The sequence below is a fragment of the Bubalus kerabau genome, chromosome 17, assembly GCF_029407905.1.
Source record: "Bubalus kerabau isolate K-KA32 ecotype Philippines breed swamp buffalo chromosome 17, PCC_UOA_SB_1v2, whole genome shotgun sequence".
NCBI lineage: Eukaryota > Metazoa > Chordata > Mammalia > Artiodactyla > Bovidae > Bubalus > Bubalus kerabau.
Window position 1 is genome coordinate 4481874 of NC_073640.1, and position 121896 is coordinate 4603769.

General features: G+C 46.9%; 3 protein-coding genes, 1 long non-coding RNA gene and 1 other non-coding gene across 21 annotated transcripts; 3 read left to right on the forward strand and 2 right to left on the reverse strand.

The window, feature by feature from the left end:
- The first annotated feature begins 7134 nt into the window (after window positions 1-7134).
- VSTM2B (V-set and transmembrane domain containing 2B) lies at window positions 7135-35737 on the forward strand. Its single transcript, XM_055554293.1, has 5 exons — window positions 7135-7216; window positions 7755-7939; window positions 8891-8920; window positions 9823-10264; window positions 35037-35737. The coding sequence occupies exons 1-5, from the start codon at window positions 7135-7137 to the stop codon at window positions 35123-35125; spliced, it is 828 nt and encodes a 275-aa protein (XP_055410268.1). The 3' UTR covers window positions 35126-35737.
- Window positions 25823-120192, reverse strand: LOC129632547 (uncharacterized). Of its 17 annotated transcripts, none has more exons than XM_055554275.1 (9): window positions 119728-120192; window positions 104130-104200; window positions 102205-102623; window positions 93630-93852; window positions 92637-92743; window positions 90406-90549; window positions 34589-34741; window positions 27872-28162; window positions 25823-26986 (listed from the first exon to the last, which is right to left on the reverse strand). In XM_055554275.1, exons 4-9 carry the CDS (start codon window positions 93658-93660, stop codon window positions 26930-26932), a joined length of 783 nt encoding a protein of 260 aa, XP_055410250.1. In that variant the 5' UTR covers window positions 93661-93852; window positions 102205-102623; window positions 104130-104200; window positions 119728-120192; the 3' UTR covers window positions 25823-26929. The 17 variants fall into 17 exon arrangements, 16 of the variants coding, with proteins under 16 accessions (XP_055410250.1, XP_055410258.1, XP_055410251.1 ...); XM_055554283.1 differs by lacking the exon at window positions 119728-120192 and adding an exon at window positions 119506-119718 and having other exon boundaries at window positions 102205-102486; XM_055554276.1 differs by lacking the exon at window positions 119728-120192 and adding an exon at window positions 119506-119718.
- Window positions 66576-66682, reverse strand: LOC129632641 (U6 spliceosomal RNA). Its single transcript, XR_008704629.1, has one exon. It is a non-coding gene; the product is annotated as a U6 spliceosomal RNA (small nuclear RNA).
- On the forward strand, window positions 98782-99517 carry LOC129632549 (protein N-lysine methyltransferase METTL21D-like). Its single transcript, XM_055554294.1, has one exon. It carries the CDS (start codon window positions 99069-99071, stop codon window positions 99420-99422), a length of 354 nt encoding a protein of 117 aa, XP_055410269.1. The 5' UTR covers window positions 98782-99068; the 3' UTR covers window positions 99423-99517.
- On the forward strand, window positions 119780-121535 carry LOC129632550 (uncharacterized). The gene is made up of 2 exons (XR_008704583.1): window positions 119780-119912; window positions 121071-121535. It is a non-coding gene; the product is annotated as an uncharacterized LOC129632550 (long non-coding RNA).
- Window positions 121536-121896: the final 361 nt, after the last annotated feature.

A 121896-nucleotide genomic window follows, 5' to 3' on the forward strand; every position in this document is an offset into this window, starting at 1 on the left:
GTATACAGTCTGTCCTCTACTAAATTAAACTAATAAGATCCAGTGGGAAATAAAACCCCAAGTGTATTGAGAATATTAAAAAACACACAACTCTCCGTGGATCTATAAGATTTACTCTGGCAAATAATTGTCAACATAACACACACAGAGACTATAATGAAATCATTAGGGAACATAACACCACTTATCACTTCCCCCTGATAACACCATGCTTCCCGAGTGCCCAGGCTCAAGGAGAGCCAGTCCACACCCTGAGAGTTCCCATCCCACATTGGCACGTTACCAAAGTCAGCTAGGCACGCACTTTAAAATATGAACTGCTGCTGTTACTGCTACGCCCAGGTGCTGAGTGATCTGCTGTAAACACTTCGTCTTAGAATCAATCCTCCCATTCACCCTTTGCAGTCAGCAAAGCTAGTATACCCTTTTTACAGATGGGAAAGCTGAGTTCCAAGAGGTCAAGGCAAGACCAGGACCTGAACCAAAGCGCTCCTGACTCCATAGCCCTGGATGCCACCTGGCTCTGCTTTGCTTAGTTTTGCATTTGACTTGCTTTCCCATCGAGCAAAGGGTAGCCCAGGCCACTGGGCAGGATCTTGCTCTCATCTGCTCATCAGAGATGGTGTCGAGAGGCCCCCTCACCTGCCCACCAACTCTGGCCCAGGACCATATGCACCGATCTCAGTGGAAGGTGGAACAGAGATAGCAGAGAGGGCCGGAATGAGAACCCACATTGCAGCTGGGGAACTTGAGGCTCACGGTCCCTCCCAACCAAGCCCAGAGGTCCAGGGGTCCCAGCAGGTCAAGGACCCAGGAAGACAGGATGAGGCCCTTAGCTGGGGACTCAGGCGCCACGAGGTTCATCTGAAACCCGCACACTTTTGGGCCAGACGTGGTGCTGTTTGTCAGAGCCAGCCACCAAGTGCAGAGGGACAGGAGAGGCCAGGGACAGGCGAGCTCTCATCAAAAAGCCTCTCCTTGGAGCCGCATCCAAACAAGGAGCCACCGGCGGCCTTGCACTTGCTCCCAGGCTCCAGACCCGTCTCTGAGAACTCGCTTCCCTGCCCCACCCCATCCCGTGCTGCCTTCAGGTTCGGGCCTCCTCCGTGTCCCCTCAAGCCCGGATCCTTAGCCCGTTCTCCCCTCACCTCTCCCTGCTGACTCTGTCACTCTGGACTCCCCTCTGTCCCCGGATGCAGGCCTCCCGCACCGCAAGCGTTTCTTCGCGGGGCTGGGCCCCCAGAACCTGGCCCCGCCCCTGTCAAATTCCCACTCCGCGCTCAGCTGCCTTCAGGAACCTTTCGAGGTGGGGTCCACCTCTCTGCCGGGGCTGGGCTCACTCTGGTCTGGATCTGCACCCCATGGGCTCTGAGCCCCACTCTTCTGGGCATGGAAACCCTTACTGTGGCTCCAAGGCCCCCTTGTGCCCCCGCCTGCCGCCCCCCAGGCCACTTGAGCCCCTCACTCGCAACCCCTGCCCTCTACTCTCCAGACCCCTGACCTTGACCTTGGCCTTGGCCCAGGCTGTGCCTTTGGCCCCCAGCACCCTTCCCCTCCAGACCTCTGCCTGGCTGATGCTTCATGTCTTCCCCACCACAAGGACCACCACGATGTGTGTCTGTGTGTGTGGGGTGGGGGAGGTGCATGGTACACATCGCTGACTGAGCTGATCAGGCTTAGCTTGTGTTTCCTCTTTGCGGGTGCGTCTCTGCTCCCTTCTGGGCTGAACTGCAGCTTCTCTGTAGGCAGGTGCTGTGAGCACCCCAGCGTGGTGCCCCCAGATATGCGCCGGTGAGATGCATGATGAGGTCCTCAAGACATGCTGGCTGAATGAATGTTTGAGGTGACACAGGCTCTGTCTGGAGTCTCTCTCCTTAGTCCATCTCTCCAAGCAGTCCCCAGCCTCAGGAGTCCCGTCTCTGACGAGCAGACTACTGGCCCCACGCTCCAGGGACCCAGCATGGGGACACTGATCCAACACGGATAGACCAGACCCACGGGCCTCACAGCTCGGGGTCTCCTACTGCTGCGGGCCCAGTGCAGGTGGGCTGCAAGCCAGGCCCACTCTGCGGCGTGCACACGAGCAAGGGCCGGCTTAGCTCCCCAGGAGGCCTGTGATAGCAGAGGGCCTTCCCTTGCATCTGTGCCATTCAGGGGCTGAAGCCCCAGGGTCTTCCTCCCGGGATGCAATGCAGAGGAGGGCAACAGGAGCCGCCACCCCCATATCTCAGGCACTTGATTCCCCCATCACCCGGGACAGAGACCCCTGGGTGCAGGGAGGGCCCACCTCTGCTGCCCACACTGCCCTCCATCCGACGCAGCTGGCCGGAGCTGTGCCCTCAGGGGACATCCCCTGGGGCTGGACTTCTGGGTTATCCCCGGACACTAGTGGCAAGTCAATGACTAAACCAGCCAAAAATGAAAGTCCCCATAAATCTGATCTTTTCCTTTAAGCTGTTGGGTACACAGAGTGTGGCCAGGATTATTGATAGAAAAGTTTATGGATGGGCTGCATCTTAAAATGAAAACACATTACCCAAAATCAATGTTGCTGGATGTGGTTGGGGGAGGACAGGAAAGGTCAGTGGAGACAAGAATACCGAAACCAAAACTCCAAGAGGACATGAACATTAAAGCAAATTTTGAAAGTGAGTTCCAGGAAAAACATTTACGTAGGGCTATAATTTAAGGGTGCTTTCATGAGAGGCTGGCAGTCTTTCTAAATAGCACTTTTGAAGCATCTTTGAGAGTCCGGTGAGTTCATCCACAAAATGGTATTGACAAGTGCTGCATACCCCAACTTGCAGCCCAATCAAAACAGCACGTGCTGGCAGTGGGCATGAGTTAGAGATCTGCCGATGGGCACAAGCAGGCCCCCAGGCAGAGCCGAACCAGCGGGTCAGGCGGGTTGAGCGCCTATTGGTCACATTACAGGAACGCTCATCTCCAGATCCCTGTACACAGTGATCCTACAGGCATTTCAGAGCCTGTGGACACAGAGAGGAGGGAAGAAACCTGGAAGCCAAAAGGGCGGCTGTCACTGCCTACTGATGAGCACTAGGGACCAGCCATGCAATAGTCCTGAAACGCTCCGACAGGTCCATCTGTGGGAAAGCAGTTTCATCTCACGTGGCCAACGCTGTCCCTAAACAGGGCATCTTTGTGGAAGCCCAGGGAACACCGGCAGCTGGCAGGGCTGAGGAGCTCTGGTCCCCAGAGAGCAGTTTTCCTTTGGGGAAGCAACATACATGCTTTGTCACAGATGCCTTCTTTAGAGCTTCCAACAGAGACCGTGGCCCACCACGACTCAGTGAGAAGGGACTGGCTTCCCTGCAGGGGGCGGCCCGGCCAGGCTTCGGCCAGGACGGTGGGGGCTGCTGCCTGGCAAAGGCTAGATAGAAGAGACTGAAGGCCACAACCTGCCCACCAGGGAAGCCCCAGGAACGGAGCAACTGCGCCCTCTGGGACACTCCTGACAGGGCTCCTGGTTCCTACAGCCACAGAGCCCTAGGCATGGGTCAAACCCAGCCTGGAGGTAAAGACACAGAGAAGAAAGATGCAGCTGCGGCCTCAGTCTAGGAGACAGGAGGGAAGAGCAGACCCACTCAGCACAGAGCTGCAAAGCAGCCTCGTCAGGCGCCACCAGTCAAGGGCGGAAGAGCCTTGCTGTCTACACCAATTCCAGGTAGGGGACCACAGTCTCATCTGGGGTGGGGCTGTTTGAGCTAAAATTAGGACCTCAGAGGAAGACAGACCTGGTTTAAGCCTTACTTGCCTGTGTGACTGTGGGCTAGTTCCTCAAACTCTCTGAGCTCCAGTACCACACTTCTAAGATGGGTAAAATCAGTCTACCACACAGGAGTAGGTACCCACCATTATAGGGGTTAAATGAGCCCTTCATTCACTCCACAAATATTTATTGAGCACCAACTATATGTCGGACCCTGTTCTAGGTGCTGGAGATACATCAATGAGTGTAGACTCTACAGATCTCTGTGCCATTATAAATAAGGATATTGGATCATGTGTTGGAAGGAAGTTGGCGCTAAAGAAAGGAGAAAAAGAAGCGCAAAGTCAGGGACTGGGAGTGCTGGAGGTAGGGATGGAGGAGTGCAGATTGCATATTAGAACTGTGACCCTAGTGGGCTTCACTGAGATGTGACTGCTTAACAAAAATCAGAAGAACCAGGTAACCGAGGAGGGAGTATTCCAGCCAGACAAAACACACGGGGCAAAGGCCCTGGGTTGGGGGCACACCCTGTGGGTGGGGGCACACCCTGGGGTGGCATTGTAGGAAGGAGGCCAGTGTGGCCAGAGGATTCTGACCAAGAAAAAGACAGGAAGCAGGAGATGAGGACCAGGGAGGTGGAGGTGGGAGGCAGATGGTTTGACCCTGCCAGTCATTGCAAGGTCACTGATGTTTGTCCTGAATGAAAAGGGAGCCGTTGCAGGGCTTTGAGCAGAGGAAGAGTAATCTGATTTCTGTTTGAGAAGGACTGCTCGGTTGTCATGTTGACAACTAATGCATGAAGAGTGCCTGGTACATGAAGAGTATGTAAAAATGTATAGCTATTATTATTAATAGTAACACTAATTTATGCTGTGGGAAAGAAATACCTTACCCCCACAAGGTGGTACAGGTAAGATTCACCAACCTTAAAGGTAAGCGAGGCATAACTTCCTCTAGCTGCAGGAATCCTCCCCGTGTGCATCCCTGATCACTGGCCCTCCGCCTTGATATGGTATCAGGACAGGAGACTGCTGCACCTCCGGGCAGGCCACTGCACAGTAGGCTAGCTCCTGCCATCATCACCCCGCTTGGAATCAGCCCCCAAATGAATTTGGTTTCCTAGAATCCCACCAGCGTCCTGAGCCTGTGCAATATAGTGCAAGTCTGCCCCCTCCCTTCAGAAGCTGAGGACAGCAATGGGCCTGGTAGGGTTTTATATTCAGTGATCCAAGGGTGGTTTCCAAAGGAAGGTGGAATTTTTAAGGGAAAGCTCCCAGGGAGTGGGGGCTTGAAAGGACAGAAAGCAGCTGACAGATGCCTCTCTGGGTCCCCTGGAGAGAAACTGTAGGAAGAAGAGGAAGGCCTTGAGACATCCCTCCCTTCCTGGCCAGAGACCTTGGCCAACAAGGGCCCAACAGATGAGCAACAGTGTCCTAGGACACAGGAATAACTCCTGGGCCACAGATGAGATGCTGAAACTCAGGCCTAGGAGGGGGTAGATGGACCTGCCCAGGGTCCCCAGCTGGCAAAGACCTAGCTTAGAAAGGGCTTGCAGCTTCCTGGACCAAAGTCGGCTGCTGGGAAGTCAGTTTGCCCAGTGGTATTCCGTCTCCTTGGTTCTTGGGGAACCCTCTGGTGGAGACTCCAGAGAGGCTGGGGAATAGGGACAGCAGTCACGTGAATCCACAGGGCTCCTCTCATCTCGACCTCAGGTCAAAGCTAAGAGGTTAGGGATCGGGGGTGGAGACAGAGACGCTGAAGTCCGCTGCCTGGTTTCCCTTGGTGAAGGCAAGAGACGCCGAGCGCAGGCGTGGGACTCGCCCCTACAACTGTGTCCCTCCCAACCAAAAGCGCGCCCCACGTTTCCCCTCGGGGGCCAGACTGCTCTCCCGCAGAGGGCTGAGGACGGAGGAGGCTCTGGGCGAAAGCTTTGAGAGGTCCAGGGTTTCGGGGGATGCGAAGCCAGGGATGGGCTCCGAAACCGCTCTTTGCCTCCTTCCTCTTGGGGATCCCCCCGGGCACCGGGTAAAGCGAGGGCTGCGACCCATGAAGAACAAGGGGGGACGCAAGGGCCACGATCGAGGCGCAGAAACCCCACCCGGCTCTGAGCCCTCCTGGGCCTGGAGTCGTGCCGGGCGCTCCGCAGCCACCCCGCCCCACCCCGCCTCCGCCGTCACTCACTGCCGCCGCTCCGGCTTGCTCTCGCGCTCTCGGCGCCTCGGGCACCTGCTCGCCCCGCGCCGAGCGCTCACTTCTCACTCGCACGCTGCAGACTCCGGCGTGGCCGCCCGCACCGGCCCCGGCCCCGGCCCCGCGCGGCGCTCCACCCTGCTCCCGGGCCCGCGGCGCCCACCCTCCAGCGCTCCAGCCCGCCATAGCCTGGGCCGGGGACAAAGAGCGGGGCAGCTTTTTGTCCAAACCGGGGTAAGAAGTTGAGGGCGGGGGTCTACGGAGAGGGCCTCGGACCCCGCGGGGCACAGGGATGCTAAGCGGCCGTCTCGGGCGACGGAGATGGAAAAGAGACAAGGGAGAGAGAGTTGGGGTGGGAAGACCCCCAGCCCAAGCAGGGGCGGGGCGGGGCTGCGCTCCAGCCAGAGACTGGCGGTCCCTCCAGGCGACCGGGCGGGGCGGGGGGAGCGCTCCGGAGCGGGGGAGGCGCCGGCTGTGGCAGAGAAAAGAAGGGGAGAGAAGAAGGGAGGGAGGGGGCGGGAGGGCGCGGGTGATGCGGCGCTGGAGGCGGCCCGGTGCCCAGCCGCTGACCGCCCCCTCCCCTTCCCTTCCCCCTCCTCTCCCGCCCCTCCGGCTCCGGGGCCGCCACGCCGGACCCGCTCTCCCGGCGCTGCGCTGGGTCGGACGCCAGGTCTGCGCGCCGCGGCTGAGCGCCCACTCGCCCTGCGGAAAGAGCCGAGCAGGGACCGGCGGAGGCGGCAGCGGGAGAGCGGAGCGGCCGCCAGAGGAGGCGGCGGTCTGGAGCCGCAGCAGCAGGAGACCGGCAGGCAGAAGCTCGGGGCTCCGAGGCGCGCGCTCTCCTGGCCAGGGATGGGTCCCGGCGCGGCCCGGCCCCCGACCGGCCCGCCGGGCAGAGACTGAATTGCGGGTCCCCAGAGTCCGGCGGACGACCGGACAAAAGGAAGCACGGACTGACTGACTGCCAGGAGCCTCCCGGCGGGACCTCGCGTTCCGCGCACCCGGAGCAGCGCCCCCCGCCGGAGCCGCGCCTGGCGAGCCGGCTAGGGAGCTGGACTGATTGGCGGCCGCCGGCGGCCGGGGGAGGGGGCGCCGCGCGGGGCCATGGCAGGCTCGAAGGCGTCCTAGCCCGAGTCCGACCGGATCCGAGCCCGCGCCGCCGCCACAGTCGCCTCTCCGAGCCCGGGTCCCCGTCGCCGCCGCGCCCCCTGCGGGAGATGGAACAGAGGAACCGGCTCGGCGCTCCCGGATACCTGCCGCCGCTGGTGCTGCGCGCCCTGCTGCTCTTCGTGGCCGAGGGTGAGAGCGGGAACTTTGCTGCCGCTGGGGTCTCAGGGGTCCTCGCCGGGGCCGCCAAAGCCAGCCTGTCCCGGCCGCCGCGGAGAAAGAGGCGGAAGAAGCGAAGGGGAAGGCTTCACGGTCTCCAGCGATCCTGATGTGCAGCCACTGCCCGGTGCGGTCGGGAGTGGAGAGCGGCGAAGGGTCGCGGCATCAGTGGCGCCCGCGCCCAGGTCCTTGGGAGCTGGACCCGGGCTCCAGCTGCGGCCAGGCGGCTCGTGGGGCGCCGGGAGTTGGCGCGCCCCAGCCTGGCGCTGGCAGCGAGGCCGGGCGCGGGGAAGAAGCGTGAGCCGCTCCCCGCCGCTCCGCCCGGACTGGAGGGAAGCGGCCTGCAACGGCAGCCGGTCTCTGCAGCGGCCCGGCAGCTGCTCGACCGGACTTGGCCAGTGCCTGGGCCGCGCGAGCAGCTGGGGGGTGGGAAGCGCACGGCCCAGCGAGCCGGGGTGGCCCCGGGCCTCCGCCCCACAGCTGGTCACGCCTCTCTCTCCCCCGCCCCCAGCGACATTCACCGAAGTCCCCAAAGATGTGACCGTACGTGAGGGAGACGACATCGAAATGCCCTGCGCCTTCCGGGCCAGTGGAGCCACCTCGTACTCGCTGGAGATTCAGTGGTGGTACCTCAAGGAGCCTCCCCGAGAGCTGCTGCACGAGCTGGCGCTCAGCGTGCCCGGCGCCCGGAGCAAGGTAACTGGCCGCCCGCGGGGCGCCTGGGGTGACCGGGGTGAGGCAGGCAGGGCGCCACCCCATGGTGCAACCCATCTCCTCCCGTCCCCGTCCTCACAGCACCTTCAACAACAGCAGTTGTTACCCCCTAGGCGTTCGCATTGCCTTCACGGAAACCTCCCCTGAACTCCACGCCTAGCCCTAGGAAGCTACCCCTCATCCAGTTTGCCCGCTCTTGCCAGCTGCGGGTCCAGAGGGTAATAGGTGCCGGGTGTTGAAAGAAGACCGCTTGCTGGGGCCGGGCTTTCCCTGTCCTCTGCCATTCTGAGGTCCCCAGGGCACACGGCCAAGCAGCTAAGCTCCTCCGGGCTGGGTTCCAGAGGCTGGCGGAGCACGCTGTACAGGTTACCTCCAGCCGCTGCAGGGTCAGAGGGACTTCCCCCTCTGCCCATCTGCCTCTTAAACAGTCTCTAGCTCTGTCTCTCTCTCTTTCACGCACACACACACACCCACCTCCCCTCGCGCCGCGCGCGCACACACACACCGCACACCCACACCGCCTACCTTCGCTCTACCCAGAGTCCCACCCTTTGCTCACATCTCCCATCGGGTCCTGTCCATGCAGCTTTCCAAGGGGTTTAGGGAAACACCATAGGGAATGGGGATGCTCCTCCGGAGGGAAATAGGTCTTCCTTCCCACCCGGGAGGCGATCCAGCCTCCCTTCCTTGGCTGGCAGGGGTGCTCCGGCAGCCCCTCCTTGGCCCGGCGCCATACTAGCTCCAAGCCCTGCTTCCTTCCGGATAAAACTCCTGAAAATCTAGATGTTCTTCCTGCCCTCCGCCGTGGCTACATCCCGAGCGGTTTCCAGTCTCAGTCTGCCTGCGGAGGATCCTCTTGCGGGAGGTGCGTCTGAGTTCCCTCAGCCTGAAGGCCAACAGCCTAATGTCTCTCTCTCCCTCTTTGCATTTTAGGTAACAAATAAGGATGCGACTAAAATCAGCGTAAGTGTGGAGCCCAGCGCGGGCCGCGGGAGACCCCTTCCGGCCGCTTTGCGCCCCGCAGCCTCCTCCCTCTTAGAAAGGCTCCTTGGCGGTGCGGTATAGGGCCCAGCTCACAGCCTGGCATTGTCGGCTGCTTGGCCTGTCCGTGCGCCATCTGTCGCCAGTCGTGGATCAGGTTCTCTTTTGCCTAAACCAAGGGTCCCAGGCCTGAATCTCCTTCCTCCTCTGTACGCTTGCCTGTAAAGCTCTCCTGCAGGCTCCTTGCCCTAGCTCCTTGCAAGCTCAGGGCTGTGGGCCCCACTCCCACCCCGCACGCAGCCCACGCCCTGGCGGCGCCCTCTGAGGCAGCCCTCCGCTCCGCCTGGGTTGCGGGTCCCGGTGCCAGGCGCTGTGGGCTGGCTTGGAGTTGCGGTGGAGGGGAGGAGTCTTGCCAGGGTTGGGGAGGACATGCGCCAAGCCTTCCCTGCTGGAGATGGAGGGATCACGGCCTGGGGATGACCAGGGCCTCCTGTGCTTGGTTCGGAGGTGAGGGTTCCCTGGGAGCTTGGTGAGGGCCACAAACCGGTTGCTCCCCGGCGTCTCCAGCAGCTCGCAGGGAGCTGAGCTTTGTCCGCCGCTCCATGCTGCCGCCGAGAGGCAAGTTCCTAGGTAGCAGGGACCCAGTGGGTGTGGCAGCAGCCTCTGGTTCCTCTGCCTCCCAGCGAGGGCAGAACGCTCGCTGAGAAGGGCTGGAGCTGGGAGCAGGTATCTGTGCACTATGAGGGCAGAGCGACTCTCCCTCGGACACCACCTCGGCCCTCCAGACTGTGGAATGAAGGAGCATTAGTGGGAGCGGATGTGAAGGCCCCGAGGGCGAGGCGCCGGCCTGCCCGCGCCCTGACCGAAGCCCCACTCTCTTGCAGACCGTGCGCGTGCAGGGCAACGACATCTCGCACCGGCTGCGGCTGTCGGCTGTGCGGCGGCAGGACGAGGGCGTGTACGAGTGCCGCGTGTCGGACTACAGCGACGACGACACGCAGGAGCACACGGCCCAGGCGCTGCTGCGCGTGCTCGCGCGCTTCGCCCCGCCCGACGTGCAGGCCGCGGAGGCCGTGTCCCACATTCAGAGCGGCGGCCCGCGCCGCCACGGCCCCGCCAGCGCCGCCCGGGCCGACGGCGCCCAGGAGCCCGGCCGCAGCGACAAGAGCCCGCCTCCCGCGGGCCCTCCCGCCGCCCCCGCCCCAGGCGTCCCCGAGGCCGCCGCCGCCTCCGCGGCGCACAGAGCCGCGACCACCGTGGCAGCCGCCGCCTCGTCCGCGCCGCCGCCGCCTCGCGAGGCGGCCCTTCTGCGCCAGAGGCACTCAGGTAAGGGCCCCGCGGGAGGCTGTCGCCGGACGGGCCGCCCCCGCTGCGGTTGGTCGCGGGTGCCTTAGGTGGGTCATCTGGCGGGAGCGTTCCCGAAACCCCGCCTCTGCTCTCTTCCCGCCGCTTTCCCGTCCTTACTGTTGGCTGCTGGGGGTGTTCACCACCCACCTTTATGACGGTGGGCGCCGCCCAGGGTACGCGAGGCTGGAGGCGGGGAGCTCGCTCTGGAGTTTGGGGAACCGGACCTCGGGGGCTGCACCCCAACAGCGTCGGGCCTGCTTGTCTCCTGAACACCCAGGGTGGGCAGTAGCACCCAGTCTAGAGTGAGAGAAGGCAGTTACAGTTCGGGTCTTGTAAGTCTGGGTGCCACCTTGACTGGACTGAACAGACACACTTTGTTGGAGCCCTCGTGGGTGGGCCTGGCTGCATGCGCTCTGCCCTCCTTGGCAAGCTCCAGGCGGTCCTAGACACCAGTTCGGCTATAATCGCCACTCCAGGCTCCTTTAGGCCCTCATGGGGGACCGGGTGAGGATGGAGCCCTGCCATTATTAGGAGGGCACCCGGAGGTTCAGGGGTGCTCTCCCAGGGAGCTGAGAGGATCAGGGGAGGGGGAAGGGGCAAGGAGAGAAGGGGAGAAGGGAGTCAGAGAGCAGAGGGCTAGGATGAGGGACTGACTGCAGGCTGGGAGCAGGAGGGCCAGCTTAGCAGTGGTGGGCTTTTACCCAGGGCAGGAGGGCCTACTGCACAGGGTGTCCCTCCTCCAAGGCACCCCTCACTCCCAGCACCTGCCTAAAGGTGGGACCTCAGAGATAGCTCAGCTCCAGGGCTCACTCCCTGTGGCTGCCTTTAAGCTTGTCACTCCCTCTCAGTCTTGTGGAGGCACAGACTCATAGAGAGCATCTCGATCAGCCTTGCAGCACTGAGAGTGCTGGGCTCCAGGACAGTCATATAAACCACCATAGGGTGGGGGAGCTGAAGCACACCGCCCTACTCTCATGGTTCTTTTTTTTTTGTTTTGAAAGCCCCGTCCCACTCTTTGCGACCCCATGGACTATACAGTCCATGGAATTCTCAGGCCAGAATACTGGAGTGGGTCGCCTTTCCCTTCTCCAGGGGATCTTCCCAACCCAGGGATCGAACCCAGGTCTCCCGCCTTGCAGGCAAGTTCTTTACCAGCTGAGCCACCAGGGAAGCCCTCTCAAGGTTCTTAAAGTGCAGACGCCCCGCCACCAGCATCCGCACTTTGTAAGGATGCAGACTCCTGGGCTCCCCGCTGAATCCAAGGACACCAGCATCCTAGCCTCCCTCCCTGGCCAACCGTCTTAAGCCTTCAAACAGTTCAGACCCTGCCAGTTTGCCTTCCACATTAGTTCAGTTGTTTCTCACTAAGTCACTCTCCCTGTGGAAGCTTCTCCATGGGACTCAGGCTCTTGGCTACATCTGGAGGCTTCATCCCTCTCAGGTCCCACACAGGTACCCACAAGACCTTCCCCCAGGCTAGGAGGGAAGGCGAGTCAGTTGGGAATTTGTGAAAGTCCTCTCCCCAAACTTGACCACCTGTCTTGGAGCTTACCCCATTTCGGTTTAAGATAACATGAGTTGCTGTGCAGAACTCCAAAATGCCAGAGGCTTAACACAATTCGAATGTACCATTTCTGGTTTCCATCGCTGGGAGGAGGGGCTGAGGAGGAATCGCTCTGTTCCGTGCAGTCATTCAGAGATTCAGGCTGACAGAAACTCGACCATCTTTAAGAGGTGGCTTCCACGCTCACTCGTCAACATACAGCCCGCAAACAAGGGAAGAGAGAATGGAAGCAGCCTTTCTCAACCCAGTTCCCTGAGCACACCAAGCCCCGGGGCTCTAAGGCTCACAAAGCATGTGATGAATCTTTCGTATGCATTTAGAATGGGTCTTGATATCTGTCATTTTTGGAAGACTGAGAAGATAGCCACTCAGGTAATTTTGGTAGAGTTCAGTTCTCTCAGAGAAAAGCTGATGTGGAGAATGGCAATGGAAGTTTGTAAAGGCCATGCCTAGAAGTGGTCAATATTACTACCACCCTCATCCATCAGCCAGAACTCAGTCTGATTGTTCAACAGATGCAAGCAGGGTAGAAAATGTAGTCCTTGGCTTGACAGCTGTTCTCCAGTCTCATCTCTTCAGGGTGGAAGAGGAGCTTAAATCATGGGGACAAAGCCATCTCTGCCTAGCACGCTGGAAAAGGGTTACTAGGGATACTGGAAAAGGGTTACCGGCCTAGATACTGCTGCTTGGTGAAGAAAACACCCTCTGCCCCATCCTTTGGGCTCTAGCAAGTAAACATGTGTCTTGGGCTGGAACATTCCTCTGGGATGTCCCATAGACTATAAGCAGAGCAGAGGATGTGGCATGCCAGGAGCCCAGATATGAGTTGTGTTTCCTTCTTTTACTGGCTGTGTGATTTTAGGCATGTGACTTACCCTCTCTGAAAGTATTTCTTTTAGAAATACTTCAGTAATCCCTGACCTCAGAGGGAACTCAGCATGGAAACTGCTCTATAAAGTTCACTATTATCACCAAGGCCATTATATTCTCTGAGCGAAGAGGAGAGGATGAGGGAGATGAAGCGAGTGGCTGGTGGTTGGGGGCCAGGCTGAGGAAGGTCTTGAATGCTGAGTGGAGCAACAGGAGCTATTAAAGTTTTCGGTAAAGGAAGCCCTGTGTGATGAAAGGTCATTCCTGCTGGATCTCCCTCCCCCCTGGGCAGAGCTTGACCCCTCGAGCCTCATCACGACTGACCTGACTCTGCCTGGTACAGCTGTCAGAGCTCCAGTCTCTGGGCCTGACCGCAGGGAAGCTCCAGATGACACATCGCTCCAGCAGGGACCCAGCCACGGAAGTTGGCATGGACAGTGCCTTCTTTCTGGAAGTCCTTAGGTCAGCCCCGTTCTGATGGCACTTGCCAGCCCAGGCGGGGGCTCCTCTGCCCTCCCTGGGGTGAGAAGCAGTACTCCTTTCCCCCAGAAAGCAGGGCCAGCAGGGCTCACGGGGCGGCACGACCGGGATGGCGTGTGCTGGCCCTAGGGCCTCTGTCGCCCCAGAGCCACTGCTGGCCCCTGCACAGGTCAGCAACCGCGCAGACACACCGCAGAAAGAGCCCCGGGTTCCTCTCCAGCTGTGTGCAAGCCCGGGAAGCTGGGCCCTCAGCTGGAGGGCCAAAGGCTTGTGTCCTCCGTTCTCTAGACGAAGCTCCAGGGAGAATCACTGTGCTGCGGGCCCCTCTGTGGCCCACTCTTAGTGTAAAGAAGTGGATCAGAGGACTTCTAATCCACACACGTACCCGACAGCTTGATGCCAAGGGGGCACGCATACTGTCTTCAGTGTCCCAGCCTGCCTCACCTGCTGCGCCTGGGGGCTGTGGGCGGGATGAAGGCTGCAGCTGGGTTCTGAGTCACGGGCACTACTAGCCTTTCTGCAGGGCTGTGTTGTCGAGCAGCTCTCGGTTCTGCCGAGCCTCTCTGGGATGCAGCAGGCAGCCGATCACTCAGAGCCAGCGGCAGTGTGAGTCAGAGAGGGAGCTCACGGTGATGATCGCGGACTTGCTCCCCGCCCCCACCACGCTCCTCACCCAACTCTCGGTTCTTGGCAGCTTAGAGGGGGAAGGACGAGAAAGGATTGTGGCCACTTGGTTACCAGGCAGGCGTGTCTGCAGAGCGTAACAGAGAGGGTGCTGGTGGAGCAGATGGCACATTCAAGCAGATTCTTGGAGGAGAGGCAATGAGAGTATTTTTTAAAGGTGTGAACAAGGTTAGGACAGCCAAGGATGAGAACTGGCCCCCGGCTCATAGCAGTGGGAATCATTAGCACCTTTGGCCTGGAAGGGCAAAGGGAGGGGGCAACTAGCAGAATCCAGAGAGGTCAGGTGGACAGACAGACCGGAAGAGCTGAGGCCTTGGGAGAGGGACATGCTAACCCCCAGTGGCCTGGCAAGACCCCCCTCTCCTGCTGACCTCTAGTCCCCTGTCAGGGTCTCCCAGTGACCAAACTCTCCTGGGAGCTGAGAACAAGGGCACCCAGGCTTACAGGCCAGCTTCTCGGGGCTCAGAGCAGAGTGGGGAAAGGTGAAGGGTGGATCTGGAGTGACAGAGGCAACAAGCTGGCTCTCAAGGGAAGAAGATGCATTCTGCCCCAGCCCAACACCAGGACAAACCCAGAGCTGAGTTCCTAATTAAAGAGGTCCTCTAATCTCTGAGCTGAATGGATACACTGGCTATTTCAGATTGGCAACCTCAGAGATGGTCCCAGCCCAGCTCCCCAGTCACCTAAGCAGTTGCTCCTGGGAGAAAATCAGAAGCCCAGACAACACTGTGTCACTGTTTTTAAAGCAAGCCTCTTTGCTAACGCCAGGAAAGGGGTGAGGGGACTTACTCAAAGCTTTGTTTTCAGCTTTCTCACAGCCAGGCCAGAAAAGCCTTCCTGTGCCCTATACATGCCCAACATAGCCAAATACATATTTGGCACTAAAAGTTTATGTTCAAAAACTCATTCATTTCACGTCTCATTTGTCAGGAGACATTTTGATATTTGTGCCTAAAAATAACATGGGCTGGATTAGCACAACAGAGCCAGCATAGGAGATTGGGGTGCTTCATAGCCTTGTTCATAAATCTGACTCCTAATTAATTTGAAAACTGACCTATTTTTCATGGACACTTTGCTGCTGGTTGCCATTTCTAGAAGAAAAAAAGAGAGAAAACAAAACAGTATCTTCCAGACAAATCCTTCAACTGGAAGGTTGCCACAGTGAAGCCAAGTGTGGCCTCAACAGAATACAGTTTGCAACTGACTGGCTTGTATATTGGCAAGAGGTTCCCCTTTGCAGGGACCTGGGGATCAGCTCTGTGGTGTGTGAACCTCTAATTAGCCTCCAGGCTCCAGTTCAGAGAAGAGCCACCCTGGCCCCTACAGAGAGCCAGCTGGATGTGGGAAATTGATGCCTGGTACCCACCCAGAGAACTGAGTCTCAATATTTCAATTAATAATGAGAGAAAGACACAAGCAAGGTCATAGGTGTGATGGCTTTAGAGAGATTGTTACTGCTGGGAGCCATCCAGGGGAGCATCCTTGGCAGTCACCATGGCAACTGTAAACCATTACAGAAGAGGGCTGTGGACAAGGTGAAGGGAGCTCCTCTCAGCCTGGGCCCCTGGTGGACAACAAAGCCAGCAGAAATGCCAGTGTGACCAGAGAGAATCTCCGTGCAGTAGGGGGGTTGGCCGGCAAAGGCAGGCAGCAGTCACCCGGTCTCCCCTTCTCCCCAGACCCACAAGGACCTGACAACCATCACCTTAACTAAAGAGCCCGCTCTTCCCTCAAGCTCTGATGTGACACAAGGGTCGTAACTGAAGAGAAAGTAAATCTGGCAGAGGTTTTCCCAGAGAGAAGGTGAAACTCTGAGCATCCTGAAAGAGAACATGAAGGGACTTCACAAAGTAAATGGCTGAGCCTCACCGCTGGCAGGAGGCAGCCGCATCCTGCAAACGCATGTGGGTGTCCACATCACGGCCTCCCGTCCCTCACTGGCCAGTCCCATGGTTGCCTCGAGCAGGAACCAGCGAGGACAGCCAGACTTGGCTCAGGGCACCAAGGGCACCCCCCGGACTCCGGGACAAAGCTGTCTGCATCAGCGGGAGTCCCGGGGAGCACAGCCCCGGCCCAGACGAGGCTGACAGAGGCCTGCTCTAGGCAGTGCGAGACCTCAGGCTGGAAGGAGGCGCCTGGGCTTCATCCCCCTCTTAGATCAGTCCTGGGGAAGTTCCTGGGGGGCCTCTCTTTCCCTCCCAACTCCGTGACCCATGGATTGAGAAAGTCACACCAGGTGGAAGGGCCTTTTTTATCTATCATCCAGCCATGAGTCAGCTCACAACACAACCATTCTCTCAGCACCTGGGAGACCCCAAACTAAGGAGGAAAAACCATACTGCAGATCGTCATAATGATAAAGAATACTTGCCTTTCACTGAGTACTAGTTGTGTGTCACGCTAGCATCTCACCGGTGTCCCCCGTTTCTACATGACCCCTTCTGCCCCACTCCATCAAACAGCCCCTGCCCCACAGCCCAGATTCCTTCCTTCCCTAGCCAGGGTGGCAGCCCCACGGGAAGAGTGGAAAGCCAGGCTTTCTAAATGTCACCGGGAGCCAAACCCACCAAGGAGCTTCTCATTAAATACGCCAGGCGCACACTTTAAAAGCTCTGAATATTAAGGATTCCCCAAGCATCCATGGGAATAAATGAGGTCAAGTGCTTTTGTAATACGATATTGATTACTGCTGCCCCATGTGGACAGAGGCAAGGGCTTGGCTGTGGTCTAAACCTCTAAGCTTTACGGGTGCTGACTTGGTTTTAAGATACCTTTGCAGCACAGGAGAAAAAAAGAAAGTATCATCTTTTCTATTCCCCCATGCTTTGCAGGCATCTCTTAGAAACTCCAAAGCAGTGAGAAGCTTCCCTTTGTCTTACATAAGGGCTTCAGGAAAGTTTAAGATTACAAGCAAACAGGCCCAGCATTTGCAACTGCCGATCCCCACCTTTTTCTTATGAAGGATGACAAACCTCCTTCCCTGGGATGAGGCTTCTAGGGGAAACAGTCCGCTTGTTGGTGGCTTTGGTGTTCTCAGGAAAGTGAAGTGAAGTCGCTCAGTTGGGTCCAACTCTGCAACCCCATGGGCTGTAGCCTCCTGGGCTTCTCCATCCAAGGGATTTTCCAGGCAAGAGTACCAGAGTGGGCTGCCATTTCCTTCTCCAGGGTTCTCAGGGAAAATGCTCTAAGTGCAGGATGGATTACCTAGTCCAGTCTTCTCTGGGCTAAGGCTTAGCTGCTGGTGAGCAGAGAGCCGTGGAAGGGGCTGCCGGGTGCCCAGCAGCAGCGGGCCCTCGCTCAGGTCTTCTCGAGCCACACGTCCACCAGCAGGCCCTCGAGAGGCAGGCCTTTTGAGTCTCGTCCCTGCGTCAGCATCCTGGGTGAGGCCATTTCTGGAAAGTACCGGTGGTCCCATTCCGTCATTACCTCTCCCCGGGCTGAAATGTCAGCACCACATTGGGCTGGCTTCTGGTCTTTGTGGTTCAAGGAGAGTGTTTTGGGGGCCCCACCATTCACTGGCTCACCCACGCCCATGCGTTCTGCTCCCTCCAGCTCAGAAGTGACCACCCCACCAGAGGGCTCCTCAGGCGTGAAGGCCAGCTGTGCACAGGGCACCTCTGGAGTGTGCCCAGCTGGACACCCAGTGCTGATAAGGGAGGAGGCAATGGTCAGCCAGGCTTCCCCGCGGCTCAGCTGGTAAAGAATCCACCTGCAGTGCAGATCCCGGTTCGATCCCTGCATCAGGAAGATCCCCTGAAGAAGGGATAGGCTACCCTTCCAGTATTCTTGGGCCTCCCTGGTGGCTCAGCTGGTAAAGAATCTGCCCACAGTGCAGGAGACCAGGGTTCGATCCCTGGGTTGGGAAGATCCCCTGGAGGAGAGCATGGCAACCCACTCCAGTTTCCTTGCCTGGAGAATCCCAGGGACAGAGGAGCCTGGCGGGCTGCAGTTCATGGTGTCGCAAAGAGTTGGACACGACTGAGTGACTAAGCATGCACACACGCTTGGTCAGTCAGGGCCTAGGCAAGCTCTCTTAAAGGAGCTGCCCACTATGGTGGAAAAGACAAAACAAACCTGAGAAAGGCTGACAACAGCTCAGGAGAACGTGTTACCACTTTTCCAACTACTTAATTCTTCCTCTGACATTTCAAACATTCCTTATTATCGGCTAAGCTGGTTCATGGGCAAGCCAGTGTTTGAATGCCAACCAGTCTTCCTATTTCTGGGCCTCACAGAGCTCCAGCCACCCAGAAGTCACAATCCATGCCTCATTCTCTCGCCCTTCATAAGGACTATGCTTCTCATTTTCCACGAGTCCAAGTGCTTGGATTCCAATCCTGACCCATCACTTCCCACCCCCCACAGGCAAGTTCTCATATCTGTTATCATCTGGGTGACACCAGGGCCCACGCAGGACCAGAGGAGATAATCCTCAGAAAGAGTGGAGCTTCGCACAGGCCGGGCACCTAGAAAACACCCATTGATGTTGGCTCTATCAGCATTGTTCATGGGAATGGCATTGACTGTCCCGGGTCATTTCTTGAACGTTTCTGGGGGCTGGACAGGGCACTCCGATCTGAGACTTTGCTCTGAGACATGTTTCCCTCTGTGCAGTGAGTGCATCATGGGGCTAAAGGTGAGGAGACAGCTGATGGCACTTCAAACAGAAAATGCCCTCAGACTGCAAATGGCTCAGCGAGGTACTATTTTCGTCCTTTCTCCTTGCCATTTGGAGGGGGAGGAAAGGAAGTAGGGATAATGCCATGTCCTCATTCTTTCCTGGCTGCAGCTATTTTGCATGAGTCAGGAGCAAGGTGAACAAGGACAGGTTCAGTATGGTTCCTCGCATCCCACCTGCTCACATCTGGGGACCTGGCCCCGAGTGATGGTCAGGCAGCTGAACAGTCTCCAGGGCCGACCTGGACTGGAGAGGGGGTGCCAGTGCCCTCCTCACTGAGACTCTCACCACACGAGATAGAGCCGCCTGTGCAGGGATGGGCGTGTCGGGTGATGGGTCAGGCCTCTGCTGCAGGTTTGGGCCTACACTGTCTCCCATGCACTCTGGCACTCTGGCTTTTGTGTTGGTACCTGCTTGGATGCATTCTCTGATGACTGCTTTACCCAGGGACCCATGGGGAGAGGGGCTATATGCAGAACCAGGAGGCCAGGACCCCTTCAGGCCCACATGAGCCTCCCTCCCACCAAGCACTACAGGCTTTCCCTGAAGGAGGTCTGCCCACCTTTACCGGATGAATACAGACAAAGATCCAGAGCCCCACCCTCTCTGCCCCCTGGCCCCTGCCCATCGGCTCTCCTTGAAGAAATCTTGGTTTTCTCTAAGCCAGGAAAGCCCAGCTGCAATGTCAGATCCTTACAGCAACTCATTACAGTTGATTCTCACACGAATGCCGCTTAGCGCAAAGGAAGGATCTTTAATAAACCCCCAGGGAGACGGAGCTGACATGGTTCCATGGCTTATTCTGAGCTGGAACTGTGGTGGGGGCTCCTAGCTAACCGTATCTGGTCTGATTGAGGGTGGCCACTGCCCCGGGCATCTGGTAGACCCAGCCCCTGCTTTAGGGAGAAGCTGATGGCCCAACAGTGGTGGCCAGAGAAGCAGGTGCTCTGAGAATGACTCAGGGCTCATAAAGGGTATGACCAGGGTGGGCTGGTAGTGGGGGATCACTCCACAGAGGGAAGGACGGTTCTCTGACCCTGCATCTCAAGGGGTCTTATCCATCCTGAGCACCCAGGAGGGCCCCGCTGCTGTTTGGGCCCCCACGTTTCCCTCCTGTCCTGGGACTGACGCCCTGGGCAGGCAGGCAGAGTTCGTTCTCACGTCTTTGTCCCCAGCACCCCACACTCACATTCCCTGGGCCTGGCACTGATTTGCTCATTCATTCATTTACTTGTACGTTCAGAAAACATCCATTGAGCATCTTATGTGCAAGATCTGTGCTAGGCACTGAGACCACATGTGAACAAGATCAACAGGATCCTAGGAATCTGAAGAGAGGGACATGGCATGACTATCGATCAGTCACACAGCAAGGAGGACTCTGCAGCCATTGCTGGCATTCTAAATGAAGGACCCATGGGCTATGGCCCAGTCAGGAAAGGGCCCCTGACAGAACAACAGTTAAGCCATAAGCTGGGTGATAATTAAGAGTGGGCTTGAGAACGAGAGCAACTAGGGCCTTCCAAGAAGAGGGGCAGCATGTGCAAAGATCCTCTGGCAAGAGGGAGCAGGCGGGTACTAAGGCCTGACAGAGAGTTACTGTGTCTAGGGCACAGAGAGCAAGAAGAGGCACAGGGGAATTAAGTGAAGAGGAGTTCAGGTCATATCCCAGGGAGGCTTTGGCTCTTGGCCATGAATGGGAACAAGTGGCTGGCAGGGCGTGATGCTTTCTGAAATAACATCCTGGCTGCAGCTGTGGAGGCTGGAGAGGTAGGAGCAGAGTGGATATGGGGAGACCACTTCAGAGCCAGTAATCCAGCCAAGAGGTGACAGGGCCAGGACTAAAGGTTTGCATGGATGAGGGACAGGACGGATGGAGAGATGAACTGGAAAACAAGTGTCTGATGAATGAGTGAGGGAAAGATGTGTGACTGGATGACAGAGGTTGGGGGGGGAGGGGTGAAAGGAAGGATGAAGGGACATGTGGCTGGCTGGAAGGAATGTGTGGGAAAAGGCTAAAACTGAGTGGCTGGATGGGAGAGGGGGACAGAAAGAAGGGTGAGTAGATACTTATCCTTGGATGAGTATCTTGTTTCATTGTGTGGATGAAACACGAATGCAAGATGGGCCCAGCAGGAAGAGTGGGGCTGGAGGAGGAGACATGCCTGGGGTCAGGATTCTCCACACCTGACCTCTGCATACCCAGGCCACATCCTCCAGGAAGGGGAGGCTGAAGGGAGAAAGGTCCCAGGTGGTGGTGTGGACCAGAGTTTCATGCCAGGTCATGCCTCTGCCTGCTGGCCCTGGGCCACAGAGAGGACAGGCAGAGCAAGGGGACACAGCCAATTCCCAGCCTGCCCCAGCTTCCTTAACCCCTCAGCCTGCAGAAGGCACCTCTGTCCCTTGCTGTGAGGGGCAGGAGCGGACACTGGGCATTCTGGAGGATGCAGCCTGGCAAAGACTTGATGATGACTGTCCATGTAAAAGTTAAATATATTTTTTCAAGCATTTAAAAAGTCAGATCTCCAGGTAGGCAGATGAGTAGCTGCTTTTGCATTAAAAACTAATGTAACAAAAATACACAAGGCAATAATTCATAATGCATTCTATTCTACAGAGTCATCTTTTAATGCGTGACATATCCTGGGCAGCTCCTCTGTGCTAATTTTATTTAATGAGCACATGTTATAGAATTTTCAGAGCACTGTCCCTGGGCAATTAAAATGTGTGAACCTTTTCAGTCCAATTGTGTTCCTGAAGAAAAGTCCTCAGTGTGAAAAAGAAATGTCCAGGTGTTGCCAAGGTGGACTCTAGAGAAAGGTGCTGCTGTTGTGTTCCGCTGTGCTGGCCTTGGGGACCTACAGCCCTTCTCCCCTGGCCCTGGGCCTCCAGGCTGTCACTCCTGCTTTTTCTTGGCCATGCCCAGCTCTCAGGCCTGGACCCACACTGTGAGAAGCCCTCCTTGAGCAGGCACTGATTGAGTGCCCACTGTTTGCCTGACCTGGTTAATCTGAGCACACTCTGCACCGAGAGACATAAAGGCTATGCAGGGGACCAGTGGGAGCTAAAGGAGGCTGAAATGCCTCAAAAAGAAGCAGGGACCACCCCCTTGAAGCACTGACAGGTCTCCCCTTCCTCATCTGTGTACTGGGCACGCCAGCATTCTGGCATCTACAAGTCTGTGAGTTTTAGGTCTGGAAGGGGCCATAAAGAGTCTCTAATGAGTGGTTCCCAAACTTTGTTCCTTGGAGCCCCGGGCTTCCCAGCCCTGTCTCCAGCCACAAACAAAGCAGTTTTGCTTCTAATCTTTTTTTCTTTTTGGGGAGGTGGGGGTTGTTGGGGGTGTGGGAAGAGGAGTGACTTTTTTTTTTGGCCACAATGCTGGGCATGTGGAATCCTAGTTCTCCAGCCAGGGATCAAACCCATGTGCTCTGCATTCGAAGCGCAGGGTCTTAACCACTGGACCATCAGCGAAATTCTCCCTCTAATGGTTTTAAATATTGAGGTTCCACGCAGCAATTAGCTTGAAAAAGGAGGTCTACTGCTTTAAAAGATTTTAAAACTGACAGCCCATATATATATATATGGTCCGTCAGACAGAATGTGGTCCACTGGAGAAGGAAATGGCAAACCACTTCAATATTCTTTCCTTGAGAACCCCATGAACAGTCAAAAGGCAAAATGATAGGATACTGAAAGAGGAACTCCCCAGGTCGGTAGGTGCCCAATATGCTACTGGAGATCAGTGGAGAAATAACTCCAGAAAGAATGAAGGGATGGAGCCAAAGCAAAAACAATACCCAGTTTGTGGATATGACTGGTGATAAAGCAAGGTCCGATGCTGTAAACAGCAATACTGCATAGGAAGCTGGAATGTTAGGTCCATGAATCAAGGCAAATTGGAAGTGGTCAAACAGGAGATGGCAAGAGTGAACGTCAACATTCTAGGAATCAGCGAACTAAAATGGACTGGAATGGGTGAATTTAACTCAGATGACCATTATGTCTACTACTGTGGGCAGGAATCCCTCAGAAGAAATGGAGTAGCCATCATGGTCAACAAAAGAGTCCAAAATGCAGTACTTGGATGCAATCTCAAAAACGGCAGAATGATCTCTGTTTGTTTCCAAGGCAAACCATTCAATATCACAGTAATCCAAGTCTATGCCCCAACCAGTAATGCTGAAGAAGCTGAAGTTGAACGGTTCTGTGAAGACCTACAAGACCTTTTAGAACTAACACCCAAAAAAGATGTCCTTTTCATTATAGGGGACTGGAAGGCAAAAGTAGGAAGTCAAGAAACACCTGGAGTAACAGGCAAATTTGGCCTTGGAATACGGAATGAAGCAGGGCAAAGGCTAATAGAGTTTTGCCAAGAGAACGCACTGGTCATAGCAAACACCATCTTCCAACAACACAAGAGAAGACTCTACACATGGACATCACCAGATGGTCAATACCGAAATCAGATTGATTATATTCTTTGCAGCCAAAGATGGAGAAGCTCTATACAGTCAGCAAAAACAAGACCAGGAGCTGACTGTGGCTCAGATCATGAACTCCTTATTGCCAAATTTAGACTTAAATTGAAGAAAGTAGGGAAAACCGCTAGACCATTCAGGTATGACCTAAATCAAATGCCTTATGATTATACAGAGGAAGTGAGAAATAGATTTAAGGGCCTAGATCTGATAGATAGAGTGCCTGATGAACTACGGACTGAGGTTCGTGACATTGTACAGAAGACAGGAATCAAGACCACCCCCGTGGAAAAGAAATGCAAAAGGGCAAAATGGTTGTCTGGGGAGGCCTTACAAATAGCTGTGAAAAGAAGAGAAGCGAAAAGCAAAGGAGCAAAGGAAAGATATAAGCATCTGAATGCAGAGTTCCAAAGAATAGCAAGAAGAGATAAGAAAGCCTTCCTCAGCGATCAATGCAAAGAAATAGAGGAAAACAACAGAATGGGAAAGACTAGAGATCTCTTCAAGAAAATTAGAGATACCAAGGGAACATTTCATGCAAAGATGGGCTTGATAAAGGACAGAAATGGGATGGACCTAACAGAAGCAAAAGATATTAAGAAGAGGTGGCAAGAATACACAGAAGAACTGTACAAAAAAGATCTTCACAACCCAGATAATCACGATGGTGTGATCACTGACCTAGAGCCAGACATCCTGGAATGTGAAGTCAAGTGGGCCTTAGGAAGTATCACTGCAAACAAAGCTAGTGGAGGTGATGGAATTCCAGTTGAGCTATTTCAAATCCTAAAGATGATGCTGTCAAAGTGCTGCACTCAATATGCCAGCAAATTTGGAAGACTCAGCAGTGGCCACAGGACTGGAAAAGGTCAGTTTTCATTCCAATCCCAAAGAAAGGCAATGCCAAAGAATGCTCAAACTACCGCACAATTGCACTCATCTCACACACTAGTAAAATAATGCTCAAAATTCTCCAAGCCAGGCTTCAGCAATACGTGAACCATGAACTTCCAGGTGTTCAAGCTGGTTTTAGAAAAGGCAGAGGAACCAGAGATCAAATTGCCAACATCTGCTGGATCATCGAAAAAGCAAGAGAGTTCCAGAAAAGCATCTATTTCTGCTTTATTGTCTATGCCAAAGCCTTTGTGTGGATCACAATAAACTGTGGAAAATTCTGAAAGAGATGGGAATACCAGACCACCTGACCTGCCTCTTGAGAAATCTGTATGCAGGTCAGGAAGCAACAGTTAGAACTGGACATGGAACAACAGACTGGTTCCAAATAGGAAAAGGAGTTCGTCAAGGCTATATATTGTCACCCTGCTTATTTAACTTATATGCAGAGTGCATCATGAGAAGTGCATCATCCCCAATCTTCCAGCTGGGCTGGAAGAAGCACAAGCTGGAATCAAGATTGCCAGGAGAAATATCAATAACCTCAGATATGCAGATGACACCACCCTTATGGCAGAAAGTGAAGACGAACTAAAAAGCCTCTTGATGAAGGTGAAAGAGGTGAGTTAAAAAGTTGGCTTAAAGCTCAACATTCAGAAAACGAAGATCATGGCATCTGGTCCCATCACTTCATGGGAAATAGATGGGGAAACAGTGGAAACAGTGTCAGACTTTATTTTTCTGGGCTCCAAAATCACTGCAGATGGTGATTGGAGCCATGAAATTAAAAGACGCTTGCTCCTTGGAAGGAAAGTTATGACCAACCTACATAGCATATTCAAAAACAGAGACATTACTTTGCCAACAAAGGTCCGTCTAGTCAAGGCTGTGGTTTTTCCAGTGGTCGTGTATGGATATGAGAGATGGACTGTGAAGAAAGCTGAGTGCTGAAGAAGTGATGCTTTTGAACTGTGGTGTTGGAGAAGACTCTTGAGAGTCTCCTTGGACTGCAAGGAGATCCAACCAGTCCATTCTGAAGGAGATCAGCCCTGGGATTTCTTTGGAAGGACTGATGCTAAAGCTGAAACTCCAGTACTTTGGTCACCTCATGCGAAGAGTTGACTCATTGGAAAAGACTCTGATGCTGGGAGGGATTGGGGGCAGGAGGAGAAGGGGACGACAGAGGATGAGATGGCTGGATGGCATCACTGACTCGATGGACATGAGTTTGAGTGAACTTCCAGAGTTGGTGATGGACAGGGAGGCCTGGTGTGCTGCAGTTCATGGGGTCGCAAAGAGATGGACACGACTGAGCAACTGAACTGAACTGAACTGATATATATATATATATATATATATATAGTTATTTAGTCACTAAGTGGTGTCTAGCTCTTGCAACCCCATGGACTGGGGCCCACCAGGCTCCTCTGTCCATGGGATCTCCCAGGCAAGAATACCAGAGTGCGTTGCTATTTCCTTCTCCATTTCTCCAGGGGATCTTCCCGGCCCAGTGATCAAACCCATGTCTCCTGCATCTGCTGCATAAGCAGGTGGATACTTTACCACTGAGCCACCAGGGAAGCTCATATACTCATATATGTGTGTGTGTGTATAAATTATACAAAATACTGTTGTCGTTCAGTCACTAAGTCATGTCCACCTCTTTGTGACCCTATGGACTGCAGCACACCAGGTTTCCCTGTCCTCCACTATGTCCTGGAGTTTGCTCAAGTTCATGTCTGTTGAGTCAGTGATGCTATATGTCTCATCCAAAATATGCAAATTATACAAATACACACACACACACACATATACATATACATATATATATAATTTTTCCCTAGGGGAAAAATTTGAAGTGGTTTACAAAGCTGCACGTGGCATAACAGAGTGAAAATTATTTAATGACAAAACTGGGATAAAGGGAAAATGAAGGTGAAGTTAATTTGGAAAAAGATAGACAAAGAGCTGTGTGCACACAGTCTTGGGCAGGTGAAAAAGGTCAGGTAGCGTATGTAGTTGAAGACACAGCTTGTGTTTAAGTTGACAGACAGGAAGCAGCTGGCCAATGCCTCGTGCATCACGCCTGCTTAGACCACTGCGGGTCTCTAAGAACAACTTCCACTCATTCATTGAACAAACACTTGGTAAGCACTGCAGGTTTGGGCAGGGTGCGAAACAACTGTGGGTTTACCCACTGTCAGAGGAGACAGCAATCAAAACATAAGCCACCGTGGCCACTCAAACACAGTGCAGCTAAACATGACTTGCTCTGGAGCCCATGGGGCAACAGGCGCCTCCAGCCAGGCCAAGGAGGATGTGGTGTCTGAGGGACCCCGTGGAGGGAGGGGCAAGTGGTGGGTGAGAGGACATGGGGTGAGCCGTGTGGACGGATGCTGGACCAAGGGAGGTGCGGAGGGGTGTTGAGGAGGGGCCCAGGGAGGAATGAGCCAGCCTGCATGAAGCCGCTGGGGGCTGGGGCTGGGGTGGGGGAAGGTGAGTACTTTGCATGTGCACAGAGCACTCTGGCCTCTGCTAGATGGTTGCCTGGCTGTTGGGTTAGTGGACGTGGACAGGCCCGTCAGGAACACTGCGCTGCCCACGTGGGCGCTGATGTGGCGAGAGGCAGGGTTCAAGGACTAGGGCAGGGCTGGGCCTGGGGCAGAGGGTCCGGGGTAAGAAGCAGGCAGATGGAAAGCTGTCTTGGAGGTCATGCTGTGGGCGTCTCTGGGCTGATCCACGGAGGGTGGGCGGGCTCCAGCAGAAGGGAACAGGAAGGTCTGTCTAATAGCAGGAGAGGGAGGGCCCCGTGGCCTCTGTGTGGCAGCCGGTCTGCCTGGAGCCTGGGGCACTGGAGGCAGCGTGGACGCAGGTGAGACAGAACTTGCCCCCAGGGTGGGGTCAGGAAGGCTGAATTCAAAAGTACTGGGCAGTGAACTATAGATAACACCGCTACTGCCTCGCAGCTGTTCACACTTGGGCGCGTTACTTCACCTCTCCATGGCCCACCTGTGTAAGAGCACCGCCGTTCCACATCCCAGAGTCTCCTGAGAGGATTAAAGGAGAGAATTCTCTTGGCACCACGAACAAAGAACCACAGGCCTATTAGCACCCCGCAGCCTCAAAGTTTAAAGAATTTGAATGGGCGAGTAGGAAATCCTCCCCTGAAGATGAGGCCCGGTACTGAGGAGCTGGGAAGCTCCACCCAGCCTGGGAAGCACCCTGATCCTGTGGTCAGGGCTGCCCTTGGTCCTGCAGACAGCAGCCACCCGACCAGAGGGAAAGGCCTGTTTACTGTTTTCATTAAGTGGCACCATTAACGGGTCCTTTGGGGCAAGATTTCATTTCAAAAGAATTAAGGAGCTGGAAAGGAGCTAGCAACAAAGTTGGCTACATTAAAAACCCATTATAAATGTTAAAATACAAAAAAAAAAAAAAAAAGAAAAAACTCATTCCCACGCACTCTCCTTTGGAAGCAGCCTGGGGCTGGGATCAAGCTGAGGTGCCAATGCAGGGGAGCTCCTGACCTTCGACCCTGAGAGTTGGTGTGTGCGGTGGTTAGGTGTGTGGACAGAAGCCAGATGGTCTGGGTTCATGGCCCAGAGTTGCCAATTATTTTAGAGTGGTCTTGGTAGGGCTGCTAGATTTTAGCAACTTAAAATATAGGACACCAGGTTAAATTTGAATTTCAGATAAACAATCAATAGCATTTTAGTGTATGTCCCATGCAGTATTAGAGATTAACATATATTATACTTTATCTGTTATTTATCTGAAATTCAAATTTAACTGGGCATCCTGTATTTTATCTGGCAACTCTAGGCTTTGGGCAAATTACTTTACCTCTCTGGAGCTGTTTCACCATCAGTAAAATAGGGATAAAATAGTAACCCCTACAGTTAAGAGGATGCAGTTTAAAATAATGTACTTACTGTGGTCCCTGGTCCCAGCGAGGCTCTGTCTTCTTGGGCTCTGGATGTAGATGGGGCCACTTGCTGGGGGAGGAGGGGAGGTGGCCAGGCCCAACCTTCTGGCACATGGGGTCCCACCATGGCTGGAGAGGCAGGATTCATAAGGAAGCTGTTTACGGGGCTGGGGGACAAGGGGACACAGGCAAGGGCCACGAGAACATTCATGTGTGCAAAGCCCTCTGTGCCTGGGTGCTCAGAGAGGGCTTCCTGGAGGAGGCAGCACTTGTTCCAGGCCTGAGGTTCAGGTCCGACCTAGACAAAGGAATAGAAGTCAGTGGTTCTGTAGGGTGAGCCTGGAGTCCACTCGAGGTGCTGGCAGAGAACCGTGGATCGGAGTACAGGGCTGATAGCAAAAAAGCACTGGGGCTGAGGTTGCTGGGGAGAGTACGGAGCAGCCCAGCTGTGGCACTGACGTGGTGGCGCTTTCTCCTGAAGGCAGAGGGAACCCATCAAAGTTTTTGCCCCTCAAGAAGGGTGAACCAGATGCGTTAGAAGGAGGGAGGCAGGCACAGGGTGGCAGTGGAGGCAGGAAGGCGCTTTAAGAGGTCACTGCCGCACTGGGGTCCAGGGGGACAGGGGACAGGACGCCGAGAGGCATGGCTAAAACAGGCAGGGACACGCGTGTCTGTCCCCACCCTGTGGGCTTCCCTGGGGGCGCAGCTGGTGAAGAACCCGCCCGCAGTGCAGGAGACCCGGGTTCAACCCCTGGGTCAGGAAGATCCCCTGGAGGAGGGAAAGGCTACCCACTCCAGTATTCTGGCCTGGAGAACTCCATGGGCTGTATGGTCCGTGGGGTCGCAAAGAGTCGGACACGACTGAGCACCTCTCACTTCAGTACCCCATTGAGCCCGGAGCACTCCCAGCCCAGACACAGGGGCTGCCCTGCGGACGTCACCTCCCGTGGACATGGACCCCCAGCAGGAGGACAGCTTGTGCTCACACCCAGGAGCCAGCTGCCCAAGGCTGGGGCAGGGCCAGCACAGGGCCAAGGCAGCCACAGCCCGCCCTCCTCTTGCACCTCTTCAGCCCACACTTTCAGTTTCCTTTAAAGACCAAGGCCATTGGTTGCTCCTAGTTTTGCCCTAGTTACCGGCACACGTTAATTTTATGGCAGAAATTAATTCTATCCAGTCCTGTTAGTGCTCGATTATTCCTTGCTGATTCCCTTTGAATAAATATCTGTGAAGAGGGTTTAATTAAAACATCAACAAGGGGAGCAGCTCCTTGAAAGGTGGTATCTTCCCACCCAGCTGCGGCTGGGCTGCCGGGCCTAACCAGCACAGCATTCAGGGGAGGCCAGAGAGCCAGGGTAGTATGGGTGCAGGGGGCCATCAGGAAGCCAGGCATGGCAGGGCGAGGGGAGCCAGCCCCGCATGGTCACCCCAGGGTGTAGGAAGGAAGGTGAGCTGACAGCCAGGCCTCCTGGATCCCGTACCAGAGCTTGCCCAGAGGTTGCAAACTCAGACCCCTACAGAGGGCCAAGCATGGGGGTGCAGATGAGCGAAGCAGGTTGAGGAGAGGGCTGACTCCAGGGCATCAAGGAGGAAACAGGCAGCCGCTAGGGCCCGGCCTGGGCTGAGCAGAGCAGTGAGCAGGAGATCCCTGCTGAGAAGACAGCGGCCAGTCATGCAGCTAGGTGGCTGGCAGGCCCAGGGCTGCTGGGTCGTGGGCCTTTCCAGTTCACATACCAATTTGTGCTTTTACGTAAAAGTCTCCCACATTTTACCTGTTGGATTATAATTTACAATTTTTAGAGCTCTGCATGCACCACGCCAGACCCTTTTGCATTCCAGACTGAATCCTCAAGTGGCAACTCAGTGCTTCTCCATTGCCCCAGGCTCTGTGACTGTGCGTGTGTCCCCCACAGATAACGGCATGGTGCCTGACCGTGGCCAAGATGACCAAGTGTTCTATTCCACAAGCCCCTGCAAATCTCCTTGTACCCTGCCCCAGGAAGCTCCTAGAGGAAGCCTTCCTCTTTGTCTAGGCTCGGCCACCACCACACTCACGGTCAGAGCCAGTGATGGGAATGAGGGTAAGAGCCAGTCTGCTCCCAGCTGCCCCAGACAGACAGGCCTCCGTCTCCACGGTAAGTGGATGTCCAAGTGCAGCCCACAAAGTCCAGCCGTGCCCAGACTCTTGCTGCTTGGGGGCTGGCCCCTTCTCTTATTCTCACATGGCAGCAAAGGGGAAAAGGAATAGAAGCGAACAGCCACACTGAAGGAAACTCATCCAGGGCACTCCACTTGGTTTTCTAACATTTTCAGCCAAAAAGCCCCTATTCAAACACATGTTACGACAGCAGAAAATGCCGAATGGATGTACGTGGGCTTGCTCTGCTTGACACAGAGGAGGGCCCTGTCCTCCGGACCTCGTCACAGTCCTGATGTTAGGATACCCACGCTCACTGGTGGAGTGGATTTGTCCATGAGGCTGGACTAGTTCTCTTCTGCCTGTGCTCAGCATGGGAATATTCTAATGCAGCACTTGAGGGGGCAAAGGCCAGGCACTGAGGGGTGACCCACAGGGTGAACCTCCAACTTTGCTTACGTCCCAAGAGCCAGAATCAGCCTGTTAGCCATTTTTGTGTGTAGAACCAGAGCACAAATGTATCTGAGTTTTACTGACTCAAACCTGAAATAAATTTTTAGTTTTTAAGCTACAGACAAAACAAAACAAAATACAGCCTCTGAGCAGCACTGGCCTCTGAGGGCACCTTTGCAAACTTCTGACCCAAGCCAGCCCCTCTGCGGCAGCCCCCAGGCCAGGAGAAGAGACTGCAGTGGGGAGGGAAGAGGCTGCAGACACCAAACGATCCCAGACGTGTGGGCGGGGCGGGTGGCGGAGGGCATGGTTGTCCTGGGCTCACAGGTCAGCTGGGGAGCAGCCTACCAGTCCTGATGCCTGCAGAGGGGGGTGGTCCCCCCAGTGCCCCCGTGCCTGTAGGAGTCCAGGCCAGAGTAGGGGTGTCCTCTGCATCCCGCTCCCAGGAACCGACTGTCAGGAACCTCCAGTGGGGGCAAAGTGAGGATCCCAGAGGGTGAGTGGAGCCCAGCCTCCTTCACTGCCATCATGAGGAGATAAACGGCCCCAGAGATTCCCTGTTGTTTTCTGATGTGGGCTTTGGAATTCTGCCATTGCTGGGTAAATAGAAAAGCAGGATTTTCCAGTGGAAGCTGCTCGAACTGGCACCTTCACTGTGCCCATGGGTCCGGGTGCACCCACAGTGTTCTTTGGGAAGTGGCTCTGGTGTGAGTCTTACCCCACTCGCCACCCAAATGATAAAAGTTAATATTCACAGAGCAGCTTTGATTTCTGTAAGAATGATTACCAAAACAGTGCTATCTGTTTAATACAAAGAGTGAATCAGCTGCTATTCCATCAGATGCTTCCCTCACCTCTCAAGCAGCCTAATTTTCCGGCTTAACCACAACATCAACTTCTGCGTGCTGCAGAGCCCTTCCTGGCCCTCCTTAGGAAAGGAGGAAATAGACTGTTAGCAACCAGTCATCGCAGCAGCCTGCATGTCCTTGGGAACATCGACCTCTCCACGGCGCATGGTACAGGAGGCCAGGATAGGAGGTCCTGCCTCGGCTGAGCCAGAGGCACTCTCCTGGTCCTTGCTCTGGAGGGTCGGGTGAGCCCTGGACAGCGCAGACAGTCCTGCCTCGCTCCAGGAAACGGTGAGGACGTGCACTAGGGCAGCAGATGCTGGAGCAGGGGCGGGTCTATCTGTTTATTCCATCTTGGAAAATGTTTCTCTCAGGAGGACAGCCCTCAAAATTGGTTCTTCTCCAACACTTTTCAGAAAAGTAATTATGTTGTCCTTTTCATTCACATTTTATTCACATGGCTCTTACTCTGTTTGAGGCACTGTTTTTTTACATGATTGTATCTATCAGTGAGCTTCTGACGCTAAATCATGGTGGCTTGGATGTTTTAGGTCATGGTTCTGTGGGTCAGTGGGTATTTCTCCTGCTGGTGTCTGTCAGCTTCTTCATGCACCTGTGGTCATCTGCCCTTTCATTTGGAGCCAGCTGGTCTAGAGGGACCTCAGCTGAGACATCTCATGGCTCTTAACCTGCAGCAGGCCAGCCCAGTCTTCTCTCATGGCAGTGGGTTCCAAAAGCCACAGAGAAAGGCAAGCCCCGGTGCACTTTTCAAGCTGTTGCTTGCTTCACGCTTGATAATGTTCATTGGCCAAAGCAAGTCCTGTGGCCAGCCTCGTCAGTGTGCGAGGGCACCGTCACAGAAGGTGCGGGAGGAGGGGCATTTGTAGCCGTTTCTGCGACCTACCACTGTCATCTTGCTTAGTCTGGACCCAGCCTGGGGAGCCGTGCCCTGCACATACTCATTTCATGGCGCCATGCATGTGCAATCCACATTTTACAGAGTGTGCCCCAGGACCCAGAGAGGTGAAGGATGTTGCACGGGTCCCACAGCAGCCTGGCCAGAAGCTGTCCTGGTTCCAGCCCACTACCCCATCCCACCTCCTCGGGTCCCATCCATAGCAGTGCGGGGTCAGGGAGACGAAGACATGCCACCCAGGAGCCAAACCCAGCTCCCCCGACGCAGACATCCTCAAGCAGAGACACGGACGACCCTGGTGCCTGCCTTCCCTGGGCACTGGCCTCCGGGAGCGCCTGCTCTGCAGCCCCTGTTGCCCCCGCCTGGCCCTGTCCCGCTCCACAGCCCCTGTTGCTCCCCGCCTGGCCCTGTCCCGCTCCGCAGCCCCTGTTGCCCCCGCCTGGCCCTGGCCCGCTCCACAGCCCCTGTTGCTCCCCGCCTGGCCCTGTCCCGCTCCGCAGCCCCTGTTGCCCCCGCCTGGCCCTGTCCCGCTCCGCAGCCCCTGTTGCCCCCGCCTGGCCCTGGCCCGCTCCACAGCCCCTGTTGCTCCCCGCCTGGCCCTGTCCCGCTCCGCAGCCCCTGTTGCCCCCGCCTGGCCCTGGCCCGCTCCACAGCCCCTGTTGCTCCCCGCTTGGCCCTGTCCTGCTCCACAGCCCCTGTTGCCCCCGCCTGGCCCTGGCCTCCTCTGCAGCCCTTGTTGCCCGCCATTAGCCCAGCACAGGAGCAGGGTGGTTGTTTCAGTTCAGGGTTGTTTCAAAGTCTGCAATTTTACAACTTTTAAACATGAGAAGACTGCAATAGTGGAAAAGACAAAGTCGACAGTATTCAGAGGCAAATTAACATTTCTTCCCCAGAGTTCTGCAGTGTTCACCCCGCCTGGCTTGCCATTTGCCGTGCCTCCTGGCCCAGCCTGCCTTGAGGATCTGGATGTGTCCTTCTGCACACTCACATCTGCTTTTAAGTGCCTCGCGCACTTGTTTCTGTCTTGCCTGCACGGGCCTGAGTGTCAGGGTTTGCAGGAGCAGATAGATCTGCACCAGGAGATGGGGAGCCCTGTGGGCCAAGGAGCCAGTACCCTGCTGGTCACCCCTATTTCCACACCTCCAAGCCTTGGTGAGTCCACCCAGGCATCTGGGCTTCCATCAGCTTGTCTGTTACCACATCCACCCTTGTCCTTCCCAGAGACACACGGCCATGAGGAGCAGCAAAGGAAGACCCAAGCCTTTGGAGTGACCGCACCGTGGTCCTCCCTATGACAGGGGGCAAGAGGGTTTGTCAACTTGAGTGAAGCTGCAGAGGAGGGCCGGGAGTGGTGACGACGTGAAAACAGTACCGCAAGGGAAGGTCGCCCGTTAGGGCCCTCCTGTCCTTGTGCTTCTCGGCGGGGGCTCAGGGCTGGGTTCAGAAATGCTGACCTTGGATAGGACGGGCACAGCAGATGGCCTCTGCCCTCTTTTCTTTCAGATCTTCCAACACAGCCCTCGTTTCCTAAAACGAACAGATGGAATCCTGGCATCTCAAGCCAGAATGGCCCTGGATCATTTGTCCAAGCCCCTCCTCGTACAGAGGGGAGAGTGGGGCCCAGGTCACAAGAATGAGGGAAACACCTTGGACAAGAAAGACAAAAGGCTCTTCCCCCTGGAGTGGGGAAGAAGTCAGGGGCTGAAGACCGGGCTTGTCAGGGAAGCCACAAACCCGGCCAGGCTGGCGGTAGCTCCTGCAAGCAGCCGGGTGGAGGGGCCATGGCCTCTGTGCATGTCCACGGGCCGGGAAGGGCCTCCTGCACCTCCCCTCAGGGTACAGGGCTCCAGCCCAGCTGGCTAGGCGGGGAGAAGGGAGGAGAGGTTTCCATAAGGTGCAGATAGGCAGGGTGTGGCTAGAAACCGCTCCATGGACGCAGCCCGATTCTTTGCAAGTTGGTAGTGACGTCCACATGGTTTGGGCAGGACCAGGGGCATCCATGGTGCCTCTACATTGGCTCCTCTTAATATAACCTGGAGGGAGCATCCCACCCCCTGGTGAGAAGCCTGGGGTTCGTGGGTGGGCTTTTGCCAAGTTGCACAGGAGGCCTCCCAGACAGATGAAGAGCTGATGACTGACAGATGGGGAGCCGGGCAGGCAGCCCGGGTGAGGAGGTTGAAGACAGTATGTCACGGTCCCAGTAGTGGGCCAGAGCTCACATGGAAGACACAGATGGGGGTGACCTCCCATCAGGATAGTGCCAGGGTCACTCCTGGGGGGCCCTAGCCCTCTGACCACCAAACAGTGATTGCTGAGTGCCCCACTTTGACCCCAGGGGCTGGACTGACGGTTTGTGGAAAGAAGACTCACACATTCAGGATGCCTCAGGCAGGGTGTCTGTGAATGCAGAACTGTGCGGTTCAGGCAGCAGCTGGAGGGGATGGAGTTGTGTGCGATCAGGGAGTCTCTCTGGAGGAGCGGGCAGCTGGGTCTTAAGCACCAAGGGCACTTTGCACTGTAGTCCTGGGGGCAGGAGTGGAGAGGGAGCACAGTCTTCTTATTCAACTAAAATAATGCCTGGACTCAGGATGTGCTGTCTAGCACACACCCTTCAGGCAGGGGCGCCCCATGTCTGGACCACGAATGGGCTCCTGTGCAGTTGGTAAAGAGGAAGCCACCGCAGAGCAGCCGTGTCTGGCTGGGTACCAGCTGGGCACTCAGAGCGACAGCCCTCCAGGGGGGGGTCTCATCCGCCCCCCACCCCCTCACCCCACCTGCTCCCAGGAGATAACCCTGCCCATTCTCTCATCCCCTGCAGGCACCGGCCCAAACTACGCCACAGACCCGCTCCTGTCCCTGTTCCTGTTGGCCCTACATGAGTTCCTGCACCTGCTGGTGGGGCCCTGACAGACTCACCGGCCTGTGCTCCTAAGCGGCCTGCACGGCTGCCCAGTCCCTGGGTGAGGACCGCATCACCAGATGGACACAGACAGACTCAGAGACGCATGACCAAGTCCATGTGGAAAGCAAATAAACCATATTTTTGGGGGAAGTTACACAAATGTAGACAACCTAAAATAATGCACCTAGTTTCCAAATAAGATGGAGTTTGGACCGTGCAGTATGCATGGATGGGATCAATGATTTCTCTATTTTAATGTATTTTTCTTTTCAAACTTTTCTTCCAAGTCTTCATTTTGCACGAACTGTTGAGCAGTTATCTTTAGGATACTATGTAAAAATGTCAGGTCAAAGCCTTTTTGACAAAGCAAAATATTTTTAGTAGATTATTGTGTTTAGGAAATTTTTTAATTTACTTTTTTCTTTGGGGGGTTTTCTTTTTTATTAAATTATTTCTTTTGAGACACTTTGATTAAAAAAGACATCTTATCATAATTAAAATTCACTGTCAATAATATTTATTTTTAAATAAAGATTGGAAACAAGGTCAGACACTCGTTTATAAACTGTACTGTATATTGCTGAATAGCAGTTGAATAAAAAACAACTTTGAAATAACCTTTCTACAGACATGTATGAATTTAAGCCGTGGTGCCCCGAGCAGCCCAAATGCCGAGTGCTGTGCCCTCCTGGTCTCTGCTGCCAGCTGCACTGGGGGCTGGCTGCAGCCCAGGGCTCCTGGCCAAGGCCACACTGGGCAGAACAGAGCGCCTGCCCAGCCTCCGCCAGGGACAGGGAACCTTGAGGACTGCACCCCCAGTCCTGGTCCTCAAGGAAAGGAATTATTGGAAAGAGCTGTGATATAAATCAAGAGCCATTCTTTCCCTTCCGGCTTAACTACCTGTCAATGCATTTGCCCAGTTAGAGATTATGCGTCCAGACGTGATTACTGTGGCTGGAGTCACTGCTAGTTTGAGGAGAGAATTTGGGGAGAGAGTGGGGCATTCCACACTCTTTGCTCATGCATCTAGAGATTGTGTTGAGCCTCTGAAACGTGTGTGTTCAGGGCAGGTTGAACGTGAACGTCGCTCAGTCATGTCCGACTCTTTGCGACCCCATGGACTATACAGTCGTGGAATTCTCCAGGACAGAATCCTGGAGTGGGTAGCCTTTCCCTTCTGCAGGGGATCTTCCCAACCCAGGGATCAGACCCAGGTCTCCCATATTGCAGGTCGATTCTTTACCAGCTGAGCCACAAGGGAAGGAGGTTACACGTCTCAAAGAAATAGACAAGCCCTGGGGGGTGTTATTCTTCATTCCATGACAAGAGCGCACTAAGTTGCCAGATCCCATGGCTTCGTTTAAAATCTAGCCAGTTTTTAAACAAATGTGCTTGTCACTGGTGTTGCTCACCAGACATTATTACTTCTTCACCGGCTGGCACCCTGTGCCAGTTGGGGCCGTGTCACCTGCTCTGGCCACTGAGTTGAGAACAGAGGGGTGTATACGATTTCCAGTCCCAGACACTGGATCACTAATGCAAGAAGCATTCCTTTCCCCCTAGGACAACCGGCAACTTTCAAGATAATAAAACACTCTGCCAGCCTAGGTCCCGACTTTCTACGATGGGCAGAGCCCCCTCTGCAGGCCGGCTTTGGAAATGCAGCACGATGAGGGATTGGCCTTTACCATTTCAGGCCACTGAGCTTTGGAGTTGTTAGTTATTGCAGCATAATCCAGCCTATCCCTACAAATTCAGCAAGGTACTGCCATATTTATTTGAGAGGAAAGAGAAAGTAAAAGTTTTTTGGACAGTCCCACATGTGCAGAGAGGCCCAGTGTGGAGCTGACAGACTGGGATACCTGTGAGAAGATGACCTTGAGCCAGCTGTTTTTAGTGGCTGCATAAAGCTGTTTCACATTTCATTTATGTTGACCAGCACCAATCGAGTTGTAAGTTTAATCATTTTGTCTGGTGGACAGTGATTCTGTCCAGAAGGATCATCGCTGTTTATAGTTAACTCAATACTGCACTGGGCTGTCATGTTAAATACAGGCGTCTGTGCTTGAAAAGAAAAAGGGACTTCCTGGATGCTGGGCTGAATGGAAACAATGTGTCAGTGACGGGCTAATGTTGTGCCAGATCACTCCAGGGGCAGGAGCCAGGGAGCCATCTTCCATCGCCAAAACCAGACCCCTCTGCACACGTGCAGTCAGCCAGGTCCCTGCCCGGAAGCGACTGGCCCTGCGTGTGGGGTGCGTGTGGGGAAGAGGAGGCAGGTGTGTTTGGCGAACTGTTCCCATGGGCTGCCCCTTTTCAACACTGAAGCAGCGCCTTGCACCCAGAGGAACAAGCCCTCAAGTCTCTCCCTGGAGATCACGGTCTCCTGGGAAGGAAGTCATGGATGAACCTTAGCAATTTCCCTGAAGTGGGAGCTCCACTGCCTCCCCACCAAGAGAGGACAATGGAAGAATGGAGGAATCAGGGTCCTTAGGTGGCAGCAGCAAATCCCTCTGACCCTGGGACCCCCAAGGACCAGCCTCCCTGCTGGTCAGTGCTCTGAACTCACAGGAGAAAGGGAAGTCAGCCCCTGCAGACCCACTGAGCAGGCTGATGGGATCTGGGTACATGCCCTCTGGCGTCCTTTATGCCACCCTCCTAGACAAGGACCAAGAATGAGTCGTTTGCGTTGAATATTATGGGATGCATACAAACCGGGAGGGCTAAGCACCCACCAAAAAGAGAAAACATGGGACTGGACTCAACCCAAAGCACCTTTTCGTTTGGTTTTGGTCCCAGCCCCGGGCAGACAGGGGTCCAAGGACAAGACAACTTATTTCAATTTGGGAAGAACACACTGTGGGTGATTCAGGAGCTCTGGCCCCAGCCTGTGACAACCACCCGCTCTGCTTGGAGGGACTGGGGAAGGGACGGTCAACATGGCGACCAGCACCAAAATGAGGGCACGGAGGCAGAGGGGAAGAGGAGGGAGATGATGGCGGGCAACCTGCACCTTAGCCAGAGGTGGAGCGAGATGGGGAGAGTGCAGGGCAGGGGGAGCCAGGTATGTGGGGAGCCGCCCCTGCACCCCAGCTGTGATAAGGGGCTGGCACCTCATGCTGCTGGTCCACCTGGGCCCTCAGGCAGCACCTCGGGGCACAGTGTGGGGGAAGGACAGGAACCCCCGCGTCTGACGGGAGGGGATGTGACCAGGGCCAGTGCACTCCCAGTTTTGTTTCCACCTCCACCGCACAGTCTCAGTTACCGCTCTGAGTCAGAAGGAGCGCTCGGTCTGATTGATCCTAGACCGGCCTCGGTGGTATACCAGATGAGCCATCTGTGCGCTGCGCTTATAGCCAAGGGGCTTCTCCCACACCCGTTTTTACCCAGTTTTGCCTTGCTTTCCCATAGAGGCCCCTCTCTCCATCAGACATCCGCAGCCATCCTGTCAGGGTTCAAAGGGCACAACCCCTTCATCCCCCGGATAACGAGTGGCAGGCGGCCCGGTGCCTCTGCCCCTGTGTGCCTGTCTGCTTAGCAGTCTGCCCTCTAACTCTCCTCCCAGGTGGGGGCGGGAAAGGACGCAGAGGGACTGGGCGCCAATTCAACCGACCTGCACAGTGACGCTGCTGGCCCGAAGAGCCCCTGCCCTCCTCAGCCCGGAGGAGACCTTACCTCCTCCTTGGGGCCCCAGGAACCCTACGATGCATGGAGAACCCATGTCCTTTAGGAAGGACTCGCCCTATTTTGTGGCTGCAGACACCACATGAGCTAAAGTCTGGAAACAACACTGGCAGTGACCCCTTTAAATGACAAAGACCCATGGAGCACTAAAAATACATTTCAAGTCAAAAACACGACTTCACATCAAGCCTCATCTACCAGCAACTAAGAAAAATATAGCAAAAATCAGATTTGCTCCCTGCATCTGATTTTTTTAAGGGGGAAGTGATAAGTAATAATTTTTACTATATAATAAGTGATTCAGTAAGTGATAAGTGATAATAATAAGTGATAAGTAATACTCTTAGAAAATATAGATATATTTTAGATTTTGAAATCAGGGAGGACTTCTTAAATAAGACACCAAAAGTGGTCACTATAAAAGAAAAGATAGATGATTTTGACTGCATTATAATTAAGATCATTTATCAAAAGACACCATAAAGAAAGTGGAAAGAATCCATAAAATACAACTAACAAAGGATTAGAATCAAGTATGTATAAACAACTCCTGGAAATCAGTAGGAAAACCACAAATAATACAATGGCAAATTAGACAAGAGACATGAACCACCGTATCACGGAAGAGAAAATATGTCCAGAAAATGCATAAAAGGTATTCAGCCTCAAAGCGATAAGAGTACTATAAATCAAAGGCACAACGATTATACCCACTCAAGTGCGTGTGTGCAAGCTCAGCTGCGTCAGTCGTGTCCAAGTCTTAGCGACCCCACAGACTGTAGCCCACCAGGCTCCTCTGTCCATGGGATTTCCCAGGCAAGACTACTGGAGTGGATGGTCATTTCTTTCTCCAGGGAATCTTCCCGACCCAGAGAGGAACACTCATCTCCTGCGCTGCAGGTGGATTCCTGTACCACTGAGCCACCTAACTGCAGGAGGGTGGACTGGTCTAATGTCACTGGAAAACACTTGGCACTAATTCTTAAAATCGAACATTCACATACATGCCTTTTGACCCAGGAGTTCCACTTCATATCCCCAGGGACAATATAAACACAAGTACACGGCAGCACCATTCATGTAACCTGGAAACAGGCAAGTCCCCATAGTCAAGACAACGGCTGAATCTGCTGTGGAACATGCTGCTGGCGCATTACACACGAGACAAAGTGAATGAACTACATCTCAGCATCTGTTAGTTGAAAAAAGTAAGCCCCCCAGAAGTACATATAGTATTGCTATAATACTCTTTTCATAAAGTTAAAATCCAACTAAAACCAATAGATGGATGGATGGATGGATGGACTCTTAAAAACACACAAGATGAGATAAAATTCACTAAGAAGGAAAGTAAGGGAGTGATGAATATGGATTCCTTGACGGAGGGAGGCAGGAAACGGGGGTAGGGGAGAGAGGCACCCACAGGTGGATGTAGGTAATTACCACAACCAGTTTTTGAATTGAGTGGTGAAGTTGGTATTATTTTGAATGAATGAATGAATGAAGCCATACACAAATCAATGATAAGAGCCTATCATAAATAAGGACAATGATTAATCAATTCTGTGCAGATGAAATTAAAAACAAAAGAAGCAAAAAACTGTAAACTATCAGGGATTTATATTAAAACCAAAAGCAAAATAACTTTCTCTTTCCACAGCCCCAAGACAATGCATGTCTCAATTCAGTCTCCCACCCAGAGGTTGCAAACTGGCAGTCTGTGGGCCACACAAGGATGTTTGTTTGGCCTGAACAAGGATTTTTATTATTACTTCACAACATTGGGAACTCTTGTGTAAAACTCAAATTTCTGTCTTCCCCTGAAAAAAAATGTAGTATGTGGCCCTCATTCCCCAAGAGGCCCACATTCCCACGCAGTGAATGTAGGTGCCAAGCAGTTGCTGTCCCCTACAAAAGAACAGTCTCCCCACTTCCCTACAAGCTCTACCACTCCCTGTCGCCTCACCCAGCTTGCAGCGTGCAGATACACAGTCTGCGAGCGCCTGCAGGCACATGAGCGTGCACCCGGGAGGTCCTGGGTCTCCAACCCTCCTCTCCCCTCAGCAGCCTCTGACAGCTGTGGTCCCTTACAGGGCCAGAAAGCAGCCATCCAGAATGCTCCTCAGAGACACTGGAGCAAGACAATATTCGGGGTTCACCAGAAACCCATTCCCAAAGCAAGTAATTTATGTTTTCAAATAACATGTATCCAGTTTTTTATATAAGTACACATCAAAGAAGTTAAATTGGATTGCAAATACCCTGAGTTTCTTTTTCCATGCAAATGCTATTTTTTTCTGTGCCTTTTTTTTTTTTTAGTAAATTATAGTATACAAAATTTTCCATTTTTGTTTGAAAGGTCTGCTGTGTGTCTACAACAAAATCTACCAACATACTTCACATAGCTGACTAATACGCTTTGCAGCAGCAAACAGATTCCTGCCCCTTAAACACCAAAAGGCTTGGTATTATTATTCCAGCTCCCTCCACTGACCCAGCCCCAAGCACTTCCATGGTAAAAATATGATCCCACCATCACCACTTCCCATACCTTCTCCAAACTGGCCCTAAGGAATTGGTTTTTTAAACTAAGGCAGATCACAGTCACTTTTCAGAATGTTAATTCCCATAAAACGGAATGTCAGTTTTACATGGACAGCTCTCCTTTATCAAAAAAAACTGATTCCATTTGACTGATTAATTGTCCATAGAACTGTCAAGGCTTCCAGACTAGAGGTGATGGCTGGGGAGGAGGCAGCCACACAGTGTTGTGATGTGTGGGGCACTCCTGGACTGGGGAAGCCAGGAGATTACAAATGTACAAATTATTAATTCAAATCAATACAGCAAGGGGTTCAGGCTGAGAGACATTCAATTACATTGTTCAAAGAGAAGATGCTCATCTTCAGCTAGTCCGCTCCATGCTGCAAATAATAGAACATTTTTAATTTCTGCGGCAGGGATGTTAATCTTTTGCCATGTAATCCAGTCCTTGGGGCACGCCATAAATATGTGGCACTGAGTGTGTGAGGCTCCCTGCGGAGGGCACTCAATCAAGTCAGCCCTGGCTTCCCTGCCTGTCTCTTTATGTTAATCTCTCAACACTCGGTTAGGAAATATAAGCAAATGGATGATGGATGGATGGATGGATATGGAGGCAGAGGTAAAGACAGAAATTTTCAAAAACTGTCAGACACCCAGACCCCCAACCATAAACAGTTTATGACTTCCAAATTTGGCCTGACCCAGTAGCACAAATAAATCCCAGAAGAATGATTCACATCCCCAAAAGAATCACTTTAGAATTCCTTTAAGTAGCAGGCTCCTACAGTACGTTTAACAGAGGATTTGAATTCCAGCTTCATTATACAGACAGTGAAGCAGACATGCAGAAATAAAGTTTAGAAGGTTATACACCAAGGTGTTAAAAGCTTATGTCTCCAGTGGTGGCTGGGATGGTGTTTACGTCTGGCTGTGAGGTTCAATTTTTCTGTGATGAACACTTACTAAAACATTTTTAATTAAAGAAAAGACAATTTCCCTCACACAAACACACATATACAAAGGAAGATTCAATTATAAAGGTGGACTTCCCAGTGGGGCTTCCCTGCTGGCTCAGTGGTAAAGGCATCACCTGCCAATGCAGGAGACTTGAGTCCAATCCCTGGGTTGGGAAGATCCCCTGGAGAAGGAAATGGCAACCCATTCCCATATTCTTGCCTGGGAAATCCCATGGACAGAGGAAAGAGTAGGACATGACTAAGCGACTAGCGCTTTCACTTTTCAGAGCTTTTTCATGAACAGCTATCACAGAAGTAGAGGCCTTATTACATCTCTTTTCAAGGTGTGCTGAGATACGGAAACAAGAACCAGTGAGTCTCGGGCTGTCTGAGCAAAAGGCAGCCCTGTGGAGTCTCGGAGCCCAGTCGGGGACATGGAGCCAGCTCTCAACGGACTGCGGCAGGCAGCGTGCACAGAGTTGAGTCAGCCACAGCGAGGGGCCCGCTCTGAGTGGCGCCTGGGAGACAGAGCTGCACTGCGTGAATCAGAGGGCACCTGCCACAACAGAGACAGGTGTGGGGGAGGTCAACCACGTCACAAATCAAAATAACAGGGAAAACTCCAGTCCAACAAGACTGAAGAAACTTCAGCTCTTCTGCTCTCAGCCTTGCCAGAGCGGGCCACGGAGACTCGCCTGGGACAACAGAAACACGAGGCACGTGGAGATTCCACATATGAATAGGCAGACCCAAGTCCAAAGGATGCATCTGTTGACTGTGTAGAAAACTAAAATCATCAAATAAATGAAAATTTTGCCATTTCCCTCCTAAATTTCATGAGACAGGGACTAAGAAAATAATTTATCAGGCAGGAAATATTTCATCAATTGGTTTTTATTTATTAAAGAGCTGCATGGTGTTAGGCATGCTACCGTGCGCATTTTCTGCAAAATAGAAATCACAGAAGTCCATAAAACCAGGGAGAAAGTTCAGAGGTTTCTGTCCTTGTTTATTACTATAAATAAGTTCTCAATTTCCCCATTTATACTGTTGGTAAAGATTAAAAGGGAAGTTCCACTGAAAGATTATTTGTAAATGCCACTTGAAGTGATAACTTCAGCCATGCCAATTTGGGGCATCTACTACATTCCGTTCAGTTAGAACTGGACATGGAACAATGGACTCATTCAAAATTGGGAAAGGACTATGACAAGGCTATATATTGTCACCCTGCTTATTTAACTTATATGCAGAGTACATCATGTGAAATGCTGGGCTGGATGAAGCACAAGTTGGAATCAAGATTTCTGGGAGAAACATCAACAACCTCAGATATGCAGATGATGTCACTTTAAAGGCAGAAAGTGAAGAACTAAAGAGTCTCTGGATGAGGGTGAAAGAGAAGAGTGAAAAAGCTGGCTTAAAACTCAACATTCAAAAAACTAAGATCATGGCATCTGGTCCCATCACTTCATGGCAAATAGATAAGGGAAAAGTGGAAACAGTGACAGATTTTATTTTCTTGGGCTCCAAAATCACTGGGGATGGTGACTGAAGCCATGAAATTAAAAGATGCTTGCTCCTTGGAAGAAAAACTATGATAAACCTGCATAGCATATTTCAAAGCAGAGACATCACTTTGCCAACAAAGGTCTATACAGTTAAAGCTATACAGTTAAAGTCATGTATGGATGTGAGAGTTGGACCATAAAGAAGACTGAGCACCGAAGATTGACGCTTTTGAACCGTGGTGTTAGAGAAGACTCTTGAGAGCAAGGAGACAGCAAGGAGACAAACTGTCCTTTGGACAGCAAGGAGATGAAACCAGTCAACCCCAAAGGAAATCAACCTTCAATATTCATTGGAAGGACTGATGCTGTGATGCAGAAGCTCCAATACTTTGGCCACCTGATGTGAAGAGCCGACTCAATGGAAAAGGCCCTGATGCTGGGAAGAATTGAGGGCAGGAGGAGAAGGGGGTGACAGGATGAGATGGTTGGATGGCATAATCCCAACTTGATGGACATGAGCTTGAGCAAACTCCAGAAAATGGTGACGGACAGGGAAGTCTGGCATGCTGCAGTCCATGGGGTCGCAGAGTCGGACACGAGTTCCTGCTTCTGAGTTATTTAGGCACAGGAGTTGTGAGGGGTGGAGGTGTGACTGTTGGTGTGTCCTGACCGTGGAGGTACTTTCTGGGCCACACAGAACTTTATCTCAGCCCTCTCTGACTTCATAGTGCTACGGTGGATGCTTCCAGACAAAGACTGAGGGCCCTCCTCAAGGTGTAGCCTGTGTTCTCTGCTTTTCTACCAGGGGTTTCCTCTAAGCTGTGGAGCCTGTTCCATCAAGAGCAGACACAGCAGAAGCACACTGAGGATGGGCGGTGCCTTGGAGGATCCCATGGGCGAATGCCCCTGCTTCACGGTCCTCAGGCAGATCATTCTGGAAGGCATTCTGCTTGCTTCGCAGTGTACGGGCAAGCGACGCACTGTCAAACACATTTACTTCTGTCTTCTGTCTACCAACTGGCTTCCTTTACTCAGGGCCCTGCAGCTGGTGAACGGCGATCCATCCCAAGTAGACCTGTTATACATCAGTTGCCCAAGGAGAAGGTGTACGCCTGCTCTGGCACGCGCGCACGTGCACGGGCACGCGCGCGCGCGCGCGCGCACACACACACACACACACACACACACACGAGTCCTATTCCAAACCAAGAGAAGGGCTCTGATTGGCCAGTCTCAGGTCAGATAACCAGCCTTAACCCTAACAAACACAACATGGAGCTGGGGTCAAGGCATCCAACAGGGCTGCAAGCCCCACTCCATCCTGCTGGCGAGGGAACAGGGTGTCCCTGTGATCTGGTCAGATACTACAGTGAATCCATTATACATGTGCCATGAGCCACTGGAGACTCCTCCTAAAATGCAGGTTGGGGTACAGGTGGTCTGGTGTGAGTGTACAGTCCGTACTTTTCATAGCCAAGGACACACTCATCCCTCTTCAGTCTCACTGAGGAAGTGCCCACCCTCCCCACCCCCAACAACAGAAACCTCTTTGCTAAGCAGCAAAGACAGAAAGGAAGATGATTCTTGCTGTTGAGATATGATAGGAGTGAGCTATCAATGACATTTTGAGGGGCCTTTTTTTTTACACAGGGACATTTAACTCAGCCTACAAACCAAACCATTAAACTTACAGCCAAGTAATTACTTTTACCAAGTACTGATCAAAGCAGATCAACTCAGACCCTGACCCCAGCCTAGAGCTTACACCATCATGTCAAGGATCACCGATTAATTAAAGGCAGCGCTTTTACATTTTGGCGACACAGCACTTGCGGTGCGGCCGCGTCAGCTGCCTCGGTGGTCCTCCCCCCAGTCCCTGGGGTGGCCCCAGCCCCTCGTCTCCACCCACGCCAGCCCCACCCTGCCCTGTCTGTGGCCTCAGCGACGGCCAGTCCCAGGCGCTCCCACGCCAACTGCTCTTCTCAGCTGTGTTCACCCGCCCCTCACAGCTCTTCCCCTCTTAACAGCCAGTTGGGAGATGGCCAGACCACCATGGGCTGTGGAGGGTGCCCATTTAGGGCAGCAACACAACCTCAGTGGAGAGGCCATCACCTGACTGTGATGGAGCCTGTCCGTGAGGCCCCAGGGGCTGGGGAGGCCCACCCGGCGCCGGGCTCCACGGTGGGGCTGCACAAAGCATGCGGCCTCGACGCTTACTACTCAGCATCTCAGTGTCTCTGTACCCGACCTTTTCATCCAAACACTACATACCTCTCTTCTAGGAAAAGCCACCAATGGCAAGTTTCCCAACACATGCAAAACACCCAGCATTAGGACCCAGAACAAGCCTGAAGTCTTCACAGACTTGAATCTTCTGTAGGCCTGACACCAGAGGCAGAAGTTTTCTTCTTAGTAACCATACCCAGGAGTCACCTAGACTTCCATTAAGGAAGCGATTTCTGAGAAGGGAACCCTGTACTCCCCCAGAAAAACCCTCTTGGTCAGGACTGGTTCAATCCCAAGTGACAGAAAAACAACTCTGGGAGAGTACTCATGTGATGAGAAGCGCAGACAAGACCACTACCAGGCCCTCTTCTCCTCCAGCTCCCCGTGCTCTCTCCTTAGGGCTCACAGGTGTCGAGCCAGGCCCCTCTCCAGCCTGTACCCCACTAGTTTAGCAACCTGTGGAAAGAGACCACCTCTCTCCTTAAAACTTCAGGAAAAGACCTGGGGTTGCCTCTCACTGGTCTGGGTTGGGTTATGCACCAAACCGAGAGCCAAGCACAGTAGCCAGGGAGATGTGGCACTTTCACTGGCCAACATGAGTTACAAGCCTCTTACTGGAGCTCAGGCTGAGGGCGGGAGAAGAACGCTCCTGAAAGCAAAGCTGAGGGACTGCTCCAGAAGGCAAGTACACTACAATTTGGCTACAGCAACTAGATCTCTGGGGACAATGCGTACATTCTTATAATCACAATTATTATACACAGTGTTATATAAGCCGCTATCCAACATGCCCAAGGAGTAGCCTGTCATGGATAATCCTATACTACTACTACTACTACTACTAACTACTACTACTACTAACTACTTCTACTACTACTACTAACTACTACTAACTACTACTAACTACTACTACTACTACTAACTACTTCTACTACTACTACTAACTACTACGACGACGACGACAACGACGTCACTTCAGTCATGTCCGACTCTGTGCAACCCCACGGATGGCAGCCCAGCTCCGCCATCCCTGGGATTCTCCAGGCAAGAACACTGGAGTGGGTTGCCATTTCCTTCTCCAATGCATGAAAGTGAAGTCGCTCAGTCGTGTCCGACTCTTCACAACCCCATGGACTGCAGCCTACAAGGCTAGCTAAATGGTGGGCCCACACAGACATCATCCCCATATTACTGAACGTCTTAGTTTGAGTCACCCCAGATGCAGCTACTGGGATGAAGATGTTTGGAAGATCATGAAATATCTCTAGTGGACAGGGAAAGTGAACCAGGAAAGGCAGGTAGCCAATAAAGGGTATGGATCAGGCTAGTTACCACGATGGGGATGTGGAACTCTGCAAGACAGTGAATCACACCTGAGAGTTATCCCACCAAGGAATGAGGGAGCTGTGGTTTTTAGACAGGAAGTCCTGTTACTCTTGAGAACTCACCTGGAACTGCTGATTCCCTGGCTTTCCTGGCTTATGGTGCGTGGATGAGCGCATGCTCAGTCACTCAGTCACGTCTGACTGTTTCCAACCCAATGGACTATAGCCCATCCAGCTCCTCTGTTCTTGGAATTCTCCAGGCAAGAATACTAGAGTGGGTTGCCATTTCCTTCTGCAGGGGAATCTTCCTAACCCAGGGATCAAACCTGCGTCTTCTGCATTGGCAGGCAGATTCTTTACCACTGAGCCATGTGGGAATCCCTTGGCTTATGGTGTCCAGTGACAAAGGAGTCCTCTAAGAAAGAGATGCAGGTGCTGTCTGTTGGAAGCAGGGCTCACAAGCACAAAAGTGAGACAGGTAACAGAATATGGGCAGGGAACCAACAACGTCCACAATTTCCAAAGGCTGACTAGACATTGTCATGGAGGTCTTAAAGTCACCTGAGAATGCTTAAATTCCTCCAAGTCTATAATAGGAATATCACTTACCACTGTATCAGGCCCTTTAGAAGAACATAGTTAGTAGAGATTTTTCATAGATAGAATGTTGAGTAAAGTCACTTTATGAGGTTTAAAAGTTAGAAATTCTCAAAGAATGGTACTTTTTTCCTCTTTAATATTATTCTAAGAATTTCAAAACATTTTATAAATAACATGGTCTCTAAGCCACCCTGAGAAGGGAAATTGAATTGATTGAGGTTTTTATTTTTTTAATTAATTTCTTTTTTAAAAAAGATCCAAATTGGTTGCATAACTTTCTGGAGACAATGCAACTGATTGATTTTTGCACTTTTAGCCCAATTGTTCTGGCTTTTGAATGAGATGCCACCCTATCAGATACAGGATTTAGCCTCTTGAAGACAACCATGGCCAGTCCCCAGAGCTGGGCCCCAAGGGTCTTCATCCCAAACAGATAAAACTTGGAGTTTAAAGAAGGTACACTTTGCTCCCAGAAAGTCCAAGCCAAGAGTTTCACCATGATGCATAAGAATCCTCCCAGCTGCAGGTCATTAACCCTCATGCACAGGGCACTTTACCATTTAAAAAGCATGTGACCTGTGAGATGGGAAGGACATGAATTGTGAGTTTCACTCCAGAGACTCATCCAGACAAGGGAGTTATCAGGGTTGGTAGAAGTAAAAACCAAATTCAACTTTGAAAGTGAATGTGAAAATCGTTCAGTCCATTCTGACTCTTTGTGACCTCATGGACTATACAGTCCTTGGAATTCTCTAGGCCACAATACTGGAGTAGATAGCCTTTCCCTTCTCCAGGGGATCTTCCCAACCCAGGGATCGAACCCAGGTCTCCTGCATTTCAGGCGGCTTCCTTACCAACTGAGCTAACAGGAAAGCCCAAATTCAACTCTAAATCCACCCAATCTTGGCATGAAATTCTTGCCAACTATATCACAGGGTCCCAGATGTTTAGTTTCCCAAGCATTAGTAAAATTACTAGATTGAATTATCTAAAGTTGCCATTCTTATTGATCAAATGATGAAATAACAGCAAATTTGCCATTTTTATAGTTCAGAACAGTCAAATATTAGCAATTTCACATGATTCAACTGAATACAAAACAATTTGGGTAACTTAACCATATTTAACTTATATGTAGAGTACATCATGAGAAACGCTGGGCTGGAAGAAGCACAAGCTGGAATCAAGATTGCCGGGAGAAATATCAATAACCTTAGATATGCAGATGACACCACCCTTATAGCAGAAAGTGAAGAGGAACTAAAAAGCCTCTTGATGAAGGTGAAAGAGGAGAGTGAAAAAGTTGGCTTAAAACTCAACACTCAGAAAATGAAGATCATGGCATCTGGTCCCATCACTTCATGGGAAATAGATGGGGAAACAGTGGAAACAGTGTTAGACTTTATTTTTCTGGGCTCCAAAATCACTGCAGATGGTGACTGCAGCCATGAAATTAAAAGACGCTTACTCCTTGGAAGGAAAGTTATGACCAACTTAAATAACATATTGAAAAGCAGAGACATTACTTTGCCAACAAAGGTCCGTCTAGTCAAGGTTATGGTTTTTCCAGTGGTCATGTATGGATGTGAGAGTTGGACTGTGAAGAAAGCTGAGTGCCGAAGAATTGATGCTTTTGAACTGTGGTGTTGGAGAAGACTCTTGAGAGTCTCCTTGGACTGCAAGGAGATCCAACCAGTCCATTCTGAAGGAGATCAGCCCTGGGATTTCTTTGGAGGGAATGATGCTAAAGCTGAAACTCCAGTACTTTGGCCACCTCATGCGAAGAGTTGACTCATTGGAAAAGACTGTGATGCTGGGAGGGATTGGGGGCAGGAGGAGAAGGGGAGGACAGAGGATGAGATGGCTGGATGGCATCAACCGACTCAATGGATGTGAGTCTGAGTGAACTCCGGGAGTTGGTGATGGACAGGGAGGCCTGGCATGCTGCGATTCATGGGGTCGCAAAGATACGACTGAGCAACTGAACTGAACTGAACTGAACTTTAGTAAGCAATAATATCGGGGAAAAAATTTAATTTTAAATAGGGAAGACTATCATAACCAATAATATAGGCAGGTTACTGTCTCACAATACAGGACATGATGCTTATGAAGCACTTGCTGTGCTGCCTGTCCTGTGCTCATCAGACCAGCTTGGGGAGCCAGGGAGCCATGTCACTCTGGAGTCTCCAGAGCTGACTTTCTCCATCTTGACAAAGAAATGCCAAGGAGTCCCATCGTGGGGCCACTGCCATGGAAACCTTGTGCCGCAGGGATGACACTCTGCTTTGACGGCCCCTCCTCCATCACACTGACTCAGCACCCCCTCACTGGCCCCAGGAGAGGCAAGAAGGTGGCAAGTACAAGGGAACTGCCATCGGGTCCCCAGGCACTGCGTGGCAACACACTGAAGGGACTGCACAAGTGGTGAGGCATGCTCTGCCTGAACAAGCAGCCCTACTGCACAGTGGGGACAAGCAAAGCGGTACCACAAGGGAGCGACCGCGACACATCCCACAGCAGAGAGCTGCGGGCTGAACAGAAGCGATGACGCATAAAACCCACAACTGTTTTGAGACAAATTCCTTTTTCTGTAAAAAGAAAAAAAAAAAAAGAAGAGAAAGAGAAATATGTCTGTTTATTCTTTCCAAGCACTGAGCTCAACATTTAGATGAAGCATCTTTATGAACGGGCCCCACAGATCATCATCTCTGCTGCATTAGTTCTAATTGCATTATTGCTTAATTGCAAAGCAACAGAGTGTGTAATTCGGGAGCTGCAATGCCTGGGGACATGGGCATGATTTAACTGTTCGTGCAAAGCCCAGCCTTGGGGAAACTGTCCTGAGGACAGCAGCGAGAGGCCAGAATCTCTCTCCCGCTGTCTTATTGCACAGTTCAGCTCCCTCCATCAGGGAGGTGACAGAGAACAAAGATCCCTTGGGTCATACCTCATGCTACCCTTGCAGCAGAACCTCATGAAGGGATGCAAAGTTTAGGAACAGAGTGTCCACTGCGTACCTGCTGCTGGGCTGTGTGAGCATAGAGATGCACAGATGAATGTGGCTTAATTCCTGTCTGCAGGAGAGCCAGTCCAGGGAGCGAAGACAGACATGTCAACAGAGTCACTGGAGACAAGCTGAGGAGGTTTCTTCACAAAGAGAAGCCTTGACTTAAGTGTCCAAAAGAAAAAGCTGGATAAGTAAGGTGCTGTGAGATTGACTAAGTGCTCACTAGTTCTTGCTTCTCTTGGGTGCAATTGATCTGTTAAAAATATGCTGCTGAAGATGCTAGCAACAGGGTTGGGGGAAGCAGGGCTGAGAAGGGGAGAAGGCAAACAGAATGTGACTGATGCGGTTGCAGGTGAAAGTCCCAAGCCTGATCCATGGGAAGTATAAATTACATCTTGGAGTCTGACCTGCCTCAAGGCAAAGATACTGGTCTTTTCTTCTCCCACAGCAGTCAGTCATGTCACATAATATTCTCTACATTCACGGGAAGAGGCTCTGGTACCCAAGAGCAGCCCACAGAAGGTTGCAGGTTCTGTCTGTAAGCAGAAAGCAGACAGATATTCAGAGATAGATGCATGTAGTTGATGAAAACGACCCTCGAGGATTAAGGTGCCAACACTGGTTCTATAACATGAAGTGACTCAACTTTGACAATGAGATGTGGATGGAAGGAGATTTGCCAAATCCAGCCTGGTCATAAAACCCCGGGCACAATTAGCCATTTCTCTGCTCCCTGTCCAGTTTGTGCAAGTCCTCCAAATTTGTTCTTTTAAAAATTATTCTAACTATTTTAGGACTTTTGTAATCCCACACAAATTTTAAAGCTAGCATGTCAGTTTCTTCAAAAAAAGTTCTGGAATCTTGATTGAAGTTTTGACTATGCCGAATCTATAGGACCAAGTTGGAGAGAATTAACATCTTAACAAGGGCTTCCCTGGTGGTCCAGTACTTAAGAATCTGTTTGCCAAGGTAGGGGACATGGGTTTGATCACTGCTCCAGGCAGATTCCCACATGCAACTAACGGGCCACAACTAGTGGGCCAGCCCTCTAGAGCCCTTGAGCCACAACTCCTGAGCCCACACGTGGCGACTCCTGAAGCCCGTGTGCCGAGAGCCCACGCTCTGCAGACAGAAGCCACTGCAACGAGCAGCCCCCACTCACTGCGACTGGAGAGAGCCTGCAGGCAGCAACAAAGACCCAGCACAGCCAAAAATAAATAAATGGATACGTCTTTTTTTTTTTTTAACTTTACAATATTGTATTGGTTTTGCCATATATCAACATGAATCTGCCACAGGTATACACGTGTTCCCCATCCTGAACCCTCCTCCCTCCTCCCTCCCCATACCATCCCTCTGGGTCATCCCAGTGCACCAGCCCCAAGCATCCAGTATCGTGCATCAAACCTGGACTGGAGACTCGTTTCATATATGATATTATACATATTTCAATGCCATTCTCCCAAATCATCCCACCCTCTCCCTCTACCACAGAGTCCAAAAGACTGTTCTATACATCAGTGTCTCTTTTGCTGTCTTGTATACAAGGTTATCGTTACCATCTTTCTAAATTCCATATATATGCGTTGGTATACTGTATTGGTGTTTTTCTTTCTGGCTTACTTCACTCTGTATAATAGGCTCCAGTTTCATCCACCTCATTAAAACTGATTCAAATGTATTCTTTTTAATGGCTGAGTAATACTCCATTGTGTATATGTACCACAGCTTTCTTATCCACTCATCTGCTGATGGACATCTAGGTTGCTTCCATGTCCTGGCTATTATAAACAGTGCTGCGATGAACATTGGGTACACGTGTCTCTTTCAATTCTGGTTTCCTCTGTGTGTATGCCCAGCAGTGGGATTGCTGGGTCATAAGGCAGTTCTCGGAGATGGCACTGGCGACCCACTGCAGTGCTCTTGCCTGGAAACTCCCATGGACGGAGGAGCCTGGTAGGCTGCGGTCCATGGGGTCGCCAAGAGTCAGACACGACTGAGCGACTTCACTTGCACTTTTCACTTTCATGCACTGGAGAAGGAAATGGCAACCCACTCCAGTGTTCTCGCCTGGAGAATCCCAGGGACAGGGGAGCCTGGTGGACTGCCATCTGTGGGGTCGCACAGAGTCAAACACGACTGACGTGACTTAGCAGCAGCAAGGCAGTTCTATTTCCAGTTTTTTAAGGAATCTCCACACTGTTCTCCATAGTGGCTGTACTCGTTTGCATTCCCACCAACAGTGTAAGAGGGTTCCCTTTTCTCCACACCCTCTCCAGCATTTATTGCTTGTAGACTTTTGGATCGCAGCCATTCTGACTGGTGTGAAATGGTACCTCATTGTGGTTTTGATCTGCATTTCTCTGATACTGAGTGATGTTGAGCGTCTTTTCATGTTTTTGTTAGCCATCTGTATGTCTTCTTTGGAGAAATGTCTATTTAGTTCTTTGGCCCATTTTTGATTGGGTCATTTATTTTTCTGGAATTGAGCTGTAGGATCTTTTAAAAAAATCTTAACAATACTGAGTCTTCTGATCCACAAACATGATATTTCTCTCTTCATTTATGTGGGTCTCTTAATTTCTCTAAGCAGTGTTTTGTAGGTTTCGGTTTACAGGATTTGTGTTTTTCCCCCAAACTTATCTCTAGATGTTTCAAAATTTTAATGTTAATGCAAATTATACTATTTTGTTTTAATTATGATTATTGCTAATATATAGAAATACATGTACTTGTTAGAAGTGGACAGAAATGAGTAGAAGTGGGTAGAAATAATAACAGACATCCTAGTCTTGTTAATGATCTTACAGGGAAAGCACTTTGTCTTTCATCATGAAGTATGATGTTAGCAGAAGGATTTTTATAGAAACCCGTTATCAGGTTGAGAAAATGACGTCTATGCCTGAAGGTTTTTTTTTTTATCATGTTTGGATGTTTCATTTTATCAAATTATTTTTTACCTCTATGGAGATGATCATGTGACTTTCATTTTTAGTCTGTTAAAGGTCAGTCACATTGATCTATTTTCAAATGTTAAATTGTTTGGCATTCCTTAGATAAGCTCCACTTGGTCATGATGTATTCTTTATATTTTGCTAAATATAAAGGATCCAATTTGCTAAAATTTTGTTAAGAATTTTTGAATCTATGTTCATGAGAAATCATAACTTGCAGTCCCCTTTACTTGTATCATCTTTTTCTGGGTTTGAAATTAAAGAATAGAACGAATTGGGAAGTGGCCCCTCATCTTAATTTTCTACAAGAGTTTGAATAGAATTGATATTATTTCTTCCTTAAATGATTGGTATTAATAGAATACCCTACTAAAGCCATCAGGGCCTGAGGCTTATTTTGTGGGGAGGTTTTTAACTGTAAACTTAGTTTCTTTGATAGATACAAGGCCCTTCAGGTTATCTACTTTTTTTCTTGAGTAAGCTTTGGTAATTTGTACCTTTCAAGAAATGTGTCCATTCCACCTGTGTTGTGGGATACAGTCTTTTTCCACTCTGGCCACTGGGGACACAGGCCTGTATAAATTCCAAGACTGTTCTACCTGCTTCTTCTGAGGGTTCTTCCAGCAGCCTCAAGCACCTTCCTCACATTGACACACTGCTCAAGACTTGACTAGAATCTGCAGACTTCCAGGGCCCTCTACCATGCTCCCTCCATCTCTTCTCTGGTATTCTTCTGCCTGTAAATTTTAGCTACTTTACCTCCCTGAATCTTCCACTCAGTCTTTCAATTCAGGGAAACCACTGGGCTCTGTGTGGGCCCCTCTCCCTGGAAACCTGCTCCAGGTAGGAAGCTCAGGTGTTCCGACCTCGCCTCATTGGTCTTCCTTCTCTCCTAGATCACTGCCCTGTGCTGCTTTTCATTCAATGGCTGACGGCAGTTACTACATGTATTTTGTCTGCTTTGTTTTTTTTTAAGTTGTTTGTGATAAATCCAGTCCTTTTTCTCTGTCATGGGCAGAGGCAGAAGTCCATTTTGGCCACTTTGAAATTGAGGTTTCCTGTAGAATACCCAACTGCAGATATCTATCCAACAGTTGTGAGTAACAGGAGAGATTGGGACCAAAAATAAATATTCAGGAGCAAGTGCACAGAGCTAGTAACTAAAACCAAGAGTGCCACGGGAGACAGTCTATAGTGGAGGAAGAACAGTATCTTACAGGCAAAACCCACAGAGACAGGAACAAAAAGGAGACCATGAAGCAGAGAAGTGGAAGCAGGAGAGAAGCAGAAGAAACTCATCAGAGATGAGGCCGTGGCACTCAGGGCTTGGAGAGTTCCCCATAACTGAGGGGCTCCCAGGACCCAGTGCCCCAGAGACCCATACAGAGCCACATGCACAGAGCCACATGCGCCTTGACTATATGCTGTGCTGTGATTTTGTGTACGCTGGTTCCACCAGTTCCGATATGGCAAAGGGGTTCCCTTTATCAGAGAAGACTGAGACGGGCGTGAGCGAATGAGATGGGAGGAAGTGGTATAGCTGACAAGGGAAAGAGATTAGTAGCTAGAGGATGGCACAACCAAGGCTGGGGAGAGGCCTTGGTCATGCCATCTGTGCATAGGAGAAAAAGGGAATCAACAGGTAGAGCCGGAGTGATGGAAGAAAAGATAATTGGTGGATGAAGATCCCAGCAGATGGGAAGGAGAGAGGGGGGAAGAACAGGTACCAAAGCAATGAAGGCTGAAGACTAGAGAGAACACAAATCTGCCAAGGACCACTCCCTATTTACCAAGAGAGACTGTGAGACACAGACAGAGCACATGCTGGACTATGACAGCCTGACTACAAACCTCAGGCTTGTTTTCACTGGCCTAAGCCTGCAATTCTGAGGCCTCTCCCCATGGCTGGTGGCAGCAAGTCCCATAAACGCATGGCGGCAGTAGGCCCAGTTTAGGGCTCCCTTGGACCACTCAAATGGTGTGACATACACAAGACACTAAAGAAATCCATCCTCCACAGCACCTGTACCTGAAGCATCAGGTTCCACGTAGGAGAAGTGGACTCACCTGATCTTTAAAAAGTAGAAGTGTATCACATTGACCAAATATGGCAATCCAAACTGGTTCAAGCCAAGACAGAATACAGAGGGCTGGATCTGGCCACAGCTGGCTCCAGAGCACGGAAGGAACAAGGCCTGGCCACTTCCTGCTGTCTCTCGGGTCTGCCTGACGCACAGGTGGCCGCATGTGATCGTGAGCTGATGGCAGCAGGTCCATCTGCTCAACAAAAGTGCCAGAGCTGAGCCCCTGGTTTGACTGGCCTGGCCTGGATCGTACGTTCACTGGGACCAATGACCAGGGCCAGAGGGCCTGGCTGGGTGAGCCCAGGGTGGACTACCTTCACTGGACGCACGTGGGCTAAGAGCAGAGAGCAGGTAAGTGACCCCTAGGAGGGAGCACAGGCTAGGAGACGTTAAACAACTAGTGTCTCCTACAGTTAGAAATCTGACGCCACTCCAAGGTGTCAGCTTGGGGGGCACTGCTCCAGGGATGGAAAGCACAGACACAAGAAGCCATGGCCTACACCTGCATCTGTGATGGAACGCAGTCCTCGCAGGATATGTGTGAGAAGCCACAACACTGGACGACGACAATGTCAGTTTGGAAACACTGTTTTGCAGAGTGTACATCATGGATGCTCAGAAAACAGCTTCTCCTCGACCTTCGAGCCCACTGCCCCTTTTATTCCCCTTCCAAAGAATCCATAATTTCATCTTGAGAATTCAATTGGAACTAATTCCTTTATTAAATAAGCTTCATTTGGGAGCTGAATGCCACAGACCTCAGGAGAAAATGCATCTTGCTTTTGCAGAGATCAACAGGGTTCAGCAGTGCCCAAGCTCCTCTTTCAGAGAGGTGAACCTCAGCTTAGAGCAAGGGCCGAGGAGGCTTCCACACTGAAGGTGACACGGAGAAGAGGTAGTAATCACATGGGAGCCAGTCCAGGAGCAAACGGCGCACATGGCCACCTGCTGCTTCCCTGCGCCCTGCCAGGAGAGCGCTGCGAAACAGAGGCATCCAGGTTCCCAGGCGGGCACCAGCAACACCTCCAAGGCAGACTCCGAGCTCCCCCCGCAGGTGGGGACCTGAGGAACCTGAGGATGAGGTTCCAAAAGTAGTCCCTGCAGAAGCTGAGTCTGATCAGGAACAAAAGTAGACGGGGCGGTGGGGAGGGTGGCGTGGTGTGTGCGTGTTCAGTCCTGTCTGACTCTCTGCAACCCCATGAACTGTAGCCCACCAGGCTCCTCTGTCCATTGAATTTTTCAGGCAAAAACACTGGAGTGGGTTGCCATTTCCTTCTCCAGGGATCTTCCTTGACCCAGGGATCCAAACCAGGTCTCCTGAGTCTCTTGCATTGGCAGATGGATTCTTTACCACTAGCATCACCTGGGAATCCCCAGACAGGGATGAACCAAACACTTTAAAATGGTTCAAATGGTAAAATGTATGCTATGCATTCTTTTTGTTCGGTTGCTAACTCACGTCCAACTCTTTGCGACACCATGGACTGCAGCATGCCAGGCTTCCCTGTCCTTCACTAACTTCCTGAGTTTGCTCAAACTCATGTCCATTGAGTCAGTGATGCTATACAACCATCTCATCCTCTGTCACCCCTTTCTTCTCTTGTCCTTAATCTTTACCAGCATCAGGGTCTTTTTCAATGAATTGGCTCTTCCCATCAGGTGGCCAAAGTACTGGAGCTTCAGCTTCAGCATCACTCCTTCCAATGAATATTCAGGGTTGATTTCCTTTAGGATTGACTGGTTGGATCTCCTTGCAGTCCAAGGGACTCTCAAGAGTCTTCTCCAACAACACAGTTTGAAAGCATAAATTCTTTGGCGTTCAGCCTTCTTTATGGTCCAACTCTCACATCCATACATGACTACTGGAAAAACAATGCTGCTGCTGCTGCTGCTAAGTCGCTTCAGTCGTGTCCGACTCTGTGCGACCCCATAGACAACAGCCCACCGGGGTCCCCCGTCCCTGGGATTCTCCAGGCAAGAACACTGGAGTGGGTTGCCATTTCCTTCTCCAATGCACGAAAATGAAAAGTGAAAGTGAAGTTGTGTCCGACCCTCAGCGACCCCATGGACTGCAGCCTACCAGGCTCCTCCGTCCATGGGATTTTCCAGGCAAGAGTACTGAAGTGGGGTGCCACTGCCTGCTTTGACTATATGGACCTTTGTCAGGAAAGTGATGTTTCTGCTTTTTAATACACTGTCTAGATTTGTCATAGTTTTTCTTCCAAGGAGTTAGTGTCTTATAATTTTGTGGCTGCAGTCACCGTCTGCAGTGATTTTGGAGCCCAAGAAAATGAAACCTGACATTGTTTCTACTTTTTCCCCATCTATTTGCCATGAAGTGATGGGACTGGAATGCCATAATCTTCTCTTTTTGAATGCTGAGTTTTTTGTTTTTTTGTTTTTTTTTTTTTTTTGATGGTTTAGTATGGTTTATTAAGCTGTGCCTTAGTACAGACGCTGGGTCTTGCCCATGGTGCTCTTAATGTACAAGGCCCTGACGTTCTGCCAATTTTTCTTGAGTTTTAAGCTGCCTTTTTCACTCTCCTTTTTCATCAAGAGGCTCTTTAGTTCCTCTTCAGTTTCTGCCATTAAAGTGGTGTCATCTGCATATCTAAGGTTACTGACGTTTCTCCCAGCAATTTTGATTCCAGCTTGTGAGTCATCCAGCCCAGCATTTTGTATGATGTACTCTGCATATAAGTAAGCAGGGTGACAATACACAGCCTTGACGTACTCCTTTTTCAATTTTGAACCTGTCCACTGTTCCATGTCCTATTCTAACTGTTGCTTCTTGTACTGCACACAGGTTTCTCAGAAGCCGATAAGGTGGTCTGGTATTCTCATCTCTTTAAGAATATTCCACAGTTTGTTGTGATCCACACAGTCAAAGGCTTTAGTGCAGTCCAAGCAGCAGAAGTCGACGTTTTTTGGAATTCCCTTGCTTTTTCTATGATTCAGCATTTCTCTGGTTCCTCTGCCTTTCCTAAATCCAGCTTAAAAACATTTGGAAGTTCTCAGTTCATGTACTGCTGAAACCTAGCTTGAAGGATTTTGAGCATAATCTTACTAACATTTGAAATGAGTGCAATTGTATGGTAATTTGAACTTTCTTTGGGGTTGGAATGAAGACTCAGCAGGCCTACAGCCACTGCTGAGTTTTCCAAATTTGCTGGCATATTGACTGCAGCACTTTAACAGCATCATCTTTTAGGATCTGAAATAGCTTAGCTGGAATTCCATCTCCTCCACTAGCTAAGGCCCACTTGATTTCACACTCCAGGATTTCTGGCTCTACATGAGAGGCCACACCACTGTGGTTATCTGGGTCATTAAGAGCTTTTCTGTACAGTTCTTCTGTGTATTCTTGCCACCTCTTCTTAATCTCTTCTGCTGCTAGGATCTACTGCTAGGTCCTGGCCGTTTTTGCCCTTTATTGTGCCTATATTTGCATGAAATGCTCCTTTGGTATCTCCAATTTTCTTAAAGAAATATGTTATGCATATTTTATCATTAAAATTAAAAGAAATAAAAGAGAAAAAGCAGACAGGGAAATTGAGGGCTCTGCTCTCCAGTCCCAGTCCCTCTGCTAGCAGTCCTTCTGCTGGCCCTGTGGTAGCCAGCCTCCCAAACTGTTGCCAGGGATCTGTTTCCTGGTGTTGAGTAGTACTGGCTTGTGCGATCAGAACATTGCAGAAATGATGTCTTTGGAGGGCAGGTCATAAAGGATACTTCAGCCTCCGACTTGCAGCTCTCTTGGATCACTCACTCTGGGAGAAGTCAGCTGCCATCTTGTGAAAAGACACAAACAGCAAGTAGAAAGGCACACTTGGCAAGGAACCAGGACCCCCACCCACACCCACGCGAGCAGATCCTCCAACCCAAGCCAAGCCTTCAGATGACCAAAGCCCTGGCTGACATCTGGACTCAAAGATGAAAACCATGAGCTAGAACTCCTCAGTTAAGCCACCGCCAAATTACTGAACCATAGAAACTAAGATCATTAACGTTCTTTTAAGCCACTAATCTTAGGTACTTTGTTATCCAGTATTAAGTAATATAACTCCAGTTGCAGGCACACAAGTCTTGTCTCCTAGCTACCCATGTCACGTTTGTAGGGCTTGCTCTCCCTCAGTGCCACGACCCCAACCTGCTAGATGAATGCTTCCAGAGGGTGTGGACCCAGGGTGTCATTAATGCCCTCTGCCCCTCTATGTCCCCAATTTCCCTGCGTGCTGTAAATGCCCAATAAACAGGTACTAGATTAACTTAAATTTCTGTCTCTCTGTAGGGGAGAACCTCATGAGCACAGTGTGTCCCTCTCCTAGCAATCCCTTTCCATAACTCAAAATGAGAAATGAATCCACAAGTCAATGCAATCAACTTCAAGCAACTATGTCCAGCAGGCAACCTCCATACCCCAAGAAGTACCCCCAGTGCAGCACAGATCAGCAGCATGTGTCTACCCAACCATCCCTGCTGAGTCACAGGCTTCAAATGGTCCATCAACAAGGACGTAACCCACCACCGCCTGCCACTCCGCCGAGGGGTCAACACAAGCCCTAGGGAAAGACGTTAGCAGTTCCTCACGGGCCTCCCACATTTCTGCACACCTGGTGAGTGGAGGCACTGCCGGCCTTTGCTCTGGACTTTTTTTCAAGGATGTTCATATAGTGAACAGCCTTGGAAGACAGAGACAGACTTCCTCTCTGACTGCTTATTGTAAAATTCAGGCACCCTGATGGCTCCTCTCCTGTAACACAACCCCCTACAGGTGTCCCCTGGCCCTGTGCACCGAATCTATACAAGAAAATGCTCATTCTCTGGCCACGCGACTGTTATGAGAAGAAAGTCCTTCCACTAAGCCAGGATGCTTGCGTCTCCTGCCAGCATCAATAATGCTGCAGCAGGCTCACCAGTTAACTCGCAGTTCAGTTCAGTTCAGTCGCTCAGTCGTCTCTGACTCTCTGTAACCCCATGAATCACAGCACGCCAGGCCTCCCTGTCCATCACCAACTCCTGGAGTTCACCCAAACTCAGGTCCATCGAGCCAGTGATGCCATCCAGCCATCTCATCCTCTGTCGTCCCCTTCTCCTCCTGTCCCCAATCCCTCACAGCATCAGAGACTTTTCCAATGAGTCAACTCTTCACATGAGGTGGCCAAAGTATTAGAGTTTCAGCTTTAGCATCATTCCTTCCAAAGAACACCCAGGACTGATCTCCTTTAGAATGGACTGGTTGGATCTCCTTGCAGTCCAAGGGACTCTCAAGAGTCTTCTCCAACACCACAGTTCAAAAGCATCAATTCTTCGGTGCTCAGCTTTCTTCACAGACCAACTCTCACATCCATACATGACCACAGGAAAAACCATAGCCTTGACTAGATGGACCTTTATCAGCAAAGTAATGTCTCTGCTTTTCAATATGCTATCTAGGTTGATCATAACTTTCCTTCCAAGGAGTAAGCGTCTTTTAATTTCATGGCTGCAGTCACCACCTGCAGTGATTTTGGAGCCCAAAAAAATAAAGTCTGACACTGTTTCCCCATCTATTTCCCATGAAGTGATGGGACCAGATGCCATGATCTTAGTTTTCTGAATGTTGAGCTTTAAGCCAACTTTTTTCACTCTCCTCTTTCACTTGCATCAAGAGGCTTTTTAGTTCCTCTTCACTTTCTGCCATAAGGATGGTGTCATCTGCATATCTGAGGTTATTGATATTTCTCCCAGCAATCTTGATTCCAGCTTGTGCTTCTTCCAGCCCAGCGTTTCTCATGATGTACTCTGCATATAAGTTAAATAAGCAAGGTAACAATATACAGCCTTGACATACTCCTTTTCCTATTTGGAACCAGTCTGTTGTTCCATGTCCAGTTCTAACTGTTGCTTCCTGACCTGCATATAGGTTTCTCAAGAGGCAGGTCAGGTGGTCTGGTATTCCCATCTCTTTCAGAATTTTCCACAGTTTATTGTGATCCACACAGTCAGAGGCTTTTTCATAGTCAATAAAGCAGAAATAGATGTTTTTCTGGAACTCTCTTCCTTTTCCCATGATCCAGCAGATGTTGGCAATTTGATCTCTGGTTCCTCTGCCTTTTCTAAAACCAGCTTGAACATCTGGAAGTTCACAGTTCACGTATTGCTGAAGCCTGGCTTGGAGAATTTTGAGCATTTAACTCGCAAGCAGAGTACAATCTCAGACTTGTTACAATTCCTGATAAGAGACCTGGAATTCTAGGTTTTGCTCTGCTGGTTCTTGAGCAGAAAATTACATATGTCTTCAGCCATAAAAGAGTGTCGCTAAGAGCACAGGAAGGTGTTTTGATAAAGGGTCATTGATTGATTAGGTTGTTGCTTTTTTTTTTCAAGATATACAGAAATCTCAAGAAAAAAGTTGAATTCCTTGGATCTTTTTTCTTAGCAGGATTTAGTAAGAGTCTAGAGGGCAGAGTGGGGAGGAAACCTGGTATGCCCAAGCAGAACTAGAGAAAAGTGCTCGTGACTGTGAGCCCACGGAAGTCCCCAGGACACCCACCTAGAGGGGTTAACCAAACCTGCCCCACCTCCAATGAAAAGAGCCTACTGACCAAACCACCATGTTCCTCTGCAGACACGGTAGTCTGAACCTCCTTGGGCTGCCATACAGGATACCTTAGACTGGGGGGCTTAACAGAAATCTTCTCACAGCTCTGGGGCTGGGAGTCTGGTGAGGACTCTCCTCCTGGTGTGGAGAGAGCAGCCTTGAGTGTCGTCACGTGGTGGCAAGAGAGGACGCCAGCTCTCTGGGGTCTTTCCTCGTAAGGGCACTAACCCCAGGGATTAGGGCTCTGACATAGGAATTGGGGCAAGCGGCTGGGAATTCAGTCCACAGCAGGCAACCTGAGGTCCTGGCCCCCAAGAGGTGCCAGGACACACTCACAATACTGATTCAATCTACAGCACTTATGGACCCCTCAAGCCCAGGGAACCTTGAACACCACCTGTCGCTGGGTGGGGAACAGCAACTCTATGTGCAGTAGGTGACTGGTGATTTATTTATAAAATAAATTAATAAAATTTATAAAATCTCAAGGGAGCAGGAACCTTCCTCATCCCTTCTCTCAACACCTCAGTGTATACTGATGGTCAGATTAGTCAAATCATCTGAAGACATTCCCTTTTGCTTTCATCTAAACCCAATTTCCTGACTTTTTGGTCTCGCTAAAAAAAAAAAAAAAAAACACTCATTATTCTAACAATAATTTCTGCTTAAAACCCCTCTAAATAGTTTTAAAGTCAGATAAGCAGTTGCAAGGAGGACATGTGAAGACGCCCAACGCCCAAGAGTCATGACAGTGCGCCATTATAACTCAACATCCGGCAAAAGCAGGAAAGAGGCGAATGTCACGGGAAAGGAGTCTACTCAGTTAAGTGTCTGAGAAACCTCAATAAAAACCAGGGCCTAAAAAAGCTACAAGAGCAAAGGCCAGGCTGGACTAGACTCTTCCGTCAACTGGGCTGCTGTCTACGGTGCCCCTCGGTCACAGGGCAGCTCAGTCACTCCACAGCAGGGGCTCTGACCCGAGATTCCCAGATCCCAGAGCCAGGGCCTCCTCACGCACCTCCCAGCCAGCCATCCACAAATGCTGGACCTCCCCCCACACCATAACAAGCATTTCTTACCATGGTGAAAGTAACCCGGCCCACCTCCAAGACCAAAACACACACAAAGAACAACATTAAAAAGGGGAATACATCGACACTCAAACTAAAACCCTAGAAGCCTTGACACAGTTATCTTTCAAAGGAAAATTTTCTCACAATAGTGACAAAATCCAGGTTGAGAAAAGAAATGTGTGCTGGACGGGAAGACAGAAGAGGCTGGACACCATTCAAGGGTACAGCTGTCTGGGTTCCACTCGGTGCCACGCTGAACAGGTTTACCCCTTCCAATCAGCACCTGCTGCAGGTACTGATATATAGAAAAGTAACACCCTTGATCTTTAACCAAGAATATGGTCAACGAGGCATATTTTTTCTGATCAATGTTCCTGATCAATTACATAATAAAAGAGGGGAAAGAGAAAGGGGAAAGAGGAATTCACTCTTGGCATCAGAATGAATTTATGTGCCTCTCTCTCATGCAGCACTTACAAACCTCAGGACTGTTCCTGCTCAGGATTCTGCCTTAATAACAGATGACCTTAAAAGCCCAGTGAGAAATGTGTGGTCTGTGTTTCAAGGAAATCATGTGTGTCTCCAGGAGGGAGAAGAAGCCAGCACCTCCTGGAGCAAAGGCTCAGGGCAAACAGAACTCACGCCTGACGCTGCTGGGTAAGGCTGAGCGGCCCTCTGTACAGGCAGGCACTGCCGGCCCACAGCTGCCCTAACCAGAGCCTCCGATGAGGGGAGCCCGGGGAATCATAACGGAGAAAAACAACTCCTCCCCAGTTACTTTCAACTGATGGAAGTCAAGCTCTCAGGACTCGCCACGTCAGATGATATCGCAGGTCCAGATATTCACTGTGAAAACAACTTGGGAAATCAACCAAGTGTGGGGTCAGTGCCAAGTTTCCCCACTTTTTAACTCCTCTCTTTGCCCTCACCTCCCACCGCATCCTGACTCCTCAGTCAAGGCTCAGGGGCCCAGAGGAGCTCACCTTGTCACATGGCAGGGTTAGCCTCAATAGGGATGTTTGCATTTCAAAATAAAACTCTGGAGGAAGCAAAGCTTTGCCTAAACAATGCATCTCCATTGTTGGAATTCCAGGCATCCTGGTTCCCTAGGGGTGCAGAGCTTGCTTGTTATCACACTACTGGGGATGGAAGGGTGGTATTTTACGGTCCCTGGAATCACACTGCTTCAGAAGCCATGTCTTCTGCCTAAGAATGAGACGGCCCCTCTCTGTGCCTCTCAACTGCTTTCAGAGTCACTCGTGCTTCCTTTCACAAACGCTCTCTGCTCCGCTGCGTCCCAGCGCTGTGGACGCACAGACCCTGACACGCCTGTCGGCCTCACCTCCCGAGCTGTCCAGTGAGGAGGAGGAGGGAACACTGCAGTCATGCGGTTCCTAACCCAGATGTATTGAACAGAAAAAATAAAGCTTAATTGGTAGTAATTTTGCTAAGCAACTTCAGTTCCCTTTGTCTCAATTTCTACCTCTATTAATACAGAGAAAGACACTTTTCACATGAAATTCATGAGCTCATGTCTATATGTCACTGACCAACATCATATACCCTCCACAGGTATGACTATCTCTTTCCATGGTAATAAGATCACTGGCAGAAAATCATTTCACAGTAAAAGGAAGGTGGGACACCTGCCAAAACAAACCCGAGAGGAGTCTCCTCCCTCTAAGCAGCTCCGTCTGTCTCAGGCCAGTCTGCCACAAACCCTGCCAGCAGAACCGCTCCTCACTGCCTCTGCTTCCGCCTCGTCAATGCGCCGTCCCTTTCTGAGTATCATCGACAAACGCACCACGTTGCAGCCTCGTAACTTCTCTCTCCTTTTAACCTCTGTGTAAACCACTTGACAGTAACAATCCATTCTGGCAGAGAAGGTCTTGATCAAAATCGTTTGTTTACAGAGAATTAATCCCAGCTCCTGGATGTCAGTGTTGCGATTCTTTGAAGAGGCCAGTAAGCTTGAGTTTTAACAGCCTTAGAGGAAAACAACCCAAGACTCAGAGAAGAAACTGCAAGCCACAGATTCAGTCCTTGCTTTAGGCTGCCATCTAGTGACAGAAAGGGATATCTGCTGCTAACCGTGGGTAGTTTTCACTTCCAACATTCTAAGTTGACGGAGAGGGGGAGAAAACCTCTAAATAATAAATGCCAATATAACCTGTCATAGTTCAAATGGCCAAATTAATATTCAAGCTATTCTTCTTCAGGCATCAGGGTATATCATTATTTAAGAAAACAGATTTCATAGCAGACTCAACCTTTGTCAAAAATCTGGTGGCTTCCCTGGAGGCTCAGATGGTAAAGAATCCGCCTGCAATGCGGCGGATTGAACCTGGGTTCAATCCCCGGGTTGCACAGATCGCCTGGAGAAGGGAAAGGCTACCCACTCTAGTATTCTGGCCTGGAGAATTCAGATACGACTGAGTGACTAAGCACACGTATGCACACACGCATGCACACACACAAACACACACACACACACACACACACACACACACACGAGAATTCCATGGACTATACAGTCCATGGGGTCAAAAAGAGTTGGACACGACTGAGTGACTAAGCACACGCGCGCGCACACACACATCCAGTATCTGTACTTATGGGGTTCCCCAGGTGGCTCAGTGATTTAAAAAAAAAAAAGAATCCTCCTGCCAACACAGGAGACATAGGCTCAATGCTTGGGTTGGGAAGATCCCCTGGAGAAGAAAATGGCAACCACCCCAGTATTCTTGCCTCAGAAATCCCATGGACAGAGAAGCCTGGTGGGCTACAGTCCATGAGATCGCAAATACTTGAACACAACTTAGCATTCATCACAGAGACACAGGTACAAGATATTTGCTATAACATTTTATTTATTTATTATTTATTTATTTATTTATTTATTTATTTTTAAAATATGGAACGCTTCACAAATTTGCGTGTCATCCTTGCGCAGGGGCCATGCTAATCTTCTCTGTATCGTTCCAATTTTAGTATATGTGCTGCCGAAGCGAGCACTGCTATAACATTTTAAAAGAAGATTGCAAAAACCTAGTTTTCATCAGTAGAATCAAATAAAGTAAAACTGATCCAAATAACAAGCTGCAGATCTCTTTTACCACTGGTGCAGAACATAACAGCTTTTTTCTCATGTATTTTGGCATAAGAAAAACCTTATTTCTTTCACCTTTCGGGTTCCACAGCATTTTCAACAACCTTTAGTTATAACACATCAAAGGAAAATTTTTATGTAAAATGAAGTCATGATTCTTGAGTTCAGAGACTGCTTCCTGGTTTTGTTATTGTTCAGTCGCTCAGTCGTGTCCGACTCTTTTGGAACCCATGGACTGCAGCATGTCAGGCTTCCCTGTCCTTCACTATCTCCCAGAGATAGTTTCCTGATATAAACTGGCTCAAAGCAGCTAATAATTAGATCTTTGACTATCAACCATTAATTACCTTTTTATTTTTTCTCTGATTTTCTCATTTGTGTACATCATTGTTGTTGTTGATCAGTTGCTCAGTCATGTCTGACTCTTTGCAACCACATGGACTGTAGCCTACCAGGTTCCTCTGTCCCTGGGATTTCCCAGGCAAGAACACTGGAGTGGGTTGTCATTTCCTCCTCCAGAGGATTTTCCTGACCCAGGGATTGAACCTGTGTCTCTTACATCTCCTGCACTGACACGCAGGTTCTTTACCTCCAGCGCCACCTGGGATGCAAAAGTGAGTCTAAACAAACTTCCAGACAGAGATGAGACCTCCCTTGGTAAAAAAAAAACACCCGAAGAAAATTTTACCCCCAGGGCAAGGGGAGCTGAATAGACCTGCTACCACCACAGAACTTGATGGAGGAAGCAAAGCCAGCTGGTCTCTGAGAGCTGTCCCAGGGCTGAGGCTGTGATTGCACGTAACTGATCTGCCTGTTCCCAGCGGCAGTGAACTTGAGGGGCAGGAGGATCTGTCCCGTACCCAGGAAAGGAATTCAAGGAAAGGACCTTGAATATTCACTGGGAGGACTGAGGCTGAAGCTGAAGCTCCAATACTTTGACCACCTGATGATAATAGCCAATTCACTGGAAAAGACCTTGATGTTGGGAACGATTGAGGACAGGAGGAGATGGGGGTGGCAAAGGATGAGATGGTTAGATGGCATCATCGACTCAATGGACATGAATCTGAGCAAACTCCAGGAGATGGTGAAGGACAGGGAAGCCTGGAGTGCTGCAGTCCATGGGGTTGCAAAGAGTCAGACATGACTGAGTCAATGAACAATAACAAACTGATTTCTCTGGCCATATCTTACAGTTCCATGGCAAAGTGTTTGGCTTGGAATCTGTGCTAGCTTGAGCACTTTCTTTGGCTGGGTCTTATCCTTTGGCTGGCTACTTTCCTAAGAGCAGGACGGAAGACACTTGGGTAGAATCACAAAGTCACAGGACAGGACAAGACTCACATCCTGTTTATCACTCATCTTCTGATGGCTTCCAGGTCTGAAGACCAGCTCTCTTAGTTTATCGAAACCATCAGGCTTCCTGAAAACTGCCCCCAACCCTACCCACTAACTCAGTTTCGCCTGGTGTTGATCTTCTCACAGAGAGCTAGCTCCACGATGGAGCTTTTCAAAGATACCAAACATCATGTTTCAGACGTGCTGTGCCTTATAAGAGGTCGTCAACAGGTTGACCAGGTCTTCCTTGGCTGTCCTTAGATCAAAAGTTGGGATCTCTGGCAGTCCGAGCTCCACATGTTTTTGTCCAAAGTGGATCTTCCATCTAATAAATTCCTTTTTATTCACAGCAGGTGGTCTGATTCTGCCATCTTGCTTGTCCAGCAGGATCAGACTTAGAAAGAGTCTCCAGGACCAAGGAATTGTGGAATCTATAAAATAAAGATGGAATCGGAGCACTGCAGCATTATTTACAAAAGCCAGGACATGGAAGCAACCTAGATGTCCATTGACAGATGAATGGGTAAATAAACTGTGGTACATATATATGATGGAATATCACTCAGCCATGAAAAAGGAATACATGAGTCAGTTCTGGTGACATGGATGAACCTAGAGCCTGTTATACAGAGCAAAGTAAGTCAGAAAGAAAAACAAATACCATGTATTAACACGTATATATGGGACCTAGAAAAAATGGTACTGCTGGACCTATTTGCAGGGCAGGAAGAGAGACACAGACACAGAGAACAAACCTATGGACAGGGCGGGAGAAGAAGAGGGCGGGACGAATCGAGAGAGTAGCAGGAAACATATACAGTACTATAAGTAAAACAGATGGCTGGTGGGAAGTTGCTGTCTAACACAGGGGGCTCAACCCAGTGCCCTGTGATGACCTAAAGGGGTGGGATGAGCAGGGCGGGTGGCAGGGAGGTTCAGGAGGGAGGAGACATGTGTATGCCTATGGCTGATTCATGTTGATGTACGGCAGAAACCAACACAACATTGTAAAGCAATTATCCTCCAATTTTAAAAAAATTCAATTGATTTTTAAAAAGGCAAAAAGAAGGTAATAAAATCAAGGCAAAAAAAAAAAAAAAAGATGGAATCAGAGAACCCAACTATACAGCAGCATCAATTCATTTGAAGTTGACATAGTAGAAAAAGAGAAGCCGCTGCAGTGAGAAGCCCGAGCACCCCAACTAAAGAGCCTCCGCTCACTGCAACTAGAGAAAGCCCGCCCAGCAACGAAGACCCAGCACAGCCAAAAATAAATAAAGTTACAAAAAATTAAAAGCATTTAACATATTTAAACACCAACTGAGCATTTCCTCTTTTAAGAACCTATGAAGAAGAACCACTAGGTGTCAAGCTTCCGGTGCTCTTTACTGTCCTATATGATGGTGTATAGTCCGAAACTGACGACGAAACTGACAAAGCATGAGTAAATGCTTCAACCACATCCGGGTTGTGTAGTATAAACCCAACTAACGCCATGCTTTCAAAGAACACTTAAAGAGACAGAGCTCACACTATTACGTTCAGGGAAATCTGAGTCGTGTAAAAGTACTTATAAGGTCTCTCTAGTTTTTAACAAACACACCCATGGAAGGAAGTGCGTCTCTTCAACACTGGCTGTGTTTGTGTAGCACAGCTGTTTCCTTCTTTTTAAACCTTGCTTCTCAGTGTTTTTTCAATAAACATAAGATTATGCAATGATAAAAGTTAAGCCTTACAGAAAAAGGAGCCCTCTTACACTGTTGGTGGGAATGTAAGGGGTGACGCCACTGTCGAAAACAGAATGTAAGGGTCTCAAAAATCTAAGAACAGAACTACCATGTGACCCAGCAATCTCACTCCTGCACACAGATCTGAAAACTAAAACAGAAACACTAATTCCGAAGGACACGTGCCCCCCATGTTCACAGCAGCACTATTTACAGTAGCCAGGACACAAAAACAACCTAAGTGTCCAGCAGCAGAGGAATGGGTAAAGATATGGCACATGTATACAATGGAATACTACCCAACCATAAAAAGAATGAAATTTTGCCATTTGCTGCAATACAGGTGGGCTCAGAGGGCATTATGCTAAGTGAATAAGTCAGACAGAGGAAGACACCACTTACATGTGAACCAAAAAAGACAACGAACGCTAATGAATGTAACAAAAAAGCAGCAGACTCACAGATATAGAGAACAAACTAGTGGTTACCGGGGAGAGAGTTGGGAGGGACACAATAGGGGTGGGGAAGTGGGAGGCACACACCAATGGATGAAGCCCAGGCCAGGAGTCCCCAACCTCTGGGACCTAATGCCTGACAGTCTGAGGTGGAGCTGATGTAATAATAATAATAAAAATAAAGTGCACAGTCAATGTGCTTGAATCATCCCTAAACCATCCTCCACCCCCATCCATGGAACAAAATCAGTCCCTGGTGCCAAAGGGGTTGAGAACCCCTAGAATAGGCTACAAGGGGACTTCCCTGGGGTCCAGTAGCTAAGACTCCGAGTTCCCAATGCTGGAGGGCCAGTTTCGACCCCCAGTCAGGGAACTAGATCCCACATACCACACACACACACACACACACACACACACACACACAAATCTCAAGTGCCACATCTAAAAGAGCCTTCACAGCCAAATAAACAAATAAAAAAATATTTGTTTTAAAAATAAGTTATAAGAATGTATTGGGCTTCCCTGGTGGCTCAGTGGTAAAGAATCTACCTGCCAATGCAGGAGATGTAGGTTCAATCCCTGGGTCAGGAAGATCCCCTGGAGGAGGAAATGGCAACCCACTCCAATATTCTTGCCTGGAGAATCCCATGGACAGACGTATGCCGGGGTCCAGCTCCGGTGGATCCAGGGAATTCGAAGCGGGGACGGTGTCGGCGAGGATCAGGAAACAATTGCTTAATTAAACGTTAATTAAAGATATAAAGAGTGGTTAAATAGGGATAGCTCAGTGAGGAAATTCAGTGGAGAAAAGAGGCTGAATAATTCAGCCAGAAGGTGAGAGAAAGAACAACATGGGGAGACCAAGTTTCGGTGAACAAGGCCTGCACTTTATTTTCCAAAGTAGTTTTTATACCTTAAGTTATGCATAGAGGATAATGGGGGAAGAGGTAGAGTCATGCTGTAAGCCAGGCTTTCTTCCTGCAAACTTATCATATGCAAAAGTTTAGGTGATTTGCATCATCTTCTGGCCCGGAGGCCTGTTAACATTTTAAGACCCTTTCTTCAGAAAACTTATTTTTCTCTAAAGGTGATTAGTCAGGCGCCACCCTCCAAAAGCATTAGATAAAGTTGCATTCCTATAGGGCAAAGGTGTGGTGGGCTATAACAAGAAAAAGAATTAACTCAAGGGTCCAAGGTTACAAACATTAAAGCTACTACTTACACCAATTATATTAATCAATACACTGCCAGGGACACAGCAGGTAAGGGATATGGAGACTTAGCAGCAAACATTGGCCCAACAAGTGAAAAACCCTTCACCAATATAATTTCTAATGAATCTTTTAACTGCTCAAAGGAATCTGTATTTAGACAGTCTAGAACATCTCATGCCTCTCACAGTTGGGAGGCTCTGAGCAATCACATGTGGCCGGAAAAACCTATTCAAGCAGGCTAGAGGAGTTTGGAGGTTGAAACACTATCACACCCAGGAACTTTATTAACTGGAGCTGTAAGTTAACTCTTTTTTTCAGAGAGAGGTAGTGGGGGACAGCCCCCCGTAAAGTCAGAGGTGTAGGTGAGAGCACAAAGCAGAAAGTAGGCAGACTCTGGTTTTGGGGGTAGATGCTCGAGAATTTCCAGGGGGACTCCTGAGGTTCGATCCCGCCTTGGCGTATGCCCAGCCTCCCTCCTCATGACTTTGCCAGGGGGAGAGCTCCTGCTCCCGGCAGACGTAGCCTGTCAGGCTACAGTCCATGGGGTCACAAAGAGCTGGACAAGATTTAGTGACTAAACAACAAAAAACAATGTATTGTACAATGCTGGGAATATAGCCATATTTGATATTAATAATCACCATAAATGGAGCATAACCTTTAAAAATCACATAAAAAATAAAACTTTTTAAAAAGTCAAGCTTCACCAAAGCCATCACTCCCACTAAGTCTGTTCCACATCGTCTCCCTCTGAGCCTCCTCCCTGGGACTCTGACTCATTGTAAGAGCTGAGATGGAGTCCGGCAGGCCCCAGAGATTTCACACGGAGAAAACACTGTGGTATCCTGACTCCACAAGCCATGTGGCTGTCGACCACACATGGGACACTCTGAGCACCTCTGATCAGACCTTCTGGAGTATCTGTGCCTTCCTCTTTCATTTGGGAGGCCCTGGATATCCATAGGAGCAGGATTTTGGTTTCCTTTTTTTTTCTTAAGTGTAAGCAAAATTTGCTGTTTGAAATTGGCTCCTGAAGGTTGGCCTCATTTGAATTCTGTTTCTGTTACCTCCTGCATGTCACTTCTCCAGCGAAGGGGTCATTTTGCAGGGCTTCCCTAGTAGTTCAGCTGGTAAAGAATCTGCCTGCAGTGCGGGAGATCTGGGTTTGATCCCTGGGTTGGGAAGATCCCCTGGAGAAGGGAAAGGCTACCCCCTCCAGTATTCTGGCCTGGAGAATTCCATGGGCTATATCCTCCAAGGGGTTGCATACTCCATGGGGTTGCAAAGAGTCGGAAAGAGAATACGAAGTACCCATAGGTCCTGCATTTAAGAGTTGTTACTGCCCCCAATGGGCACAAAGCACAGCATTTCTTCCTGCCCTGCTCTGCATATTGGGGAAACCTGAGCCTTCCCAAAGGAGAAAAGGAAAGATATAAACATCTGAAAGCAAAGTTCCAAAGAATAGCAAGAAGAGATAAGAAAGCCTTTTTCAGCAATCAATGCAAAGAAATAGAGGAAAACAACAGACTGGGAAAGACTAGAGATCTCTTCAAGAAAATCAGAGATACCAAAGGAACATTTCATGCAAAGATGAGCTCGATAAAGGACAGAAATGGTATGGACCTAGCAGAAGCAGAAGATATTAAGAAGAGATGGCAAGAATACACAAAAGAACTGTACAAAAAAGATCTTCACGACCAAGATAATCACGATGGTGTGATCACTGACCTAGAGCCAGACATCCTGGAATGTGAAGTCAAGTGGGCCTCAGAAAGCATCACTACGAACAAAGCTAGTGGAGGTGATGGAATTCCAGTTGAGCTATTCCAAATCCTGAAAGATGATGCTGTCAAAGTGCTGCACTCAATATGCCAGCACATTTGGAAAACTCAGCAGTGGCCACAGGACTGGAAAAGGGCAGTTTTCATTCCAATCCCAAAGAAAGGCAATGCCAAAGAATGCTCAAACTACCGCACAATTGCACTCATCTCACACACTAGTAAAGTAACGCTCAAAATTCTCCAAGCCAGGCTTCATTAATATGTGAACCGTGAACTTCCAGATGTTCAAGCTGGTTTTAGAAAACGCAGAGGAACCAGAGATCAAATTGCCAACATCCGCTGGATCATGGAAAAAGCAAGAGAGTTCCAGAAAAGCATCTATTTCTGCTTTATTGACTATGCCAAAGCCTTTGACTGTGTGGATCACAATAAACTGTGGAAAATTCTGAAAGAGATGTAAATACCAGAACACCTGATCTGCCTCTTGAGAAATTTGTATGCAGGTCAGGAAGCAACAGTTAGAACTGGACATGGAACAACAGACTGGTTCCAAATAGGAAAAGGAGTTCGTCAAGGCTGCATATTGTCACCCTGTTTATTTAACTTATATGCAGAGTACATCATGAGAAACGCTGGGCTGGAAGAAACACAAGCTGGAATCAAGATTGCCGGGAGAAATATCAATAACCTCAGATATGCAGGTGACACCACCCTTATGGCAGAAAGTAAAGAGGAACTAAAGAGCCTCTTGATGAAAGTGAAAGTGGAGAGTGAAAAAGTTAGCTTAAAGCTCAACATTCAGAAAACGAAGATCATGGCATCTGGTCCCACCACTTCATGGGAAATAGATGGGGAAACAGTGGAAACAGTGTCAGACTTTATTTTTTAGGGCTCCAAAATCACTACAGATGGTGACTGCTGCCATGAAATTAAAACATGCTTACTCCTTTGAAGGAAAGTTATGACCAACCTTGATAGCATATTCAAAAGCAGAGACATTACTTTGCCAACAAAGGTTCATCTAGTCAAGGCTATGGTTTTTCCTATGGTCATGTATGGATGTGAGAGTTGGTCTGTGAAGAAGGCTGAGCGCCAAAGAACTGATGCTTTTGAACTGTGGTGTTGGAGAAGACTCTTGAGAGTCCCTTGGACTGCAAGGAGATTCAACCAGTCCATTCTGAAGGAGATCAGCCCTGGGATTTCTTTGGAAGGAATGATGCTGAAGCTGAAACTCCAGTACTTTGGCCACCTCATGCGAAGAGTTGACTCATTGGAAAAGACTCTGATGCTGGGAGGGATTGGGGCCAGGAGAAGGGGACGGCAGAGGATGAGATGGCTGGATGGCATCACTGACTTGATGGACGTGAGTCTGAGTGAACTCCGGGAGTTGGTGATGGACAGGGAGGCCTGGCGTGCTGTGATTCATGGGGTCGCAAAGAGTCGGACATGACTGAGCAACTGATCTGATCTGATGTGAGCCTTCCCAAGGGCTTCCCTGATAGCTCAGCTGGTAAAGAATCCACCTGCAATGCAGGAGACCCTGTTCCAGTGATTGAAAAGTGTGGTAGAAAGTGCAGAACAGACACACAGGGCCTGAGTGTCATTCCTTCTGCCCCTTACCCTTAACCATGCCAATCCCTGCCAAAGTGTTATGCCAAGGTAGCTGTCATAGGCAGGTGAAATTTCTCTAAGAGAGGCTTGGAAGTAAGAACCCCCTGACCAAAAGAGGTGGAGAGAGTGTGAGTTTTCAAATCTCTTTCAACTCAGAGAGTCTACCATTCTCTAGGTGCAAGAGGCTTGCTTTAGGTGAAGGAGGACCGTTTGAATTTTAAGGTGGCGGTCCCAAGTATGGGGTGCAGGTGGTCAGGATATTACTGCAGCTCACAGGATGGCACCACCTTTCCAGCTCCCTCATAGAGACCACAGTTTGACCGGGAAGTCAGGCCCACTAAACCCAGGCATGAGACAGCAGCACAGGGGCTGGAGGCCTGGGGAGAATGCAGTAGACATTGGTTTTGGGGGTTTTCTCCTGCAGTGATTTTTATTTTCTGTTGGAGTATAGTTGGGTTACACAGTTGTTTGTTTTGGTGCAAGGTCATTCAGTCATACATACACGTGTGCCTGTTCCTTATCTGTTTGTATTCCCGTAGAGCTTATGAGAGGGTGTGGAGTCCGTGTCCTTATTCTACGGAGCACGTTCCTGTTCACCTTTTGTCTATTTGTGAATTTACCTATCTAGAATTTTATATGGTAATATATGCTAATACCAGCCTCCTCAGTTACCTACCTCCTCTTCCACTCCCCTGCGTTCTTTCCCTTTGATAAAGTCTAAGTTTTCTAGGCTTCTGAATCTGCCTGGTCTACTGATTTTTTCCACCTATGCTCAGATTTCCCCCATAAGTGACAGCACACTCTTTCAGCCTTTGTCTGGCATCCTGACTTAGAGTGAGCATCGCCGGTCCCCTCTACGGTGCTGCAGTGGCCCCCCTTCGTTCTCCTGTGTGTGTCAGTCGCAGCCCATGAATGTGTGCAGAACATCTCCAGCCTCCACCCGTCCATGGCTCGAGTTTGGTTGCTTGCGTGCCCCGGCTGTTGTAAACAGCAGCACATGCTGGATGCATGTGCGTCCTGGAGGGACGCTTTTCCTAGGGTCTAGGCCCCGGAGGTGGACTGCAGCATCCAGGCTGCTTTTTGTGTCTAAAGGAGCCTGCGTGCGCTTGCTGTAGTGGCTGTTGTCAGCTGCATTCCCCCTGCAGCCTAGGAGGGCTCCCTGTTCTCCCGGCCTTCTGTAGTACTTATTGTCTGTACACTCTCTGCTACCTGCTGCCATTGAGAGCTCCCTGTAGTTCTGGTGTGCCTTCCTTTTTGACTTGGGTGGCCCAGGATTTGCACAGGAGCAGGATTCTGGTTTCCTTTTTGTTTCAGTGTAAGAAAAGTTTACTGTTTGCATTGGCTCCTGAACTCCAGCCTTCTTTGAATCCTTCTGTTGCCTCCTGAGTGTCATCTCTCCAGGGAGAGGACCATTCAGAGCCCCGCAAGTCTGGTGAACGTGAGGTGCCCACACTCAGGTTTGGAGTTGTTGTTGCCTGAGAGGGCCACAAGGCGGCAGCACGTCTTCCTGCCCCACACCAGAGCCAGCCTAGCAGACTGTGCTCCTGGGCTGGAAAGCGCGGCGCCAGTGCCGGACGGTCCCACGGGGCCAGTGTCATCCCCTCCGCCCCTCACCCCTCACCTCCCCAGGCCTATCCCGACCCCTGCCAAGGTCATGCTGAGGCCGCTGTCCTAGGCAGCTGGAGCTTCTCTAAGGACTGAGGCTTGATGTAAGAACCCCACGACCAGGAGAGGAGGAAACAGGTCATCTTTTAAAGCTCTTCCAATCCAGGCTGTCCATTTTTTAGGCGTAAGAGGCTTGGAATGTGACTACTGTGGTCCCATCTAGAGAGGCCCAGGCAGTGTGGACTCAGTGGGGTATTGGAGAACGGGAAAAACCTGCAGGCCAAAGTCCACACTGACTGCTTTACAGCCAACAGGCATCCAGCTGGTGGGAGCTATGATGTTTGAAGAGGGGAAACTGTAGCATGCTAGTTACACCTCATGCCAGACAAACCTGGGTCTGATTTTTTCAGCTACCATCCATAAGTTGTATGACCTTGGGTGTTTCATAACCTCTCTGAGCCTCAGTTCCCCCATCTGTAAAATGGCTATTATACCACCTAGTTCCATGGCTTATTTTAAGGTTTAAATGAGATAATGCATGTAAACTGTCCATCACATTACCTAGCATGTAGGAAGTACTCAGGAGATAATTAACACTTCCTGCCTTAATGGTAGAAAAGTAACCTTAGATTTTCAACATCTCAAGTACGTATCACATCTGTACACACCGTGTGTGGTGGAAGAATGCTTCGGAGAGGGGAAAACGCAGAGAGAAAGTGCAGAAAGAAAGTTCTGTTGGGGCCAGAGTTCTGCATGAGGGAAGCGCCCTCCATAATTGGATGAGCACACTTGGCAGCTGATGAGGTTTAAGAAGGTGGGTGGAAGCAGCTGGTGTACAGTGGAGAGGGTCTGGGCGTTGTATGTGCCAAGTTTCACATCCTCTGTGACATCAAGAAAGGGCCTTGGTTTCCCTGAGCTTCTGTCTCAAATCTAAAGGATGAGATGATGACTGTGGAAGGAGGTTGTTCAGGAATACCTGCCCTCAAAGGAATAGTGGTCAGCTCCGCAGTCTGTGTGTGTCCCTGACAGCCCCCGAGCGCGTCCAGTGAGGGGCTATAGCTGTGTTGCATGGGGCGTGGCTCTTGAGAGTGGTCATGACCCAGTTCGAGGAAGCACTGTTAGTTTTTGAGGCATGGGACCTGAGCGTAGAACGGCACACGGAGGTCGCAGCGGCCACTCAGAACGCAACCCAGTGCTACCACGTCATCTATGGCAAGAGAAAGAGCCACCACCCAGACATCATTGGATCATTTTTTCAAGAGGGTAGACAGAATTGAATCCAACAAGGGAGCAGAGCCTGTGCCGTCATCAGCGCGCGTGCGTGAGCTTGCGGCTTGCCCTCAACCTCCCATCGCCGAGGGCCCTTCAGCTCTGCCGTCTCCACCTCCTCTCTCTCCTCCTCCAGTCAGTTACTCTTCGTACACATTCACTCTATGCCAGCCCTTGTATGCCAGCTATTACACTCTGTTTTTCAAAGTTCTGTACTGCAAGATTTTAAATGCTTTATTTTCTGTTTGTTTTCTATGTATTCGGTTCAATTCAGTTGCTCAGTTGTGTCTGACTCTTTGCGACCCCATGAACCAAAGCACGCCAGGCCTGCCTGTCCATCACCAACTCCCGGAGTCCACCCAAACCCATGTCCATCAAGTCGGTGATGCCATCCAGCCATCTCATCCTCTGTCATCCCCTTCTCCTCCTGCCTTTAATCTTTCCCAGCATCAGGGTCTTTTCCAATGAGTCAACTCTTCACATCAGGTGGCCAAAGTACTGGAGTTTCAGCTTTAGCATCAGTCCTTCCAATGAACACCCAGGACTGATTTCCTTTAGAATGGACTGGTTGGATCTCCTTGCAGTCCAAGGGACTCTCAAGAGTCTTATCCAGCACCACAGTTCAAAAGCATCAATTCTTTGGCACTCAGATTTCTTCATAGTCCAACTCTCACATCCATACATGACCACTGGGAAAACCATAGCCTTGACTAGAAGGACCTTTGTTGACAAAGTAATGTCTCTGCTTTTTAATATGCTGTCCAGGTTGATATAAATCATGGCAATAGCTTTTTTGATCCATCTCTCAGAGTAATGGGAAAAAAAAAAAAATAGGGAGGAGGGTTCAGGATGGGGAACACAGGTATACCTGTGGTGGATTCATTTCGATATTTGGCAAAACTAATAAAATATTGTAAAGTTTAAAAATAAAATAAAATTGAAAATAAAAAATAAAAAAAAATAAACAAATGTAACCCAACTAAACTCAAAAGCTTTTGCACATCAAAGGAAACAATAAACAAAATGAAAAGAAAACCCACAGATTGAGAGAAAATATTTGCAAATGATGTGACCAACAAGGGATTAGTCTCCAAAATTCACAAAGAGTTCATGTGGCTTAATATTATTAACACAAAGAACCCAATAAAAAAATGGGCCAAAGACTTAAACAGACATTTCTCCAAGACATACAAATGGCCAAGAGGCACATGAAAAGATGCTCAACATCACTAGTAGAGAAATGCAAATGAGATATTAATTCACACCAGTCATAACAGTTATCACCAAAAAATCCATAAAAAGGACTTCCCTGGTGCTGCAGTGATTAAGAATTTGCCTGCCAATGCAAGGCCCACAGGCTTGATCCGTGGTCCAGGAGGATCCAACAGGCATTGGCAACTAAGCCCGTGTACCACAATTACTGAAGCCCACGCGTCCCTGAGCCCAAGAGCTGCAGCTACTGAGGCTGGCACGCTGACAGCACATGCACTGAAGAAAAAAAAGCTACAGCTTTTTTTTGCTGGGAAGCCACACACCGCATGAAGAGTAGACCCCACTCACGGCAACCAGAGAGAGTCCACATGCAGCAGTGAAAATCCAGCATAGCCAAAGATAAAATTTAAAAATATTTAAATATATATATTTTTTAAATCCACAAACAATAAAGGCTGCAGAGAGTGTGGAGAAATGGGAACTCTCCTACACTTGTTAGTGGGAATGTAAATTAGTGCAGCCACTATGGAAAACAGTATGGAGGCTCCTTAAGAAACTGAAAACAGATACTGTACATTCCTGCAAACCCACTGCTGGGCATGTACCCAGAGAAAAACATGGTTCAAAAGGATACATGCACTGCAGTATTCATTGAAGCGCTGTTTACAAAAGCCAAGACATGCATGCAACCTAAGTGTTCAGCGAGAGAAGACAGGATAAAGATGATGTGTACATAAATACAATGGAATATTGCTCAGCCACTAAAAAGAATGAAATAATGCCATTTGCAGCAACATGGAATGCCCTAGAGATTGGCATACTGAATGAAGTAAGTCAGACAAAAAAAGAAATACTGTATTTCTCACATGTGGAATCTAAAAAAAAAAAGATAGAAATAAGCTTATTTGGAAAACAGACTCACAGATTCAGAGAAGGAACTTATGGTTGGGGGAGAGGGATAGGGAGTCTGGGAAGGCTTGTACACACTGTTTATTTAAAATGGGTAACTAACAAGGACCTACTGTATAGCACGGGGATCTCTGCTCAATATTATGTAACAACCTAAGTAGGAAAACAATTTGAAAACGAACAGATACATATATTACTGAACTACTCTGCTGTATAACTGAATCACTTCACTGTATACCTGAAACCAACACAACAATATAAACCTTCCAGTAATATCGATACAAAGAAGGACTTGTCTGGTGGTCCTCTGGTTAAAAACATGCCTGCCAATGCAGGGCAAACGAACTCGATCCCTGATTCAGGAAAATCCCACGTGCCACTGGGCAGCGAAGCCCTGTCAACAGCCTGTGCTCCACAACAAGAGATGCCACTGCAGCGAGAAGCCCCCACGCCACAACGAAGAGACGCCCCCACACCATGACTAGAGACAGCCTGTGCACAGCAACCACAGCACAGCCAAGACTAAATAAACACAATTTTTAAAAAGAGAGATTCCACTGTCCTTTAAAAAAAACCACAAAGGAAAATACAAAAAGTGGGTCCAGCGAGGAACATACTACATACTGAAAGAGGAAACATCATACACATGATAAAAATATATAAAATTTTGTCAGAACAGAGACCACACAGTCATATCGATAAACGTACACTGACAACTTTCCTATTTCTTAAAAGACACACTTTCAAATTAACTTACAGAGCAAAACTCAACTCTATAACATAATAAGTAAACTTACCTAAAAGTGATTCAAAAACTAAAAATATAAGGAACAAATGTATTTAAGGAAAATGGAAACAATAAGAAAGCAAGTGTTGTAATTCTGGTATCAGACATGATGGAACTGAGATCAAAAGCAGTACATACTAAAAAACATTTCATGATAAAAAGACGAATTCAAGATAAATGTATATTAGGAATATCTATGTACCACAGCAAGTACTATGATAAAGCAGAATTAAAGGAGACATAAAGGTTCAAAAATAAAACAAACAGAAGACATCAACATACCCAACATACCAGTGTGCAAAAAACACAAAAGGACATGGAATATAGAAACTAAACAAACCATATCAGTATCTTTAAACTCCCACAACAAATAATTTCCTTTTTAAGTACACATGAAAAATTCACAAAAATTGATCACATGATCGACTCAATGGACATGAATTTGAGCAAATGCCAGGAGATGGTGAGGGACAGGGAAGCCTGGTGTACTGCGGTCCATGGGGTCCCAAAGACTCAAACACAACTTAGAGACTGAACAACAAAAAAATTAAGCCTCAAAAAATGTTTCAATATGTTCCATAAAGTAGAAACAATATAAGCAATATTCTTTGGTCACACAATTAAGAGTAGAAATTAAAAACAAAATAAAAAGGTTCTTTCACTTGGTAATTTCAAAGCTTTCTAACAAAGTCTTTGGTAAAAGGGGAAATACAAACTAACACAATAAATTAAATAGTCAAAACTAAAGACAATACCACTCTTGTCTGGAAAATCCCATGGACGGACGAGCCTGGTGGGTTGCAGTCCATGGGGTCGCGAAGAGTCGGACACGACTGAGCGACTTCACTTTTACTTTTCACTTTCATGCATTGGAGAAGGAAATGGCAACCCACTCCAGTGTTCTTGCCTGGAGAATCCCAGGGACAGGAGAGCCTGGTGGACTGCTTTCTATGGGGTCGCACACAGTCGGACACGACTGAAGCAACTTAGCAGCAGCAGCAGCAACATAAATTGGTTCAACCACTTTAGAATAGTATTTGGCCATTTATACGAAGCTAAACACATTCCTCCTTATGACCCAGCAATTCTTCTGACAGACACATACACAGATAAACACACATATACATATATGCAAAAAGCATGAGTATATATGTCTATAAGATGACGTGTAGGGGCTTTCCTGGCAGCTCAGTGTAAAGAATCTGCCTGCCAATGCAGGGGACACTGGTTTGATCCCTGGTCTGGGAAGACTACACGTGCCATGGAGCAACTAAGCCCGTGCTTCACAACTACTAAGCCACCACTCTAGTGCCGTGAGCCACAACTACTGAAGCCCGTGTGCCCCAGAGCACGTGCTCTGTGAAAAAAGAAACCCCTGCAATAAGAAGGCCACACACTGCAACCAGAGGGTAGCCCCTGCTCACTGCAACCGAGAAAGCTGGCACACAGCAACAAAGACCCAGCACAGCCAAAAACAAAAAAATAATTTTAAAAAGACATGCACTAGAACATCCACAGCTGCTTCAAAATTAATAGCCAAACACTGGAAACAACCTCAAAGCATAGGAACAAAAGAAAAGCTAAAATACAGTATGAATTTATACACTGAAATATTGTAAAGCAATGACAAAAAAGATGGGTGTACACAACAAAGTGACATCACACAGTATTTTCAGTAAAATAAGCTAGCCACAAAGTAGCACATACTTTTAAATACAGTTCAAATTCAAGCAAAACTGGTGTTTTAAGTAAGCAACCCCATAAACTGCAGCACGCCAGGCCTCCGTGTCCATCACCAACTCCTGGAGTCCACCCAAACCCATGTCCATTGAGTCAGTGATGCCATCCAACCATCTCATCCTCTGTCATCTCCTTCTCCTCATGACCTCAATCTTTCCCAGCATCAGGGTCTTTTCCAATGAGTCAGCTCTTCACATGAGGTGGCCAAAGTACTGGAGCTTCAGCTTCAACATCAGTCCTTCCAATGAACACCCAGGGCTAAGCTCGTTTAGGATGGACTGGTTGGATCTCCTTGCAGTCCAAGGGACTCTCAAGAGTCCTCTCCAACACCACAGTTCAAAAGCATCAATTCTTCGGAGCTCAGCTTTCTTTATGGTCCAACTCTCACATCCATACATGACTACTGGAAAAACCACAGCCTTGACTAGATGGACCTTTATCAGCAAAGTAATGTCTCTGCTTTTTAATATGCTGTCTAGGTTTGTCATAACTTTCCTTCCAAGGAGTAAGCATCTTTTAATTTCATGGCTGCAGTCACCATCTGCAGTGCTTTTGGAGCTCAGAAAAATGAAGTCAGCCACTGTTTCCACTGTTTTCCCATCTATTTGCCATGAAATGATGGGACCGGGTGCCATGATCTTTGTTTTCTGAATGTTGAGCTTAAAGCCAACTTTTTCACTCTCCTCTTTCACCTTCATCAAGAGGCTTTTTAGTTCCTCTTCACTTTCTGCCATAAGGGTGGTGTCATCTGCATATCTGAGGTTATTGATATTTCTCCCGGCAATCGTGATCCCAGCTTATGCCTCCTCCAGCCCAGCATTTCTCATGATGTACTCTGCATATGGAATTGGTTATGAACAGGGAGGCCTGGCATGCTGCAGTTCATGGGGTCACAAAGAGTTGGACATGACTGAGCGACTGAACTGAACTGAAGTCAGAAAAAAGACATCCAAACTGGAAAGTAAATAAAACTATCTCTACTCACAGGTGATGTGATCTTTTATGTAGAAAACTCTAAACAGTCCACAAAAATATTTTTAGAACTAATAAATGAATTTAACAAAGTAGCAGGATACAAAGTCAACACTCAAAAGTCAGCTGCATTTCTATACACTACCAATGAGAAAAGGAAATAATGACAACAATTTACAACAGCATCAAAAAACAAAATACTTAGGAATTAACCAAGGAGATGAAAGACTTCTACAATAAAAGCAATACAGAGCAAAAAATTTTACTGTACACTTAAGATTAGTGCACCTGATACACATTATTGCATGTTCAACAACCAAAACGATAAGAAGAACAGTCATGAACTGACAACTCATTAAAAAAAAAAAAAAAGAAATCCAGATGGTCAGAAAAACATATGTTCAGCTTCATTAGATATCAAGGAAATGCCAATTAAATCACTACTACAAGCCCCACAAGATTAGGTAATACACTATCTGGTTGACTGATCAGTAAATCAGACTGACTAATATACAATCTGTTGGGAATACAAATTGGTGCAACCATTTTGAAAAAATGTGATGTAGCTTTGTGTGGGCATGCTCAGTCATGTCCGACTTTTTGCAACTCAATGGACTGTAGCCAGGACAAAGGCTAACAGAGTTTTGCCAAGAGAATGCACTGGTCATAGCAAACACCCTCTTCCAAAAACACAAGAGAAGACTCGACACATTGACATCACCAGATGGTCAATACTGAAAACACATTAATTATATTCTTTGCAGCCAAAGATGGAAAAACTCCATACAGTCAGCAAAACAAGACAGGGAGCTGACTGGCTCAGATCATGAACTCCTTACTGCAAAATTCAGACTTAAATTGAAGAAAGTAGGGAAAACCACTAGACCATCCAGGTATGACCTAAATGAAATCCCTTACGATTATACAGTGGAAGTGAGAAATAGATTCAAGGGATTAGATTTGATAGACAGAGTGCCTGAAGAACTATGGACAGAGGTCTGTGACATTATACAGGACGCAGTGATCAAGAACATCCCAAGAAAAACAAACACAAAAAGGCAAAATGGTTGTCTGAGGAGGCCTTACAAATTGCTGAAAAAAGAAGAGAAGTGAAAGGCAAAGGAGAAAAGGAAAGATATACCCATCTGAACACAGAGTTCCAAAGAATAGCAAGGAGAGATAAGAAAGCCTTCCTCAGTGATCAATGCAAAGAAATAGAAGAAAACAAGAGAATGGGAAAGACTAGAGTTCTCTTCAAGAAAATTAGAGATACCAAGGGAATATTTCATGCAAAGATGGGCTCAATAAAGGATAGAAACAGTATGGACCTAACAGAAGCAGAAGATGTTAAGAAGAGGTGGCAAGAATACACAGAAGAACTGAACAAAAAAGATCTTCAAGACCCAGATAACCATGATGGTGTGATCCCTCACCTAGAGCCAGATATCCTGGAGTCCCAAGTCATGTGGGCCTTAGGAAGTATCACTACGAACAAAGCTAGTGGAGGTGATGGAATTCCAGTTGAGCTATTCCAAATCCTAAAAGATGATGTTGTTACAGTGCTGCACTCAATATGCCAGCAAATTTGGAAAATAGCAGTGGCCACAGGACTGAAAAGGTCAGTTTTCATTCCAATCCCAAAGAAAGGCAATGCCAGAGAATGCTCAAACTACCACACAGTTGCACTCATCTCACATGCTAGCAAAGTAATGCTCAAAATTCTCCAAGCCAGGCTTCAACAATACATGAACTAAGAACTTCCAGATGTTCAAACTGGATTTAGAAAAGGCAGAAGAACCAGAGATCACATTGCCAACATCCGTTGGATCATTGAAAAAGCAAAAGAGTTCCAGAAAAACATCTATTTCTGCTTTATTGACTATACCAAAGCCTTTGACTGTGTGGATTACAACAAACTGTGGAAAATTCTTCAAGAGATGGGAATACCAGACCACCTTACCTGCCTCCTGAGAAATCTGTATGCAAGTCAGGAAGCAACAGTTAGAACTGGACATGGAACAACAGACTGGCTCCAAATTGGGACAGGAATATGTCAAGGCTGTATATTGTCACCCTGCTTATTTAACTTTTATGTAGAGTACACCATGTGAAATGCGGGGCTGGATGAAGCACAAGCTAGAATCAAGATTGCTGGGAGATATATCAATAACCTCAGATATGCAGAAGATACCACCCTTACAGCAGAAACGAAAGAGGAACTAAAGAGCCTCTTGATGCAAAGTGAAAGAGGAGTGTGAAAAAGTTGGCTTAAAACTCAATATTCAAAAAACTAAGATCATGGCATCCAGTCCCATCACTTCATGGCAAATAGATGGGGAAAGAATGGAAACAGTGACAGACTTTATTTTCTTGGGTTCCAAAATCACTGCAGATGGTGACTGTAGCCTTGAAATTAAAAGACACTTTTTGCTCCCTGGAAGAAAAGTTATGACAAACCTAGACAGCATATTAAAAAGCAGAGACATTACTTTGCTTACAAAGGGCTGTCTAGTCAAAGCTATGGTTTTTTCAGTGGTCGTGTATGGATGTGAGAGTTGGACTATAGAGAAAGCTGAGCGCCAAAGAATTGATGCTTTTCAACTGTGGTGTTGGAGAAGACTCTTGAGAGTCCCTTGGACTGCAAGGAGACCAAACCAGTCAATCCTAAAGGAAATCAGTCCTGAATATTCATTGGAAGGACTGATGCTGAAGCTGAAACTCCAATACTTTGACCACCTGATGCAAAGAACTGACTCCTTGGAAAAGACCCTGATGCTGGGAAAGACTGAAGGCAGGAGAAGGGGACGATGGAAGATAATATAGTTGGATGGCATCACCAACACGATGGACATGAGTTTGAGCAAGCTCCAGGAGTAGGTGGTAGACAGGGACGCCTGGAGTGCTGCAGTCCACGGAGTCGTAAAGAGTCGGACACGACTGAGTGACTGAACTGAACTGAACTGGACTGTAGCCTGCCAGGCTCCTGTCCATGGAATTTTCCAGGCAAGAATACTGGAGTGGGTTGGCGTTTCCTACTCTAGAGGATCTTCCAGACCTAAGGATTGAACCCGTGTCTCTCATGCCTCCTGCCTTGGCAGGCAAATTCTTTACCACTGCACCACCTAATAAACTAAAATATGTAGTTCTCTCAAAGAACAGTTTGGCTTCTTGTAATCAGGTCCTGAGTCTAACAGCCACACCCACAGTTCTTTTCTAAACATTCTTAGGTTTGCTATGGCTTTTTTCCTTACCTTTGACTTCCATCTCTCTTCCTAATTACGGTAATATTAAGTCAATCATGGATCAGAGGCAGAAACTTTTTCATAAAACATTCTGTTTAATTAAAAGAAATTGAATAGATACCATACCAAAAGTCAAACTTCACTCTGAGACATCTGATAAACTCTGAGGTTTCATGAATTGGTTGTGAAGGTCATGTTTTTTACTTGATCCTTTCTAAAAGATTGAGTTTTAACCGGGCTTTACCTCTCAAAGCCTTTACAAATTTTATTTGCTGGAAGTTAGGATTAAAAACAATTACACCTCCCAACACTATTGTCCCTTTAAATTTCCTTTCATGCCTCTTCTTTGAAAAATGACAGTCCTGTCTGAGCTCTTCTTTCTTCTTACGCCTTCTAAATGAAGCCACCAGCAACCAACACACACAATATTGAAATTCTGTTTTCCTGCCACTTGTCCTAGAGCTACAAATCTACTAAGTACTTGATCTGCATCAAACATACATGATTTTTTTTAAAAGTATGTCTCATATAGTAGTTTATGCTTTGAAAAAGTTGATCGGTCTACATTTTATTAAGTCCCACTTACTAAAATATTGGCTAGTAGTATAACAAGAATAACATCAGATGAAAGAAAACTATTCATTTCAATACACCTCCTATTTCCCAATCCAGATACTATAAGCTTAGGAAATTTAACTACAACTATGAAATATTTTAGACCTCACAATATATCCTCAAACAAAAGCAAATCATCTTACTTTTAGATCTCAAATATAACTCAATCAGATACAGCATGGCAAAACAAATCTAGAATTTTAAATGACTAGCTACACTATAGTTTTGTGTAAAATTCAGAGATAGTAGAAAGCCTTCTCAATATTTTCAGTGAGGGAACTTAGAAAACTCCCATCCCATTGAATGAAACACCACGAAACCAACTGCATGAAATTTTTCATTTGCCCTGCATGTATAATTAAACTCAATAAAATATAAAAATATAAAGAAATCTTTCCAGAGCAATAGCAGCTCACCCTCAAACAACTTGACCTACACATGATTTGTCTGGCAAAGTCAACCTATCATTCACAAATCAATCCTCCATTCTTCTCTCCCCATAATACTCCATATATACCAACAACTAGAGAGGAAAAAATTGAGTAATAAAGAATCAGAAGTTCCTACTACACATTCAGGAAATTCAAATGAAAAGCTGATAGTAGGCTTAAATATGACACTATTTATAAAATATTCAGGTGGAAAAATAAATAAGAACATATCTTTTCTATCAAGAGACATTCCAGATGACAAAAGGTTTCAGGTGGAAGAGGATATTAGACTATCATTTAAATAGTAATTCCTCATTTCATTTTCAAGGACATAAACGATAACATGTTATATGGTGATGACATTTAACCACATATTGCTTAGAGTAAAATCTGGCTCATCTAGATCCAGCACCTATAAAATATAAACTGATATGATATGCATATAGCATATTACCTTCCCTGGTCATTTAACTGAGCTCTTGTTGTCCTGTTTTACAGGAAAGAAATTTATTCCAGGTCTCACAGCACTAACTTACAAAGTTTATGTTACTGTTCACAAAAGAACAGTGAACATCACTGAATATGTCAGAGTAAAGAGCTCTGAAAAGCTTCCCTCCATAAAAGCAATGAGAACACTAGCCAAAAAAAAAAAAGTCAAAATCAACTTTTTTTCCTCAAAATGCTAGAAATTAACCAAAGACTTGCAGCAATCTTGGAAATGATTATTCGAGAAAAAAAGCCTCATCTCAGTAAGAACAATGAGTTTTGTGACCTTTTAATTTGCTCCATGCCCATCTGCCTGGACTTCCCAGGTGGCTCAGAGGTAAAGAATCCGCCTGCCAGTGCCTGGTGAACCCAATGCCGTCCATGGGTTCGCAAAAAAGTCAAACACGAGTTAGTGTCTAAACAAGAACAAATGTCCATCTGCCCATCACCCGATCCACAGGAGTCCTGAAAAACAATGGCCACAATCAAGTGTAGCAGTTCTGGGAGTTCCCAGAAAAAAGGTCATTATTGGACACAAAAGATTTCACATAAAAGGCAGTCATTATGTGAACTTACTCAGAGCTCACTAGTACAAAAAGTATTTTCCTCCAAAACTATCTATCAAAACCACAGGCAGTTGAACATAACCCTTAAAACTCAACGAAACGAAACCCAATAACAAACAGGCAAAATATCTGAACAGGTGTTTCACCAAAGAAGATATACAGATGGCAAAAAGCATATGAAAAGATGTTCAACATCTTAATGCATTAGGGAATCACAATTAGAAGTCAGTACACACCTGTAAGAATGCCAGAAATCCAAAACACTGATCATGACAAATGCAGGTGTGGACATGGAACAACAGGAACTTTCATTCATTGCTGGCAGAAATGCAAAAAGGTACAGCAACTTTGGAAGATATTTTGGCCATTTTATCTCTTTTTACAAAACTAAAATACACTTACTATAAAACCCAGCAATTGTGCTCCTTGGTATTGAATATTTACCCAAAAGAACTGAAAACACATCCAAACAAAAACCTCCAATGCATGCTTACAGCAGCTTGATTCATAAGTGCCAAAACTTAGAAGCAAGCAAGATACCCTTCAGCAGGTGGAAAGATGAATTATGGGACATGAAATACTATTGTACGGTACAATGAGATACTATTCAAGGCTAAAAGGAAATGAGCTGTCAGCTATGAAAAGGGACATTGAAACCTTAAGTGCATATTACTAAGTGAAAGAAACCAATATGAAAAGGCTACATACTAAATGCTTTCAACCATATGATATTCTGCAGGGGCAAAACTATGCAGACAATAAACAGATCAGAAGTTGTAGAGGTTGGGGGTGGGGTGGGAGGGATGAATTTGCAGAGCACAGAGGATTTGGGGCAGTGAAACTCTTTTCTATGGTACTAAAATGGTGAAGGCATGTCACTATCCTTGTCAAAACCCATGAAATGTAAAACACCAAGTGTGAACACAAACTGTAAACTACGGATTCTGGGTGATAAAGATGTATTAGTGCAGGGTCATCAATCATAACAAATGCACTCTGGGTGCAGGATGCTGACTGCGGCTGCGGCTGCGCACACGTGGGCACACGGGGCACATGGGAACTGTGCGTGTTCCACTCAGGTAATGTTACCAAACAGTTAAGGAAGAAACAGCACTAACTCTTCACAGGCTTTTTTTTTTTTTTTAAATAAAGAGAAAGAAACATTTTCCGCTTCACTGTATGACACCAACACCACCAAAATCATACAAAGCCACTACAGGGGGAAAGAAAATTAGACGTTAACATTCTTATCAGAACATTAGGACATCTGATTAGGATATCAGCAGCATAAAAATAATTATTGTAATAATAACACATCATGATGAAGAAGTTTATTCCAGCTATGCAAAGTAGGTTCCACAGGTAAAAATCAATGTAATTCTCCACCCACCAGACGGGCAACCCACAAACTGGAGCACAATGATATCACAATCCTCCCAGTGCGGTGAGGGTGCTGAGCCCCATATCAGGCTCCCCAGCCTGGAGTCCCGCAAAGGGACTAGGAATCCCCAGGGAACCTGACTTTGAAGGGCAGCAGGACTTGACTGCAGGACTTTCACAGGATTGGGGGAAAGAGTCTCCACTCCTAGAGGGTGCACACCAAATCCTGTGTGTACCAGGACCCAGGGGAAAGGAGCAGGGACCCCACAAGAGACTGAAGCAGACCTACCTGCCAGTGCTGGAGGGTCTCCTGCGCAGGCGTGAGTTGGCAGTCGCTCACTGTGGGGATGGGGGCACCAGCAGCAACAGTCCCGGGAGCTGCCCCTTGGCTCGAACCCTCCTTGTGGTCATGAGACAGGACACTATAAAACTCCTAGAGGAGAACATAGGAAGAGCTCTGATGTGAATTGCAGCAATGCCTTTTTCAATCCCTCTCCCAGAATAATGGAAATAAAAACAAAAATAGACAAATATAACCTAACTAAACTCAAAAGCTTTTGCACAGCAAAGAAAACAATAAACAAAACAAAAAAGACAACCCTCAGATTGGGAAAAAATATTTGCAAATGATGTGACTGACAAGGCGTTAGTCTCTAAAATCTATAAACAGTTCATGAAGCTTAACATCATCAAAACAAACAACCCTATCAAAAAATGGGCAGAACATTGGGGTACATGTGTCTTTTTCAGTTTTGGTTTCCTCAGGGTATATACCTAGTAGTGGGATTCCTGGGTCATATGGTAGTTTTATTCCTAGTGTTTTAAGGAATCTCCATACTGTCTTCCATAGTGACTGCGTCAATTTACATTCCCAGCAACAAAGCAAGAGGGTTCTCTTTAGTCCACACCCTCTCCAGCATTTGTTTGTAGATATTTTTGCTGACGGCCATTCTGACCAGCGTAAGGTGATATGTTGAACATCTTTTCATGTGTTTATTAGCCACCTGCATGTCTTCTTTGGAAAAGTGTCTGTTTAGGTCTTTCGCCCACATTTTGATGGTTGTTTTGTTTTTCTGGTATTGAGTTGAATGAGCTGCTTGCATACTTTAGAAATTAATCCTTTGTCAGTTGTTTCATTTGCTATGTACCCAATGTTCATTGCAGCACTATTTACAATAGTTAGGACATGGAAGCAGCCTAGATGTCCATCTACAGATGAATGGATAAAGAAGCTGTGGTACATATATACAGTGGAATATTACTCAGTCATAAAATGGAACGCGTGTGAGTCAGTTCTACTGAGGTAGATGAACACAGAGCCTATCACATGGAGTGAAGTAAGTCAGAAAGAGAAAAATATTGTATATTAATGCATATATATGGAATCTAGAAAGACAATACTGATGAACCCATTTGTGGGGCAGCAGTGGAGATGCAGACATAGAAAACAAATTGATGGTGCGGGAGGGAAGAGAGGGTGGGATGTATGGAGAGAGCAACATGCAAACATGCACTGCCCTGTGTAAAACAGACAGCCAACGGGAATTTGTTGTATGACTCAGAGAACTCAAACTGGAGCTCTGTGGCAACCTAGAGGGGTGGGATGGGAAGGGAGGTAGGAGGGAGGTTCAAAAGGGAGGGGATGTGTGTACACCGATGGCTGATTCATGTTGATGTTTGGCAGAAACCAATACAGGATCGTAAAGCAACTATCCTTCAAGTAAAAATAAATAATTTTTTTTAATTGGCAGAAGACCTAAACAGACATTTCTCCAAAGACGACATACAGATGGCCAAAGGCACATGAAAAGATGTCCAATACCACTAATTATTTGAGAAGTGCAACTCAAAACTGCAATGAGGTATCACCTCACACCAGTCAAAATGGCCATCATTTAAAAAAAAAAAAATCCACAAACAATAAATGCTGGAGAGGGTGTGGAAAGAAGGGAATCCTCCTGCACTGTCAGTAGGAATGTAAACTGGTACAACCACTATGGATAACAGTATGGAGATGCCTTAAAAACTAAAAATAGAGCTACCATATCACCCTGCAGCCCCACTCCTGGGCATATATCCAGAGAAAAACATGACCCAAAAGGATAAATGCACCCCAGTGTTCACTGCAGCACTGTTTACAATAGCCAAGACATGGAAGCAACCTGAATGTCCACTGACAGAGGAAAGGAAAAAGATGTAGGATACAATGGAACATTACTCAGCCATTAAAGAGAATGAATTAGGGCCATCTGCAGCAACATGGATGGGCCTAGAGATTGTCATACTGAGTGAAGTATGTCAGACAGAGAAGGAGAAGTATCATATGACATCCCTTACGTGTGGAATCTAAAAAGTGAAAACAAATGAACGTATTTACAAAACAGACTCACAGACTTAGAGAACGACCTTATGGCTGCAGGGGTGGGGGACGGGGGAAGGATGGGGGGAAGCGATAGTTAGGGAGTTTGGGATGGACATGTACACAGCTATATTTAAAACGGATAACCAACAAGGACCTACTGTATAGCAGATGGAACTCTGCTCAATGTTATGTGGCAGCCTGGAAGGGAGGGGAATCAGGGAGAACAGATACTTGTACATGTATGGCTGAGTCCCTCTCCATTCACCTGAAACAATCACAACACTGTTAACTGGCTATACTCCAATACAAAATTTCAAAATTTTAATTAAAAAAATGAGCGTAATTCTCCATATTAGTGGGATAAAGTAGAAACTCATAGGATTATTTCAACTGATATAATTTAACACCTGTTACTGATGAAAACTCTGAGCAAAATAGGGACTAAAAGAGAATTTCCTCAACTTGAAGGACAATTATGAAAAGCTGTAGATTTCATAATACTTAATGGAGACAGACTAAACATTTTATCCCCAAGATCAGGAATAAGGCCAAAATGTACTTTTACTTCTATTAAAAATCATACTGGCTGATGCAAAAAAAGATGATAGGTAGATAGGCAAAGGTATATATATTAGAAAGAAAGAAGTAAAATATCACTGATAAATTTTTGCAAATGTAAACAGTCAATTTTAGCAATTTAGTCAGAATTTTAAGTTAATATATAAAAATCACTGACATTCCTAAATACTAGTAACCAGCAAAAATTAAAAGAAAAACAAAATTTGCAGTATTATCAAGAAATATGAACTACTCTGGGACAAATTTAACAAAATTTGTGCGATATTTATACAAGGAAAACTACAAAAACACGACTGAATTTAAAGACAATGCAAAAGGAAAGAAAAGAGATATCACATGATTGAAAAAAGTTGTATTTCTTATGAGATAATTGTCAGCTTATTGGTCTAACAGATTCAACGTGATCCCAAAAAGGTTTTCAGCAAACTTCTTGTAGAAACTGACAAGTTGATTAAAAATTTATATAGGAAAGGCCCAAAAATCACAACGATGTCTTAGAGGAATATAAAAAGCTGGAAGAGTGATACTACTAGGTACTAAGTATTACATACAGACTTAAAGAATTATTATACCTAATTTCAAAGCAGTGTATGGTAACAGCATAATGGATAGACATATAAATCAGCATAAGAGTGCCAAAATAGAACAAAAAGCCAGTTGGGACCGGGGTCCGGTGCGGAGAGCCCTTCGTCCTGGGACACGGGGCGCGGCCGGAAAGGCGGCCGCCCCCTCACCCGTCACGCACTGCACGTTCGTGGGGCGCCTGGTGCTAAACCATTCGTAGAGGACCTGCTTCTGAAAAAAAAAGAAAAAAGAAAAAAAAGCCAATCTGCTTTTAAGACCATCCATTGATTGGAGGGGGTTGGGGGGGGGGGCGCTGAGTACTGTTTTTTTCAACTCAGAATTACCCACCACCAGTACTTTTGAAACGGAGAAGGCGATGGCACCCCACTCCAGTATTCTTGGCTGGAAAATCCCATGGATGGAGGAGCCTGGTGGGCTCCTGGTGGACTGCAGTCCATGGGGTCTCGAAGAGTCGGACACGACTGAACAACTTCACTTTCACTTTTCACTTTCATGCATTGGAGAAGGAAATGGCAACCCACTCCAGTGTTCTTGCCTGGAGAATCCCAGGGACGGGGAAGCCTGGTGGGCTGCCATCTGTGGGGTCACGCAGAGTCGGACACGACTGAAGTGCCTTAGCAGCAGCAGCAGCAGTAATTTTTAAAAACAGTTCTACCTGTACTTTTTGGTGAGATCTTATCTCTTAATTTATTACAATAAATGTCCCCTCATATTACTGAGCATATCTATAATGTTGCTTTAAAATTCTTGTGTTCTAATTCAACTTCTCAATCATGTTGAAGTCAGATTCCATTGACTGCCTTTTCTCTTGGACAAAGATAACATTTTCTTGTTTCTTTGTATATTTCGATTATTTTTTTTTTTTACTATATTTTGGACATTATGATTCTGTGGTTTTCTGATGAATACTGATATTTTTATTGCAACAGGCAGTTAACTTGACTGAGGTAAAAACACCAAAGTGCTTTTCCTGTGTGGGCAACCGCTGAAATCTCTGTTCAGACCTTTTCGATTTATCTGGACTGCTTGAAAACTGTCTCATGCAAGCCCAGTTCACGAGTCAAGTGACGATGTGGTGAGTTTATAAACAAAATGTAGAGCTCCCCTGTGAGTCTGTCATTTCCCTACTAACTTTCCAGCTGCTGTGTGGCATGTGTGCCAAGTGGCTTCAGTCATGTCTGACTCTTTGCGACCACATGGACTGTAACCTGCCGGGCTCCTCTGTCCATGCGAATCTCCAGGCAAGAACACTGGAGTGGGTTGCCATACCCTCCTCCAGGGGATCTTCCCGACCCAGGGATCAAACTCGTGTCCCTTATGTCTCTCGCACTGGCAGGCAGGTTCTTTACCACTAGAGCCACCTGGGAAACCCTCCAGCTGCTGAGGTTACCCCAAATTCTGCCCTCTGGCTGTTCAATCTGAAAGTCTGTCAATATCCTTTTCAAGTTTTATCTTGGCCTGCACACTGGGGTAAAAAATGTGATTAACATAGGACATTCACGCAGCGCCATTCTCCTTTTCCAAACAGATACCCATCCAGTTTCTGCCTGCTTTTGCTTGTTCCCCTTGTATTCAAGCAGTTAAACTTTCATCTTTTTGACAGATTGTAATTGTTACCACAGAAGGATTGTTCAAAAGGTGGTACTCCTTCCTTAGGAAAGGTAAAAATGGTCCTAGAAGAACTGGATATCTATAGGGTAAAAAATGAATCTTAACCCTCCACTCACACAAGAACAAACACAAAATAGATCAGAGATTTAAATGTAAAAACTGAAGCTGTATATTCCAGAAAGAAAATCTCTGTGACTCTGAGGTAGACAAGGAATGCTTAGATAGGATGCATGAGTCAAAATAAAAATGAACAAACTGAACACCAATGTTAATCTTATGACTCATGCATTTTGTGTTCAATCTAAACAATCTTTCTCTACCTCAGTCACAGAGATTTTCTTTCTGGAATATACAGTTTCAGCTTTTTCAGCTTTTACATTTAGATCTCTAATATACTTTATGTTCATTTTTGTGTGAAAGGAAAATTAAGATTCACTTTTTTTCCATATGGATATCCAATTAAAAGACACTTGCTCCTCAGAAGGAAAGCTATGACAAACCCAGACAGCGTACTAAAAAGCAGAGACATCACTTTGCCAACAAAGGTCCATATCGTCAAAGCTATGGTTTTTCTTGTAGTCAAGTATGGATGTGAGAGTTAGACCATAAAGAAGGCTGAGCACTGAAGAATTGATGCTTTCAAACTGTGGTGCTGGAGAAGACTCAGGAGAGTCCCTGGACTGCAAGGAGATCAAACCAGTCAACCCTGAAAGAAATAAACCCTGAATATTCATTAGAAGGACTGATGCTGAAGCTCCAATACTTTGGCCATGTGATTCGAAAAGCCAACTCATTGGAAAAGACTGAAAGCCAAAGAAGAGGGCAGCAGAGGATGAGATGGTTGGATAGCACTACAGACTCAATGGACATGAATCCGAGCAAACTCTGGAAAACAGTAAAGCACAGCTATGCTTGGTGTGCTGCAGTCCATGAGGTCGCAAAGAGTGAGACGTGACTTAGAAAATGAACAACAAACTGAACATCGTCAAAACTAAAAACTTCTCTAGAAAAGACATCGTTAAAAAATGAAAGTGCAGGGACCTTTCCTGGTTGGTCCAGTGGCTAAGACTCTGCGTTCCCAAGGCAGGGGGCCTGGGTTCAGTCCCTGGTCAGGGAACTAGATCGCACATGTCACAACCAAGACACGGCATGCCGCAACAAAGACCAAGGACCCTGCATGCCACAACTAAGACCCAGTGCACTCAAATAAATTAAAAAAAAAGAAAGTGCAAGTCTCAGACCAGAAGATATTCTGAACGTATGTTATTAACCAAGTACTTCTATATAGAATATAAGGAAACTTCAAATTCTCAATAAAAAGAAGACAAGCCAGTTTTTAAATTGGCAAAAGATTTAGGTAGACACATCATGAAAGAGATCCGAGTACCTAATGAACACATGAAAATGTGGTCAGTGTCACTGGATATCAGTAAAGTACAAATTAAAACCACAAAGGGATACAAACACCCACCAGAATAGCTAAAAGTTAAATGATTAACATTTCCAAGTGTTGGCAAGGATATGGAGAATTGCAACTCTTATACATTCCTGAAGGGAACCTAAAATCATACAAATACTCTGGAAAACAGTTTGACAGTTTCTTATAAAATTGAACAATTACTGTGTGATCCTGTAATTCCACTTCCAAGGTACTTAACCTAAAGATTACACACAGACATTCAAAGCAGCTTTATTCATAATGGCTTCAAACTAGAAACAACCCAAATTTCAATCAAAATATGAATGGATAAGCAAATTATATACATATAAATACATACAGATAAATAATACCATAATATTGATATACACTAAAATAGGAGTTAATGTCAAAAACATAACAGAGAAACAAACTAGATACAAAACAGTACATTCTGTATAACTTCATTTATTTATATGACATTAGAGAAAGTCAAACATGGACATGGTTCTATGCTAGTTTAAAACTCAATCCAATTGTTGGATTGTGGCCAATTTCCTGTGCCTATTTCTTCTGGGTTACCTTGGTGGATTTCTGTTCTTTAGGGCTCTGATTGGATACCCCCTAGGAAATTTGTTTTAGATGAGTGTTCAATCCTGTTCTTTCTATCCATAATAATTCTAGATGGGATCCTCTCACCTGGCCAATTAAAAATACCTGCTCTGAGGCCGGCCATAGATTTAAGTTTTCTCTTAGGGTCATTTAAACTCAATCGGAGTGATGAGCTAAGTCTCAGTAAGAAATTAACTTCTCATCTATTAAAAGGAAAACTCCTACAATTATGGGGAGGATCTACATGGTTAACACCAGGCTATGGTCATTTAAGTTTAAAGACTCCTCCATGTTGGGAACGGTTAAATCATACTAAAAATGATCAACCTGGTAATTGAGACAAGGCTGGGTGCTTTATGAACTATGCCGGCTATTACCCTTAGAGAGAGTGATTGGTATGGAACTCAGTGGATTTGTGGCACTAATTTATGGCCTTGATATCTACAGGGATGATACGAAGGTGTTGCCTGGGATTCTCATAATTTAAGGTCATACATGTTAACAAATTACAGATAACCCCAACCAATCTACCATTGGTATGATCCCAATGGGTCAAAGATCTGTATTCTACTGGTATGACCATTTAGCAACTTGTGTGTGTGTGTGTGTGTGTGTTTGTGCATGCGCGCGCGCCTTCAATGGGGTTGGAGGATGTAATTGACTTTGACAACTTTCATAAGCTTTAAATGATAGTAACTGGGCTATTAGCCTATTGAATTCTGAGATCTGAATGATGAGAAAGGGAGTGCTACACAACTGCAAGACCCTTGACACCTTACAGCACCTCAGGGAGGTATCTGTGCTATAATTCAAACTGAATGCTGTATTTTTGTACCTGATAAATCCTTTAATGTAACACATTTGAACCACATAAAAAAATCTGCTCTAAGTGACCCATTCCCTAGTCTTGACAATCTTTAAAGAAAAACTGGTGTGGGAGGCTCATGGCTAAAATATTTACTTTTAATTCCACTAATGTTATTAACTATACCATTTGTATTCTGCTTGTTCACAAGATTATTATTTCTTGTATTACCAAGTATATGACTGAGCTTTCAATGGAAATGATGACTAGACTTGAAGCAGTTGATCAAAAGTATAGTTCAATATATGATCAATGATTGTAATAGTGTAACTCTAGAAGGCAATGGCACCCCACTCCAGTACTCTTGCCTGGAAAATCCCATGGACGGAGGAGCCTGGTAGGCTGCAGTCCATGGGGTCTCGAAGAGTTGGACACGACTGAACAACTTCACTTTCACTTTTCACTTTCATGCATTGAAGAAGGAAATGGCAACCCACTCCAGTGTTCTTGCCTGGAGAATCCCAAGGATGGGCAAGCCTGGTGGGCTGCCGTCTATGGGGTCACACAGAGTCGGACACGACTGAAGTGACTTAGCAGCAGCAGCAGCAGCAGAGCAAGTCAAAACAAATCTATAAAGTAAAAGCACATTAGTGGTTGCCAAGGATTAGCAGAGAGGAGATAGAAAATGACTCTGAACAGGACAAGGGAACTTATTGGGGTAAAAGGCAAGAATGGGGAAGAAGCTGTATCTGAGAAGATACTGATCAAGAATTTTACAAAACTGATGGGATATATCAAGCTATGATTCAACCCTACAAAAGGATAAACAGTATGCATTAAAAAAATATATAAGCCTAAGCATATCATTTTAAAACTACTTAAAATAAAAAAATGGATAATCTTAACAGCAATCAAAGAGGTAAGTTCCTTTTTAAGTCTGATACCTAACTTCCAAGGAAAAATTGTAGAGATCAGAAGGTAATGGAGGGCACGGTGTTACGACTGCAGCAGTATGGCTCCGGCGGCGTGGGTTGCGTTGTTTGGGACGCTGCCATTGTCCTTTCTAAATACCTGGAAACGCCCGGATTTTCCGGCGATGGGGCCCACGCGCTGAGCCGGCGGTCGGTGCTAGAGCTGGGCTCAGGCACCGGGGCTGTGGGGCTCATGGCCGCTACCCTCGGGGCAGATGTTATAGTCACCGATCTTGAGGAATTGCAAGACTTGCTGAAGATGAATATTAATATGAACAAGCATCTTGTCACTGGTTCTGTTCAAGCCAGGGGGGGAAGAATTAGAAGACTTCCCTTCTCCGCCAGACTATATACTGATGGCTGACTGCATATACTACGAAGAGTCTTTGGAGCCACTGTCGAAAACCCTAAAAGATCTCAGTGGGTCTGAGACTTGTATTATATGTTGTTATGAACAGCGAACAATGGGAAAAAATCCAGAAATCGAGAAAAAATATTTTGAGAATTAATGACCCACAGGAAGCTGCAGAAGTAGTACTTAGAATCCCATTTGTGTTTCACCCATCTTCCTCCTGTGGTCACCCAAATGCTTCTTATGGCTCCTTCAACTAGACTTTGACTTTGAAAAAATTCCTTTGGAAAAACATGATGAAGAATATCGAAGTGAAGATATTCACATTTTATACATCAGAAAGAAAAAATCGAAATTCCCATCATGAAATCTTTAGTCATCTTACCCAAGCCTCTAACAACGTGGGTAAGCTAATAACATGAATGAAGCATGTGAATACAGCATGGGAAGATTGTGTTCACAGATTTTTTCAGCATGTCTTTAGGGATCCAATCTATAGACAACCACCACCGGCTGCCTGCAATATGAAAAATGACTTGACTGACTGCCTACCTGCCAATGGGCCTGAAATCCAACTTAGTTTACTTTTAGCTCCACATCAAGTTCTGCTTAAAAGAAACATTGTGTCAGTCACTCCTCCAATAAAAATAGGTACTGAGGTTAGCCTAAAGTCTGCCAAAAATAATGAAGTAGCATGGTTGGCTTGGCGTGTTTTCAGGAAAATAGAGGTAAATTGACCCAGTTTCTAAAGAGAGGTATCAGTTACTCTTTAATAATGTTTAAATTCAAATCAGTAAATTTTAATTTGTCATCAAGATAAGTTTAAGAGAGGGTTTTAACATTTATACAATGGGTTTTATTGTAAGTATCTTCCACTTCATTGTTTTTTCAGACAACTTTAATATTTGTGTTCTTTTACTTGGGGGAAAAAAAACCAAAAAGACTGTTTTGTGACCAAAGTTCTGTGCTTTTCCTTCATCGTACTGATTATAGTATAATTTACCCTGTGAATTACATAATAAATTATACTGTGGTTGGTTAATAAAGAAGAAAGAAGTCAGAGTGCAAGGGAGGGAAAGATCCCGGTAAAAATTTTTTATTTGAGGATGGAGTGAGAATAAAAGGCCCAGCCTCAGGCTCGTGCATTTATGTGGCTTGTGTACTCTTCTTCCTGTGTAGCTTCCAGGAAAATGTGGCTAAATTCACTGGTGATCACTTATTTATATGAAACAGAAAGCTATTTAAATAACTACAAGTGTACTTCTGTATACATTTACCAAATGCTTTTTTTTCTGTGTGGTCTCTATTTTATGTTATGATAATCATCTGTTTGCAGACTGATCTGTCAGGACTTCCCAGTCACACTGGTTCCAAAGCGTAATAGTAACCAGATGGAATGCTGGTACTTAACAGGCATTGGTGCTAGGTGGCACATTTTATGTGTTAAAATAAACATTGTTTTTGAGATCCTGAAAAAAAAAAAAAAAGAAGGTAATGGAATTACATCCTCAAAGGAATGGGAACATTGAACTAACCATCCATAACTGACAAAACTACCCTTCATCAATGAAGATGAAATAGACTTTTTCAAATATATGAAAAATTGTGAGAATCTGCCCTCAACAAATTCATATTCAAATAAATACTGAAGGGCATTCTTCAGGCAGAAGGACAATGATTCCACCAACAGAAACTAGGAGACCCAGGAAGGAATGAAAAGTCACCCAAAAAAGGTAGATCTACAATAATGATAAATCTTATAGGATTTTAAATACCTAAAAAACTAAAATACAAACAGCAAAATATGAAAACATGAGATAAAATGTAAGTTAATAATAGATTTGATAAATCAAGGGTATAGAGCAGAGGGAAATTAAATTATTTAAAAAATCAATCTAAGACAGAGCAAGAAAGGAAAAAATGAGAAATAATATGATGGTAAGTATCAAGTCAATATATTTTTACAGGCTAATATATTAGTAATTATATTAAATAAAGAAGGGTCAACTGCAGGGGTCTGATTTCTAACCATTTGACTCTTAAGGACTCCAAGACCCCATTATCTTGAGGCTGTATGACTCTAACACTCAGCCTCTTGATTACTGAGAACTGTATCTCCTTACTCTCAGCATAGGATATATATTATCAATATAGGAGATACACATTGATCAGCCTACAGGCTTACTGCTCTTTTTTTTTCTCCAGCACCTAAATTGCTTCTGGACCCTGGGGACTTTTATATGCTTGTGGGAGAGGGCATATTATCAGTGAAGGTTATCTTTTCGTCCACTGTGCAAAAACAAGAAACATTACCTACCCACTGTTTTTAATTCATGTCCCACCAAGTGAGCCTAGTTTTCATTTTCATTTTATAGCATTTTCCTGCTAACTGCAGTAGGGAACTAGGTCGTGCCCAGGGAAAGTAATGAAGGTGCAGAATGTATGAGGACAGCAGTGACAAGTTATCATACAGACCCAGAGGTTTAAAACAACAGAAATTTATCCTCTTAATTCTGGACACTAGAAGTCTGAAATCAAGGTAGGAACATGGCCCTTGCTCCCTCTGAAGAGTTGAGAGAAGGCTCCCTCTTTCCCTCTTCTTAGTTTCTAGTGGTTGCCCACAATCCTTTGTGTTCTTTGGTTGCAGCTGCATAATTCCAATCCCTGCTTCCAGAATCTTGCCTCAGTGTGTATGTGCTCCCAGTGTCTCTGTATTCAAACCTCCTTCTTTCTCTTATAAAGACACCAGACACTGGGTTAGGACCCACCCTAATCCAGTATGATCCCATCTTACCTTGGATAAAATCTGCAGAAACCTTCAGCTCAGTTCAGTTGCTCAGTTGTATCCAGCTCTTTGCGACCCCATGGACTGCAGCACACCAGGCTTCCTAGGCAAGCTCCCAGAGCTTGCTCAAACTCATGTCCATTGGGCCAGTGATGCCATCCAACCATCTCATCCTCTGTCATCCCCTTCTCCTTCTGCCTTCAATCTTTCCCAGCATCGGGGTTTTTTCCAAGGAGTCAGTTCTTCGCATCAGGTGGCCAAAGTATTGGAGTTTCAGCTTCAGCATCAGTCCTGCCAATGAATATTCAGGACTGATTTTGGATGGACTGGTTGGATCTCCTTGCAGTCCAAGGGACTCTCAAGAGTCTTCTCCAGCACCGCAGTTCAAAAGCATCAATTCTTCGGCACTCAGCTTTCTTTACAGAAACCTTATTTCCAAATTAAAATCACATTCACAAATAACAAGGTTCAGACTTAAAAATATTTTGGGGTAAGAGACGGGGGTACACAATTCATCCCACAGCAGAGACTCTCTCTAAATTTAAGAAGCTGTACAAAGTTCTAATAATTCCTATCCATGTTCTTCAGGTCTGAGTTTCTGGAATTCCCTTGGGCCTCCTGTTAGCTTTGTTTATCTCTGTGGATAGTGCTTTTTAAATGACCCTAGCCCTCTGAACTTACAAAACCTATAAAGCCCTCTCTAGGGTTTCCCTGATAGCTCAGTTGGTAGAGTCTGCCTGCAACGCAGGAGACTGGGGTTCGATTCCCGGGTTGGGAAGATCCTTTGGAGAAGGAAATGGCAACCCATTCCAGTAAGCTTGCCTAGAGAATCCCATGGACAGAAGAGCCTGGCAGGGTACAGTCCATGGGGTCACAAGAGTTGGACACAACTTAGTGACTAACCCACCCAGCCTTCTGAACTTACAACTCCTATAAAGCCCTCTCTACAAAAATTTCTCTTTCCAGGTGACAAGCTTGATGGTGGAGTTAGAATCAATTCCTATCCTCCTGACAACAGGGATCAAATCTTTATTATCCAATATAAAGCAGAATAGAGTATGCTATTCAATAAATTAAATTCAGCTGTGTAGTGTTTCTCATGGGACCTCATCATTACCTTTTAACTGAGCTTTGCCATGTAAGAAAGATCTCCTTATGATTTTCCCTCACACTCCACATCCTTGCTTTCCTCCCTCTGAGACTATTTGATAGTTTTAAAAATCTCCTAGAAGGCACTTATTTAACTTCTGAGAGTAGAACCACAGCAGTAGATATAATGGTCATCTGAGTTAAATTCACCCATTCCAGTCCATTTTAGTTTGCTGATTCCTAGAATGTAGATGTTCACTCTTGCCATCCCGTTTGATCACTTCCAATTTGCCTTGATTCATGGACTTAACATTCCAGGTTCCTATGCAATATTGCTCTTTAAAGCATCAGACCTTGCTGCTATCACCAGTCACACCAGTCACATCCACAATTGGGTGTTGTTTTCGCTTTGGCTTCATCCCTTTATTCTTTATGGAGTTATTTCTCCACTGATCTCCAGTAGCATGTTGGGCACCTACTGACCTGGGGAGTTCATCTTTCTGTGTCCTATCTTTTTGCCTTTTCATACTTTTCATGGGGTTCTCCGGGCAAAAATACTGAAGTGGTTTGCCATTCCCTTCTCCAGTGGACCACATTCTGTCAGACCTCTCCATCATGACCCGTCCGTCTTGGGTGGCCCTACACAGCATGGCTTAGTTTCACTGAGTTAGAAAAGGCTGTGGTCCGAGTGATCAGATTGGTTAGTTTTCTGTGACTGTGGTTTCAGTCTGTCTGCCCTCTGATGCCCTCTCTCAGCACCTACCATCTTACTGGGGTTTCTCTTAGCTTGGACGTGGGGTATCTCTTCACGGCTTCTTCAGCAAAGCGCAGCTGCCACTCCTTACCTTAGACGTGGGGTATCTCCTCTCAGCCGCTCGCCACTCCAGCACTGTGCAGCCACTGCTCACCGCTCATACTGTCCAAAATGACAGAATGATCTCTGTTCGTTTCCAAGGCAAACCATTCAATATCAACGGTAATCCAAGACTATGCCCCGACCAGGAACGCTGAAGAAGCTGAAGTTGAATGGTTCTATGAAGACCTACAAGACCCTCTAGAACTAACACCCAAAAAAGATGTCCTTTTCATCATAGGGGACTGGAATGCAAAAGTAGGAAGTCAAGAAACACCCGGAGTAACAGGCAAATTTGGCCCTGGAGTACAGAATAAAGCAGAGCAAAGGCTGATAGAGTTTTGCCAAGAGAATGCACTGTTCATAGCAGACACCTTCTTTCAACAACACAAGAGAAGACTCTACACATGGACATCACCAGATGGCCAACACCAAAATCAGATTGATTATATTCTTTGCAGCCAAAGATGGAGAAGCTCTATACAGTCAGCAAAAACAAGACCAGGAGCTGACTGTGGCTCAGATCATGAACTCCTTATTGCAAAATTCAGACTTAAATGAAGAAAGTAGGGAAAACCACTAGACCATCCAGGTATGACCAAATCAAATCCCTTACAATTATACAGTGGAAGTGAGAAATAGATTTAAGAGATTAGATCTGATAGACAGAGTGCCTGAATAACTATGGACAGAGGTTCGTGACATTATACAGGAGGCAGGGATCAAGACCATCCCCAAGAAAAAGAAATGCAAAAAAGCAAAATGGCTGTATGAGGAGGCCTTACAAATAGCTGTGAAAAGAAGAGAAGTGAAAAGAAAAGGAGAAAAGGAAAGATATACCCATTTGAATGCAGAATTCCAAAGAATAGCAAGGAGAGATAAGAAAGCCTCCCTCAGTGATCAGTGGAAAAAAATAGAGAAAAACTATAGAATGGAAAAGACTAGATACCTCTTCAAGAAAATTAGAGATACCAAGGGAACATTTCATGCAAAGATGGGCTCGATAAAGGACAGAAATGGTATGGACCTAACAGAAGCAGAAGATATTAAGAAGAGATGGCAAGAATACACAGAAGAACTGTACAAAAGAGATCTTCACAACTCAGATAATCACGATGGTGTGATCACTCACCTAGAGCCAGACATCCTGGAATGTGAAGTTAAGTGGGCCTTAGGAAGCATCACTACAAACAAAGCTAGTGGAGGTGATGGAATTCCACTTGAGCTATTTCAAATCCTGGAAGATGATGCTGTCAAAGTGCTGCACTCAATATGCCAGCAAATTTGGAAAACTCAACAGTGGCCACCAGACTGGAAAAGGTCAGTTTTCATTCCAATCCCAAAGAAAGGCAATGCCAAAGAATGTTCAAACCACCACACAATTGCACTCATCTCACATGCTAGAGAAGTAATGCTCAAAATTCTCCAAACCAGGCTTCAACAGTACGTGAACTAAGAACTTCCAGATGTTCAAGCTGGTTTTAGAAAAGGCAGAGGAACCAGAGATCAAATTGCCAACATCCTTTGGATCACTGAAAAAGCAAAAGAGTTCCAGAAAAACATCTATTTCTGCTTTACTGACTATACCAAAGCCTTTGACTGTGTGGATCACAACAAACTGGAAAATTCTTCAAGAGATGGGAATACCAGACTACCTTACCTGCCTCTTGGGAAATCTGTATGCAGGTCAGGAAACAACAATTAGAACTGGACATGAAACAACAGACTGGTTCCAAATAGGAAAAGGAGTACATCAAGGCTGTATATTGTCACCCTGCTTATTTAACTTATATGCAGAGTACATCATGTGAAACACTAGGCTGGAGAAGCACAAGCTGGAATCAAGATTGCCGGGAGAAATATCAATAACCTCAGATATGCAGATGACACCACCCTTATGGCAGAAAGTGAAGAAGAACTAAAGAGCCTCTTGATGAAAGTGAAAAAGGAGAGTGATTCAGAAAACTGAGATCATGATATCCAGTTTCATCACTTCATGACAAATAGTTGGGGAAAAACAGTGGAAACAGTGGCTGATTTTATTTTGGGGGGCTCCAAAATCACTGCAGATGCTGACTGCAGCCATGAAATTAAAAGATGCTTACTCCTTGGAAGGAAAGTTATGACCCACCTAGACAGCATATTCAAAAGCACAGACATTACTTTGCCAACAAAGGTCCGTCTAGTCAAGGCTATGGTTTTTCCAGTAGTCATGTATGGATGTGAGTTGGACTATAAAGAAAGCTGAGCACCAAAGAATTGATGCTTTTGAATTGTGGTGTTGGAGAAGACTCTTGAGAGTCCCTTGGACTGCAAGGAGATCCAACCAGTCCATCCTAAAGGAGATCAGTCTTGAGTGCTCATTGGAAGGACTGATGCTGAAGCTGAAACTCCAATACTTTGGCCACCTGATTAGAAGAGCTGACTCTTTTGAAAAGACCTGATGCTGGGAAAGATTGAAGGCAGGAGGATAAAGGGATGACAGAGGATGAGATGGTGGGATGGCATCACCTACCCAATGGACATGAGTTTGGGTAAACTCTGGGAGTTAGTGATGGACAGGGAGGCCTAGCATGCTGCAATCCATGGGGTCACAAAGATTCAGACATGACTGAGCAACTGAACTGAACTGAAACAAATAGAATTTACTCTCATTTTAAAAAGCTTTTAAAATAATTTTATTTATTTATTATGGATTTCACTGCTGTGTGGACTTTTCTCTAGTTGCAGAGCATGGGGGCTTCTCATTGCAGTGACTTCTCCTGTTGCAGAGCAAGGGCTCTAGGGCACGTGGGCTCAGTAGTTTTGGTTCCTGTCTCTAGAGCGCCGGCTCAGCAGTGGTGGCACATGGGCTTAGCTGTTCTGAGGAATATGGGATCTTCCCGGACCAGGGATCAAACCTGTATCTCCTGCACTGACAGGTGGATTCTTTACCACTTAGCTACCAGTGAAGCCCTACTCTCATTTTTTTAATTTAATTGAAATCTTACAAATAAAGTGCCAGGCCTGGATTGATGCATTGGTGTTTTCTATCAAATATTCAACAAAAAATTAAAAAATAAAAACAATCCTATACAAAATATTTCAAGAAACAGAAGAATAAACACATCTCAGATCATTTAAAGACAGCAATGTCCTAATTCTAAAACCAGACAATCACAAGTAAGCAAAACTAAGACGATTCTCCCTTACATGTGTGTGTTATGTCACTTCAGTTGTGTCCAACTCTTTGCAACCCTATGTACTGTAGCTTGCCAGGTTCCTCTGTCCATGGGACTCCTCCAGGCAAGAATATTGGAGCGGGTTGCCATGCCCTCCCCTAGGGGATCTTTCTTTTTTCTCTCTCTCTTTATGACTAATTTCTTCCTGGTTCTTTCTTTATTTTTTTAATATAAATTTATTTAATTGGAGGTTAATTACTTTACAATATTGTATTGGTTTTGCCATACATCAACATGAATCCACCACGGGTATACACGTGTTCCCCATCCTGAACCCCTCTCCCACCTCCCTCCCCATACCATCCCTCTGGGTCGTCCCAGTGCACCAGCCCCAAGCATCCAGTATCGTGCATCGAACCTGGACTGGCGATTAGTTTCATATATGATAGTATACATGTTTCAATGCCAATCTCCCAAATCATCCCACCCTCTCCCTCTCCCACAGAGTCCAAAAGACTGTTCTATACATTTGTGTCTCTTTTGCTGTCTCGTTTACAGGGTTATCGTTACCATCTTTCTAAATTCCATATATAGGGGAGGAGCCAAGATGGCAGAGGAGTAGGACAGGGAGAACACTTTCTCCCCCACAAATTCATCAAAAGAGCATTTAAACATCAAGTAAATTCCACAAAACAACTTCTGAATGCCGGCAGAGGACATCAGGCACCCAGAAAAGCAACCCAACTCTTCGAAAGGAGGTAGGAAAAAATATAAAAGACAAAAAAAGAGACAAAAGAGGGAGGGAAACTCGCAGATTGTGAGCCCTACAGTAACTCCCCCAGCAGAGAAGCAGCGCAGATGCCTGCACACGCCATTAGCAAGCGGGGGCTGGGCAGGGAGGCGCAGCGCGGGCTGCATCACTTAGAGTAAGAATCTGGCCTGAATATCCTGAGCGCTATCTGAGCGAAATAATCTGGGCTAGCAAACCAGACTGTGGGATATCTACCACGTGAAAAGCCAGCCCTAACCTAAGACACCGCCAGGCCCGCGCTCAGAACAAAGGACTGAACAGAGATAGCCGGCTGCAGACCTTCCCCCTCCGTCGACAGGCAGCCAGAGCCGGAAGGGGGCAATCGCAGCCCCAGAGAGACATTATCTATAAAACTGTAAGCAGGCTTCTTTGCTAACTAAAACTTCTTGGGGGTCTGGACGGTCAACATCTGCCTGAGAAGGTGTGCTGGTTTTACACCCAGATAACCGAGTGGCGGGGAGGCGATAAGTCCCAGCATTGGCGCTCGCCAAACACCTCATCACCTGAGCTGCTCGGACCTGGGAAGAGCACAAAACGCAGGCCCAACCGAGTCTGCGCCTCTGAGGACTACCCGAGTGCCTGAACCTGAGCGGCTTGGACCTGGGAGGTGCATGCAGCCCAGGGCCGGCCTCGGATTGTTCCCGGCAGAACAACCTAGAACCCGAGCAGTGTGGGCAGGGAGGCTACACGCGCCGTGAGCAGGGGCAGACCCAGTGTGGCTGAGGCACTGTGAGCGCACGCCAGTGTTATTTGTTTGCAGCATCCCTCCCTCCTTCCCCACAGCGCGACTGAACAAGTGAGCCTAAAAAAAAAAAAAAAAAAAGTGTCCTCCACCGTCCCCTTTGTGTCAGGGCGGAAACCAGACACTGAAGAGACCAGCAAACAGAAGAAGCTATAACAGAGGGAAACGCCTTGGAAGCTACAGGCAATAGATTAAAACCCTGTGGTTACTACTGACTACATAAGAAGGGGCCTATAGATCTTGAGAAATATAAGTCGGACCAAGGAACTAGCCAAAAATGAACTGAACCCACAATACTCACAACAAAACCAGAGACAGTCCTAGATATATTTTTACTATTTTTACGATCATTCTTTCTTTTTTTTAATTCAAAAAAAAAATTTTTAAGTCCTCTATTGTTCCTTTAATTTTCACTTTTATAACCTATTACTTTGCAAAAAAAAAAGAAAAAAAAGACCCTATTTTTTCTTCAGCAAACTTCATATATATATATTTTATAATTTTTTGACCTTTTTTTTTTTCTTTTTTTTCTTTTCTTTAACATTGTATTTTTGAAATTCCAAACTCTACTCTAAATTCTTAATTTTAGCTTTTTGGTATATGTTATCAATTTTTGTACCTATAGTTTTTTTTTATAATTTCTGTGACTTTTTTTTTTCTCTGTTTCTTTCTCTTCTTCTTTTATATAACATTGTATATCTGAAATTCCAAACTCTACTCTAGATTTTTAATTTATGCTTTTTGGTATTTGATATCAATTTTGTACCTGTATTTTCTTTATAATTTTTGCGACATTGTTTGTTTTGTTTGTTTGTTTGTTTTCTCTCTTTATTTTTCTTCTTCTTTTTTTTAAACATTGTATTTTTGAAATTCCAAACTCTACTCTAGATTTTTAATTTTTGCTTTTTGGTATTAGTTATCAATTTTGTACCTGTATTTTCTTTATAATTTTCGTGACCTTGTTTGTTTTTCTTTGTTCGCTTTTTCTCTCTTTCTTTTCCTTCTTCTTTTCTTTAACATCGTATTTTTGAAATTTCAAACTCTACTCTAGATTTTTAATTTTTGCTTTTATGTATTTGTTACCAATTTTGTACCTTTAAGAACCCAATCTTCAGGACCCATTTTTCACTAGGGAGCGAGATTACTGGCTTGACTGCTCTCTCCCCCTTTGGACTCTCCTTTTTCTCCACCAGGTCCCCTGTGTCTCCTCCCTAACCCCTCTCTACTTTACCCAACTCTGTGAATTTCTGTGTGTTCCAGATGGTGGAGAACACTTAGGGAACTGATTACTGGCTGGATCTGTCTCCCTCCTTTTCAATCCCCCCTTTTATCCTTCTGGCCACCTCTGTCTCCTTCCTCCTCCTTCTCGTCTCTGTATAACTCCGTGAACATCTCTGAGCGGTCCAGTTGTGGAGTGCACATAAGGAAGTGACTACTGGCCAGCCCACTCTCTCCACTACTGATTCCACCTCATCTCATTTGGGTCACCTCTAACTCCCTCCTCCCTCTTCTCTTCTCCATGTAATGCTGTGAACCTCTCTGAGTGACCCTCACAGTAGAGAAACTTTTCATCTTTAACGTAGATGTTTTATCAATGGTGCTGTATAGAAGGAGAAGTTTTGAAACTACTGTAAAAATAAGACCGATAACTGGAAGCAGGAGGCTTAAGTCCAAACCCTGACTCCAGGGAACTCCTGACTCCAAGGAACATTAATTGACAGGAGCTCATCAAACGCCTCCATACCGACACTGAAACCAAGCACCACACAAGGGCCAACAAGTTCCAGGGCAAGACATACCAAGCAAATTCTCCAGCAACAAAGGAACACAGCCCTGAGCTTCAAGATACAGGCTGCTCAAAGTCACCCCAAAACCATAGACATCTCATAACTCATTACTGGACATTTCATTGCACTCCAGAGAGAAGAAATACAGCTCCACCCACCAGAACACCAACACAAGCTTCCCTAACCAAGAAACCTTGACAAGCCACCTGTACAAACCCACACACAGTGAGGAAACGCCACAATAAAGAGAACTCCACAAACTGCCAGAATACAGAAAGGACACCCCCAACTCAGCAATTTAAACAAGATGAAGAGACAGAGGAATACCCAGCAGATAAAGGAACAGGATAAATGCCCACCAAACCAAACAAAAGAGGAAGAGATAGGGAATCTACCTGATAAAGAATTCCAAATAATGATAGTGAAATTGATCCAAAATCTTGAAATTAAAATGGAATCACAGATAAATAGCCTGGAGACAAGGATTGAGAAGATGCAAGAAAGGTTTGACAAGAACCTAGAAGAAATAAAAAAGAGTCAATATATAATGAATAATACAATTAGTGAAATTAAAAACACTCTGGAGGCAACAAATAGTAGAATAACAGAGGCAGAAGATAGGATTAGTGAATTAGAAGATAGAATGGTAGAAATAAATGAATCAGAGAGGATAAAAGAAAAACGAATTAAAAGAAATGAGGACAATCTCAGAGACCTCCAGGACAATATTAAACGCTACAATATTCGAATCATAGGGGTCCCAGAAGAAGACAAACAGAAAGACCATGAGAAAATACTTGAGGAGATAATAGTTGAAAACTTCCCTAAAATGGGGAAGGAAATAATCACCCAAGTCCAAGAAACCCAGAGAGTCCCAAACAGGATAAACCCAAGGCGAAACACCCCAAGACACATATTAATCAAATTAACAAAGATCAAACACAAAGAACAAATATTAAAAGCAGCAAAGGAAAAACAACAAATAACACACAAGGGAATACCCATAAGGATAACAGCTGATCTTTCAATAGAAACTCTTCAAGCAAGGAGGGAATGGCAAGACATACTTAAAATGATGAAAGAAAATAACCTACAGCCCAGATTATTGTACCCAGCAAGGATCTCATTCAAGTATGAAGGAGAAATCAAAAGCTTTTCAGACAAGCAAAAGCTGAGAGAATTCTGCACCACCAAACCAGCTCTCCAACAAATACTAAAGGATATTCTGTACACAGGAAACACAAAAACGGTGCATAAAATCGAACCCAAAACAATAAAGTAAATGGCAACGGGATCATACTTATCAGTAATTACCTTAAACGTAAATGGGTTGAATGCCCCAACCAAAAGACAAACACTGACTGAATGGATACAAAAACAAGACCCCTACATATGTTGTCTACAAGAGACCCACCTCAAAACAAGGGACACATACAGACTGAAAGTGAAGGGCTGGAAAAAGATTTTCCATGCAAATAGGGACCAAAAGAAAGCAGGAGTAGCAATACTCATATCAGATAAAATAGACTTTAAAACAAAGGCTGTGAAAAGAGACAAAGAAGGTCACTACATAATGATCAAAGGATCAATCCAAGAAGAATACAAAAATTATAAATATATATGCACCCAACACGGGAGCACCACAGTATGTAAGACGAATGCTAACAAGTATGAAAGGAGAAATTAACAATAACACAATAATAGTGGGAGACTTTAATACCCCACTCACACCTATGGATAGATCAACTAAACAGAAAACTAACAAGGAAACACAAACTTTAAACGATACAATAGACCAGTTAGACCTAATTGATATCTATAGGACATTTCATCCCAAAACAATGAATTTCACCTTTTTCTCAAGCGCACATGGAACCTTCTCCAGGATAGATCACATCCTGGGCCATAAAGCTAGCCTTGGTAAATTCAAAAAAATAGAAATCATTCCAAGCATCTTTTCTGACCACAATGCAGTAAGATTAGATCTCAATTACAAGAGAAAAACTATTAAAAATTCCAACATATGGAGGCTGAACAACACGCTGCTGAATAACCAACAAATTACAGAAGAAATCAAAATTTGCATAGAAACGAATGAAAATGAAAACCCAACAACCCAAAACCTGTGGGACACGGTAAAAGCAGTCCTAAGGGGAAAGTTCATAGCAATACAGGTACACCTCAAGAAACAAGAAAAAAGTCAAATAAATAACCTAACTCTACACCTAAAGCAACTAGAAAAGGAAGAAATGAAGAACCCCAGGGTTAGTAGAAGGAAAGAAATCTTAAAACTTAGAGCAGAAATAAATGCAAAAGAAACAAAAGAGATCATAGCAAAAATCAACAAAACCAAAAGCTGGTTCTTTGAAAGGATAAATAAAATTGACAAACCATTAGCCAGACTCATCAAGAAACAAAGGGAGAAAAATCAAATCAACAAAATTAGAAAGAAAATGGAGAGATCACAACAGACAACACAGAAATATAAAGGATCATAAGAGACTACTATCAACAATTATATGCCAATAAAATGGACAATGTGGAAGAAATGGACAAATCCTTAGAAAAGTACAACTTTCCAAAACTGGACCAGGAAGAAATAGAAAATCTTAACAGACCCATCACAAGCACAGAAATTGAAACTGTAATCAAAAATCTTCCAGCAAACAAAAGCCCAGGTCCAGACGGCTTCACAGCTGAATTCTACCAAAAATTTAGAGAAGAGCTAACACCTATCCTCAAACTCTTCCAGAAAATTGCAGAGGATGGTAAACTTCCAAACTCATTCTATGAGGCCACCATCACCCTAATACCAAAACCTGACAAAGATCCCACAAAAAAAGAAAACTACAGGCCAATATCACTGATGAACATAGATGCAAAAATCCTTAACAAAATTCTAGCAATCAGAATCCAACAACACATTAAAAAGATCATACACCATGACCAAGTGGGCTTTATCCCAGGGATGCAAGGAGTCTTCAATATCCGCAAATCAATCAATGTAATACACCACATTAACAAATTGAAAAATAAAAACCATATGATTATCTCAATAGATGCAGAGAAAGCCTTTGACAAAATTCAACATCCATTTATGATAAAAACTCTCCAGAAAGCAGGAATAGAAGGAACATACCTCAACATATTAAAAGCTATATATGACAAACCCACAGCAAACATTATCCTCAATGGTGAAAAATTGAAAGCATTTCCTCTAAAGTCAGGGACAAGGGTGCCCACTTTCACCATTACTATTCAACATAGTTTTGGAAGTTTTGGCCACAGCAATCAGAGCAGAAAAAGAAATAAAAGGAATCCAAATTGGAAAAGAAGAAGTAAAACTCTCACTATTTGCAGATGACATGATCCTCTACATAGAAAACCCTAAAGACTCCACCAGAAAATTACTAGAACTAATCAATGACTATAGTAAAGTTGCAGGATATAAAATCAACACACAGAAATCCCTTGCATTCCTATACACTAATAATGAGAAAACAGAAAGAGAAATTAAGGAAACAATTCCATTCACCATTGCAACGAAAAGCATAAAATACTTAGGAATATATCTACCTAAAGAAACCAAAGGCCTATATATAGAAAACTATAAAACACTGGTGAAAGAAATCAAAGAGGACACTAATAGGTGGAGAAATATACCATGTTCATGGATTGGAAGAATCAATATAGTGAAAATGAGTATACTACCCAAAGCAATTTATAGATTCAATGCGATCCCTATCAAGCTACCAACAGTATTCTTCACAGAGCTAGAACAAATAATTTCACAATTCGTATGGAAATACAAAAAACCTCGAATAGCCAAAGCGATCTTGAGAAAGAAGAATGGAACTGGAGGAATCAACCTACCTGACTTCAGGCTCTACTACAAAGCCACAGTCATCAAGACAGTATGGTACTGGCACAAAGACAGAAATATAGATCAATGGAACAAAATAGAAAGCCCAGAGATAAATCCACGCACATATGGACACCTTATCTTTGACAAAGGAGGCAAGAATATACAATGGATTAAAGACAATCTCTTTAACAAGTGGTGCTGGGAAATCTGGTCAACCACTTGTAAAAGAATGAAACTAGAACACTTTCTAACACCATACACAAAAACAAACTCAAAATGGATTAAAGATCTCAACGTAAGACCAGAAACTATAAAACTCCTAGAGGAGAACATAGGCAAAACACTCTCTGACATACATCACAGCAGGATCCTCTATGACCCACCTCCCAGAACATTGGAAATAAAAGCAAAAATAAACAAATGGGACCTAATTAACCTTAAAAGCTTCTGCACATCAAAGGAAACTATTAGCAAGGTGAAAAGACAGCCTTCAGAATGGGAGAAAATAATAGCAAATGAAGCAACTGACAAACAACTAAACTCAAAAATATACAAGCGACTCCTACAGCTCAACTCCAGAAAAATAAAGGACCCAATCAAAAAATGGGCCAAAGAACTAAATAGACATTTCTCCAAAGAAGACATACAGATGGCTAACAAACACATGAAAAGATGCTCAACATCACTCATTATCAGAGAAATGCAAATCAAAACCACTATGAGGTACCATTTCACACCAGTCAGAATGGCTGCGATCCAAAAGTCCACAAGCAATAAATGCTGGAGAGGGTGTGGAGAAAAGGGAACCCTCTTACACTGTTGGTGGGAATGCAAACGAGTACAGCCACTATGGAGAACAGTGTGGAGATTCCTTAAAAAACTGGAAATAGAAATGCCTTATGATCCAGCAATCCCACTGCTGGGCATACACACTGAGGAAACCAGAAGGGAAAGAGACATGTGTACCCCAATGTTCATCGCAGCACTGTTTATAATAGCCAGGACATGGAAGCAACCTAGATGTCCATCAGCAGATGAGTGGATAAGAAAGCTGTGGTGCATATACACAATGGAGTATTACTCAGCCATTAAAAAGAATACATTTGAATCAGTTCTAAGGAGGTGGATGAAACTGGAGCCTATTATACAGAGTGACGTAAGCCAGAAAGAAAAACACCAATACAGTATACTAATGCATATATATGGAATTTAGAAAGATGGTAACAATAACCCTGTGTACGAGACAGCAAAAGAGACACTGATGTATAGAACAATCTTATGGACTCTGTGGGAGAGGGAGAGGGTGGGATGATTTGGGAGAATGGCATTGAAACATGTAAAATATCATGTATGAAACAAGTTGCCAGTCCAGGTTCGATGCACGATACTGGATGCTTGGGGCTAGTGCACTGGGATGACCCAGAGGGATGGTATGGGGAGGGAGGAGGGAGGAGGGTTCAGGATGGGGAACACATGCATACCTGTGGCGGATTCATTTTGATATTTGCCAAAACTAATACAATTATGTAAAGTTTAAAAATAAAATAAAATTTAAATTGCATATATATGCATTAGTATACTGTATTGGTGTCTTTTTTTCTGGCTTACTTCACTCTGTAGAATAGGCTCCAGTTTCATCCACCTCATTAGAACTGATTCAAATGTATTCTTTTTAATGGCTGAATAATATTCCATTGTGTATATGTACTACCGCTTTCTTATCCATTCATCTGCTGATGGACATCTAGGTTGCTTCCATGTCCTGGCTATTATAAACAGTGCTGCGATGAACATTGGGGTACACATGTCTCTTTCAATTCTGGTTTCCTCAGTGTGTATGCTCAGCAGTGGGAGTGCTGGGTCATAAGGCAGTTCTATTTCCAGTTTTTTAAGGAATCTCCACACTGTTCTCCATAGTAGCTGTACTAGTTTGCATTCCCACCAACTTTACTAACAGCCATTTATCACATCATGCACAGAACAAAGGTTTAGGTGAAATAAAGTTCTAATGTGAACATTGTAACAACAGTGTAAGAGGGTTCTCCAGGGGATCTTTCTGACCCAGGGATCAAAACCACATCTCTTCTGACTCCTGCATTGACTTGCAAGTTCTTTACCACTAGTGCCACCGGGGAAGCCCATCTCCCTGATGTTTCTCTAAAGGAAACAATCTTAAGGTCACATTAAAAAACATGAAAACAATCAGGATACACTCCATTCATGAATGAAAAGACTGAATATAGCAAAGATGACAACTCTTCCAAATTAATATGTTATATTCAAAGCAATTCCTATTGAAACCTCAAAAAAATTTATTATGGGATTTAATAAACTAATCACAAAAATTAGTATGAAGGATCTAAGGGCCAAGAATAAATAAGGTAAAGAACAACTTGGTACAGGGAGTAAGGGAAGCAATTAACCCACAGGATATTGTCTTATTTTAAAGCTAAAGTAATTAAAACACTGTATTATATATGCAAAGCTAGACAAAACAGAATAGAAAAGCTCAAAAACAAACATGTATATATCAAAGCTATGTGGGAATATGACATTATCCAATCAGTGAGGAAAGGATGTCCTATTTCAGGGGTTGGCAAACTTTTTCTGTTAATGGCCACACAGTAATATATTAAGCCTTGAAGCCCATATAGTCTCTGTCACAACTACTGAACTCTGATGTCGTAGCATAAGAGAAGACAGACAATAAATTTAAAAAATGGATGTGCCTGTGTTCCAACACAATTTTATTTACAAATACAGATAGTGAGAAGACTTCCCCAGTGGTCTCGTGGTTAAGAATCCACCTTTCAATGCAGGGAACACGGGTTTGATCTTTGGTTGGGGAATTAAAATCCCAAATGCCTCAGGGGCAACTCGGGACCAAAACTAGAGAAGCCCACTGGCCACAACAAAAGATCCCGCACACCGCAACTAAGCCGTGAAGGAGCCAAATGAATAAATAAAATTTTTTAAAAACAACAAACAGATGGTGAGCCAGATTTGGCTCACGGGCCATGGTTTTCCAAATAGCAACAGAACAATGACAAAACTTTACTAACAGCCATTTATCACATCATGCACAGAACAAAGTTTTAGGTGAACTAAAGTTCTAATGTGAAAAAAGAATACTACATAAATTATATTCAGGGCACATTATTTTTCACAATGAAAGTTATTTTAATATAAAACATCTAAAAAATAAGGCATATAAATTGTTTAACTCAGTACTGATCAAGAATCCTCCTACTTTGTATGTTAACTCAAAAAGACAAGATACAAAATCTTATCATTTTACTTCTTATACACATGTGTGCCCATACCCTCATGTGAATGACCTTCCTATAACTTTAGAAAGCATTTCAGTGTCTTCTCTTAAATTCTTAATCCAGTGCTCATTTTAAAGCTGTGCTACTAATTTATCTGAGTAGGATCCTATGCGGAGAAGGCACTGGCACCCCACTCCAGTACTCTCGCCTGGAGAATCCCATGGATGGAGGAGCCTGGTGGGCTGCAGTCCATGGGGTCTCGAAGAGTCGGACACGACTGAGCGACTTCACTTTCACTTTTCACTTTCCTGCATTGGAGAAGGAAATGGCAACCCACTCCAGTGTTCTTGCCTGGAGAAGCCCAGGGACGGGGGAGCCTGGTGGGCTGCCGTCTATGAGGTCACACAGAGTCGGACACGACTGAAGTGACTTAGCAGTAGCAGCAGCAGGATCCTATGAGGCCTTCTCAGCACAGATTCCCCCGTGCCCATGTCCTCCAACTGCCTCTTATTTATAGCAAAGCTTTAGCCTCCAAGGACTTCCCTGAATTCCACAGAACAAAATTTAATCAGAGTTGAGAAAATACAGAAATAAAAGAAAACAATCGAGTAAGAGAAAATAATAATAGTTCAGCCATAAAACAAAGTCAAAAACCTTCCGTTTCTCCTTAAGGGTTATAGATAATATTCTGAACCATATCTTTTGAGCCACTCTGCAGACACTAAAACCCACACTAGGTGTATGAAGTTAACTGCATGCTGACCCAGAGCAGCTGGAACCAGAAGATCAAGGATACTGACTCCCAATTACCTCACCACCAACCAACTAGAAAAACGTCCATGTGCTGATCATATGCCCACCAACCCTCCCTAACAAGGGAGTCTGAGCCTTTTGAGCATCAGCTACCTTGACTGCTTGTTTGGCGCCTTCAACAAATGCTACATTTTCCTTCACCACAACCTGGTGTCAGGAGACGAGCTTTGCTGCGCACGGGGAAGGAATCCAAGTTTGGATTGGTTAACACTAATGTAACTGCTTCAGCCTCCCCATTCCCTCTTCCTTCAGAACAGTCTGAAGATCACAGTAAAGACACACAAGGTTAACGAAGAGAAGTCTTTTCTATCACTGGTTGTTTCAATGTTTTGGATCGAGCCTCCACGTTTGACAGCCCTATTGGCTTTGTTCCGTTTCAAGGTCTGAACAGTATACCTAATGCCAATATGACATGTATGTGTCAACAGGGTACGACCAAGAACAAAACAGTCATGTATTCGATATGAATCTATCCTCATCAAGAGTCAGCAACTGGGACAAGAGCTTACATTTCTGTAGAGCTTTATATCGCGCTTCAGGTCGCTGAGGAGTCTTTCCCACCCTGTCGAAGGTAGAAAGTTTCTGGCAGCGATGGTGATGGAGAGCGGGATATAATTAGGAAAACGGTCGGGAGTGAGGGGGATGTCAAATACGCTGAGGAGGGAGGGAAGCTGAGAGGCACCGTTAGTGAAAGAAAAGGAAGGGGAGCCTCAGGAGAAGTCACCCACCGGGGCCGACAGAAGCGGGGCGCGCGCGTCGTCTCTGAGACGCGGGGAAAACCTAGACGCCGCGAGGAGGCCAACTGAGAGCGCCCGCCTCAGCGAGGGAAGCTTCCCGGCTGAAGCCCCCATCTCAGGGCGACTGCTTGGCGTCCTTCATCTCGGCCGCCCTTTTCGTCAGTTCCCCTCAAGGTCACTCACCACCCAGGCTGCCGGCGCCAGCAAGCCGCCCGGCTCCACTCCGCACCTCACACACGCTCAGCTGCACACACTCAAGCACGAGCTCCAGGGCCTTGCGGGCCAGTCTCCCAGAGTGACGGACAGACGGGCCAATCGAAGCGGTGGGCGGGGCGATGGGCGGGGTGGGACCAAACCGCGAGGTTGCGACGACGTCGCGGAGGCTGGTGGGCTGCGGTGACTTACCGCCGGAAGGCGCGGCTCCAACGGAAAAGCGGTCTTGTTAGGTGGTCACGGTGGTTTGGGGCTGAGACTGTCTCCTCAGGGGTAACCGCGGGCCTGTACCACGCCACCAGCCTACGATTCCTTTGGCCTTCTCTTTCACCAAACGATTTTCCTGTCCAGTTATAAAGTACAAGCTGCTTTCCAATGTAAGCGTGTATTACCATCACCCCCTTGTTGTATAAAGGCTAACGGAAACTTGAGTCCATTGTATCACCCAAGGAACAGATACTAAAAGAAGAAAAATATGAAAATTTTTATTTCTAAACCTTCAATTTCTTACGTCTGAATTTTTTCTATATTGTACACATTTTGTTACTGTTTAAATATTGGATGCAATTTGAGTTATCATTAAATTCCATCTGGCCGGTTAACAAAAAAAGACCTGAATTTTTTAATTTTCTGTAACAGTCTCAAAGATTCTCTAACTTCAGTTCTTAATCTCCCGTAAATCTGAAGACAGATGATAAGATGGGCAGGTGCTTTGAATCCAAACCTACAGGAATCAAACTAATTTAGCTGAGGCTCCTTCTTTCTTTGGAGAGGGAAATGGCAACCCACTCCAGTACTATTGCCTGGAAAATCCCGTGGACGGAAGAGCCTGGTAGGCTACAGTCCATGGGGTCGCAAAGAGTCGGACACGACTGAGCGACTTCTTCTTAGAGCATCATTTGAATCTAAAATAATTAAAACCAGATGCTAAACATGGTTCAGTGTGTGCCTCATTCAGAATTGATGATGGTCTCACATAAGTTTCATTAATGAAAGAAAGTAAACATTGTTGAAATGATGGAGGAGAAACAAGGCTTTCTATAGATGAGTAGTTCTTAGACAAAACAAACAGCAAACCTTACAGCTTTGAAACACATCTTGTAACAAACCACAAAAATCATTGTTAAATTGTTGCTACCAAAATCTAAAAGAAAACTTTGGCAGAAATTACCAGCTTATCAGAAGAATTTCTTCCTCTACACATAAGGTAGAGAAGCATTTATGAAAGCATAGATCTACATGGGTTTCTGGAAAATACTTAAGTGCAAGAATACTAGAGTGGGTTGCCATGCCCTTCTCCAAGGGATCTTCCCGACCCAGGGATTGAACCCAGGTTTCCTGCATTGCAGGCAGATTCTTTACCATCTGAGCCACCTGGAAAGCCCAGGTATATAGGTGTTTAGATACCTGGCAACGCTTTTCTTAAATTCCATCCTCAAAACACATGCTAATGAACCAGCCATCTCCAGAGTCAAATGAGGAGAGATTCCCTTCCAAATTCCCTCAGCGTGTTGACAAAATTCATTTCCTTACAGCCACTTGAAGTCCCATTGTCTTGGCAACTGACAATAGGGAACCACTTTTAGGAACTGGAGACCACTCTTCAACCTCAAGAAAAACAGTTCAGCTATAAAGCAGAGTCCTAGTTCCTCCTCAAGGGATGGACATAACAATTTGAAAGTCTCCGAGTTCTGAAGAACTAAGGCCCACACCTAGGAGGAGGATGGAATGATAATGTTGACCCTCATGACTTTAATCAACTAAAAGCTTGGACGTTGTTGATCATGGCCTGAGTTCTGTGCTGAATTCTCCACTGCTCAAACCCCTTCATGAAAATCCATGTACCTTTAGGTTAAAACTTTCCCCAACTTGCTTTTGAGGGAGAGAGAGACACTGCTCTGGCAGAGATCACATGTGTTACTCGTCACAGAAACAATAAATGCTTCCTTCTCCCCATCTTTGGCTTGGTTGTGCCTTTTGGCTCAACACCCCTCAAAAGCTGAATCTACTTTTTGGATAACAACAGACAGACTGCTTGGTTTTTAATTGTAATTTATTTATGTGTTTTAAAAATATATATATCACTATCCAAACCCACCATTATGTGCATAAACAAGGCTTAAGTAGGAATTTTAAAACTCGAGAGAAAATATTTTTTAAATACTAGTACAAGTGACGGCTCAGGAACGGCCGAGAGGAGATACCCAGCGTCCGAGGTCAGGGGCGGCGACAAGAGGAGTTACCCCGTGTCCGAGGTCAGGGAGGAGATACCCCACGCCCCTAAGCCCGAGGCCAGGGGCGGCAGCCGGAAGGAGCTACCCCACGCCCCCACGCCCGAGGTCAGGGGCAGCGGCCGGGAGG

Coding starts and splice junctions, on each gene's coding strand:
- VSTM2B (XM_055554293.1), top strand. CDS start 7,135: ATGGAACAGAGGAACCGGCTCGGCGCTCCCGGATACCTGCCGCCGCTG. Junction 7,217..7,754: donor GCTGCTCTTCGTGGCCGAGG/GTGAGAGCGGGA, acceptor CCCCGCCCCCAG/CGACATTCACCGAAGTCCCC. Junction 7,940..8,890: donor TGCCCGGCGCCCGGAGCAAG/GTAACTGGCCGC, acceptor TTTGCATTTTAG/GTAACAAATAAGGATGCGAC.
- LOC129632547 (XM_055554278.1), bottom strand. CDS start 93,660: ATGCTGTTACCATACACTGCTTTGAAATTAG. Junction 34,742..90,405: donor AGACCCTCCAGCACTGGCAG/GTAGGTCTGCTT, acceptor TCCTGCCCCCAG/GACTACAGTGCAAAGTGCCC. Junction 28,163..34,588: donor GCCTGAGGCATCCTGAATGT/GTGAGTCTTCTT, acceptor TCCTTTGTCTAG/GTCGGACCTGAACCTCAGGC.
- LOC129632549 (XM_055554294.1), top strand. CDS start 99,069: ATGGAGGGCACGGTGTTACGACTGCAGCAGTATGGCTCCGGCGGCGTG.